This window comes from Crocuta crocuta, unplaced genomic scaffold, assembly GCF_008692635.1.
Source record: "Crocuta crocuta isolate KB4526 unplaced genomic scaffold, BGI_CrCroc_1.0 scaffold186, whole genome shotgun sequence".
Taxonomy (NCBI): Eukaryota; Metazoa; Chordata; class Mammalia; order Carnivora; family Hyaenidae; genus Crocuta; species Crocuta crocuta.
The window spans coordinates 10,284,052-10,389,050 of NW_027551569.1; the positions used below are offsets into that span (position 1 = coordinate 10,284,052).

General features: G+C 47.0%; 1 protein-coding gene across 1 annotated transcript; it reads left to right on the forward strand.

Moving 5' to 3' along the window:
- Positions 1-10,306: 10,306 nt before the first annotated feature.
- Positions 10,307-91,296, forward strand: MAP3K9 (mitogen-activated protein kinase kinase kinase 9). Its single transcript, XM_077750828.1, is given in 12 exon segments — positions 10,307-10,677; positions 17,946-18,359; positions 59,064-59,244; positions 68,968-69,116; positions 70,005-70,180; positions 74,127-74,367; positions 76,109-76,269; positions 76,271-76,376; positions 77,608-77,761; positions 81,589-81,701; positions 82,680-83,483; positions 84,810-91,296. Coding segments are annotated over 11 exon segments (2,802 nt in total). The 5' UTR covers positions 10,307-10,677; positions 17,946-18,127; the 3' UTR covers positions 85,295-91,296.
- The last annotated feature ends 13,703 nt before the right edge of the window (positions 91,297-104,999 follow it).

Consider the following 104,999-nt stretch of genomic DNA (forward strand, 5'->3'; position numbering starts at 1 on the left):
TGGCTCAGTTGGTTAAATGTCCAACCACTCTTGATTTATGCTGAGGGGGGGGGACGGGCGGGTGGGGGGGGGGGGGGGGGGGGGGTGGGGGGTGAGCCTGGCCCCAGCCTCTGTGTTTGGGAGGAAGGAAGAGAAGCAGGAAGGAATGGTGAGTGGGCTGCCCCAGGGGTCAGCGTTGGGTGGGCACTTCCTGGCTTGGCTTGGGGTCAGATTATCATAAAGCGGTGAAGTCATCTGCATCCCCTCCCCCCCAGTCCATTCCGAATCCTAAAAGGGAGCCTCTACAGTGCAGTGAATTTTGCAGGTAGATAAACTGCTCCCAATGGAAGTCTTCCTGTGGATAAACTTAAATAGATCTTGGATTCTGCTCCAACTCCTACCGCTCCTGTCACTCAATGGTTGTGGGGCCCAGTTTTTATACAAAGGGGCTGTTGAGCGTATGTAGTGCATGGGGTTTTGGGTGAAGAAGCCCGAAAAGTGCTTGGCCCAGGCCTGACAGGCTGAGAAGGTCAGTTAGTTTTGCCATCGCTCTCCTGTAGACCCCGTGTGTCCTTTCACGAGGACAAAGCCGGTGGACACCAGGAGACCTGGCGAGAAAGTTTGGTTTGTATAACACAGAACCAGCACTCTTGGAGGAATGGATCCTGAGCAGGAAGAGCCTGGGGATCGAAGGGGGCCCAGTGCTTCTGCTCCTCACTGCTGCACTGTCACATGGAATAGCCTCTCTGAGCCTCAGTTTCCTTATTAAAGTTTTTTTTTCCTAGGAGAGAGAGAGGGAGACAGCGTGAGCAGGGGAGGGGCAGAGAGAGAGGGAGACACAGAATCCGAAGCAGGCTCCAGGCTCTGAGCTGGCAGTCAGCACAGAGCCCGATGCGGGGCTCGAACCCACGAACCGCAAGATCATCACCTAAGCGAAAGTCGGACGCTTAACCGACTAAGCCACCCAGGCACCCCCTCAGTTTCCTTATTAGTAAAGCTGGCTAAAAAGAATTCCCAACCTGTAGGACATTTTTGAGGGCTCAAAGAAATAATATAATCACTTCCACACTGTNGTATCACCTCACTTAATTCTTGAAACCACTTTAGACCTCGGGTGTTTGCAGATATCTGAACTCATCAAATTGTACACATTGAATGTGTGCAGTTCTTTGTATGTTGATTATACCTCAATGAAGCTCTTAAAAAAACACTTTAAGGGGGCTCCTGGGTGGCTCAGTCAGTTAGGCATCTGACTCTAGATCTCAGCTCAGGTCATGATCTCATGGTTTGTGGAATAAAGCCCCACATCAGGCTGTGTGCACACAGTGCAGAGCCTGCTTCAGATTCTTTCTCTCCCTCTCTCTGCCCCTCCCCCGCTCTCAAAATAAACTTTAAAAAAATTTTTAGGAGGTAGGTATGATTTTTTTATCCCCATTTTGCAGTTGAAGAAAGGGTGGCTTAACAGAGAATTTAAGTAAATTGTCCCAGGCCACATAGCGAGTCATAGCAGAAGTAGGATTCAGACGGAGTGCAAGCAGGGGAGGGGCAGAGAGAGACACAGAATCCGAAGCAGACTCCAGGCTCTGAGCTATCAGCGCAGAGCCCGACACGGGGCTGGAACTCATGAACCATGAGATCATGACCTGAGCTGAAGTTGGACACTCAACTGACTGAACCACCCAGGCGTCTCCCTAGAAGTGTCTTTGAACTGCAAACCACTGTTTAAAGATCAGTTGTCATTACAATCAGTGGCATAGCTGGATGGGCCGTGGCGTGGTCTTTGTATACTAAGTGAGGGCACGTGGATCAGCTCCGAAACTACCGCCTGGCACTCAATCAGCACTCCGTCACTCTGCTACCCTTGCCCTTGTGTCCAAGAGAGGACACGATGGAAAAGAAGGAACGTCAGTCCTACTACGTACAGAGCTATTGTGGGTGTGTCAAGGTCAGATAATAAAATAATAAAGAACCAGACCACAGAGCTGCAAGCAACTGCACCTGACCTGCACAGGACAAATCCAAGGAAGCAAGGAAGCCAAGTCCTGAAATTGGGTCCCCTCTACCTTTAGTAACACAGGAAGCACAGATAGTTCCCCTGATGTCTCATAGGCCTGGCGGAGCCGCCCTCTGGGGCTCCCACTGACCTCACGCAGGCGCCATCCCTTAACCCAGGAAACACGCACCGTCCTTCTAAAGGCCTGACCCATGTCAGGAGACTCCTGTCTCATGGCCATGGGCAAGAGGTTAACAGCCGTCAACTATGCAAAGCTGAGCCATTTTAAAAGGTCTCTTTGGGTAGAGACCTGGGAAGCCCGAAACTAAAATAGGAAGTATTTTATTATCATTTGGGCCTGGAGGTTTTCTAGTCATTCTGGTGCTCTTAGTTACTTTATTTTTATTTTAATTAATTAATTAATTAATTTAGAGAGCATGCAAGGGAGAGGGGCAGAGAGAGAGGGAGAGAGAATCTCAAGTAAGCTCCATAGTCAGTGCAGAGCCCTGATACATGGCTCTATCCCAAGATCCTGAGACTATGTCCTGAGCCAAAATTGAGACTTAGACACTTAACTGACTGAGCCACCCAGGCTCCCATTTTTGTTTTTTGGTGTTTTCCCCCCCTAGTCATCTTATGGAGGTGATCTTTTATGACTCTTATATTTAATGATCCTTGGCCGAACTCCAGACATACATAATGGCCTGCCCACCTGATCTCTCCGCTGGGGTATGGAGTGGTGACCTCACACTCGGTCGGTCTAACAGCACGATGCTCAGATAGTCCCCGCATCTCCAGTAATGACAATGCTATGCTCCTATCTGCTCAGGCCAAAAACCGCTTGCCGTTATCCTTAACTCCTCTTTCATACCCCTTCTGACCCATCAGCAAAGCCACATTGATTTTTAAAATTGGGGCCATCTTTATTTTTTCCTTTGAGTTAAAAAAAAGTTGGGTTTTTTTTTTTCACATTTATTCATTTTTGAGAGAGAGAGAGCATGAGCTGGGGAGGGGCAGAGAGAGGGAGACAGAGAATGTGAAGCAGGCTCCAGGCTCTGAGCTGTCAGCACAGAGCCCGACACCTGGCTGGAACTCACAAACCGTGAGATCATGACCTGAGCCAAAGCTGGGCACTTAACTGACTGAGCCACCCAAGCACCCCTCCTTTAAGCTTTTTAATAAAATAATCTGATGCTGCAGGAAAAGTTCAGGGGTTGGGGCCGCTGCCTCTTTGGTCTGTGTGGGGCCACCTTTTACCATACCCACTATCACCTCCCTTGTCTCCACCTGCTGTTATCTCTTTCCAGAACACTGAAGAGCCTCCTTGTCTGTCTCTGCCCTTGTTCTTTGCAGCCCATTGTGAGCCTGGCAGCCCCAGTGTTTCTGTCCTGAGTCAGACCACACCACTCCTCTGCTGAAAACCCCTAACCGGCTCCCTTGTGACTCAAAGTAAAAGCCTCAGTCCTTCTTTGACCTGAGGGTCNTACCTCCTAGCCTGAAATTCTCATTCCTGCTACATTGTTTCCTCTGCCAGAATGTTCTCCTCCCATAGCAGTATGCTGGTTTCCTCAGTTCCTTCAGATCTTTATTTCAAACATCGCCTTGTGAAAGCCACTTGGTGTGGCCACTCTGAAATGTGACCCCGACCCCCCACCCTGCCTTTTTTCCTTCTTAGCATTGATCCCTTTTTAATGCTATAATGTATTTTACTTATTTATCTTGTTTGTGTGTTTCCCTTGTTAGAAGATAAGATGTATGAAGGGATTTTTGTCTATTTCGCTCACTTTTGTACCTCCAGTGCCTTGAACACATAGTAGACACATGTTTAAATATTTGGTGAGTAAATGAATGAATGGAAAAATAAACAAGGGACACAACACTAGCTGTGGATCCTTTAGCAAATCATTTGGCTTCTCTAGGCTTCGGTTTCCTTGGATGTAAGACTGAGTCTGCACTAGATGGTTCTGAGCTTCCCTGAAGCTGACATGCAGACATCCCTGGGTTAACATCTAGAACGGGAAGCAGCCGTTTGGCAAGAAAGAGTCTGAAAATTTGGGTTCAAGCCTTCAAGCCCAGGTTGAGAACACTTGTCTGGGTCTTAGTTTCCACAACAAATAGAGAGAGCTCCACCCAGTGGCCAGTAAGGTTACTTTCGGCACTTAACGTGTAAAAGTACCAAAGTCATTAAAAAAAGAAAAAGAAAAAAAGAAAAAATTTGCCTCCATATCCCTCAATGCCACACGGTGGTGCAGTTGTCTACCACTGTCTCTAAGAGGGCGTTGCTGTGCCAAGTCCATGACTAAAGAGCCTGCCTACTGTAAAATATATTTTTCACGGACAATTGTGAGAGCTGCTCACTCATCACATCTCTCTGGTTTGTTTCAATAACAAATAACAGAAATCATTAAATAGATTTTTTTTTAAATAAGAAGGCATGACTCTCAAAAGCAAAAGGGTGTGTGGAAATTTCAGCTAAATCTTTGTCACCAACTAACGACCAAGCTGCAAAGCTGTAAAACAAAAGAAGTCTATGCCAGTGTCAGATGAAGCCACAGCTATCCTAAATTAGTTCTAAAAGTAAGTAGCTACATACCTGTCTGCACATAACCAAGAATGTTCCCTCCAGGAAGTAGGAAGGCTAGGGAAGAACTGGTCTGTTTATATTCCAGCACCTTTTTGTTTGCTTGAAACGGCCGTTAAAGACTCTGACAGATAAAACAGATTGTGAACAGTGCATGGCATTCAATCAGCCCTAAATTCATAGTAGCCATTGTCACTGTTGTTATTCGCATCATTATTATAGTCATCTTTGGGTTCTAGGTTTTCCCCTCCTCTACCAAGCATCTCTCCAACTAACAATAATGCTTTTGGCTTGAAACTTACTTCAGATTACCAAAAAAAAAAAAATTGTGGGTCTTTATTCTAATTACAAAAGTATTACACGGTTATTTTGGGTATGTGGAAAATAAAGAAAAGTAAAACGAAGTCAAGACAAATTACCGACATTCCACCACGCAGCTCAGAAATAACCAAGAAGATTTTGATGCTACCCAAATGCACACACGCACACACATTTGTGATTGTGTTGTATTGTTCGAAAACAAAATTCAACTGAGTAGATTTTACAGATCTTATTGGCTTTATCCAATGATTCACAAATTGGGTAGCATCCCACCTTGCAAACAGAAAGGAGCTCTTGGGAGCTGTGCAAAATGTTAGACTTTTACAGACAGAAGGAACAGAAACAAGGAAGTTAATTGGGCAACAAGTGGATTGGTTATAGCAAGATCACTTTCCTTCAGGGCATGGCAGGGGTCTATCAGGCAGATGCCCTCACCAGTGCTGATTAGGTAATTCCTCGTGACCAGATTAATACTCCATTTCTGGGACAGGCCGAAACTATAAATAAGTCTCAACTTGGTGACATGGGGCTTAGCATAAGTGACTCCATTTGGGGTCAGTTGTCTTGTTTTTAACAATTTAAAGGTTTTTTTCCCCACTAATTTTTCCTTTATCATTGTATTAAGCACATTTCCACATCTAAAATTTTCCTAATCATCATTTATGATTACATACTTCTTTGATTAGCAAATGAGTTCATCTTATGTTTTTTAACGTTTATTTATTTTGAGAGAGTAGAGAGTGGGGCAGGGGCAGAGAGAAAGCAGGAGAAAGAGAATCCCAAGCAGGCTCTGCACTGACAACATAGACAGCACAGATTGTGGGGCTCAGTCCCACAAACCGTAAGATGATGACCTGAGCTGAAATCAAGAGTTGGATGCAGAACCGACAGAGCCACCCAGGTGCCCCAAGTGAAGTACTACTATCCCCAGTTTCCTAAAGGGGGATCTGGGACACACTGGAAGGTTAACTTGCCTAATGGCAAACACTAAGTATGGATTCCAATTCTGTCCGAGTCTCCAAGGTCCCAGAATTAACTATCAGTCTGCTTTTTCCCTCTTCTCTTTGTTTACACCCTACCTCCATCCCTCCTACCTTCTTGTCTCCCATCCCTCCTCTTTTCTCTCTTCTCCTTCCTTTTCCCACCCTTCTCTTTTTTAGAGGGAAAAACCATAGCTGAACTCCCAGTCAGGCAGCCTCTGCAGTTTCCTCCTCGGGTGTGATGAAAGGCTGTCTCTGAGGGTGATGAGCAAAGAAGGAAGTAAATATGCTGAATATTTAGTGGGTGCTAAGCAGCATGCAAAGAGCTTTTTTTTGACTTATCTCATTTAATCCTATAAGCCTCTAGAGAAAGGAGTTCCTATTGTTATATCTATTTAACAATGAGGAAACTGAGGCTCAGACAGGCACCTTGCCCAAAGTCGCACAGTTTTAATGAACAGAGCAAAGGATAAATCATGATCTGACATGTCTGGTGCAAAGGTGCATCACGGATTGCTATTATTCTCTCCCCGCTTTATGCTATACTTTTCAGTATGGTGGAGAAAATGGTCCTTTTCTGGGTGATATTTGTCAACTGCTCCTCAAGAACTTAACAATGGTAAAATCATGGTGATTCCACCCGTCTTTCAAAGTCTTTTGCCATCTGCCCATTTTTACTTGGTCAATTCCATTTCCCACGACTCCCCTTTTCCTGTCTGTTACTGCTGTCTGTTACACTCACTTCCTTGTCCATGCTTTCTAGTCTCCACTATCAAGCTGCACACATCTTTCAATGCCCAACTTAAGCACTTCCTTATACACTCCTCATCTCTTGGTCCTAGGTGACAGAGACATTTCATCACCTCACAGCTCTGTGCCAAAGCTTTCAGTGATAGCCCTTTAATTGCTAAACGGAAGCCAGGCTTGGTATTCAAGGTAGCCATTGTCACCATATGTCTTGTGAGAGCCAGTTATGTGCTAGGTACTCTTGAGGTGCTGGGCAAAGTGTAGAGAACCAGACAGACAAGTTTCTATCCTGATGGTGAACAAACTGGACATTAAATAATTACAAATAAGCAACTAAATAATTATTCGTATGATTCAAGCAATTACAAGGTCCTCTAGAATCTGGTCTCAGCCTATTTTCAGTTCCTCCTCATCCTTTTATTCCATGCAGACAAGCCTACTCATTCCATCCCCACCTCTGTGTCTGTGCCCACACTCTCCCATTTTTCCTGGGTGCTGGTTCTTCACTGCTCCACCCTGTGCCCCTCTGGGACCAACTTTGGTTCCACCTCTTCCATGAAACTCTGCTACACAACTTTAGCCCAGAGGACCTTTCCTCATTTGAATTTCTAGCACTTCTCCATTGGACAAATATTGACTGAATGACTTCTTGAAATGTTTGATGAATGACTCTTCATGAAGTCCTAAACACATGCTTCGGTATTAAAGATTTAAATTATAAAAGGAGTTAGAGTTTTCCTACTGAGGGGGATCAGGATTTTTTTCCTCTTCTCCTCTGGGTGTGTGGTGGGGGGGGGGAGGGGAAGTGGAGCTCAAAAAAGCTACAGTAAAACGTACAAAATTACCAATGAACAAAATGACAATAAAAACTGCCCAATTACTCATAATGTTGTGGGAAACAGGCAGATGAAAAATTAAATTCCCTTACTGCCTACACCCTTTGACAAGTCTTTGAGACAGGCAGAGTGACCTCCCTCTAGGGGGTCAGCTGCTTCAATGATGACACTTTGCTAATGGCAAAATGGAATCTTAGCTTAACATTAACAGACTCCCTCCAGAATCTTCTAAGTCTACTTTAAGATATAAAAATTCCTTTGGAAACTTCCTTTATCTTTACCCCCCACCCAAGATATATGTTGACCATCATCCTTCAAGCATATGGCCCACTGATATACATCTTAAGGGTCTCATGACTGAGGTTTTTACTAGACTGTAATAAATGACCTTTTCCTAACAAAGAAAGCTTCCCCCCCCCCCCCCCCCCCCCCCCCCACGCCTGCCACTCCGCGCCNCTAACCCCCTCCGAACCTGAAGGTTAAAAAAATCAGTCACCAGTCACAACCCCAGTGCCTCTCTTTCTGTCTACGGGTCCTGTCCCCATGCTTTAATAAAGTCACCTTTTTGCACCAAAGACGTCTCAAAAATTCTTTCTTGACCATCAGCTCTGGACCCCCACCACTCGCAAACCGCATCAATAATCCTACTACTTGAAGGAGATCTGCCACTGATAGCTTTCTATCTTCCTAGTTTTTTGTTTCTATTTCTGTGTGTGTGTGTGTCTAGGAAAATTTTCTTTTTCCTCAAAGATTATCAAGAAAATCTTTTTTCTCATGGTCTCTTTTTATTATTTATTTTATTTTTACATTTATTTACTTTTTAGAGACACAGTGAGACAGAGCGTGAGCAGGGGAGGGGCAGAGAGAGAAGCACACACAGAATCCGAAGCAGGCTCCAGGCTCTGAGCAAGCGGTCAGCACAGAGCCCGACGCGGGGCTCCAATCCACGAAACGTGAGCTCGTGACCTGAGTCGAAGTCGGACATTTAACTGACTGAGCCACCCAGGCGGCCCAGTTATGGTCTCTTTTTATTTTTTATTTTTTTAATATTTTTAATTTATTTCTAGGAGAGAGAGAGAGAGAGACAGCGTGAGCAGGGGAGGATCAGAGAGAGAGGGAGACACAGACTCTGAAACAGGCTCCAGGCTCTGAGCTGGCAATCAGCACAGAGCCCGACGCGGGGCCCGAACCACGAACCGCGAGATCATGACCTAAGCGAAAGTCGGACGCTTAACCGACTAAGCTACCCAGGCGCCCCTGGTCTCTTTTTAAAACAGAGTACCTCTACCCCCACTTTCCTGCTCTTCTGCGTGAGGGTGGAATCGTTTGTTCTAGGTTGAACAAAACCTAGAGAATTTACTCAAAGACCCCCATATCTTTTCCAGTTCACTGATCCCATGTACAACAAAGAATCTGAACATTGTTTTATGGTATTTACTCAGAAGCCCTTTCTCAAGACCTATGCTAGAAAGCTCTTCAGAACAGCCCTCTTCTCCAAGACTTCCAATGTGTGGGATGCCTAGGTGTAAGGTGTAGCCATACTTTTATGCAAACCACAGAATGCGGGGTCTAAAAGAACACAGATCTTCCAGGCCCCACCTCCCCCTCCCCCTCCCCCACCCCTTGCAGGATGAACAGACTGAACTACAGTATTAAGTTGCAGCTGGGCCGGACAGGACTGAAGATACCAGATCTGGTTATCTTCAGAGATTGCTCCACTGTCCCCAGCTTGGCTAACAATCAACCTCAAATTAAAACTAAACAGAAAATACTCAGTGAAGCACCAACTCTTGCTAAGCAAATTGTATTTACTCCAGCCACTGAAAGGGAAAAGGTAACACTGTTTGGTAGAGATTAGATCTTTCGGCATTGCCTTGTTTTGAAACGTCAAAAAACTTTCTCTTTGGAAATCTGTATTACTATGATAGGATTAAAGCAAAGAGGAAATATTAGGGGCCACTTACCCCATTCTTTCCTACTGTCTGTGAAATGGAGAACAAAAGGGCGTAGGAAAAGGTTGGCCCTTGATCATGAACTGTAGCATTGGCCTGTCTGTATATTCTACTTTGGTTCTTAATCTGATTTCTAGAGGTCACAGTGATCTGAGGTGCAATTCGTTCAAGCAAAAGAAACCCACAATCTAGAAAAGCTATGTTCTTCAGAGAGGCCAAGCCCTCTCTTCACGGACAGCTTTCAAACTGGGCTTTCCAGTCGCAGTTTGAAGCCCCAGGAAGGTGGTCTCTCATTCTCTCTGAATTCTAAAAAATGCCGGTATTGGAATCGCTTCTTACAAAGGCGGGAGTTGTGTGAAAAGGGCGGGAACTGCAGTTTTAAGAGTGCTTCTTCTAAAGAACGTTCCGATGGGCCTAAAGCCCTTATAGAGATGAAAGGTTTCCTGGGTGCGAAAGGGTCTGGGAGCGGAAGCTGACCCACCTGGCTGGACTGGGGTAGAGGCACATCCGAGCGCGGGGAGACCCCCACCGCAGGAGCGAGCCAGAGAAGAAAGGGCTCGCTTTTCCTCTGCTCCCTCTCAAAAGCTCGCTTTAGGATCAAGAGCACAGGTGCTGGCCAACGGGGCCACTGCCCTACCCCAGCAAACAAAGGGCGCAGCCTCCAACAGCCTTTTTGGTCTGAATGGAGGCTCGGCCTCACCTTTCAGCGTCCACCCATCCCTCCTCATGCACCCAATGGGGCCGCAGCCTCCTGCTGCCTGGAGGTGTTGAACTCTCGCAGGAAATGGACAGGTAGCACGGACCAATGGTTGGAGCTGCCGCGGGCCAATGGGAGAGAGAAATGGGTCGACCTGGGGTTGAGAATGAGAGCCCGCAAAAGGGGGCGGGGCCGCGGGGGAGGGACACGTAGNCGGCTGCCTGGCGAGCGCCGCCGCTGCCGCCCCGCCGGGGGAGGATGGAGCGGGGGCCGCGGCCGAGGAGGAGGAGGAAGAGGAGGAGGAGGCGGCGGCGGCCCCCGGGGAGCTGGGTTCCGATGCGCCGCTGCCCTACTGGACGGCGGTGTTCGAGTACGAGGCTGCAGGCGAGGACGAGCTGACCCTGCGGCTGGGCGACGTGGTGGAGGTGCTGTCCAAGGACTCGCAGGTGTCCGGCGACGAGGGCTGGTGGACCGGGCAGCTGAACCAGCGGGTGGGCATCTTCCCCAGCAACTACGTGACCCCGCGCAGCGCCTTCTCCAGTCGTTGCCAGCACGGCGGCGAAGACCCCAGTTGCTACCCGCCCATTCAGTGTAAGGCAAAGGCGGGGCCGCAGGGCCGGGCGGAGAGGGGGGCTGGAGGCCTGGGGGTGGTCTCGGAGCGGGTGGGGGAGGAGTNGGCTTTGGTGGGTGCGATGGGTAAGGTAGAGACGCCGTAGGCCTTGCCTGGACCCTCTGGCGCTCGGGCTCCTTAACCTTCATCTGACCACCTCAGCAGCAGCGTCTGCTGTCCACATCCAGAAGCCCCAGCGTGAGAATCTCCCCCGTTTCCCGCTCCCCGCTCCCCCCAAATCTGGAAGGATGTCAGGCCGGCTGTCATAACCTTAGTCCCCAAATCAGGGACCTTCTCGACCTCTTCTGCCTCCTGTCCCCGCCCCTTCAAGGCATTTGTTAGCGAGCAGATGGGGGTGTCTCCCGCAGGGCTGGCTCTCAAGTCCCGGAAGCCTGTGTGAACTCGGGTCTGAACTGTCTTTGAAATGTCGTGTCGATTTCTGGGATCGCAATCACGTATCTCAGAAGTTGTGCCTTTAGGAGTCTCGCTGAGAAGGGTCTAGTGTGTGGAGAAGCAGGTGATGGGGTGAGAGATGATTAGAGAGGGAAAAAGATGTCCTTCCCCCGTGAAAGTGGCTAGATCCCAGTCCCTTGACACCCAGGCCGTTCAGATAATACATTTCTCCTTATTTCTCACCCTAGATCCTTGCCTATATTTGGTATTTGCCGAATCGCAAGGGGACCATGCCCATGGGTCCCTCCCAGGTCCTTTCTTCCAGTGCCCTGGTTTTCACCAGTTTCCCAGGAGCCCCCTGTTCCACACCCTGCAATGAAATTCCCTTTTTTTGGTTTTTGTTTTAAAGGGGTTAAATTCCTCTTAGGATCCCTTAATCGGTTCTGCTAGGTGGTTTTAGAAGAACGATGCAAATATTTTCTTGTGCAGTTTACACTGTTTTATATTTGAGGGTTTCCATGATTTCTTCCCTGTTAATACAGGTTTTACTAATACATATTTATTATTGTTTATTCCTTATTTTGTATACTTTGCATTTTAGTTAATTTAAAAAAATCACTACCAAGGGCCAACTTTAGGCATTTAATTTTTAAATTTCATTTGTAACATTTATCTTTCTGAAACAAACAAACCATTTATCTTTTTGGTCCTATAACTTATTTTCACCTGAAGAATCATTACTTTATTTAAGCTGTTTATAAAATACCATCACTTAATATGAAAATCGTAACTTCTTTCTTTATTTTTCTATTTTCCTTTTTTACTGGTGTTTTGACTATCAAATTGATGTTCGAATCCTTAGTTCCCTTTGTTTCTATCTCCCTCTCATTCATTTTAAAACTTCTACACTTTGATCTTTATAAGGCCTGGAGGGGACAAATGACTGACTTTAAATTGTTTTTGAGTGTTAAATCTTTTTGGCTGTGGTACTGGGAGGTTGTAGGCTAAGGGTCCTAGTGTAGTGTCTGAAATAGTGCTGAAGATGAACCTGGTCACATATTGGAAGAGATATTGGAAGAATGTCCTGGCCTATTAGATACAGTGCAGTTTTAAACATACGTCAAATTGTGAGTTTCTTTTTGGGTGACTTTTTGTGATCTTTTTACAGCTGATGTCAGAGTATGAGAGCTATGTGAGGCTCAGGAGCAGGAAGTCAGTTTAATATCTGTACTTAACATCTGTCAGAGCAGTCAAGAGTGAATATGACTTGGGCTGGAAGAACTCATCTGCAGAACACCAGATGTGTCCACAGTGTGCTACATGAGCAGCTCCTTCTCCGTTAGGTGCCCAGGACCTAATCTTTTTTTAATTAATTAATTTATTTATTTTTGAGAGACAGAGAGACAGAGCATGAGTGGGAGAGGGGCAGAGAGAGAGGAACACACAGAATCTGAAGCAGGCTCCAGGCTCTGAGCTGTCAGCACAGAGCCCGATGTGGGGCTCGAACTCATGGACCACGAGATCGTGACCTGAGCCAAAGTCGGACGCTTAACTGACCGAGCCACCCAGGGGCCCCCGGACCTAATCTTTAATGTAACAAAAGTTACCTTGGATAGACTAGATTCCTGTATGTAGAACTCAGATGATGAGAAAGTAGGAAGTACTTTGTGCTTGTTAAAAGAACTGACTTGAAGAACATTACATTTGAAGGCCCTGGTAACTTGTTTTGTTTCCTCTCACCAGGAGTTCTGAACTTGAATGGAATTAATTCTTGATAATTCAGAAAATTTAATTCCATTCAAAAACCAATTAGAGTACCTAAGGAAAGAGGGATACTGTGTTAAATACCAGGAGATAAAGAAATAAGATAAGGAGGTGCGTATAAGTCACACCTGTGGGAGATTGGCGATGTAAATATGTCATTTCAGTGCAATGCTTCGATGAAGATGAACGTGGGAAGTTGCTAACAGGTGCTCTGATGGGTGTCCTGTGTCCAGTTTAGTTAGTGCCACTCAGAAAATAAAGGTGATTCATAACCTTGTCTTCAAAGACTTGTAATAAAATCCAACCACTGACAGCTTTTCCCCAATTACACTTTTGAAATTCTCCTTTGAGGCATGAATTGTGACATTAGGTTATGAATATCAGACACTCAGTTAAGTAATAACGTTCAGTTTTAGTTTTAAATATTGCTTTTCTGGGGTGCTTGGGTGGCTTAGTCGGTTAAGCGTCCGACTTTCGCTTAGGTCATGATCTCGCGGTTCGTGGGTTCGAGCCCTGCGTCGGGCTCTGTGCTGACTGCCAGCTCAGAGCCTGGAGCCTGTTTCGGAGTCTGTGACTCCCTCTCTCTCTGACCCTCCCCTGCTCACGCTGTCTCTCTCTCTCTCTCACCTAGAAATAAATAAAACATTAAAAAAATTTTTAAAAAAATAAATACTGCTTTTCAAATTGGAAATTTTGTTTCAAGCTTTATTCAAAACAGAAGAGGAGGAAGTTACCAAATCTTATGACAAATTGAAGAAATAGTGATATTAGAAATCATCTAATATTTATATAATGCCTTTATCCCCACCAATATAGATATGAACGTTTAGCTCTCCATGGAGCTGACAAATACAAATAACCTAGGAACTCCATCTTTTTTTTAGTGAAAGAGGAAACATGTACAGTTCCAAATTTATCATCGTGAGAGATAAATAGCTCTAGGTTATTTTTAAAAAGTTTCTCTCATAGGAGGATTGTGTCTGTTTACAAGTGGGGCATAAATTAAGGTTATTACTAATTTACATTTTTTTCTTACATCCACTAGAAATATAAGGATGTATTTTCAGGTGTACTTGGGATTTTTGAATGAGTGACGTACGTACCATTCACTCACCCAAACCCACCAGAATGTGCCTATACATTTAGTTTCCAAGAATACAGTTGAGAGAGAATAACCTCTCGATTGCAAAAACAAAAGAAATAAGGTTTTGTTCCTGATATTCCTGAAAATATCCACCCACAGAAACTGAAAAATGTACTGAATGTGACTTGACCTGATTCTTACTTAAAACCAGGTCTTGACTGGAGTGGGAAAGGAGAGCCCCACATTCTCTCACCTGCAGCAGAGGTCTAGTTCCTACCCAAAGGGACTTCTTCACAGGGAGGGGAAAAGAAAGTACCCTCCCACCGCTCCCCACTCTTCCGTCTTCCATCTGCTTGCAAATTGTGCTCTGTACTTTTCTTGAAGGTTGGTCATACTGTTTCCTTAACTAGTTAGCAAGAACCCGAGAGTTTATGTTCTACCAGAGAGAGATTATTGCTTTCCCTTCCCCACAGAGGTTTTCTGTTTTCTGTGAAATGCCGTTTGAGGAGCTGTCCCTTCAGCACCCTGGTTCAGAATCACTTCTTTTAAATCCTTGTACGTTTAAATAAATATTTAACACATCCTGTGTGTTTACAACTATGCCTCAGACCAGAGAAAAGAAGGAAGGGTATAAGATGAAATACAACAGTTAATTTCCTTAAGGAAAATTCAGATATTCAATTGCAGAAATACGATGTGTAAATGCAAACTTGTTACAGAGACATCTTTTCATCAGTGTAAAAGATGTTAGAAAAAGTGAATGTTTGAGGCACCTGGCTAGCTCAGTAGAGCATGCGACTCAATCTCAGGGTCATGAGTTCACACCCCACATTGGGCATAGAGCTTACTTAAGAATAAAATCTTTAAGAGGAAAGAAAAGAAAAGAAAAAGTGAATATTCCTTCTCTCCTTGACCAAGGAGGGTCCTAACATAACTTACATATTTCTCCAAGAGTGTTTCTTTTTTCTTTCTTTCTTTTTCTTTTCTTTTTCTTTTTTTTTTTTTGAGATGGAGAGAGAAAGAGAGAGAGTGTGTGTGAGTGAGAGCGCAAGTGGGAGAGAGGATCAGAGGGACCGAGAGAATCTTAAGTAGGCTCCATGCTCAGCATGGAGCCCGATGCAGAGCTCAGTCCCATGACCCTATGATTATGACCTGAGCTGAAATCAAGAGTCGGACACTCAACCCACCGAGCCACCCAGGTGCCTCTCTCCAAGAAGATTTCTAATTGTCCCTTAATATAGCCATGTTTTTCTCATTCATATAAATGAAATAAGACAAGAATTAGTAATCAGGATTCATTTTAGGACCCAGAAACATTTAAAGTATTTTAAGCAAAAGTGATTTAGCACAGGAAATTGAGTGCTTCCAGAATTGTTGGAAGGGGAGAAGGGGCTCTTAGCTGGACCTGTGGGACCAACTCCCAGAACATTGCAGACCTGGCCCACCCGGCAAGCCACTCTAATTAGAAACGTACAGAATCAGGAGGTGACACTGAAGCTGTCAGTGTAAGGAACACCCTCTTGTAGTTAGGCAACTGCTTGGCCTTTCAACATTCCTTTCTAGGTTTCCCCAGAACTAATGACTGGACACTGACATGCAGAAAAATCCTACTTCTCCACAGCCATGCTTGCCAGGAGAGGCAGCAAGAGTATGGTGTCCATCTCTCTTCTGCCTTTCCTCTCTTGTGCATCTGATTGACAGGAGCAGAACTGTAGCAGTCAGGGAGTCTGGGAAATGTAATTCTTAGCTTTCAGGCCTCTGTACTGAAAGGTAATGTAGAGAATTTTAGCGTGGATGTTGATTGTTAGTCCGCAGGACCAGCCACACCATTGATTCTTCAAGAGGAGTGCCAGATGAGATGAAAAGCTTAAACAGCTGAAACTTTTGGGTCAAGATGGGTTCTACTTTCTGCATACCTTTTTGTAGTCCTTTGTGCAGACTGCCAGTTGCACTGTAAAATACAAATGAATGTTAGCCGTAGCTAGGATAGGAATACTCTAAATAAGGAAGAATAGACTTGTGAGCACTGCCAGCATCTGAGTGAAAGATGGAGGCATTCTGGAGCTGGCTGAGGAAGGAAGAGAGCAGCCAGCAGTGGGCAGTTCTTCTTTTGATATTACCAGAAATTCAGAAATATATCTTTGTTTTCTTAGTTTTTTGTTTGTTTAGTTTTTTAGCAAACTGATGCAAACTGATTATTTTCTCTATCTGTTTCAGGAGGTCCAATGCATTTTTTTAAAAAACGTTTCAGGTCTGAGTTTGGTTTAAGTCCCTACTGAGATAGATTTTGCCCCCATTTTACTTGACTGTCACTTACCTGCTGAGTGTTCGGCAGGCTGAGTACAGTGGTGAATAAGGCAGACAGAATCTGCCCCAGCGAATCTCTCAATCTAGCAGGACAGCAGGCACTGAACAAGTAATTAAACCTTGTTGAGTCTTGCCAAACAGAGACTGTTATGGATATGCTTGATGGGGGCCTGACCTCATTTAGGCGGGGGTTAGGAAAAGTTCCTCTAGGAGATTTTGTTTAAGCTGAGACCTGAGGGTTGAGTATGAGTCAGCCAGGTAAAGACAAAGAGACCGAAAAGACACAGCACAGGGTTTTCATGAAAGAAACATAAAATCGCACTTTACTCATATAGCAACACCTTATCTAGCTCAAGATTTATAATCACCGGTAGCTATTATTATCTATCCAAGGAAGCCTTTCCAAACAGAACAGAAGATATAATCAGGTACCCTGGGTTCAAACTCTGCATTGGAAAGAAGATGAGTGGTTGGGTGTGGCACTGGGAACATCAGAGACGGAGCTACGGAGCAGGTGACTTCTGGAGTAAGATGTCTCCTGGGAGGCTCCTTTCCCGCGTGCCTTAGTCACCAGGTCCTGGTAGAACCACATTTGGAAAATATCCTCTCAATTTATTCCACACTCTCCATCTTCACTGTTGCTGCCATTCAGACCCTGGTGTTTGCATGCCTGGGTTACTTCAGTGGCCTCCTTAGTGGTTCCTTTTGCAGTAGGCTCCTGTCCTCTGGGTTATATTCCCCATGGCTGCCAGAGTTGATGTCCTTCCCAAGTCACAGTCTAACAGCACTCCTCTACTTAAAAATGCACGAGTCCTATCATTCACAGCGTGAAGTTCAAGCCTCTCAGAATGACTTTTAAAACACTTCACAACCTAAGTGACCCCAACAACACCTTGAGCCCCATTTCCTATCCTAACGCATATAATCCAGCTACACTGGACTCCCTGAAGTTTTTAATATGCCATATCCTCTCATGCCCCATGTTCTTGCTCATGACCTTCCCTTTGCTTGGATTGTCCTTCTCCCACCCCTGATCTTTACTGCCTGATGAGATCCTTCCACTCATTCTTTTTTTTTTTTTTTAAGATTTTATTTTTAAGTAAGCTCTACACCCAGTAAGGGGTTCGAACTCACAACCCCGAGATCAAGAGTTGCATGTTCTACCGACTGAGCCAGCCAGGTGCTCCCCTCTAGCAGACTCATTCTTTAGGGCGCATTCCCATTGTTGCCTTCCCTGAGAATCCTTTCCCACTCACCCTCTTAATCCCTGTCCTGCAGTGAGAGTTGGGTGGTTTTCCTGATCTGATTATACTGCTATGAAGACCCTTTCCAGGCACTATGGTTTGGTTGTTGTGTGTCTGCCTTGTCACCGGATTATATGTTCCTCACCATCTAGTACCCAGTAAAATGATCTCCTTCTATGTTCCCTTCAGTTAGAATGGTTTGTTGTGGTATGACATTCTGTATGATGTCCCAAGTAGAAATTATTACATGAGTACTTATTGAATGCCTGCTATGTGCTAGTCATTAAGAATAATCCAGTAGGTTAACATTTCCTGCCCTTTTGCAGTTTACCTTATAGTGGGGAGATGAAAAAGCCAAGGGAACAGACAGCTTGCTGTGTTAATCCATCCAGGTAAATGGGTGAGTCAATGGTGTTTTCAGAATGTTTTTGACTTCCTTTTTTCTTCTCTTTCTCAGTGTTAGAGATTGATTTTGCGGAGCTAACCCTGGAAGAGATTATTGGCATCGGGGGCTTTGGGAAGGTCTATCGTGCTTTCTGGATAGGGGATGAGGTTGCCGTGAAAGCAGCTCGCCATGACCCCGATGAGGACATCAGCCAAACCATAGAGAATGTTCGCCAGGAGGCCAAACTCTTTGCCATGCTGAAGCACCCCAACATCATTGCCCTTAGGGGTGTGTGTCTGAAGGAACCTAACCTCTGCTTGGTCATGGAGTTTGCACGTGGAGGGCCTTTGAATAGAGTGTTATCTGGGAAAAGGATTCCCCCAGACATCCTGGTGAACTGGGCTGTGCAGATTGCCAGAGGGATGAACTACTTACATGATGAGGCAATTGTCCCCATCATCCACCGCGACCTTAAGTCCAGTAACAGTGAGTATGAAGAGATGAAGAGATGGGGCTGGAGGGCTCAAGAACACTCTTATGCTCAGTCCATGGCTTGGTGGGAGTAGATTCCTAATGGAATCTCAGTGGGCAGTGAAACTCCTTAAAACCATTCCATCCTTGAGTTGAGATGTAGGGGTACAATGAATGCCAGGCAAAATTGGTTTAGGAAAAGAAGAATGAGGCAGCTCAGGGGTTTGAGATAATTTTGAGCTCATGTTAGCAGGCAAGGTTGGCAGTGTATAATTCTGAGATGCTGTGCAAAAATCCACATATGTACATAGATTTATTTTTCCACTTGAGGGAAGTGTGTCTGTAATTACAAAAGGGGTTTTCCTCTTTGGTGGAACAGCAGTTGATCAAAGGTATATTGCCTGTTTGTAGTCTGCCTGAGCACCCCAATTTGAGGTACCCATTAGAGAAGGGGCCGAGAGGAAAAAGAGGCACCTTCTTTAAGCCGTGAGGCCAATTCAGGTGACAGTGTCAACTGGGAGTGCACAACCGGCTCTTATTAAGCCTGCGGGTATTATTAATTAATTGTTGTAACTATCTAGTGTTTAATAGCAAGGAACTGAGAAGTAACTGTTTATTAAACGTCCAGAATCCATAAACTGGATTGTAAAGCAAGTGTTAGACATAATTACATGGTAAGTTGGTGGAGACTGGTCTCCTTGGCGGAATCTGAGAGTGCTGGGACTACGCTGCTTTTGTGTGGTAATTTGTGCTCTCTCTCGCCTGACCTGTGTGGTAGAGAGGATAGAATTTGTTCAATGGCATATACTTAAAATCACTTCGAGCACCGTGTCCAGAGAGGAGGGAGTTAGGGTTTTGGAGGGTGACATGGGTCCCAGGAACTTTGCTGTCTGTCTTCTTCAGTGTTGAGCCCAGAAATCCTTCAGACTTTGTTCTGAGCTGTTCCAGATGAGGTTTATTTTTTCTGCTGATACTATTGTGAATCTGTTTACTTTAAAGAATATGTCTTAAAAGTTTAAAAATAATAAATAAAATAAAATTATATAAGTAGTACATGTTTTTGTTGTACAAAAATTAGTGAGTGTAGATAAACAACAACAAAAAAAAAAAAGAGAGAGAGAGAAAGGTAACCCATAATGTTTTTCTTCAGGAAGCGTAAGTATTTCATTTGACACATCTTTCTAAATATTTTTACGGGGCGCCTGAGTGTCTCAGTCTTTTGGACACTGGACTTCAGCTCAGGTCGTGATCTTGTGGTTCATGAGTTTGAGCCTCGCATCCGAATCTGTGCTGATAGCTCAGAGCCTGGAGCCTGCTTCCGTTTCTGTGTGTGTCTCTCTCTCTGCCCCTCCCTGCTTGTGGTCAGTCTCTCTCTCTGTGTCTCTCTTTCTCAAAAATAAATTAAATAAATATTTTTAAAGGAAATATGTATATACACACAAATATATTTTCTGATTTTCTTTACAATAGCCTTTCTTAACCTTTTTTAATTTTTATTTATTTTTTTATTTATTTCTAGGAGAGAGAGAGAGACAGCGTGAGCAGGGGAGGGTCAGAGAGAGAGGGAGTCACAGACTCTGAAACAGGCTCCAGGCTCTGAGCTGGCAGTCAGCACAGAGCCCGACACGGGGCTCGAACCCACGAACCGCTAGATCATGACCTAAGCGAAAGTCGGACGCTTAACCGACTAAGCCACCCAGGCGCCCCTAGCCTTTCTTAACCTTAAAGTAAATATATGTACACACACATACACATATTTTCTAATTTGCTTTAAATTAGCCTTTCTTACCCTTATCTCTTCTACCTGACCCTTATTCACCCTTAACAATAGAAAAATTCATCCTTGCAAAGGCATGGAACATTAAATATAATGCAGGTAAAGGATTTAAGTTCCATAAAACAAAATATGATTATTTTCATCCCTCCTCCCAAATTCTGTTCTCTAAATGTATTAAATAAATTAAAAGTTTTGGTGACTCTTTTCACATTTCTGCCTAGACTTTGCTTTGGATGATGGGTTAAGAATAAGCAGATGTGTTGGTAGAAAATGTAATGTAGAAAGTGATTTTTAAAAAAGTTTTTTCTTGTATCCTTATCATACTGGGAGAAATAGGCCAGTTCTCCAATCTTATGTATTGAGCCCTCTTAAAAACTTGAGCTAGGATGATGGAACTGTAAAAGTCAATCATTTCCTCCAGGAAGTTTCAAATTTGGGTGTAATCTAAGCTGTAAACACAAGGATTTACCTTCTGTGAGATTTATGTTTGGAAGTCTAGGTTCTTGGGAAGAAAAAGCTAACTTGTTGCGGGAGATGGCTAGAGACCTCGATGCCATTCTGTCATCAGGGAGACAAAACCCTTAACGGACTTTAAGATTGCCAAAGTGGAGCCTCAGGTGTAGTGTGTTGTGGCGAGAGCTGGACTTACACATGGGGCAGTATGACCCTTGACATCTGGGTAACAGATGCCCAGAAACGTGCATAGTCCACTGGGCTCTGTGGCTGGTGCTGATATTGATGCCTGCTGTAAATCTCACATGGGAGTTAGGGTAGCTCCCTGAAATTTGTCTGTGGTGGCTGTTTGCTGGGATTGTAGAAATCCACTATGAGTCTTGATGACATTGCTGCTTTTACTCCACTGCTCTGTGGGCATGACTTGAAATTCATTTTAATCATGTTAATCATTTTAATCATTTAAAATAATGTTGTGCTAGTTTTTACCCGCCTGTTAGAGAGTCAGAACTTAGTGTTTTGCAGACCTGAGTACACTGGCCTGTTTTTTTCTTGGTTCCAGAGGGTTGGATTTTGGTAGCGGTCATGTGAGGGCAGAATTGTATGAATCCTACACATTAGTTTACTTAGAACCACTAGAGAAAAGAGTATATATATATATATCAGGGCTGTCTTTGTGGAAGGAAGAAAGTAGTTGGTGATAAACATCTAACTGTTACAAAAGGTTCAGTAAAAAAGGTGATTTATTAAAATGCTTTATTATCCTGGTCACCGGCTTTTAAAAGTCACGTGCTGTTAACTGGCAATGGAATATGTACAGCGTCCTGTGTTAGTCTCTAATCCTCAGTAAGTTTAGGTTTGACTGCATATCACCTAAAAACCAAAATAGCAGTGGCTAAAACAAGATATACATTCATTTGTATTTGAAAAGAAGTCTGCAGGGTTAAGACCACCACAGTGTCATCAGGACCCAGGCTCCTAGTTTTCACTGCATCCCAGTACATGGCCTGCAGCCTCAGGCTTGCCTTGTGCTCTAAGATGGCTGCTGAAATGCCAGTGATTTGGTCCAAGTAACAGGCCTGAAGGAGGACGGAAAGCAGAAGCACAGAAAAAGGGGCTCCTGAAACTGAGTTGGCTCCCATGAACCTCCCAGAAGTCCAGCAAGACACGTCTGCTTGCATTAATTGGCCAGGATGTCATCACATAGCGCAGGGGAGCCTGGGAGATGCAGGACGTTAATCTGGGTGGCAGTGAGCCCAGCTAATAATCAGGGTCTATTACCAGGGGAGGCTGGTGGCAGAAGCGGCTGGCAGTCTTACCATGGACTCTTAATGTGGGCCATGCGTTGGGAAGAACTATTACTTCAGGTACTGAGCACCGTATAGCCAAACAAGGTTAGCCAGGCCTTGGGACGTGTGGCTCATACCCCTGATTTAACTAATAGTTTATACTACTTTAGCATGTTGCATCATTAACGCAAACATTGCTTCTTAAAACCACTTGCTTTTATAGCTTTGGCTATAAAATTGGATTTATGTCTCTGTTCCATCCACTGGGGAAAAGCAGCTACTTGATTGTTAGCAAAGCTGTCAGTGAAAGATGGCCTTTTAGTGGAAAGATTGTCCTTCTGGGGGTAGGTGGATGGATTTCAGGATTTTGGCTTATAGGCATGTGGCAGAATAGCAGTTTAATAGTGGTCATTAAAAGTTAAATCAGTGTAAAAATGAGATCATATGAAAAAGCTTTGGAAAATGAAAAACCTTGCCCAAAGTGAAGGTTGTGGTATTACTTTTATTATTAAATCACTTCTCTTAGAAAACACAGAAAAACATAGAGGTAAAAGCAGTTTTTCCAGTTTTTGCATGTATGTGTATTTGTTTTTACCCAGAATCTTGCACAGGAAACCGTAATAACCCTGTTACTTGTAGCATGCTTTCCTGCTGCTCTACTTGTCAGCGGGTTGTGACTTGCTACATAAATAAATACTCTTCCACCACAAGATATTTAAAGGTTGCACAGTTCTTCCACTATTTAGATATGGTATATTAACTAAACCAAACCCTTAGTAATAACAGTAAAAGCAATAATATAACTGATGCTATTAGGACACCTGAGTGGCTCAGTCAGTTACACATCAGACTCTGATTTTGGCTCAGGTCATGATCTCATGGTTTTGTGAGTTTGAGCCACTTGCCAGGTTCTGCACTGACAGCGTGGAGCCTGCTTGGGATTCTGTCTCTGCCCCCTCCCCCACATGTGCATGCTCTCTCTCTCTCTCTCTCAAAAAAAAAAATATACGTATGTATGTGCTCTCTTTAGATCAGGCACTATCTAAACATTTCATGTAGATTCTCTTAAGTTTTACAGCAACCCTGCAGAGTAAAGACTATGAATGTCTTTATTTTATAAATGAGGAAACTGAGGCTCAGAAAGGTCATCCATTTCTCTAGAATCTCACCGCTAGTCCTAAGAGCAGACTTAGCACCCAGACCTGACCCCTCAGCTTGTGTTCCCAGTCACCACACTGTTGCTGGCACATCGCTTTCGGGCAGCTGGGGTGTCTCACTGCATTGCGTCATGTGGCCCTATAGTGCTTTGGTTTCATAGAATTAGGGATAATATCACTATCCTACTCGCAGAGCCATAGCATGCACATTTCATAAGATCTGATCAACTTACTCTTAGTTTCATAGCTGAAAACCAGAGGTGAGTGGTGGACTGCACTTGGCTGGGACTAGCCACACCAGCCTTCTTTGGTTTGGATGTCACCTGAAACGTCTCATGAGGTCTTTGCTGCCTTTATCTCCCTTTTCCTCTAAAGGCACTTTCCTCTTAAGCCAAGCTGGTTTCCTCTTTCCCCTGGAATGAGGGTGTGCTTCCCAGCCACCAAGTCCTCATCACACCCTTGCCATGGGAATAACCTTGCTTCCAGGGTGCCCTTGCCACATGTCTGTGCCTGTCCAAACCCTGCCTGCTTTCCTGTGCTCAGCTCACAACTGGCCACTTCCTCCCAACACACCATCACTGTGGTCATTGCTAAGTAGTCGTCTGGTGCTAAGCACACACTACCTGAGAACGTGTAGAGGATGTTAGGGTGGCAAGCTCAGATGTCTTCAGGGTCAGTACATTTGCGGAGGCGCCAGTGTGAAGCTACAGGGCGCGGTGGGGATGATGAAGGGAGTGCGTGCTCCATCCAGCACAGGCCGTTGAAAAATAGAACAAAGCGCTGCTGGCCTGCAGCCGGCTGCCAGCCTGCAGCCCGTGGCCTCTTTTTGTTGGCTGTGATTTCAGGAGCATCCGCTGTGCCTCCAAATGGATTTTGTGTCTTTAGCTTCCCAGGCACATGAGTGAGTGAACAAATGAGCGAATGTGGTATCACCTGAACTGGTCTGCTTACAGGATTTCAAAATGTAAAACTTCTGCTTCTCTTGTCGAAGGATGTCCCTCCTGCCTCACTTGCACGGATGTTGCATTTCATCCTCTGTGTGCTCTCCAGGCCCTCACCCGCTTCCTAATGTCCGGGTTCACCAACGTTTTGGGTGCCGAGGGTGGTATTCTCGTGGTGTATTTGTTACCGTTCTTCAGTGCCTCTGCCCTCTTTCTTCCCTGCACGTTCCTGCATGCCAGCCCCGAATAATCCACTTGTCAGTGTCTCCACCGCAGCCGGTTGTGGGCTGCCAGATACTGGGGGGCAGGTCACCACCCTGTGCTGCCTCCATTCACTGCCAGTCCGTTCCATCCACCTCAGCACTTCTTGTGTCCCCAACTTGTGATTTCCCTTTCGTGCTCCTTACAGTCTCTGCTCTAGTTTTGTTGAGTCGTTTGATTAGCTGCTCTTCTTGTACCTGGGGGCCTGAGGAGCACCTCTCCCTCTGGTGTCTCTGCTCATTTGTGCTTGGTGCCCTTCTTCGGCCTTCTCTCTAGAGTTCACAAGATAAGGAAGCCAAAGACTTGCTTTCTTTGGAAGTGTTAGGGGGACAGAGCTTCCATCTTGCCCTTGACCTCAGGTAGGCTATAACATTCTAAGCCCTGGTTTACACCTGGACTGGCTACTGGCCACAGTCACAACTGTGTCTTCTGGGTAGGATTTCTCCAGGCTGAGAGTGTGCCAGCTGCAAGGCTCTGACCCACTGGATCCCACTCTCTGGTGCTCTTCCTCCCGTGTGCTGAGGTAGAGCACGTTCCTACGTGCAGGAAAGAAGGAATGGAAGAAGCAAGTAGGGTATGGGGATCCTGGCCAAGAGCAATGTGACAGGAAGGGCTTGCCTCAAAAAGGGTGAGGAGTGGCCATATAGAGTTTTTCCTATAAGAGAATAAAATGAACTATAAAACATTCCCAGGATGGGTCTGGAAGGCGGCAAAGTACTGGCTAGAGAACCCAGTTCCCAGTCCTTTATAAGACGCGCGTCAGTGGCTTTTTTGAAGCCTCAGGATTGCATCCCCAAATGAGATACTTCCAATAGTACTTGGCTTGGGTGCTGCTGGCTCTCCATTTTTCTTCCCATTTCTAGTCTTTGTGGTTCTTTCCTCAAGCTCCTTCTTTTGGAATTGCAGGACGATGGACACGTTTTGAGGATTTTTTCCCTGGCAAAAGCATACCAGCGCTCAATGTTTTGGATCATTGGTAGGAGGCAATACCTGAGGTTAGCCAGCAGCCACCAGGCATGTACTAGACTGTTCTATTCACCTGATGGGTAGCATTTTGCATGAACACAGACATGTTCTGCAAAGTCAAAATGAAGACATACATGAATGAAGCTGAGACTAAGCCAGCAGCCAGCCAGGTGAACACGACTCAGCAGAAAAAGCGGGTGAGGCCAAGAGGTCTGGGTTGCAGACCTCAGTTCTTTAACTTTGCCCTGGAATCTTGCTTGTCCCTTTTCCCGGGGCGTGGTCTTCTCTGCACAAGGATGGTTCTTCTCTGTGTGTCAACTCAAGTGCTTGGCGTTGAGAATAGAACAGTAAACAACAGACCCCTGCCCTGCCCTCACGGAGCTCCCTGGGGTGTCGTGGGGGAGAGACTGAAAATGTAAAGTCATGACTCTGTGCATGCTGTTCGGGGCAGATGTTGGTGCCGTGAGAATAATAAAGGGACATGCCTGAGGATTTCCTCAGGGTGCAGGGAGGAGTTCACGAGACGAAGCGGTATAGGGCCAGGGCAGTCCAGGCAGGGAGACCAGTAGACACAAATGCCCAGTGAGAGCATGGCCCCCAAGAGGCAGGTGGTACCTTTGACATCCCCTGGATCCTTTCCTGTGGTTGGTGGGGCTGAGGGGCCGCCAAGAAGGATCAGGAGGGGAACTGGGCTCTTTGCCATCCTTTCCCCAAGCTTGCTCTGGAGTGCCTTCCTTCATCTTTGGTGGCTCTGGGGCTTCTCTGCAGCTCACTCAGTGGTGTAGCAGGTGGCTTGCGGCCCTGGACAATGTTTAGGCACCTCTAAAGCCTGCGTTGCAGTTGGAGCAGAAGATGGCGTTATGTGAAGGATCGTGAGGTATTCTGGACCCTGAGCCATTATCTTGGAGAAAACAGCCTCGGTGAGGGTACAGGTTCAGGACAAGTAGGGCTTCTAATGGTGTGCGGGCTCTGATTTCCAGATTTTGAAGTGCCTTCCCTTTTATCTCTGTGCTCTGATTTGAGTTGCTTTTGCCTTCAAGGTCAAATTATCATGTCTGCTCTTCCCTGCACCTTTCCCCAAGCAAACCTGGTAACAGCTAAGTGGTGACCTGCACCTTTTGCAGCTGGTCTACTGCACTGTCACTGCTCAGGGTCAAGATTTGTGCTTCAGGATCTCTAAGGAGACAGGAGCCTGCCTACCTCTCCCTTCCTCCATGTGTCTTGGAAAAAATTCCATTCCTGACTTGGTGTTTTACCTCATTTCCGTGAGGTCGCTCAGCGTTGCTTATGGATAGGGAAAGTGAGACACAAGGTGTGATGTGAGTGGTCTTCTTGAGTCAAGAAACAAATGTAGCTTCTTCTCCAGGTCACCCAATGTCTTTACCTTAGAATCCCTTTCAGTCCCCTGTCAGTTTCATGTAGAGCCATACTTGTTCCTCTTATTAGGGATGGATTATTAATGTAGCGCTCTTGAGTCTCTTAGAATCTGTGGAAAATGTGCATAGGTTCATTTTGGGGGACAGGTGTCTACTACTTTGACTAATCCAGTATTCTGAGAAAGTTATGAATCAACACTGCTATAGAGAATTTCTTTTTTTTTTAATGTTTATTTTTGAGAGAGAAAGAGACAGAGCATGAGTGGGGGAGGGGAAGAGAAAGGGAGACACAGAATCCAAAGCAGGCTTCAGGCTCTGAGCTGTCAGCACAGAGCCCAACGCAGGGCTCAAACTCAAAAACTGTGAGATCATGACTTGAGCGGAAGTCAGATGCTTAACCAGCTGAGCCCCCCAGGAACCCCTGGTACAGCGAACTTCTTAAGCTGGCCCTGTGGGTAAGGGGAGAATGGGTGCGGTAGAAGGAGCACTAGTTCACATGCCACCCTCGGCACTGACTGGCTGGGTTGCCTTGGGCACATCTTGTGCTCTCTGAGCCTCAGTTCCACGAGTGTGAAATGAAAGGTTTGGATGAGATGGTCTCAGAGGTCCCTTCCAGGACTGACATTATGGGACTTAAAGTGTGAATGTGTGTTTGGTAGAAGGTGGTGATTACACGGTCTGCCTGAATCCATGTGGCTGTCTACCACATGCCCGGGTTCCCCACTTTCTGGCTTCTTGTTGCAGGGGCCAGAGCTCCTGATGGGGACTGTTCTCCAAGTGGTTTAGCTAGCGCACAGTTGACCGGAGCTCTCAGGAGCTCCCCGCCCCTTTGCTGCCCAGGGCATGACAGATGGCCTTGCAGACAGAAGATGCTCCATTCACATGAATCATGACGGGGATTCACAATAAACCAAGGGCAGCCTTCATCCTGGAGGCAGGACGCAGTTCGTCAAACGTCACTTACGTCCTTGGGACTGAATGAGGGGCACCCCGGTGTCTCAGAGCTTTGCTGCTGACTTCCTACCCCCACTTCTCTGAATTGACATTAAGCTTTTACAGATGGGGCTCAAGACCACTCAGGTGTTTGTGTGCCTCTGTCCCCCTCCCCAGCAGAGTTGCAGAAAGACTGTGTTCTTGCAGATGCTGGAGCGTGACAGTGAGGTCTAGAAATGAGACATATTAAAGCTGAAGATAGCTCATCCCTGGGATTTTTGCTCTCTATAGGGAACTTGGAGGTTTTGATCTGAGAAGAAAGCATTTCCCCCTATGATTGGTTTTGGGAATCCCCTTGGTCTGATGGGAGGAACACTGGCTTGGGAGTCAGAGAGATGTGGATTAAAGCTACTTCTTGAGCCCTGATGTGGGACATGTGGCTAGCTACTTGGATCTCCAGGATCCCCATCTGCAAAATGTGGGCAATACAGAAAAGAGCAGTGTTGTTTTAAGATGGTATGAAACGGGTGCTTGGATGGCTCAGTCGGTTAAGCATCCGACTTTGGCTTAGGTCATGGTCTTGCGGTTCGTGGATTTGAGCCTCGCATAGGGTCTGCACTGTCAGATTCTTTCTCTTTCCCTCGCTCTCTTCCTCTCCCACACTCTCACTTTCTCTCTCTCTCTCAAACTTAAAAAAAAAAAAAGATGGTATGAAACTGTGTGTGCATGTGCCCCATAGGCACCACATTCAGTAACAAGGCTGTGCTCTTTTCCTCTTTCCAAGTAATAGAAGAAACTTCTTTCTATTCCTTGTTATTTTAGATGTACACAGGATATGGTTCAGTTTTACTTTTTAAAGTAGCATAAGGAGGGGTGCGTGGGTGGTTCAGTCAAGCATCCAACTCTTGATCTCAAGTCAGTTCTTGATCTCAGGGTTGTAAGTTCAAGCCCTGAATTGGGCCCCACACTGAGCATGGAGCCTACGTGATTTTAGGCAGCCCTGAGCTGACTTTTCCCAAATCAGCCAGGGGCAGTTTTACTGAGACAGGCAAATTTACTTTAGCTGAAGCCACAGAAGAGGGGCTCGATACACCCCAGCCGCTTCTAGATGTGTCTGGGCTTTCTGTAGAAAAGGCAGAGTCTCTCACTCCCTCCAGACCTGCCTTAATTCACAGAGCTTGGCCCCCTGAGAAATTCTGTCTTGTCTTGTTATGGCCTTTGGCCTGATTGAATGGGACAGCTGGCCGGTTTTATGGCTCTGCTAGCCTCTCAGCTGATAATTAAAATGATTTTGCCCCAGGAGGAAGGCAGTTTATTTCTCTCTTCTCTGCTGCATGAGTCCATGGCCAAGGTCAAAGGGAATGCCATTTTCACACCTCTTCCTGGCTTCTTCCCCAAGTCAACTTAGCATTATTGTCACACAGCCTTTATTAAGACTGGCATATTCAGGGTGGACTGAAGAGATTTATTTTGAGTGTGGCGGTCTTCCTTTGGTAGGAGGGTGGAGCATCATGGCCCCTTTCCATCTCTGTGCAGTGGCTTTATTGCCCGTAGCTATTCCACATCTGGCTGGGGCCAGCACTTAGTAGGTCCTCAGGAAATGTTTGCGGGTTTGGTCATCACAGATTCCAGCAGTGTGCCTGTTCCCATGTTTTGACCTCTCCCTCTAGCCCAAGATTATCTAAACAGTGCCCAAACTCTCCTTCAGAGCCCACATCTAGGATGTGAACCCCATCTATCATTGGAGATGACGCCATGTGAGCTCTGGATGAGGCATGGTTGGTATCTTGGCTCTACTGCTTGGTAGCTGGGACCGTGCACAAATGATAAACATTTTGTGCTTTAGTTCTTATTAATGTTAAATGAGAATGATGATAATTCCACCCATCTCATTTTATAGGGTAGAGGTGAGGATTCAGTGAAATAATCTAGATGAAGCACTTAGCACTGTCTGGCACATGGTGAGGGCTCTGTATATTGATCATTATTTTATTATAATTCCAGAGGCTACATTTATTTCCTCAGTCTTCAGATCCATACTTTGTGATCTTGTATTTTTAAGTATAAATTACCTTGTACTTACATTTTCAATGTTTTAGCCCTGTTCTCACCAGTTGCGGTGTAGATATTTATAGTACAGATATAGTGATACGTACCTAAGGTAAGAATAGTTCAAAATGGAGATACAAAGAAAAGTCAATCTTATCCCTACCCTAAACCTAAGTTTACTTCTTAGAAGCAAATAAAATTAACGTGTGGGTTGTTTTTTTGTTTTGTTTTTGTCTCCTTTGATAATTTTTTTCTGTGAAAACACAGGAATCCCAGTAGAATTATTGACGGCAGGGGTAATGTTGTTTTTCTTCCTTCCATCGTCTCCTGCTCCCAACCTCCCCTTTCCCACAAATCACCGCCAGTGTAGGACTTCGCATAGAACAGTCTGGATGTTAGCAATTCCATTGTTGCTGTGAATTCTTGCCTTTTCTATCCCTAGTTCCCTTCTGGCTGGACTCAAACTCCTCTATTGAACAAACTACATTTGCTGTCATCAAGCTTTGCTTTTGTACGTCCATTCCTGTTTCATAAACTTTTCAGGAGCTTAGGACCCTAGGGGAAGGTGTTTCTTGGAGCTTAGAAAGTCAGAAGCCTAATGTTTGCCTCTGGAATTGCCCTGCTGTGGAGGCTCTGACTCTCTACCCATCTGTCTACCTTGGGACCTGAGCCTTACCAGTGGGTCCACGGGGCCATGGCAGTGACTGATCTAGTAACTCAGGCCTTTCTCTGCAGATCCTTAATACAGTTTGCAACCTGATATGCCTGAGAAGGCAATGTAATAGGAAAAGGTAATATTGAAAAGAGAAGAAGTTATCTCAGATTGCACAGTGCAGATGCGACTGTTTTTTCTTTCTGTGGGATTTGCCTATTCCTGTCTGTGTACCTCATCTCCTGCCACTTCCGTCATGGAGTACATGCCATCTGGATACATTTTATTTTTGTTTGTTTCTGCATTCTGTTCACGTTCAGAATCCAAGAAGGCAAAAAGGACTGTAGCTGGGGGTGATAGTCTCCAGTTTCCAGTCATTCATACTCCCTTTTGTGTTAATGGATTAGACTTGAGCTTAAGGGAATCTTAGAGCCGTGACCACAGGACATTGAGTAATTTGCCTAGAGTCAGGCTTTTGGGTTGCCTGGGTCCTGTGACAGCGTCTTTTCTTCTAGGCCTTCCCAGCCCCTGACAGTGGGGCCTGTCACTCTGCTACGTTTTCCAGCTAGGTCCCAAGTATCATGGGCGACGGCATCCGAGGAATCTACACTATCCGAGGAATCAGGGATGCCTTGCTTATAGCCCCGGAGGTCAAAGCTAAACAGCAAAGTCTGCATCTTTACTGCCCAATAACAATCACTTCTTCACTGGGTTATATAGAAGAGACCAGTGTTCAAGCTCTGCCAGGTATTTTAGTTTTCAGGAAGGAAAACCAGTAAAGACTCCTCTCCACCCCACCTCCCCCTACCAGCTGTATTGAGATATAATTGGCACGTAACATTGCGTAAGTTTAAGGTGTACAGTGTGATGATTTGATATACGCATATATTGCGAAATCGTTACCGCAGCAGGCTTAGTCAACACATCTGTCACCTCATGTAATTATTTTTTGGTATGGTGAGAACATTTAAGATCTACTCTTCTTGGCAATTTTCAAGTATATAATACCGTATTTTTTTATTTTTTAGAGATTTTGTTTTTAAGTAATCTCTATACTGAATGCGGGGCTTGAGCTCACAACCTCGAGATCAATAGTAGCATGCTCTACCGACTGAGACAGCCAGGCACCCAAATATGACCTTGTGAGCTGTAGTCACCATGCTGTATGTTAGATCCCCAGAACTTACTTATCTTCTAACAGGAAGTTTGTACCCTCTGGCCAGCATGTCTCCATTTCCTCTACCCTTCAACCCCCAGCAATCACCGTTCTGCCCTGTTTCTGAGTTTACCTCTTTTTAAGAGTCTGTATGTATCTTTCTCTATCTGACTGATTCACTTTACATAATGCCCTCATGGCCCATCCATGTTGTCACAAATGGCAGGATTTCCTTCCTTTTTTATGGACCAAATAATACTCCATTGTATGTATATATATATATATATATACACACACACATATACACAGCACGTCTTCTTTATCCATTTGTCAGTGGATAGACACTTGATTGTTACTGTATCATGTTTATTGTGAATAATGCTGCAATGAACATGGGGGTGCAGATATCTCTTGGAGATAGTGATTTCATTTCCTTTGGATATACACCCAGAAGTAGAATTGCTGGATCATATGGTATTTCGACTTTTAAATTTTTTGAGAAGCATCCATACTGTTTTCCACCCTGGCTGCAGCAATTTGCATTTCTACCAACAGTGCACAGAGACACAGAGATCCCCCCCACCCCTTTTTCTTTTTACCTCCTTGCCAACACTTGTTATCTTTTGCTTTTTGGTAATAGCCATCCGAACGGATGTGACGTAATATCTCATTGTGGTTTTGACTTTCATCTTCCTGATGATTAGTGATGTTGAGCATCTTTGCATGTGTCTGCTGGACATTCGTTTGTCTTTTTGGAAAAGAAGGCCCTCTGCCCATTTTCTGATCAGATTGAAAAACATTTTTATTTCTTAAGTAGTCAGCTCCCAGCCATCTGGGATAGGAAAGTCCTGTTTAGGGACAGGAAACCCGTGGCACAACAGTAACAGTCTCTCTGTCATGGTCAGTTCTCTCCTCTCCCTCAAAACCATAAAATGAATCATAAGTTAGCTTGTCTTTTCCAAGTGCATGGCAGCTGGTGGCGAGGAAGGCTGGCCCATCAAGTCCCATGGATGGCAATGGAGAAGCAACTTAAATTTTTCCCAAATAAGCCTCTCAGATGATTTAAGATATTAGTGACATCTGATTTCCTGTCTTAGATAATTATTCATGGTGACAGAGATAAGTGCCCTCACTCCCCCCCACCCTCAGTATTCCTAGAGATGAGGTGAAGAATAATCATATTTTGTATTTGGTGCTATAGAATTTTATTCAGAGGAGTATCTATGTAAGGTACTCAAGGCAGAAGTGGTGGTAGCCCCATTTTACAGTAGCAGAAACTGAGGCTCAGAGAGGTTTAACGTATTGCCCGAGAACACATAGCTAGAGAATGGCGGGGCCTGACCTCGAGTCCAGGGCTCTCCAGCATTCATGTGGTGGTCTTTCTTCTCTGTCCTTTGGGACCAGATGGCAGTAGGAGACCCTCACTCGCAGCCTGTTCTGTAGGATTGACCCTGTGACCCACCAGACTCTGGGTGTGCTGGCGCTAGCCGTGGCTTTCAACCTGGTCTTGGGGTCCTTGTGGGGCAGACCCTCCCCACATGTGGAATTGCAGGGAGGGGATCCTTCACAGTTCCAGCCCAGGGACCTGACAGCCCTAGGCGTGGTGGTCCTAAAATGCACAGGAGCAGAGGGGGGCTCCTTTCTCCTCTCCCCTTTCCCCCAGGGCCCCTCAGGGAGCACAGTCTGAATCTTTGCCGTCATTCTGTAGCCTCAGCTTTGCTCCTTGTTAGTGTTCATTGTGAATCAAAGCCATGCTTATATACAGCCTTCTAAAAGCTGGGCCGTAACAGAAGCTTCCACATTATTTGACTCTTGCTTTTGCTTATGTTGGTATCGTGGTTCTGCTTTTGTTTAAACAAGGGAAATACAGATAGATTTCACATAAATTCACACATACTTATTTATGGGAATTTAAAATTTCAACCAGAAAAGTGATGTAAACATTCAAAAAGGGTTTGGGCCCATTTTTAAATATCCAAGCCCCGTATAGTTATTTGGATGCCATGGCCTTTAGTTTCATGTCCTCTGGGAGGTGAGCAGGCCCTCCTGGGGCATTGCCTTAGCAAACTGAGGGGTTTTTTTAATGTTTTTATTTTTTATTTTTGAGAGAGGGGGAGAGAAAGAGAAAGAGAATCTCAAGCAGGCTCCCTGCTGTCAGCGCAGAACCTCATGTGGGGCTTGAACCCATGAACCGTGAGATAATAACCTGAGCTGAAGTCAGATGCTAAACTGAATTAGCTCCCCAGGCGCCCTGCAAACTGAGTTTGTAACCCAGTGTTGGGCCCACATGGGAATTCTGTTCCCTGTGGAGGACGGGTAGGCAGGCTTTGTAGTGCTCACTTACATTTGTAGATTAGTATCATGAAACAGAATTTGGGCTTTCCATCCTCCCTTCCATAATGCTCTGAGCATTCCTTAATGCCGGTGGAATAGCACCCAAACCACTATGAGTGAAGCCTCCCAGCTCTTCCCTTCTCCTGCCTCCCCAAGAGAATTTTTAATTTGTTGCCACCGGTATTTTTGAGCTATGGTGACTGAAGGCAAGCAGAGGGGACAAGGGCTGGAATCCTGCAAATTCACCCTGACAGAAACACATTTTAAAAAAGAATTTTAAGGGACACCTGGGTGGCTCAGTTGGTTAAGCATCTGACTTCGGCTCAGGTCATGATCTCATGGTTCGTGGGTCCGAGCCCCACGTCAGGCTCTGTGCTGACAGGTCAGAGCCTGGAGCCTGTTTTGGATTCTGTGTCTCCCTCTCTCTCTGACCCTCCTCTGCTCACGCTGTCTCTCTCTCTCTCTCTCTCTCCCTCTCTCTCTCAGAAATAAATAAAATATTTAAAAATAAATAAAAAAATGAAAAGGAATTTTAAGCAGGAAATTCATGACCTTCTTTATGTGAGGGCAACGAATAGGAGAAAAAGGGATTTGCAGAAGTGTTTCTGTGGAGCACATGAACCCTCTGATGCCTGGCAAAATAACTAGAGAGTCTAAGTAATTTTGATTGTCTTTTGGAGGCTGCCACCACCCTCCCACCCCGCCTCGCCACTGGACACATTTCAGCCCACAATCATTACATGTAAGGCTGGCTTTAATTTTTTTTAATGTTTATTTATTTTTGAGAGAGAGTAAGCAGGAGAGGGGCAGAGAGAGAGGGAGACACAGAATCCAAAGCAGGCTCCAGGCTCTGAGCTGTCAGCACAGAGCCTGATGTGGGGCTCGAACTCATGAACAGGGAGATCATGACCTGAGCCAAAGTTGGACACTTAACCAACTGAGCCACCCAGGCACCACATAAGGCTGGCTTCGTATGCATCGTTCTAGGCCATATGGATCATGAATCCAGCCAATTTTAGGCTTCTCATAAGCTTTTTGGTGTTTGATTTGATATGTAGTATATTGGAGGGCTGGGAATGGGAAGATCACTGATAATGACCTTGTAGGAAGAGTAAGAATGTCCCTGCTCAGGAAGAGGGACATATCCTAAGACCTTTCCTCACCGGGAAGTTCCACAAGGGCAGGAAAGAAGGCATTTGAACATTTTCCTAGCAGTTTCTGGCAATGCCCATTATGCCTACCTTTCTAGGTAGCAGAGAAGGAAGCAACAGACTGGCTTCCCCCTGGAACCGAGGCGTACCACCTTGAGAACCTGTGTGGTTGTGATTTTGCCTAACCATAGTAAGGTCCTCAACTCCATCACTCGGATTTGTGGAGTTATCTTTGGAGGCAGGCCAAGAAAGTACTGGTACAAACCTCATCTCACCCATCCCAGTGGGCATGGAGGTGGGAGGTGGGTACTCAGAAAGGCATCCGTAGCATAGACAGGAAGACAGTGAGTCAGAACAAAGCTAGTCTTAGCCTGAAGTGTTACTTGAGGTTGGCCTCTCCCTGCTCTTAGATGAGAAGTTGGGGAATGACTCATAGGAAATTTTACTGTGTTTTCCTTAGCTTTCCAGGACTATTAAGGATTTGTGGTTCAAAATGGCACCTCCCATTGTTTTGAGCCTGTGTGGTCATGCTTCCTTGGCTACAAGCGGATGGTGATGGGTAGCTGTGGTGGGTCATGCCATGTCTTCCTCCACGCTAAAATCTTTTTTCTTCTGCGATGCCTTGGGTGATGCCTGGGGTGTTTGCATTTCGCGTGGGTTATGATTCTCAACCAGCAGGTCCTCATGAGAATCTGACGTGCCTGTGATGGCACTGGTGGCGTAGGAATTGTGACACATCACTTTATTATGTGTGCTGCATCGACGTCACTTCCACCGCATTCTCTCCGTCCTCAGGAGTCATACGACATAAACATGCCCCAACCACCAGAACAGTAGTATGCAGTATGGTATAGTGTGCCAAGGGTCCGTGAGATGGTGTCCAGACAAGGCAGAACTCTCTGGCAGGCACTGATGGAAGAGTTAGGTCTTAAAGGGGCTTGGGAGGAGGGCTGTTGATAAAAGGATGGTGGGCCACAGCAATGACTTTCCAGGGGAAGGGGCTGCCTCAGTTGAGCCATGGCCAAGTGTTTGTCAATGCTGTGCCTCTGTCACCGGCTGCTTTAGGAAATCCCCACCCCTGGACTACGGAACAGGAAAGCCATGTCCCCAAGTGATTGAGTCTCCCATATAGAAACCACTCCTGTCTCTAAGTGGCTGGGGAGCAGACAGAGCATGGTATACTGTTCTAGGCCCTGAGTCAGGCAGATCTGGCTTGGGCAAGGTCCTCACCTCTGAGCCCATTTCCTCTTCCATAAAATGAGGATAATCCTAGTAGTTACTCATAGCATTGTAACGAGCATTCCATGAAATTGTGCACACAAGCCCTTAGCATAATGCCTGGCACAAAGTAAATGCTCAGTAAAAGGGAGCTTTTCTTTCCTTTTTAAGAATACTGTTTCCAAGAGCAGCTGCTTCTCTGGTAGCAGCCGATATGAGAATAGACTCATAAGTGTGTCACCAACCGTTTCCATTCCTGTTGCTTCAGAACGAACCACCCCGAGCAAGAATCATTTCATTGTCTCATGAAAACTGGGCGAGGGATTTGGAAAGGGCTCAGTAGGAATGGCTTCTTCCTGCTTCTCCCTGTATGGAGCCTCAGCTGGGACAATTCGGAGGCTCTGATTGAGGCCGCAGATGGGGGGAGGACTCCTCAGAAAGGCTTGTTCACACACGTCTGGTGCCTGGGCTGGGAGGATCCGAAGGCTAGGGCTGCTGGTGGCGGTGCCCACGTGTGACCCCTCCGAGTGTGGCTGGCTCGGGGCTGTTGGCCTTCCGACATGGTGGCTCAAGGCTTCCAGCACAAGGGTTGCAATGAACAGGGCAGCAGCTGCATTGTCTTCTCTGATCTGGCTCAGAAGTCATGCAGTGTTGCTTACGCTGCATTCTGGTGGTTAACGTGGGTCTCAGGCCCGCTGTGATTCACAGGGGATGGAGACCCGCCTCTCTGTGGGAGGAGTGTCCAGATCACATCGGAGAAAAGCACAGAATATGGGGGACATTGTGCCATTTTGAGAAAGCCACCTGCCCTGCCTGCCAAGGGAACTCTGGTGGCAGAGCCTTGGGGACACAGGTTCGTGGGAAGCCTGGGAGCAATACCCCATGCCAAGAAAGAAGAATGACTTTTTGTTGACAAAATCATCAAAGGTCTGCAGCTTGTAGCTGAGGCATGGTAGCTCCTCGCGGTCAGGGCGAGACGGTACAGTGGGACTCTTCAGAGCTGGTGGGCGTTTGTGGAGACGTTCTTTAATAGGGAAAGTGGCTGCAAAAAAGCTCTGCCTCTGGCTTTCCGTTTCCCGCTGGTGACACCTGTGTCTGGACGAACCCGGGGCTAGAGTCCCGGCTGTGGTATCCAAGCTTAATTTGCACAAGACGGCAATGGCCGCAGGTGCCCAAGTTGAAATGGTCCTATTTTAGGATGTGGCAGAGAGCAAGGTGTCCCTCAAACATACGGGAAGTGTGGCCAGAAAGGTGGTGGTGACAATTTGTGTTTTAATCACAAGCTCAGCCGTAAGAGAACCTTTCCTTGGCAGTGCGAGAGAGGTGGGAAGTGGCCCCTGTGTCCAGAGAAGAGATGAAAGTGACATTCCCATGGAAAGCTGGGGCTGGTTAAAGGGGTCATTGACAAAAAGCTTGAAAAAGGTTGATGAATTGTGCTGCATCTCTTGAGACCAGCCATTGTTGGTCTATAAATATATGGGTTCTCTCTCATGGTCCCTCTATCCTCTAGGCCAACAAAGCAGTGGAAATCCACCCCTCATGCTGTTGGATCACGTAGCAAGCACAGATGTGGGCATGTCACGAAGGCTGGTGCTTTGAGTTGTTTCTCAAGTGCTGGTTTACACGTATACCTCTTTCCCCTTGTTCCCCGTGGCACGGATTCACGAGAAAACCGGCCAGGGTTGGGAGTGGCCTGGAGCCCTGGATGCCTCCAGGTTTGAACTGAGGCCCCAGTACCACAGTCCTGTTAACTAGCCTGTCTGAACCCTGTGCTTATGGCCCAGGCGCCTGAGGACTGGCCCTCACCACATTAGGCCACCCCGGGAAGCCCATCCATCTATCAGTTATGTCCTCTCTGGCCTCATTCTTAGGCTGGGCCATTCTCTGAGCTCTCTGCTGCCTGCCCTTGGCTGACATGGTAAAGCGTAGAGCACAGGTATCTGGGGCTTGCTCATTGTGTCGGACGATGCAGGACTGAGCTGCATTGGCAAAGAGTGCCTGGTCACAGCAGACATCAGGACTGTGGAACCGCATGTGGCCCAGGCAGTGGCAGTAGGTAATGTGTGAGTTTGTGGCTGTGCCCAGAAGTGAAGGAGCCCAGTTCCCAGGTGCTTACGGAGAGCTGGGGGGCACGGGGAGGGGAAGGAGGGGAAGCTTCAGTCTCTATTGGAAGCCAAGAGTTGGTGGGTGGGTGTTGGCACAGAGGTGGGGCAATGGAATCCCTCAAAGCTCCTGTACTCGCTGAATGCTCATACCTTCCTGAAAGATCAATGACCTACAGGTACCCAGCTGGAGCAGCTGGGTGCTGTGAAGCTGGAGAGATTTCCTAGGACTCACTGGCCGCCCCTTCTCCCTGTTCATATGATTAATCACTCCGTCTCGCTGGCCTATCATCCCCAACCCCAGTACCGTGGTTTGTTCTTCACTACCTCCCCTGGGTAACTGTAAAGGTTACTGTTGTGTACTCACTGGCTGTCTTTCGCTCTTTCAGTTCTGTTTGCCTCACTGCCCAACTACACCACTACCCTGCTTACAAACTGCCCATCACTCCAGGATCAATTCCCAGCATCTCTGTGCCGCCTGCAGTTCTTCCCATCCAGCCCCAGCCCTTCACTGCCGCTCCGTCCTACTCCAGCTGCAAGGGACGATTTCCTTTGCCCTACATGTGTCAGGGTTTCTTCCCTGTGGCCTGAAACCACTTTATTCCTCCTGCTGAGAGTGGCCTCTGCCTCTTTCCCTTGGACCAAGCCCTGTCCTTTCTTTTAAATTTTTTTTTAATGTTTTATTTATTTCTAGGAGAGAGAGAGAGAGACAGCGTGAGCAGGGGAGGGTCAGAGAGAGAGGGAGACACAGACTCCGAAACAGGCTCCAGGCTCTGAGCTGGCAGTCAGCACAGGGCCCTACGCGGGGCTCGAACCCACGAACCGTGAGATCATGACCTAAGTGAAAGTCGGACACTTAACCGACTAAGCCACCCAGGCGCCCCAGCCCTGTCCTTTCTTTACAGCTCAGACAGCAGCTGTGAATTCTTAAAAATTTTATTTCAGTTTTATTTTTGAGAGAAGAGAGCAGGAGAAGGGCAGAGAGGCGGACAGAGGATCTGAAGCAGGCTCCCTGCTGACAGCAGCAAGCCTGATGTGGGGCTCGAACTCATGAACCATGAGATCATGACCTGAGCAGAAGTCAGACATTTAACCCACTGAGCCACCCAGACGCCCCAGCAGCTATGTATTCTGTGATCTTCTTCCAAGGATTTTCTTTCTCTCTATGTCTCTTGTTTCTGTATTTCTCCACAGTAGATGCTTGAAGCAAGATGGGCATGTGGGGTACACTAAGATCATCATTAAGAGCATGGGGGTGGTAGCCAGTCATCCCAGATTTACCGCTTACTGGCTGTGTAACTTGAGGAATATCCTCACTTCGCTCAGCCACAGCATCTTCATCTGTAAATAAAGATGAAACAGTACTCGTTTCATGAGGTGTTTGATTGAGGTGTAGTGCTTGTAGGATGCTAGCACCGTGCCTCAGGTGTAGTTCGTGCTCCATAAATACGAGCAGTGCTGATGACAATGATTATAAGGGTGGACTTGTGGCCAGAGTGAATGGGAGTGGGGGTGTGAGGGGGAAGGACATTCCGTTCCTGTTTTCCTTTATAGCATCATCTCTTCCTCATTCCTCTCCCCTTCTCCCTCTTGCCTGTGTAGGGAACTGCTGGCCTTTTCCAGTAACCTGAACAGTTAGTATCTTTAACCAAAGTTCGTGGATCCTTAGGCAGGAGTATTAACAGGGAGGAGCTTTGCTCTCTTGAGTAACAAGCTGGATTCTCTGATCCTGGACGTTGGTTGTATTTTAGAGGCTTTAGCTAACCCCACATCCCTTTCCACCCGTGGTGTGGTGCCTTTTCCCCAGAGAGGAGGGTGGGTGCTACAGGTAGGCAGGGTGGGACCTCATGGTCTGTGGGCCAAGCCCGGCACCATAAGAGTTGACCTGCTTGGGGCATGGACCCCTCCAGTGAAGGGCTGACCCTTGTACTCCCGAACTCCACCCAGTACCTTGACCACTTATAATAGCATCAGGCTATTCTTATAGGAGAGACTTTGTGGCCCCTGGGCTGTGATAGAGCAAGGAGAATCTTCCTCTCTAAAATAATCCTTCTCCATTTTGGGAGGTAGAGTATGATCATTCCTGGGGTGGATGAGCAGTGAGCAGTTTTTCTCCCTTGGTTGATTGTGGCTGTTGACGAACTGGGAAGCTGAGGTACAGAGCTTTTGGAACTGACCCTTATTCTCTGCACTTCTGATATAGGAACCTTGACCTCTCTTTGTCCTCTCTGAAGGCCCTTGATGCTGGAGTGGTAAGACATACTTTTTAGAAAAAGGAAAAAGAGATGTATGGGTGGGGACAGGAATAGAAGATTCTTCTGTGAAAGGGGTAGTGACATAGGCACTGGACCAAGTAACAGGGTCCTGGTGAGAGGTGGGAAATTGGAGACACGTCAGTCATGGGTATTTCCTAGCTCTTATGGCCTAGTGTCTGAAGGGCCAATGGGAGATGATTCTGTAAGTCAAAGCAGAGATCCCAGATTAAGAATATTCTGTGTTTGGGGGGCACCCAGCTGGCTTGGTTGAGAGTCTGACTTCAGCTCAGGTCATGATCTCATGGTTCGTGAATTTGAGCCCCACATTGGGCTCTGTGCTGACAGCCAGGATCCTGCTTGGGGTTCTCTCCTTCTCTCTCTCTGCCCCTCTCCCCCCAAAAATAAATAAATAAAGCATTAAAAACCAACAACAGCATTCTGTGTTGGGTGCCGCCGAACAGCTGAATTGGACCTTCCTGCCCCTGCTCACCACCAAATACATACCTATTTTGAGGGTGAAGGTCCAGTGGAGAGAACAAGACTTAAGGTCCCAGGACTCCCCTGCTTAATAGTTCTTCTCTGCAAACGTTTGAACATTTAGCATGAAGCCAGCTCTCCCGCGGACTTTACTGAGGCACCGTCTGGGGGCTGTGACTGCAAGGTGACCGGTGCTACTGTGTTTGCAGGGTGCGGCCACTCAAAGCAAACCTCATGATTTCTAAAACAATGTCAGACCTGGTATGGGACAGCTACTTGTCTTGCCCATCACCACCTCTCCCCTACCCCCGAGTTAAGGGACTGTCTCAGCCCTGGTACTTTTAGCACACATTTGCCCTAAGTAACACCCACCAGCAAGCTTTTGCCCCCATTCCTTGCCAAAGCCATGCTGCTTTGGGTGTCTGTGAGCTTCCCAGGTACATAGTCTTTATTTCTAATGTACTCTTATTCAAACATAAAAAGCTGGTTCCCTTCCCTACAAGGATACAGAGCACTACTCAGGTGGTTTGGCTTTAGTCTGAGACCCCGGGGTTCTGGTGAAAAGGGCAGTGTGCGCACAGGTAGAATTAGGTTTGACTCCTGCTTTGGCTTCTCTGCCAGTTCTCTTCTGTTCTAAATGCAGGTTTCCCTCGTTACCCCTCCCTGTCACTAAGACATAGCCATCAACTTGACAGTGCTATGGGGAAACCACTCTTTTTTTTTTTTTAGTTAAAAAAATTGTTTTAGTGTTTGTTTTTGAGAGAGGGAGAGACACAGAGCACAAGCAAGGGAGGGGCAGAGAGGGAGAGACACAGAGCACAAGAAAGGGTGGGGCACAGAGAGAGAGAGACACACAGAATCCAAAACAGGCTCCAGGCTCTGAGCTGTCAGCACAGAGCCCGATGTGGGGCTTGAACCCGCGAACCATGAGATCATGATGTGAGCCAAAGTCAGATGCTTAACCGACTGAGCCATCCAGGCGCCCTTAGAAAACTACTGTCAGTGACTCTTTCTTTATACAGGACACAGGATTAGGTGAGGTTCCTGCCCAATTAATCTATGAGTCTGCCCCAAGACAAGTAAAATGAAGACGCGGGTTGTACATGCCGGCATGGGAGAGACTGGCCTTGTAGAGGTGTAATTGTTTGAGCCCCGGGGAGGGGAGGCGGCAGGATGTAGTGGGATGGGCACAGAAGCCAGGCGGGACTCAAATCCTGCCTGTTTCTCTTCCTCTGTGTGGAAGAGTCACTTAGCCCTTGAGCCCTAGCTTTCTCATCGGTAAAATGAGCATGCCACACACCTGGCAGGTTGCTGGGACAGCTAGATGACGTAGCGTGGGTGACGTTCCCAGTATTGTGCCTGGGACATGGTAGGAATGCAAGGAATTGTAGCTGGTGCTATTATTTTTTAATGATTTAAGTTTTTAAAAGTTTATTTATTTTGATAGAAAGCATGCACGCACGAGTCGGGGAGAGCCAGAGAGAGGGAGAGAGAGAATCCCAAGCAGGGCTCGATGCGGGGCTCTAACCCACCAGCTGGGAGATCATGACCTAAAGCTGAAATCAAGAGTTGGACGCTTAACCAACTGAGCCACCCAGGTGCCGCTAATGACTTAATTTTTAAAATATTAAGAAAAAATACCTGTTTAATGTGGACAATTTTTTATAATATAGATGAATATAAGAAAAACTTACCACCCCAAATCCCAGTGCCCAGAGATAACTAGAGTTAGCATTTATATATATATATCCTTTGGATGTTTTTCTGTCCAATAAACAGCATATTCTTAACAAAAAGAACTCTGATCTAACCATGTATTTTTGTATACTAATGTTTTATTAAAGTATGGTCACGTATATTATTTCTTGCTACATCTTTTTTATATATGTATTTTAAAGTGCATATACAGTGTCTATTAAAAAGCTAAATTATATCACAAGGTTTATAATAAGAAACAAAGATCTCCTGCTCTATTCTTTCTTACTTCCTGAATCTTCCTCCTGGCTAGTGATCTTCTTGAGAGGAGGTACTGGTTTAATTTATATTTGAACACATTGTACTTAGCACAGTACATATGGGCTCTCTCTACAGGGGGCTCCTTAAAAAAAAATTTAAGTCAACACTTATTATAGAACATGACATACTACTTAAAAAACATGCAGCTGAAACGTGTCAAGTGGATTCATCTTATGGAAGCTTGGAGAGGTTTTCCAAATCTTTGGCTATATTTATTGTACAGAGATTTTATTGACTGGAATTGTTGCTTTCGGTTTAGATTTTCTTTTTTTTAAATTTTTTTCTTTTTTCTTTTTTCTTTTTTTTTTTGGTTTAGATTTTCTATTTGAATATGTCTGTTTGCTATGAGAGATTTTGTAGTAGCAGAATTGAACTTTGTACCTGTTAGATTAGGATAGCTGATGAGAAACAGGCACCCCAAGTAACAGTGGCTGAATTAAGAAATCTTTGTGTCTTGAATATAAAAGTCTGACAGGAGACAGCCCACGGTTAGCATGACATCTTCCACAAGCCATAGACTCCTTCCATTTCACAGCTCTGCCAGCTTTTAGGCATGTCTTATCCTCAAGGTCCAAGGTAGTAGCTAGATCTCCAACTGTCACATCTACGTTCCAGGCAGCACAGTGTGGGAAGGAATGAAGAACGGCCAACGGCCTTGAGCTAATAACCTTTAAGACCAGTTACAGAAGGCAGCCACGTGAGGCTGAGTCACCTGGCTCTGCTTTCGAACAGGGAGACTGGGAAATGTAGTTAATGTTATATGTGGCCAGGTGCCCATCATGCACTTGAGGATTCTGTTACTATGGGATGAGGAGAGGATAACCACTGAAGGGCGACCAGCCGTCTGGGTCACAGCTTTCAGGCTCCATTACTATCATTAATCCCTTGTTAGTCCTTCCATGATATGTTGCCAGGATTGCTACCGTAGCAATTCTTTTCTGCTGTGTTTTCAATTTGTCTTCTGTTTCTCATGGAATGCTGCTGACTCTCTCCTTCTGTTGTTTTAACCCTTCCTTGGAGATTTCTCTCCCATCCCCTCCTCTGGAGGCACAAGCCTTGAGACACCTGCTTGGATGTGAGATGGTGGCAGACAGGGAGATCTTTTCCTCAAGGCCAGTAGCCTTCTGCTTTCTGCGTGGTGGGCTTCCAGTCACATCATCGAGATCAATGGTCCAGTGGGGGGCTCTAGACCTCTGGGGAGGGGGCCGCTGCAAGGGCGTGTTGAATCTAAGCGTGTTTGCAGAGAGTGTAAATATTCATATGTCTGGTTTTCAAATGTGTGTAGATGCTACTGTGTTGGTAGAATGCAAATTTGATTAAAAGTCTTTTTCTCAGTGAGTATTTTAATATGGCAGGATGCTTGGGACACTGAATGTGATTTCATTCAAACCTGGGTTAGGTCCGGGCTCTGCCTCTTCCCGCCTGTGACCTAGCCTCTCTGGATTTCAGTCTGCACATCTGAAAGTGCCTTCCTGAGTTAGTGAGAGAATTGAAGTAAGATTATGGATGTAAATCAGTTAGCCCGGCGCACAGCACACATTAGCTCCCGTTAGCTCTGATATATATTTTCTTCTTCTTTTAAGTTTTTTTTTTTTGGCGTCTTTTATTTTGAGAGAGAGAAAAAGAGTGTGAGTTGGGGGGAAGGGCAGAGAGAGAGAGACAGAATCTGAAGCAGGCTCCAGGCTCTGAGCTGACAGCACAGAGCCCGACGCAGGGCTCGAACCCACCCATGAGATCATGACCTGAGCCGAAGTTGGACACTTAGAAGGCACCCCCTGTATTTTGTTCTTAACCAACATTAAAGGTACATCTGCCATCATAATAGCATTTTTTCTAAAGCCGAAAGGACATATTTCGAGAGGTTGGAAGCCATTGCTGTAGCTGCTGTTTTGGTGATTCTGATGTAGCCAGCCCTCAGACAGGTTTGGGGACCACCATCTAAACTGATTCATTCAGAAACCTTTTGGGATGATTTGTATGTGTGCATGTATATATTTATTTAACTTTAAAAAATTTATTTATTTTGAGAGAGGCAGAGAGGGCGTGAGCAGGGGAGGGGCAGAGAGAGGGAGAGAGAGAATCCCAGGCTCTGCACAGGCTCTGCATGGTCAGCACGCAGTGGACATGGGGCTCAAACTCAGAAAACCGGGAGATCATGACCTGAGCTTAAATCAAGAGTAGGACGGTTAACCGACCGAGGCCCCCAGGCGCCCCTGTATCCATTTATTGATTCAAGCAAGAAGAGTCCTTATTGAGCACCTATTATAGGAGAAAGGGAGCCATCGTGGCTCAGCTTTGCTCAGCTCTGGGACAGACAAAGGTCACCGTGCTGAGCGCTCTCTGGCTGCTCCAGGAGGGCTTTCCCACATCCAGGGGCTTCCTCTGCTGTTTCCTTCACTTGCCTCTTCTGTACCAGGAGAGGGTGGGTCCTAAGTCCCCCAGGACCCGCTTCTCCCCACTCTCTGCTCTTCTGATGGGGACTGGGGTTGTCCGTGAGTGGTGCCGGGAAGCACAGCCTTGCGGGTTGTGCCGCTACAACCCAGCGGAGCTCTGCCGACCTTGCTGACCCGGCCCAGTTCAGCCGGGGCCTCCGCGGCCACGTCTCCCGGCGTCTCCGGGCAGCGCCGCACCTGCCGAGGCGGAGAGTCGGGGAGTCTAGGTGGTGAGTCATTCGCCTCCGTAAGCGAGTCTGGCCTCTCTCGGCCCTGCCTGGATGGACAGAGTTGGCTGAGGGTCGGGAGAAGCCAGGGGATGCCTGCCGGCCGGGCACCTGCCACAAGGTAGTGGCCCACGCAGCAGGCTCTTCCATGTGGCTCTTGCTGTCAACCTGACAGCGAGATCACCCCGCCTTGGCCAGGGGACCTGTTGGCGCTCTGGGCTGCTGGGTGGGGCAGGAGCCTGAGATCTTCCTTCCTCTGCTGGAGACAACGGGCTGCAGGAAGCTAATGTCTCGCCCGCTGACTCAGGTGCCCTAAGGCCTGGCTGTGGCTAGTGAATGGGACTTCTCTCTGGGTACAGTCATCTTGCCTGACTCCTCTTTACCCTTTGGTTTAGCTGTTACTCCACTCAGATGGGTGGTGGAGCTTGGCTGGCCCCAGGAGAGACCGCCACTGCGTGCAGGGAATTACAGACTCAGGATGTCAGAAGCAGGGGGGTCGGTGGGGGACCTGGTACTGATCCGCGGTAGTAGAGCCAGAACCCAGATGTTCTGGGTCCTCAGCGGTTACTTTTTTTCCTTCTGCCTTTTTGCAGCTCAGAGGTGGTTTTTGTTGAGGTGGGAGAGAGGGGACGCTGTGACGTAGATCTGGAGGTTCAACTGGGCTTTGGCAGGAAAAAGCTGGAGTACTTGCCTAACTGGAGACATGGGAGAACTAAAGCCCAGCTAAGGGAAAGCCTCCGCAGGTGCCTTTGGGTACGGACTGCAACACCTTCCTTCTCCCTACACCAAAAAAAAAAAAAACAAGCAAAACCGAAGGCAGCCTCCCAGGCTGGGAGGGCAGATTGAACACACACACACGTATTGCATTTGCTGGTGCTCACTCTTAAAACCCAGCTAAGCCTGCAGGAGCTCACAGGGCCAGCAGGAGAGGAGGCCAGAGCTGCCACGTTTTGGAAGCTGGAAAACAGGTGGATGAATGGTAACTAGGAGACTTAGGACATTTGGAAAAGATCATTTTAAACTCACAGTGAGAGGGGCGCCTGGGTGGCTCAGTCGGTTGAGCATCCTACTTCGGCTCAGGTCATGATCTCACGGTTCGTGGGTTCGAGCCCCGTGTTGGGCTCTGTGCTGACAGCTAGCTCAGAGTCTGGAGCCTGTCTTCAGATTCTGTATCTCCCTCTCTCTGCAACCCTCCCGTGCTCATGCTGTCTCTCTCTCTCTCAAAAATAAATAAAACATTTAAAAAATTAAAAAAATAAACTGACAGTGAGAAAAGCAAAGAACCAATCAGTTTATAGCACAGACTCCTAAAAAGTCTAGCAACAGGCAGCCCCAGGCGCCTCTGGAGCTGGAGCGAAGTGAGGTCCTAAAGTAAGCAAGATTGGGTAGCAGTGGTAGGACTGCATTTGAGTCTCGTGGATCTTTCTCCTTCGCTCCACGCAGTCACCTGACCACCTTTCCATTTGGGAGAGGTTAACAGTTTCAAGACAGGGGGACTAACCACAGTGGAGGGGATGGGTACTTTATTAATAAAAGGAGGGATGGGGCGCCTGGGTGGCTCAGTCAGTTAAGCATCCGACTTCAGCTTAGGTCATGAACTTGCAGTCCATGAGTTTGAGCCCCACGTCAGGCTCTGTGCTGACAGCTCAGAGCCTGGAGCCTGCTTCAGTTTCTGGGTCTCCCTCTCTCTCTGCCCCTTCCCCACTCGCACTATGTCTCTTTCTCACTCTCTCTCAAAAATAAATAAACATTAAAAAAAAGAAAAAGGAGGGATGAAGTATTTACAGACTGAAGTGTGCATTCTAAGACCACCTCAGCCCTCCTCATGACTGGCTTCCCAGCACGTTGGTAGCTTGGCCTTTCCTTTCCCAGCCGTTTGCAAGAATACTTCTCCCTGCGAGCTGACCAGCTCAAGAGAAGTGACCTCCGATATTTTTTTCTAGGCTTGTCTGGATTTCCCCACAGTGAAGCTCAAAATTGACACATTCCTCCTATGTGCTTAGAGATTCTAGTCAGCTTGCAGTTCCTCACACCTTTCCCTGCCTACTAATTATGGAAAACTTACAGGTAGGGGAGATCACATAATGAACACCCGTCTACTCACCAGTTTTAACGCTGGCCAACTTGAGGCTAATCTTCGTTTGTCACCCTGTTCATTCCCCAGCCTTGATTATTTTGAAGGAAATCTGTAGCATCGTTTCATATTTCTAGTAAATATTTCAGTAAGTCCTTCAAAATATAAGGACTTTTTATTTTATTTATTTTTAAAGATTTTATTTTATTGTATTGTATTTTTTTAATATTTATTTATTTTTGAAACAGAGAGAGACAGAGCATGAGCCGGGAGGGGCAGAGAGAGAGGGAGACACAGAATTGGAAGCAGGTTCCAGGCTCTGAGCTGTCAGCACAGAGCCCGACGTGGGGCTTGAACTCATGAGCCGTGAGATCGTGACCTGAGCTGGAGTTGGATGCTTAACCAACTGAGCTACCCAGGCGCCCCTAAAGATTTTATTTTTAAGTAATCTTTATACCAATATGGGGCTGGAACTCGCAACCCCAAAACCAAGAGTTGCATGCTCTACCAGCTGAGCCACTCAGGCACCCCAGGACTTCTTGTTAAAACCTCAGCATGGGGGTACCTGCATGGCTTAGTTAGTTAAGCATCTGACTTCGGCCTAGGTTACGGTCTCACCTTTCGTGAGTTTGAGCCCCACAGCGGGCTCCGTGCTGACAGCTCAGAGCCTGGAGCCTGCTTTGGATTCTATGTCTCTGTCTGTTTCTGCCCCACCCCTGCTTGCATTGTCTGTCTCTCTCAAAAATAAATAAATATTTTTTAAAAAGTTTTTTTTTTTAATCTAACCACAATCTGGTTCTTAATCATGAACCAAGGATTGCTGTAACTCTGAATGAAAGTGCATTAGAGGCCAAAACACAGATAGGAAAAGCACCTGGAGCAGCAAAATACACTGGAGAAAACAAAGAAGTAAAAAAGAACCATTGGTGATACACTCAGGTAGAGGAAAAGATATTGTGCCTCTATTAAAAGAACAGCTACCTGAGTGCCAAGCACCAAAAAAAAAAAAATCAGAGAAGGATAAAGAGCTCCTTTAGCAATTAAAACCATGATATGGAAATGGAAAACCCACTAGAAGTGTTCGAAGTTAAAGTGATGACATTTTCTAAAGAAGATCAAAACGAAAAACCAGATGGGAAAAATAGAGGAGAAAAGAAAACTGGAGGGCCAGTCTAGAAAGCCCAATGTCTGAATAATAGAGGTTCTAGAGCAAGAAAACAGAAATACAGGCACGGAAATTAACAGTAAAATGCTTCAAAGAAATCCTCTGTAACTGAAGGACATGAGTGTTCAGATTTCAAAGTACTCACAAAGTTCCCACCTCAAGCCATGTCCCTCTAAGATTTCAGACCACAGGGGACGAAGAAGAGAGTAGAAATTTCCCAAAGGAGAAAAACATCACTTAGCATCAGAAAGCTCAATGGCTGGAGGCTTCTTAAGAGCAGTGTTGAAAGCAAGAAAATGATGCATAATGCCTTCAAAATTAAGAAGGGACATCTCCATTTCTATACCAAGTATGCGGATGGAATACAGACATTTTCAAGCAACAACAAAAAAGTACCTTCCATGCATTCTTTCTAAGGAGCGACTGGAGAATGGACACCACCAAAGTCAGAGAAGAAACCAGCTAAGAGAGAAAGTGGGGTGCAGGACACAGGGATTAACACAGGAGGCGGATGAAGGAAAACCCCTGCAGACTGAGAAGGAAGAGCCCAGGAGAACTGGCCGTGTCCCAGACCTTGACGTTGGGCAGTTGACACCCTGCAGTGTGAGTCAGGACTGTCATTGCCAACTCAGCGGCTGGTGGTGTTACACTGATCTAACCTGAGGTCTGACTGCCTGGGCCAGATTCTTATCTGCACTTGGCTGTCTTGCTCATGTGCTGATGCAGCTCCTGGGCGCTCCTCCTTCCCTGCTTACCGGATAGACAAGTGTTTTCTTTGCACAACCGGAGAAACAGAGGTAGGCCAACGTGAATTTAGAAATAGAAAATCCAGGGGAGCTCACACCTGTGAAGTCTGTGACCTTATTTGGAAGTTTTGTCTTTGTAGATGTCATCAAGTTAAGATGAGGCCACGCGGCATGAAGATGGCTCTCATCCAATGACCGGTGTCTTTGTAAGAAGAGGGAAATATGGGTACAGACACACAGAGACAAGAAGGCCGGGGGAAGACACACACGCGCACGCGCACACACACACACACACACACACACAGGGCACACAGCCAGAGGTGAAGACACTGCAGTTACCCTGAAGCTGAGGAGCCCCTAGAATTGCTAGCAGTCACCAGAAGCTGGAAGGGGCAAGGAAGGACTCTTCCTTCCCTGGGGTCTTCGGAAGGAGCACAGCCCTGCTGACATCTTGGTTTTAGATTTTAATTCTAGCCTCCAGAACTCAGGGAGAATAGATTTCTGTTGTTTTAAGCCAACAAATTTGTGGTAACCATTTTACAGCAGCCCTAGGAAACTAGTACACATAGCTCCATTTGTGCCAGCTACTCGCCTTTTCAAAACATCTTCTTCAGGGATGTATACACGGGCGGTAACATAAAAAAGTAGGGGAATGAGGGACACCTGGGTGGCTCAGTCGGTTAAATGGCCCAACTCTTGATTTCGGCTCAGGTTGTGATCTCATGGTTTATGAGTTCGAACCCTGCATCAGGCTCTGCGCTGACAGTGAGGACCCTGCTTGGGATACTCTCTCCCTCTCTCTCTGCCCACCCCCCCCCAAAATAAATAAATAAATAAATAAATAAACAAACAAACATTTTAAAAAGTCTTTAGGGGTCCCTGGGTAGCTTAGTCGATTAAGCATCCATCTTTGCCCCAGGTCATGATCTCGTGGTTTGTGAGTTTGAGCCCCATGTTGGGTCCGTGCTGACAGCTCAGAGTCAGGAGGCTGCTTCAGATTCTGTGTCTCCCTCTCTCTCTCTCTGCCCTTCTCCTGCTCATGCTCTATATTTCTCTGTCTCTCAAAAATAAATAAACATTTTTTTAAAAAATCCGGGGCACCTGGGTGGCTCATTCAGTTAAACGTCCATCTTGGGCTCAGGTCATGATCCCACAACTGGGGAGTTTAAGCCCCTCTTCAGGCTCTGTGCTGACAGCTCAGAGCCTGGAGTCTGCTTCAGATTCTGTGTCTCCCTCTCTCTGTTACTCCCCTGCTTGCGCTTTGTCTCTCTCTCTCTCGAGATCTCTCTCAAAAATAAACAAACTTAAAAGATTTTTTTTTAAATCTTAAAAAAAAAAAAAGGTAAAGGAGTGAATGACAGAAACTGGGAAAGGGATGTGACCGGGAGGGACCACAGAGTTTCTAGGGGATTGGATGGGATTATAGGAGTTTTCATCTCATTTTCTGTAAACTGTACATACGTGTTCTGTACACTGTTCTATGTGTATACACATTTGACAATAGGGGGAAAAAAGACTAAACCAACCAAAACACAACAACACTCAGAACAGAGCTGGACCAGTTGCTCCATCTGGTGCTGAATCAGGTCGTAGCGAATGAAGACCTAGGGGACAGAGCCTTGGCGCCAAGGTGAACGTTTAGCAAATCAGAGCCCCTTGTGCTAATGGAGATGAATAATAAATAAGAAATCTCAAAGCGATAAATCATCCACCAAAGCTAAATTTACCATTACGACATATGGGAGTGTCTCCTCCGTTATGCCAAGTTTTGAGAGCCTGGCTTCCAGCTAAATGGTATTAGGTCAGACTCCGAGCCCTCAGCGGCCTCCCCTGCCTGACTGATTTCTCCTTCTGATGACCTAACAGGAGCTGGCCTTTGAGGTGGTCAGCTTGAAATACCACTGAATCCCATAGAAAGTCACTCAACGTCTCTGTATTTGTGGAGGATTAAGATTCACTTTGGCATTAGTTTACCTTTATATCTCCCCTTTTCTTTGTTTTTTAATTTTAGAGAAGACAGAGAGCACATAAGCAGGAGAGGAAGGGGGCAGAGGGGAGAGAGAGAATCCCAAGCAGGCTCCATGCTGAGCATGGAGCCCAATGTAGGGCTCAATCCCAAATACTCTGGGTTCATGACCTGCACCAAAATCAAGATACCCAACTGACTGAGCCACCCAGGCACCCCACTCTCCAACACTTCTAATCACTTCTTTCTTTGTTTTTTATTTCTGAGAGAGAGAGAGAGAGAGAGAGAGCGTGAGCAGGGGAGGGTCAGAGAGAGAGGGAGACACAGAATCTGAAACAGGCTCCAGGGTCTGAGCTAGCTGTCAGCACAGAGCCTGACGCGGGGCTTGAACCCACAAACCGTGAGATCATGACCTGAGCCGAAGTCGGATGCTCAACCAACTGAGCCACCCAGGCGCCCCCAATCACTTCTCTCTAATGGAGACAGAAGGCCTTAATGGAGTTTGATCTGTAATAGGGTCTACTGAAACTTAATAACAGTGGTTTTTGTTTTCCTTTGTTTTATTTGTACAGGTTAACTGATATTAGGAGAACATTTGTGTTTTTCATTTATAACAATATAAAATTTGTTTTAGTAATCTTTAGAAAGTCAATGTAAAGAAAAATACTAAGTTAATGGTATATAAGTGGTATCTTTTTTTTTAATGTTTTATTTATTTCTGAGAAAGACAGAGAGACAGCATGAGTAGGGGAGGGTCAGAGAGGGAGGGAGACACAGAATCTGAAACAGGCTCCAGGCTCTGAGCTGGCTGTCCACACAGAGCCTGACACGCGGCTCGAATCCACGAACTGTGAGATCATGACCTGAGCCAAAGCCGGACGCTTAACTGACTGAGCCACCCAGGTGCTCCTATAAGTGGTATCTTGATCTAGAAATAATCAAGAATAATGTCCATAGGTCACTGAGGTTTAGAAGACTGTTTATGCTCCTGATGGTAGCAAAATGTGGGCCCTTATTGACGTTTGTTTTGTCTTGACCTGATATTCAATTTTTGTCTTGGATCTTTCCTTTTTTCTTGTTGTTTACTTACTTATTTTTAGAGAGAGAGAGTTCACTTTGTCTTGACTTTTAGTTTTGTCTTGTATCTTTCTTTGTTGTTTATTTTTAGAAAGAGAGTGAGCACACGTACTTCTGAGCAAGCAGGGGAGAGGCAGAGGGAGAGGGAGAGAGAAACTCCCACGCAGGCTCTGTGCTGTCAGTGCAGAGCTCTGTGTGGGGCTTGATCCCACAAACCATGAGATTGTGACCTGAGCTAAAATTAAGAGTTGGATGCTTAACTGACTGAGCCACCCAAGTGCCCCTGTCTTGTATCTTCCTATTCAGTATGTAGAAGGCCCTTTAAGGGCAGAATCTCTAGCTTAGCTTTCCTTGTAACCCCCCCCTCCCGACCTGGCAGCAGCCGGATGTGGTATTCATCACTGAACCCCGGCTTCATGTTCCTCTTTCTTCAATCTCGTTATCTTGCATGGTACTCATCGGCTCCCCTTTGTGCCTCAGGATGGATGACCCTGTGGGCTGTACACCCCCAGCACCCATAGGATGGGGAAGGGGACTGTCTGAGAAGATGCACAAGATACTTCTTCAGTGAAATAAGTGAGGGGTCAGTTCTTTCAGAGTCTGGTTCTGTGCTGGCTCCTGGAGAGTGAATGGTGTGGGTTCCAGAAGAAAGAGAATGGGTTTTTTACCCTCGCGGAGTCTTGTCCAGTACATTCTGGAGATGACGAGACACACATGCAGCAGTTGGGAAGAATTTAAAAGAAATATATAAAGTTAAATTGGGATACTGATTTTGGGTGCTGAAGGAATAATTCAGGAAACAGGAGAGCAGTGAAGACTAGTTAGTCAATGATAGCTTAGGGATCAGGCAGAACTTGAGATAAGCCTTAAAGACGCATAGGATTCCTTTCTGACCTCTGGATGGCACAGCACATGAAGAGAGATGTGGCTTTGGTCCCGTCTCCATCCCACAGTTAACCTTAATGTGTCTGTTTCAATATGGATGAAACTGGGAGAATGTTTGCATCGACTTCATAGGGTTGATTTAAGGATTAACTAAGGTGATGTATGAAAAGCTCTTCACATACATTATGTAAAGGGTGTCATGCCTCTACATAGCAAGTGATCAGTAATGGGTAGCTATCGTTATTAATTTATCAACCATTCCATTTATTTATACAGCAAAAATTTATTGCATGACTATCATATGTCAGTTACGCCCAGGCTCCCCACCAGTGTCCTCAGTACCTTGAACACTGAGTCCCATGGCTTCCACTTACGTGTGAGACACTTAATCATGATAGTAATAGTAATAGCTGTAGTGTCCTGAGTGGCTGTGTATGTGTCAGACCCTCTGCTACATGTTTTGTTGCTACATCACCTTTAATCTTTATCCCCATTTTATAGAAGCAAGAATAGAAGTGCAGAGTTTATGAAACTTGTCCAGAGTCATATATAGAGGGTCAAGCCTGGGATTTAAATTGTCTGCTTTTGCGTTTGTTTGTTTGTTTGGTTTTTAAATCCATACTGACTCTTGTTACTGTCACCATTACCCATTATGTTTCCCAAACTGTACTTGGCTGCCTCAAAGGGCCTTGCCTCTCAACCTCAGTCCGCAACATCACTCTTCTCCTTGTCCCTCATGTCTGAAAGATGGGAAAACCCCCCTTCTCCATTAAGCCTCTATATTTGGCTAGTCAGTAGGTTTTTGGTTCAGATGCACCTTTTCCCTGTGATCCCCTTCCCCTGGCTGGCACCTCCACTGACTTGGGCCTGGACTTGTTGATTATAGCATCTGTACCACTGCCCTTAGCTGTGAGGGGTGAGGTCTACACAGTACACTTGGATGGACTTCAGTAGATTTTGATAAAACATTCTCAAATTTTCTAAGAAGTAAAGCACAGCAATTTGTTAGTTCTGTAGGTGTCAGTGGTAGAAACTCAGAATGGTCTAACTTCAGAGGTACAGTTAAGTGAGTAGCTGTGATTATAACCTTTCTCTCCCTGGGAAAGCATTTTGGGAGGGAACTACTCCATTCTGTTTGAAAAGTAAAGCCTTTTTCTTTAACAAATGAGATAATTGGATATCCACATGCAAACAAATGAAGTTGGACACCCTTATATGATATACAAAAATGGAGTAAGAATGGATCAATGACCTAAATTTAAGAGCTGAACCTGTAAAATTCTTTTTTTTTTTTTTTAACATTTATTTATTTTTGAGATGGAGAGAGACTGAGCACGAGCTGGGGAGAGGCAGAGAGAGAGGGAGACACAGAATCTGAAACAGGCTCCAGGCTCTGAGCTGTCAGCACAGAGCCCAATGCGGGGCTTGAACCCACAGACCACGAGATCATGACCTGAGCCGAAGTTGGACGCTTAACTGACTGAGCCACCCAGGTGCCCCAAAACTCTTAAAACATACAAGTAAATCTTTATAAACTTTGATTTGGCAATGGAATTATTGATGTTACACCAAATGCATGACCAACAAAATACGAAAAGATAAAAGTGGACTTCATCTAAAGTAAAAGCTTTGTGGATCCATGGACGTTGTCAAGGAATTAAAAAGACAGCCTGCAGATGGGGGGGAAAATATTTGCAAATCATAGATTTGATAAGGGTTTAGTATCCAGAATATAGAAAGAAGTCTTATAACTCAAAACAAAATGCCATTTCTTTTTTAATATTTATTTATTTTTGAGAGACAGAGAGTGAGCATATGAGCAGGGGAGGGGCAGAGAGAGAGGGAGAGAGAATCCCAAGCAGGCTCCGCACTGTCAGTCCACAGCCCAACGTGGGACTCAATCTCATGAACTGTGAGATCACGGCCTGAGCTGAAATCAAGAGTTGGACACTTAACCAACTGAGCCACCCAGGTGCCCCCAAAAGACATTGCTTGAAAGAAGATATACAGACAGCAAAGAAGCATGTGAAAAGATGCTCAGCATCATTAGTCATTAGAGAAATGCAAGGTAAAGCCACAATGAGATAGCAGTCCACATCTGCTAGGATGGCTGTCATCTAAAAAAATTAAAAGGAAAATAACCGTGGGAAAATTGGAACCCTCATACATTGCTGATGGGGATGCAAAATGATGCAGCTAAAATTTTTTTGAGGGGGCACCTGGGTGGCTCTGTTGTTTGTGTCTGATTCTTTTTTTTTTTTTGAGTCTGATTCTTGATTGAGGCCCATGATCCCAGGGTCATGGGATTGAGCCCCATACCAGGCTCCACCCCAGATTCTCTTTCTCTCTCCCTCTGCCACTCTCCCCCACTCATGCGTGTTCTCTCTCTCCAAAATTAAAAATAAAAAAATTAAGAAAAATAAAATGGCACAGCCACTGTGGAAAACAGCAACATAGAGCTACCGTTATAACTATTATTCCACTCCTAAGTACATATCCCAAAGGACTGAAAACAAATGAATATATGTACATATGTGTGTATTACTATATCACAATAATCAAAAGGTTGAAACAGCTCAAATGTCTATTGTGGATAGATAGATAAGCAAATGGTATATCTATGCAGTGGAATATTATTCAACCATAAAAAGGAATGCAATGCAGATACAAGCTATAAGATGGATGGACCTTGAGAACATTATTCTGAGCGTGTCATATATTGCATGGCTCCATTTATATAACATATCCATAATAGGTAAATGCATAGAGAGAGAGCAGATTGGTGGCTGCTAGGAGCCGGGTGGAGGGGAGAAGGGGGAATAATTGCTTGATGAATATGGATTTCCTTTTGGAGGTGATGAGAAATGTTCTGGAACTAGATAAAGAGAGAGAGGTGTAGCCAGGATCACTAGCTGGTGTCTAATTACAGTCTCCTCTTTGCTGAGGTCAGGACCCCAAGGCCAGGAATTTCTAACTCTGATGCCTTCACAGGTCCAACCTATGGGGATACGTGTCTGAGGTCAGCTGGAGAGAAGGCAGCAGGGCGTGGTGGGGATTAGGTGGAACTGGGCTGGACCTGCACTGTCTAAAAGTATTCATATTCAGGCAGACCTCTCCTGGGCGGATTCTTGCCCCATCTCCATCACTCTGCCATCCCTGTTGAGCCATCTGGCTGGCTAATGTATTTAAATGTCATCTTCGCTGTACCATTCATTCTCTCCAAACCCATGTCCTATAACAGAACCTAAACTTCTTCGCTTCCCCTTCCAGCATAGAATCTGCGTAAGCTCAGCTGGTTCTGGATGCATCATCAGATGGTTACCCTCCTCCCACTCACCCTGTCCCTGCACCTGGAGTTTGGGGAGATCAGACTAAATCCCATCAGTTGTGTCAGGGGATGGGCTCACTCTGCATCTTTGGTTTAAGGGTGGCTTAGAGAGAGATGGTCAGCAGCTGGTGGCTGCCTCTGTACAGGGGATGGTGGGTTTCTTTAGTGCCAGTGGCAATTTGAGTGCATATTTTGTTATATCTGCCAGCAGAGAGGGGGAGAGGGGCACAGAAGAATCTGGAAAGATTTTTGTTATTCGAGGAGATGGAGAAAGTTTTTTTTACATCTACCAAGCATTTAGAGACTCTGATCCATTCAGCTTAGAGCCAGGAGGGGTGTGTCAGGGGAGTCTGGGAGAGGGTGTGGAGGAAGGAGACCTCTCCATTAGATCTAGGGAGGGGCTGTTTTCCTTTGTGCTTCCAGCTTAATAGGTGCTTGTAATCCCTCTTTGCTGCTGATTTTCTGAGAAGCACGTAGGACATAGAGATCTTTGGCCCACATCCTTCCAATAGGTAATAATCTAGTGGGCATTTGCAAGCTCGGGGCAGGATGAGAAAAAGTATAGTTGTGTGACTTGAGGGAACTGCCTAAGGCTCCTGTGCCCTCAAAGGGACCCCTAAACCCTTGGCACCCAAAGTACCACCATCACACATCCTGTTATTGAAGGAGTTTGAGCTCTCAAAGAATCGTAAATTGCAAATGCCTCTCAGAGGTAAAGGTGAAGCCTTCTGAAGAGGCCCTCAGCTGGAGTCACTGGAGAGTCAGCCGTGGGAGGGTGTATCCCAGCACTGTAGGGCTCAGAGCCCATGTTTTTCACTGTTTACCTAGACAGAGTGGCTGGAGGAACTGAGTCAACCTTTTTTAGTTGTTATTCTGTCTTCAGTGGATTCCTTTCCTCACCCTCCCCATTTGTACTTGAAGAGCAGGAATGGGAAGAGACCCTTCCTTCCTTCTCTGAAATCTTTAGTGTAGAACTCTGAATCCCAGGTGTTCAGTGGCTGGCCCAGAAGGAGCTGTGCTTCTGTGGGGTCTTCAGAGCCTTCCTACTTGTGGAAATGGAGGCCTGGCTCACACGCTACCCAGCTGCCCACTCAGAGCTTCTCAGCTTGGCATATGGCACTTCAGTCACTTAGCGTGTTTGCTCTTTTTTTTGTTTTTTAATTTATTTTTGAGAGAGAGAGATAAAGTGCCACTGAGGGAGGGGTAGAGAGAGAGGGAGACACAGAATCCCAAGCGGGCTCCAGGCTCTGAGCTGTCAGCACAGAGCCCAATGCAGGGCTTGAACTCATGAACCATGAGATCATGACCTGAACTACTTAACTGACTGAGCCACCCAGTTGCCCCTTAGCATGTTTGCCCTTTTTAGGAAGATTGACTCCTGCAAGGGGATGCAGACCACTGGAACCATCATGTAGGTGAGGTGGCTGCCCCAGCTACTGTCCTAGGAGAGCCAAGATGGTGCCACACTGTGGTGCTAGAACTTGGGAGACAGGCCCAGAGTATTACTGGTTCAGTGCACCAGTTTTTTCTTCCTGGGTCATACACACAGAGAGATTCATGGCTGTGAACATGCGTGTACCCTCTGACTTCTCCAACTTGTCAGCCAGTTCTCAGTGGCTGGCAGTGGTTTGTGGGGGTGGGGGCCTGTTCCTGGATCAAGGGAAAAATCTCTGTGCCCAAAAGACATGCTTTCTTACAAACTTAAGTAACTTGGAGAGGTTCATGGAAACTGCAGGCGCTGTCTGAAACCTTAAAAATCCACTATGCACCTCCATTCCTTGTGGTCTGAGAGTGAGTATGGCCCAGAGGTGGCTGGGCAGACAGGAAGCCCAAGGAGCCACTCTCAGAAGGGTCAGCTGCCAAGACCTCATGGCTCCCTCCATAGGGTAACAATGGGTTGTGTGCCGTGAAGGTTAAGAGAGAAGGGTCTTGAGTCAGGCTGCCTATGTCAGTCCTGGAGTATTAGTTAGTGCTGTATCTCAGTTTCCTCATCTTGTAAAAAGGATATGGCAATGGTACCTACCTCATAAGGTTGTTGTGAGCTAAAGACAATGCCTATAAAGGACTCGGCACAAAAATGGATGCATCGTAGGTACATCTTAGCAAAAACGATGGTTCCTACCATCAGTCCGTGGTAGCTGCACAGTGGAGCCTAAAGGAGAGGATAAGAGTCTGGCAGGAGGGCTCTGTATTTGGTGCTTTCCCTGTGATTAATGCAGACTTTCTGGTTTCTTCTGTGTTCCTTTTCTTGCCCAGTATTGATCCTCCAGAAAGTGGAGAATGGAGACCTGAGCAACAAGATTCTGAAGATCACTGATTTTGGCCTGGCTCGAGAATGGCACCGAACCACAAAGATGAGCGCAGCAGGGACGTACGCTTGGATGGCGCCCGAAGTCATTCGTGCCTCTATGTTTTCCAAAGGCAGTGATGTGTGGAGGTAAGGACCAGAGGGGCAGGGGCAGGGCTGCCCTGGTCTATTTTGGCTGTACATGTGTTTCAGGGCTTGGAGAGTTGAGGATGCATAGACTCCCAGGCACCCCAAGTAGGTCAAAGTGACCCCTTCCAAGCAATCTACAGTAATTCCCAGGTTGCCCTGGGACAGTTTCTAATGCCTTCATCTATCCAAAATTCCTTTAGTGCTGTGGCAAGTACCACCCCTACGTGTTAGTGATTGCTCTGTAGGAAAGACCAGTAGATCCCAGGGGCAGTGTGTACGCCCATCTCTGACTGTAGGGTGCTAAAGGCACCCAGGAATTCCTGGGGACCTTCCACAGGGTCACCGTGGCTTCCTTAGCAACTGTGGCTGTTACTGCTGGACTTGTTCTCACTGTAAGTTCTTCAGCTGATGAGTATTCTTTGTGCTATCTCTCTTCTTTTGGTGGGTTGGAAATTATTCTTTCTAGTTATCTAGTTAACCTCTTTAGTCAGGGCACTATCTGTTGGACACTGATATAGAAATGAGAAAAGATGGAACTCAAGCATTTACTGAAAACTGCAAAGTCACAGATTAGACCAGCCATTCCCCTAGTAGATGTCAGCCCAAGAGGTCATGAGGACATAGATCTAAAAGTCTTATCCTCACCGATGGGAAGAAGAGCTTCTACAGAGTGTGCATCCTCCTGGCTGTGAGAAGTAGCATCACCGTGGTGCACCAAAAGAAAGGACCATAGGTTATCCTTGGACTTTAGTCTATGAAGTTGTTTCTTCCTGATGAGTTGTAAAGTGAGCCTGTATGTGTATATGATGAGTGTGTGTATTTTTAAAAAAACAGCTTTATTGAGATATTACACACATGACGAAGTTCACCTTTCAAAATGTCTAAGTCAATGGTTTATAGTAAATTTACCAACTTTGTACCAGTCAACATTGTTATTACCTTGCTAGGGTCGCTGTAACAAATTACGGCAGACCTGGTGGCTTTAAACAATAGAGCTCTGTGGTCTGGAGGCCAGAAGTCTGAAATCAGTACTAATAGGGCCTATGCTCCCTCTGAGACTTTGGGGGAGATTCTGTTCCACATAAGGATTTTGGGTATTAGGACATGGATATATCTTTTTAGGGTTACCATTCAAACCACTACAATACTGTCTATGTCCAGAATATTTTTATCACCCCAAAAAGAAACCCAATACCTATTGGTAGTTGTACCCCAATCCTACCTCCCCCTGCCCCCAGCAACTGCTAGTTTACTTTCTGCCTCTATGGATTTGCCTATTAAAGATGTTTCTTGTACTTGGAATCCTACATGTGGTCTTTGTGACTGGCTTCTTTCATTTATCATGTTTTCAAGGTTCATCCATGTAGAAGCATGCATCAGAACTTCATTCCTGTTTATAGCTGAATAATATTCCACTCTATGGAGATTTATCCATTTATAAGTTGATGGACATTTGCATTGTTTCCACTATTTGGCAAGTGTGAAAAATACTGTTGTAGACATTTTTAGGCAACCTTTTGTGTGAACGTAGATTTTCATTTCTTTCAAGTATATATCTAGAAGTGGATTTGTTACGTCCTATGGTAATTCTGCTTTTAGCTTTTTGAGAAACCACCAAACTATTTTTTTTTTACTACAGCTGAGATTTTGATGGGGATTATGTTAAATCTGTAGATCACTTTGGGGAGCATTGCCATATTAACAGCATTAAGTCTTCTAATCCATGAACATGGGCTATATTCCTATTTACTTAGGCCTTTTCCAATTTCTTTTAGTGATGTTTTGTAGCTTCTGTATATTGCATCATATTTCCCCACACATTAATTATAGGGTGAAGTGACTGTTATGAAGAAAAGAGTTTCCTTTCCTTAAACTGTCTGACCAGATTTCATTAGTGTGAACTGTGTAGTGCTATTCCAATATTTTTGACCTACAAAAACAGCAGTTTCATAGGCTTCGATCTAACGGTTTCATTACTTGACTAAAGGCTATATGAGAATAGCTAATATAGGAATTAGTCTAAGCTACTATTACAAAGAGACCTACAGATGCAGTGGCTTAAATGAAGTAGAAGTGTATTCCTTTTTCAAAGAGTAGTCCAGACAGTCCGGGCCATAGGGTAGCTGTGCCCCATGAGATCCTTCAGAAATCCAGGTTCTCTCCGGATCCCTCAGTGCATTCTTCTTATCTAAATGGTTACATCTGAGTGACTGTAACTTCCCCATTATATTTTACAGAAACTGAGAAAGAGAGCTTGTCCATGGCAAGCGGGTTGTCTTCAATTTGGAGACAACCCGGAAGTTGTGCACATCTCCTGCCCTTGGTTATGCTCACACACCTGGCTCCAAAGGAGGCAGACAAATGTAGGCTCCAGCTGGCTGACTGTGTGTCCAGCTAAAACTCTTATAATGGAAGAAGGGGAGAGTGGATTTGAGGGACAATCAGCCACTTGCCACACTCACCTTTATCTTCTCTTTCTTCATGGGAAACCAGGACTTCTCAGTAGCATTAGTGTTTTCTACTTCCTGTATTCCTGTGAGCCTTCTTTCCCAGCCTGGCCGTGAAAATGTTAGATTTTATTGTCACACACGCCAAAGGTTTCTGTCACTGTGATTGGGACAGAGTTGCTGCAAGTATCGAGGCACATTCTTTGTGGGAAGGGAAAGCCCAGATATCTAATGTAAGGCCTTTTCATGGTGACAGAAATGGCCAGCAAGGAACAGCAAGGCCATTGTAGGGGTTTGTCCATCATGGAAGGAACAGGCCAGGACCGTTCATCTTTTACCCAAAGTGTCCTTGTTCTAGGACTAACCTCCAGGTCTTGCCTTTCAACCACAGGTCCTGAAAATAGGCTTGAGGAGTGTTTGGTGAGTTATCTGATGAAGTTATTCCACTCTTCGTGCCTGGTTTTTTGTTCTTTTCGAAATCTTTCTTTCTCAAGCTTCCCAAGGGAATAGCTTGGAGGTAAGCCCCAAATCAGTAGCACTTTGGATGAGGTGGCTTGGAAGTGGTCATGTGGTCTGCTGTGCCAGTGGGTCTCCCAGTTTAGAATTGTTCCCGGGACTTCAGCTTCCTGACTCATCTTGGTTGATGAATGTGGTTTGAAGACATAACTCACTGTGCTCCCTCCCGCTGTCTTAGCCTCCACGCTGCAGCGTTCCCTGCGAGGAACAAGGTATAGGAGCCCATTAGATGGGCCTTTACTCTTGCACTCCTTGAGCTGACTTACCTAAGTGGCTCCAGATGATCTCGTACCTTTGTCAGAGGAAACCTTGTGCCCATTGCTGTGTGTACAATATGCACACACTGTTAACAGTATTTGCCACCCACGCAAATGCTTATGAGCGAGGCTCTATGCCAAATACCCCATTTAAAAAATATTTTTTAGTGTTTTATTCATTTTTTGAGAGAGAGAGAGAGAGACAGAGTGCATGTGGGGGAGGAGCAGAGAGAAGGGGAGACAGAGACTCTGAAGCAGGTTCCAGGCTCTGACAGAGCCTGACGTGGGGCTTGAACTCACGAACCACGAGATCATGACCTGAGCCAAAGTCGGACACTCAACTGACTGAGCCACCCAGGTGCTCCACTATACTTCTTCTTTTAATCTCATTTATTCCTCACGAGAATCCCCAAAAGTAGAGGATATTATTTCCATTTTACAGATAAGGTGACTGAGGCTTAGATGGTTTAAGTCACATGTCCAAGTTCATCCAGGTGGTAGAGGTAATGCTGTGATTAGAATCATAGGAAGCACCTGGGTGGCTCAGTTGGTTAAGTGTCCAACTCTTGAGCTCAGGGTTGTGAGTTCAAGCCCCACGTTGGGCTCTGCACTGGGTGTGAAGCCTACTTTTAAAAAAAAAACAACAACAAAAGAACTAAATATGTGTCTCTTAATACTTTGTGGTTTAGCCATATTGCCATCTATATACCCTTGTGCCTGCACTTTGGGCAGCTTCTCCCAGGGTGATTGGCCTGCCAGGCCTGGGGTCAGCAGGGTCCTAGGGCTCAGAGAGGGCCCACGCATGCCCAGGAGCTCAGACAACATTTGTTCCCAAATTAACTTGTAATTCATTCACTCGTTCAGGAAATGCTTGTTGAATATTTACCGTGTGCCAGGTACTGGACAGAGCCTGTGTCCATCTTCTACCCTTCCTGGAGGGTCTGGGGCCTCTGGGCTTCTTCTTACTGAGTGTGTCTTAACTGCTTTTCAAGAGTAGTTCTCTGGGCCTCTTCCACATACTGTGATGGAAGGTTGATGATAGCGGCCCAGATCCTCAACTTCAAGTGTTTCCTGATGTGCTTGGATTTAGACCACTGCAGGAGTAATTGACCAAATATTTCCCTTTGGTTGTGCTGTGCAGAGAGTGCAGTGGTTAGTGGTCTCCTGTAATGACTTCTTGCCTGATGTGTGTGGGATGGGGTGGAGGCATTTTACGTTTTCAAAATTATAGAAATAGGAGCACCTGGGTGGCTCAGTCTGTTAAGCGTCTGACTCTTCATTTCAGCTCAGGTCATGATCTCACGGTTTGTGAGTTTGAGTCCCGCACAGGCTCTGCATTGACAGCATGGAGCCTGCTTGAGATTTTCTGTCTCCCTCTCTCTCTGCCCCTACCCTGCTCTCAAAATAAATAAATAAACATTCAAATAAAATAAGATTATAGAAGTAAAAATTTGTTCACCATAGGAAAAATAGAAAATATGGGTAAACAAAAAGAAAAAAAAGGGAAAAAGAAATCACCCAATACTACTTCTAAAGATAACTTGGGTTAATATTTTGGTGCGTTTATTTCTGTTCATGTGCTCATCTACCCATCCCTTAAAATGAGATCACTCTGTTTTGTAAGCTGCTTTTGAATATAATATAAGGGCACTTGGGTAGCTCAGTCTGTTGGGCGTTCGACTTTGGCTTAGGTCATGATCTCATGGTTTGTGGGTTCGAGTCCTGCTTCAGGATCTGTGCTGACAGCTTAGAGCCTAGAGCCTGCTTCAGATTCTTTGTCTCCTTCTCTCTCTCTCTGCCCCTCCCTTGCTTGTCTCTCTCTCTCTCTCAAAATAATAATAATAATAATAATGGATATAACATAGCATGAGTATATTGCCATATCAATAAATATTTACTATGTCAATGTATCATGTATATGTTACATATATATTAATAAACAGACTGTCATTTCGAATGAGGTCTAGTTAACAACAACAACAAGAACGGGTGCTTGGGTGGCTCAGTCAGTTAAGCATCCAACTTCAGCTCAGGCCATGATCTCACGGTTTGTGGGTTCGAGCCCCGTGTTGGGCTCTGTGCTGACAGCACAGAGACTGGAGCCTGCTTCAGATTCTGTATCTCCCCCTCTCTCTGACCCTCCCCTGCTCAGGCTGCTTCTCTCTGTCTCTCTCTGTCTCTCTGTCTCTCTCTCTCACAGAAATAAATAAAACGTTAAAAACAAAAAACAAAAAACAAGAACTGTGTTACTTTACAATTTACAGAGTGCTTTCATATGTAGTAGTTCAACTGTCATAGCCAACAATTGTTAAATAGTGTGGTTTCTAGAATGTGGGGTCACAGCCCATTATCAAGTCCAGAAGCGCATTCAAAGGGCACCCTCTCCTTTCAGGGTATGTGTCTTAGAGACAACATAAGTTAATAAGAAAAATAGCCCTGGTCCAGCTCCAGTGTGGATTTGCTGTGCCTTTGGTTGGGCTGCTATTTGCTCTGATGCTTTTCCTCACTTTGAGAACATAGAACACCTCTCCCTGACCTGTGACCCCACCAAACAGTGGGAAGGATTACCATACCTCTGGAGGTGGTCAATCATTGACACAGGGTGCATTCCCCAAGGTTTGCAAGGACCCCTGGGAAATCATTGACAGCACTGCGGGAACTGGTGGCTCTCCGTTGGGGGAGGGACTGAGGCAGAACTTTAGCTGAGCTGGTACTTCCAGGCCACTTGTACTCGATCTTGACCTTCTGTCAACCCTGGGAGGGCATCAGAATGGGTCAGACCTGAGGTAAATCATGTGGGCTTCTCCTGCCCACCTCTCATGGGGGCTCAGACACATCGAATGTGTCATTCTTTAGTTCCTTTCTTGGACTCTGTTCCTGCCAAAGGAATGCCAAGGCTTCATTTACATTACCACCTTGTGTTACAGAAATAAAGAGGAACATTGGCAGAGGAGAACGAACTGGTTCCGTCATCCCCAGAAATGCTTCTTCCCTGATTGCTGGTGTCCCTCAGCAAGGCTCTCAGCAGACACTGCAGTCTCTCCCTAAATCCCACCAGAGGCTTTCTCGTTTCAGGACCTTCCCAAGGGGAAACACACAGTGTTTACTAGCCATAGAGGGTAGCTTCTGGAGAAGCAGTTGTTATTGTTATTTATTCTTTGCAGTTATTCTGTGTGGTAGGAATTGGCTGTTTTGTTGCACAGGTGAGGAAACTGAGGCTTGGAGAGGCAAGCTGCCTTTCCCAGGGCCACACCACTGTAAATGGTGAAGCAGACACGCTTGACTCAAGTCTGTCTGAACCTCTCTTGGGCAGCATCTGAACAGTTTCTCCTAGCGGTGGGGCTTTTCACATGGAACAAAATGCTGTTGAACAAAGAAACAAGCCAGGTGAGAACAGGGCTGCCCTTGCTGAAACTGAGAGAGATGGAGTCCCTGTTCCGCCCTCTTCCCGGTGGCCTGAGACATCTCCATGGGTCAGCGAGGACTCAGCATGAAAATCATCACAGTGTGGATGCAAGGACACAAACGGGACACGTGTTTAGATCTTTGAAATTCTCTACTGTCTTTCCAGGTAGTTATGGCTCAGACACCAGTCCTCTTGCCCTGAATGGAAGCGAGGGTTCTGGGGGACCTTGGGTGTTTGTTCCCCAGAGCGAAGGTTGGCAGTAATTCCGGGAGCAGACGACTGAAGATGAGGGTCACTGTAGCCTAGGAGTCTCGTCCGCAGTGCGGACAGTTCTTAGAGGTCACTTGGTAGCAGCTGCCAGGCACGACTGCTGTCTGGATGAGTCACAGTAAAGATTTGGCAGGAGAATGAATAATGGTGCTGTTCTCGGTATTCAGGGCTTACTCCGGAGCGCCCAGCGCAGCCTGCGGGACCGTCTGTCCATGCGCTGTCTCCCTTACCCACCCACCAGCGCACTCACCAGACGGGAGCCTACTATGGACAAGCCCCCAAGAAAGCAAAGGTTAAACTACTGTCCCTGCTCTCGAAGAGCCCATAGGCTGCAGTCCATGGCAGCCCCAACAAGGGTTAAGTAACACTGGCAGTGTCAGTGAAGGCTTCCCTGAAGCGTCTGACATTGTTGCCGTCCGCCGCAGACTAAGACCCACCTCCCTGTCACGACAAGACCTGCAGCTGTCTTCCAGGCTTTCTTGGTTGCTGAGATCCATAAAGAAAGTGACGGTATTCGGAGGGCACACTGGGGGAAAGCCATTGCCCAAGGAGACTGGCTAGGCTGCTCCTGGGTTCCATCTACGGGGATCTTCTGGGATGCTCCGGTGCATTGGTTGGCACACTGCCCTTCTTTGGAACGATGCCAGGTCACCTGGGATTCCTGGAGGGCGAGCCCTGGCTTTGTAGTGCGGATCCCTGTCTTCTTTTAGCTAGCAGTCAAGGTTTAGCTACTTCCTGCCCTATTCTGGTCTGGTTTGGGTGGCCAGGAGTCCATCTTGGTCTCTTTGTGCACTCATGGTATGTCTCTCGTGGCCCCTCTGTGTTCGAATTGACATCTTTTCTGTTCCTCTCAGTAGTCTCTTTGTAGATAAGATCTGTGTCCTGTATCCCAGTGTCCTGCAGTGAGCCTGAGGCACAGTAAATCTTTAGTAGATGTTTAAAATGAATGAATAAATGGTGGTGCACTTGAATTTGAAAGACGATTAGAGTTCACCTCGCAGAGAAATGGTAAAAGGGGATTCTAGACAGAGGGAATTGAGAGTTGGTCCAGGGCCCACCATGACTTATTCCATGTGTGCCCTTAATATATGCTGCTAAACTTACCTGAAACTTGCTTTCGTCATCTGCAAAATGGTGATAATATTTATCTTGCAAGTTTGTGGTAGGGATTCAAGATGATGTTTAGAAAGGTCTTAGCACCTTGTGCATACAAAGTACCATGATGAAATAGATATTAAGCTTTTTATTAATCTCTGTGCCCAATGTGGGGCTCGAACTCATGACCCTGAGATCAAGAGTCGCATGCCTTACCACTGAGCTGTGTTTTGTTTGAAAATAACATGACTTTGTTGGTTATTAACTACTGATGAGTATTTTTAAAAATTTGAGGCTTGTGTTGAAAATATGAGGAGTCAAGAAATTAACAATAGAACTCCCCTATGACCCAGCAATAGCACTGCTACGAATTTACCCAAGGGATACAGAAATGCTGAGGCATAGGAGCACATGTACCCCAATGTTCATAGCAGCACTCTCCACAATAGCTAAAACATGGAAAGAGCCTAAGTGTCCATCAGCAGACGAATGGATCAAGAAGATGTGGTTTATCTATACGATGAAATGCTACATGGCAATGAGAAGAATGAAATCTGGCCATGTGTAGCAACATGGATGGACCTTGAGGGTGTTATGCTGAACGAAATAAGTCAGGCAGAGAAGGACAAATATCCTGTGTTTGCACGTATAGGAGGATTAGGAGGAACTTAACTGAGGACCATGGGGGAGAAGAAGGGGGGAAATGGTGGGGGAAAGGAAGAGAGGCAAACCATGAGAGATTCTTGAATGCTGAGAACAAACTAAGGACTGATGGGTGTGGGGGAGGAGGGGGGGATGGGCATGGAGGAGGGCACTTGTGGGGATGAGCACTGGGTGTTATATGGAAACCAACCTGACAATAAACTATTTGTAAAAAAAAAAAAAAAAGAAAGAAAGAAAGAAAATATGAGAGCTGCTCGTCTTTACTGTTCATGGCCTTATGGTTGCTTGTCCCGGAAGGACTGTTATTCCTGGAAGGATTGAACCCTACATGATGTTGCCTCATTCTGATTGTGAATTCGTAGAATAGTTATTCCGCTAAACTTTGTGCTCCCCTTTCTCTGACTCACAGGACATGTGGAAAGAAGTTCTTCATGTGGCTTTGAAAGGTTGAGAGGAAACTGAAGTCCTCACGGCTCATACCCTGCTCTCTTCTCCCCATGTAGGCCACCTTTGTGCAACTTTCCCCTTTGAATTAGACAGAGGTCTCTGTTAGCTGACCGAGGGCAGGAATCTATACAACCGAATGGGCATTTAAAGAAATGTTCTAGGTGGTCAGGTGGTCAGGTCTCTGCTTTTCTAAAGCTGAAAAAATATATCTGTAGCTAAAGCTGAAGTTTTCTTAAAATAGAAAAAACATGGATTCTTGTGAGGCTGCCCCTTCTTGCAGAGTGTTACATTATTGGTAACGACAGAATAGCTGTGGCCGGCCGGCGCTGACTTAAGCCCTTAGAGTGGCTCAGTGACTCTCACGGCAGCCCTATGATACTGGTAGTATTGTCTGCACATTACAGATGAGGAATCTGAGGAACAAGGCTTTGAAATCAAGCATGCCTGACTCCAGAACTTTTCCTTTTAGTGGGTAGGCCTCGTGGTCCCCCGTCTGTATTCCATTGGTGCATCTACTTGTTGGTCTCCCTCCATCCCAGAAAGAGTATGGGCACCTCAGAAAGGTCTCATGAGCCCTTTCAGTGAGATTGCCTTGTGGCTTTGGTCTTTTTCCTCTCCTCAGCTACGGGGTGCTGCTTTGGGAGCTCCTGACTGGTGAAGTGCCCTTCCGAGGAATCGATGGCTTAGCCGTAGCTTATGGAGTGGCCATGAACAAGCTCGCTCTTCCCATTCCTTCTACATGCCCGGAACCTTTTGCCAAACTCATGGAAGGTAAGTGACCCCTGGCCAGAACAAAACTAGAGAAAGTTTGCCTTCTCAGCAATATTTGGGTAGATTACGGACAGTTCTGCTGGGTCGGTTACCAAAAGAGGAGATGAAGTATCAGTCACTCACGGATGACTCCTGTGGGTGGTTGGAAGAGCTACTTGAAGATGATGTCAGCACCCTGCTACGTTGATGTCACAAATGCCCCTTCTGTCCATCTCCAGTAACTATAGAACTTAGTTTCGGAACTAAAGCCTGCTATCCAGTGCTTTAGTATTTTATTATTTAATACAAAATGAGCATATTGCATATAGAAGTGAAGAATGTCCAAGAAGAAAGGAACTCTATGAGTCATCTAGTCAAACCCTATAATCTGTAAGTGAGAAACCCAAAGCTGAGAGAGGCAAGGTGCACTCCATTAGCTAGTATCTGAGCTCAGTAGGTAGAGCTCACTTTTCCTGATGCCCAGTCTGGTGCCTTTTATCCCTGCTTTATCATTATACCATTGAGGTGGGCCAGGCTTGCTCATTTATTTGTGGGAAATTGAGGCCCGACGCCTCGTCACCCATTGTCAGGGCTGGAATCATGTAGGAATGTGAGAAGTCATGGTTGTCCAACTCCACACAGGCAGACTTTCTGGACTTGCGTTTTTTTATGCTAAATCAACAGAGTTGGATAGGGGCGGCCGCATTATATTGCCCCATTCACTCTTGATGATCCTGAGGTTGGGCAGCTTGTTTTATTTCCCCAGCCCTATTTGTGGTTACCTAAATCCCAGTGTTTCTGTTTCTGGAAGGAAAAATGTTTCTGGTAAGTGAGGTCCCATACTATTCCAAGTCTTAATGCCTGTCTCTGTCCATTTATGCGCTCCATCTGCTCACGTGTTTCATGCAGACTGCTGGAATCCCGACCCTCACTCACGACCATCTTTCACAAATATCCTGGACCAGCTAACTACCATAGAGGAGTCTGGTTTCTTTGAAATGCCCAAGGACTCCTTCCACTGCCTGCAGGATGACTGGAAACATGAGATTCAGGAGATGTTTGACCAACTCAGGGCCAAAGAAAAGGTAAATAAAACAAGAAAAAGGCGCGCATTGAATCAGTGGGCCTTCCCCACTGGGGCCTCTGGACAAATTCCGACACAACCACCTTCCTGCTTGATTTTTGGTAACAGAGCAGCTTTTTCATCCTGGCTTTACATGAAGAGAGTTTCCCAGGCCTCAGGTGTGACCTGAAATAGTATAGATGTTTCCTTTCTTTTGGGGATATGGCAGGAACAAGTAGGGGAGTCGTGATCCAGAGCTCTTTTTACGGAGTATCTATTTCATTGTCCAGACCAGAGGAAGAGCACCACTGGGTAAGTACCAGCAGAAAGTATGAGAAGGTTCTAGAAATGTTTCTTGGTTCTCTACTGGACTTCCAGGGTGGGGGTGGGAGGTTAACTTGATATAGGGATATTCAACCCTGAGCACAGTTATCAGAATATCCTACTTTTGGTATCAGAATCGGAAATAGCAATGGGCTAAAAATACTGTGGTTCTGAAACTTACTTGGTATTTTGCACGTTTTTATGAAAAGGGCTGCAGCCCAAACTGACTGAGGAGTTCAGATATTCTTAGCTTATTAAAATTAAAGATCTGCCGTTTTGTTTTGGTGGCCATTCCCTGCATAGCTCCTCTCTATGCCCTTTGTGCCTGGTTAGCAGTCAGCATCCACAGAGGTGAAGCTAAACACCAGTAAACACCAGCAACTATGTTGCTGCTTCTGCAGGGGGGTGGGGGTGGGGGGCCAGGCTGGATCTAAGGCTACAGCTGGGGTCACAGGCAACATCCATGTGTCTCTTAGTTAATTTCTCTTTTCCCTTCTATTCCCCACAATGGGCATTGGGGAAGCAATTTAAAATAATAACAATAGCTAAAATCATGTAAGTCTCTAGGTCTTCCCAGTTCTTTCACTCGGAAGGTCTGATGATGAAAGAATTTTGTGTCTTTTTTATCCAGGGAAGCTTATGGCCTCTGCCACCAGCATGTGGGGCAGGTATTATCTTTTTCATCTTAAGGCTGAGCGTCAGTGACTTGTCTAAAGTCACACAGCCAGTAGAGTGGAGAGGCAGAATCTTGAACTTGGATCTTCTGACTCCAATACCTTCTTCTCTCCAATATCGTTGTTGTTTCCCTAAACAAATGACTTTTTAAAAAATGACATTTCTTAAGCTAGTGTGAAGAAATTAAACTCTTTTTTTTTTTTTCTTATGCCATATAGCAATCCTAAGCCTGGTACTATTTCGCAAGTCAGTGAGCATTCTGCAGGGGAATGGAGTGAGCCTGTGACGTCTTTCGGGACCTGGGGGGTGGGGGAGGGAACCAGCACTGACCTTGGAGAAGAATGATTTAGTAGAGTTTGTTCCTGTTACTAATGATGTTTCAACTAGAAGAAACCTAGAGTTGCTGGTTCTCTTTAGACTGTTGAATCACTTGACTCTTGGTTTTCTTTCTTTTGATTGATGAAGTTATAAGGGTACGAGCCAATAAGAGGAATGAAATTTGGATTTTGTCAGTAAGTACTTACTAGGAAAAGCCCCATTCACATAATGGCTAACATTCATAGAGCATGTTCCCTGCACCATGCTCTAAGTAATTGATGCAAATTCTTATGTAATCTTACACAGTAAGGTAATCATTGTCTTATGTAATACAACCATGTGATGTCAGTGCTGTTAACTCCATATTGCATATGATGCCCAAGGTAACTCACCCAAGGCCACAGTTCAGCCAATTTGTTCCAGGGTCCTTGCTCTTTTTTCTTTTTTTTTTTTTAAAGTTTGTTTATTTTTGAGAGAAAGTGAGTGCGTGCACGAGGGAGGAAGGGCAGAGAAAGTGGGAGAGAGAGAATCCCAAGCAGGCTCTGCACTGTTAGTGCAGAGCCTGACGCAGAGCTTGAACTTAAGAACCATGAGAACATGACCTGAGCCAAAGCCAAGAGTCGGATGCTTAACCAACTGAGCCACCCAGGTGTCCCGGGAGCCCTTGCTCTTAACCACCGTGCTATGATGCCTGTCTGTTATAAGGCTTGTAGTTGGGCAAGTGAGGGTGAGATGGATAATAAGCTTTCTCTCTGGAGAGATTCCTCTTAAATCATTGTATGCAAATGTGATTTGCATATGAGGAGACTGATCCCCAAATAGGCATTTCACAAGAAGAGGAAGACTCCCCATGTTTGAGAGTCTTCCAGATATTTGTGAGTACTCCACAAATGTCCCGGTTTCCCCTATGATTCAGCTCATTCTCAACCCGTCTCAACTTACAGCTTCCAGGTATAGTGACCATGGATTTGTCTCTGAACTGGGGTCTGAGTTCCTTCAAAGGAAGGGGCTACAACACAAACCATCCCCTAGACAAAAGCGCATAGGAGAAGCAGACTTAAGAAAGCTGAAATCAGCTGGAACTTTTAATTTTCCCATCTAGCAGCAAAATCAACCAACCAGGAATGATTTTTCCTGAATCTTGCATGTGTGTCTGTTCTCCTAATGGTGAAAACAAAGTACTGGGACAAAGAGAGCCAAGGTTTTTTGGGGGGCGTACAACAGCGGATCTGTTTGGTGCTAGTTTCATTAAAGGAGGAGAAGCTCAAAAGTTCAGGCTCATCTCTCAGACATGGTGAATCTGGGTTCCCATAAAGGTGTGCATTTATAAACATGAATTCTCTCCCCTTCCAACTTTCTCATTCACACATTAGCACTGAGCACCTATCATGTACTAGACCATTTTCAAGGTGCTAATCCTTTTTTCACTTCTGCCTTTTCTATCCCGTTTATTATCAGTTGTGATACTCTTGAGAACAGAGGGCAAGTTGAGTAAAAAGTTCCTAAACATCATAATATTTTATTCCCATCTGGCCTCTGTTCTCTCTTCTTTTCTCTACCCACTGCTCAGCTTCGCCAATATGTGTTCACATCCTTTTTTTTTTTTTTTTTTCCTAGTGCTAGGCTCCTTTTCTAGTGTCCAGAATGACTTCTTATAGTGGAGCATTCCATGGAGAAATTGTAGGTTTTGACCACAGAAGTGTTGCTCTGGCCACTTTATTGAAGAAATGCCCTATTGTTTTTAGGTTTTACTGCCTCATGCCCCCTCACTTCAGTCTTATGCCCCGGGTGACCAGTGCGAACAGTTTAGATGCCAGATTGGACAATTGTATGCACATTCCTCATTCCTGTTTTTCTCTCCTGTTTCCTGATACCATCTACATTGCCCCCTGTCCCCTCCCCCACCCCATCTCAGGAACTTTATGCTGGGTACAGACATAAATTCATGCAGAAGGAAAAGGGGAGAGGTCTGGCCCATCTAATAGGGTAGTGGTACTAGAGCAAAGTGCCTGGCAAAGGCTTTGGGAAATGTTTTCTCTTTGCATTGCTATCATGATCCTTCCAGAGCAAATGGTTGTCCTTTGAGATAAGATGAGAGTTCAAACCACATGCCTCAGTAGATTCACTCACCAGCTGCATAGAGGTTTAGAAGACATGCCTCACTACCGTTTTTGAACAATCACTCTGGAAATATATTTTTATTTGAGTGTCAGGTGATGCCCTGAGGGCGATTCATTTATAGTGGGGGCACATTTTAAGCTAGATCACAGTAAGTTGGCCCTGGTTTAAAGATTTTTTTCCCTGCATATAATGGAAAAACAAAATTAAAATAGAACCAAGTCTGTAAAACGTAAGTCAGGATTATATTTTCTACCCAAAGCCCGTTCTTTACCAGTCACAGGCAGCTTTAATCAGTAATCAAGGAGCGTCTGGGAACTATCAGCCCCTGTCTCCAGGCTGTAGCTATGTCCTCCGTGTGGCTGTGCCGAGCCTGCCTGTCCCCAGTGTCCGGCGTGGTCAGGCGTCCACTTACCGGGCCTGCATCTCCTCCTGGGACCGGGGGTGTGGGGCCTTGTAGGAGTGCTAGCCAGGTGTCCGGGAGCACCCCACCCCTGCACTGAACCCCCCCCCTCCCGCGTCTGCCGCTGCAGGAGCTGCGCACCTGGGAGGAGGAGCTGACGCGGGCCGCGCTCCAGCAGAAGACGCAGGAGGAGCTGCTGCGGCGCCGCGAGCAGGAGCTGGCCGAGCGGGAGATCGACATCCTAGAGCGGGAGCTCAACATCATCATCCACCAGCTGTGCCAGGAGAAGCCCCGGGTGAAGAAACGCAAGGGCAAGTTCAGGAAGAGCCGGCTGAAGCTCAAGGATGGGAACCGCATCAGCCTTCCTTCCGGTCAGTGGGCTGGGGGTGGAGGGCGGGAGCAGGGCAGCACGTTGCTGGGGCCCCGGGGGACGGCCAGGGACCGGGCTCGGGAGCAGGAGGCTCTGGGCCTCGGGTCGGAGCGGGTTGGACGCACCGGTTCCGTTCACCGAAAAGACGAGCCTGCAGAAAAGCTTTCCCGCTCCTGGGAAGTTTCTGAGGGTGACTAAATCCAGGGCGTGAAGGAAGAAGGGCCAGTGACTGGTGGACCCGACAGGCAGGCGCAGTCCAGACTGTTAGTAGCCGGGTGGCTCACATAGACACGTCTCCCGTGAGGCAGGCCTGGTGAGGAGGCCTGGTGCGCTATGCGAGAGACCGAGAACTCCGTGCTCTGCAGAATAACTCATCTCTGAGTTTCTTTAAATAATTAGTTTTCTGCAAGCAGTGGAGACAAGGATTAATGTGTAAGAATTTGATTTACATGCAACCTTTCAGAAGCACATTGGGTGAATAAAGGCACATCTGGAGTATGTCCAGCCTTGGGGAAGTGCAAAGTAATAAGAATCTATGAATTAGGGTCTTTGAGGGGTGTAACGGGCCCATGCAGGAAGGTGAGTGCTCAAGTGTATGTTTATGTAGATAAAAAGTTCATTGTAGTCTAAGTTTATAAGGTCTGGGAAGGAAACCTACAGAAGCGTAAGAAACCTGGGGAAAACGGCAGAGTTGGAACAATAGCAGATGATTTTAAGCACTGGTATCATGGCTTCCGTACAGACAAGGGAATCCATTCAGTGCAATTCCGTGAATGCGTTTGTGGGACCTGTTTGCTGGTGTCTGTGTTGCGCGTTTTTTCTGGCAAGGCAACAAGGAGTCTTGGAGCCCCTCTCGAGCATGTTGTGTGTGGTGCCATGCTGCTGCTGTGTGCTGGGGAAGCACGTAGAAAGCAGTAGCTCCCACCTTCCCGGAGAGCGCAGCTAGTCGGGAGACCCAGGTGTGGACACTCAGCTCTTCACACTTCTCGGTGGATGACGGCACTGGAACTTAGAAACCCAGAGCTATAAGTTTTACATTCTTTATGCTCTGCCGTAACTGCCTTTGGAAGACGTCATGGTCTGGAGCATGAGCCCCATGACCCTCACTTTCCCAGGTTCCCACCAAGGATTAGTCCTAATTACTCTGCCCTGCCTGCACTTAGTGGGAAGCATCAGTCTCCCTGCTTTGATCCCTGAGAAAAGAAGGCATGTACTAATAGATTGTAAGAAACAGAGAATTGTTTTTAAGTTTATTTCTTTTGAGAGAGAGAAAGCATGAGCCAGGGAGGGGCAGAAAGAGAGGGAGAGAGAGAATCCCAAGCAGGCTCTGCCCTGTCAGCACAGAGCCTGACTCAGGGCTCGATCTCACGAACCGTGAGATCATGACATGCACCGAAGTCAAGAGTGGGACACTTAATTGACTGAGCCAGCCGGGGGCCCCAAGAAACAGAATTTTAAGTTAGATTTCCTATAATACTCACCAAGTCTCGTGGTCTTAAAGAAAAAAAAAACTATGGGAAATCAGTATATACGAGGTTCGCTCGGACGGCGAATTTTCCTTCTCCTCACATGTTGTTCCTACTGTCCTTTGGGGAGAAAGAAAACATTTCCCAGGTGAACAAGCTGCTTCTTGGGAAACTGGGGCCTGTCCCTCACGCCTGCCAGGACAAGTCGCTTTTCTCATAGGAACTGGATTATGGGAGGATTCTAATGCACACGCACGTCTGTGTTTCCCCAAGCAGATTTCCAGCACAAGTTCACGGTTCAGGCCTCCCCCACCATGGATAAAAGGAAGAGTCTCATCAACAGCCGCTCCAGTCCTCCTGCGAGCCCCACCATCATCCCTCGCCTTCGAGCCATCCAGTGTGAGACTGTTTCCCAAATTAGTTGGGGCCAGAACACACCGGGGGCACCTGTCCCCTCCTCTGTCCAGCCACCGACTGGCCCAGGCTTGCTCCATCCATAACTTCTGCCACTTCTCCTCGACAATGTGTATATACATGCACATATGTACGCAAACCCGTAGCCCTCCTTCTTGTCTCTCTCCATTAGCTTTACTACTACCTCCCCTACCTTTTCCTCTTAGATACCAGCAAAGGGGGGTGTGGGTATCGATGGGATCCTTAGTGAACCACAAAGCAATTTGGAAACTGGCGTGTGACGTAGATACCCTGGTACCTGGCCCAGGTTGGTTGGTACCCTGGCCTGGGGACCTTGTGCACTCTCTGCCATGTTTAGGGCATCACTGGTTTTCTTTTGTTCATGCTGCCCAGGGAAGAGTGTTTTCAAAGTGTAGTTCCTAAGAAAACTTGCCAAATACTTCGTGACAGGCCAAATCTGGACCAATTTTATTTTCACGACAGTGTTTACTGAAAAGAACTGACACACACGCTTGTGTGTATGAATGAAGTATTGCCCCTAACTTTAAAGACAGAGATTTCATTTTTTTAAAAGCCCTAGGTTTCTGGCTATCCTTGAAATATCAGTTCGGATCAGTGGATTCCCTTTATCATGTGGCCTCAGTCGCCTGGATCCAATGGCAGCTTCCATATGCACTGTATTTTGCCTCAGTCCCCTCAGCTCCCTATTTTGTGGTGTCTGGAATCATTCACTCATTTATGATGTAAGCCTTGTCTCTGAAGCATTTGGGTTTCAACACTTCTCTAAGGTAGCGATGTCAGAAGAATGTTCCTCCTCTCTTTGGTGTTATATTTCTCTAGGCCTGTTCCTTCCCCTTCTCCTCCTGCTCCTGACTTCCTTCTCCATAGTCTTGAGCCCCTCATTGTCTTCCTTTCTTACCACAGTTCCTTTCTGTACTTCCAAGTCTTCCTTACCCCCTTTTCCGTTTTCTCTCCTACCTACCTCCTCACCCACTGCCCTTCCCAGTCCAATTCCACCCAACAAAACAAGTTCTTGAAGTCAGATCTGTTTGGAGCTCTGCCGTCTGGCTGGCTTGAGCTCCAGCTTTGCATTGGACTTAGGAGAATCTAAAATCTGGGCAGTGTTTCCATGTTTGGTGCGTTGAGAGTGCTCAGTGATCGGTGGCTGAGGACTTGAAGGCTCCCCTTGGGCACAGAGGTTTTGAGATGTGACTTCTTCCCTGTAACTCCATATGTGTGTGTGTGTGCGCGCACGTCCGTGCGTGCGTGTGTCTGTGTCTGTGTGGTGAAGTAGAGGCTGGTTTTGGGGGGGCCCTGTCTATCTTTTTTTCCAGATCCCATCCAACTTTTGTTATTCACAGTGACACCAGGTGAAAGCAGCAAAACCTGGGGCCGGAACTCAGTCATCCCGAAAGAAGAAGGGGAGGAGGAGGAGAAGAGGGCCCCCAAGAAGAAAGGACGGACCTGGGGGCCTAGCACACTTGGTCAGAAGGAGCTTGCCTCGGGAGACGAAGGGTAAGGGCCAGAATACACGAGATTTTTTCCACTTAAAGATGGGTATACCCTTTTAAAACTAGGATACCTTTTTCTCTGTTGTGTGTTTCATCCACAGCTTTCTTTCTGAGAAATTCCCAGCTTCAGTTTTCTAGTCTCCTCATTCCCTGGAACCTCCTCAGACAGGGCTCAGCATACGTTTTCTGTAAAGGGTCACACAATAAATATTTTAGGCTTTGTGGGTCATATTATCGCTTTGCTATTACTCAGCTCCTGTGTTCTAGTGCAAAGGCAGCCACAGACCATGGACAATATGTAAATGAATGAGCATAGCTATGTTTATTCGGTAAAACTTTATAGAAGTAGGTGGTGGACCAGATTTAGCCCTCTAGTTATAGTTTGCCGACACCTGGAGGGATCTGACTCAGAGTTGCAGGTACGTTAAGCAATTACCAAATGTGAAGAGTTTGGCCAGGTGTCCTACTTATACCTGCTTCTTCCCTTAAAACATCTGCTCAGAGCAAAGAGAATGAAGAACAGGGTTCCAGGCCTCTCTTGACTTGGAGGCTTATCCCGAAGCAGGGGCAGGTGGAATGATCCAGCACTGGTAGTGAGTGCACTCAGATGCGACCCCAAGGCCGCCAGAGCTTCTCTTGTGCCCCACTTCATAGCCACGCGGACAGGTGTGAGACCCTCCTCTGAGCAAAGCGTGGGCCCCAGCTTTGTGCCCTGGATGTGCTCGTGTTCTTCCAGTGGCTTACAAGTTAAGCTCTCTCAAGTGCCGGGTCTTTGTAGGCCAGTCACTTACCGTGCAGTAGTGGCGAGCGTAACCGCTGACCGCAGACTGCCTGGGCGTGAGTCCTGGCTGTGCCGTGCCTCGCTGTGTGGCCCCATGTTTCCTCATCTGTGATCGGGGGTCCCATCTCTTGGAGTTGATGTGAGGAGTAAACAAGTCCATGTGGGGAAGTGCACACAAGATCAGCTCGCTCATAGGGAGCATATGCAATCTCTGCTCTGACAGTTCTTCCCTGCTCCCAATGCAGTTTCTATTTCATATCTTATTCTTGGTGTTCGAATCGAGAATCCTGTGTTTTGACTTTTCTAAGTGTGAGAATAAGCAGCAGTCTCCTCCGCCCTTTTCTGTGACTTTCCCAAACTTCTGCCCGAGCCTGTAAGTGGCCTTGCTATTCCTTCCAATAGTAAGAAGAATTCATGTCCAAAATCTGTTCCCTCATGTCAGATCTGAGCTGAGGGTGAAAATATCAGTTTGGTTCAAAAAGGATGGACTCTGAAGCCAGGCTTTTTAGAAATCACAAATACCTTGGAATAGAAAATTTAGGTATGGTAGGGTGAACTGCTGAGCTCCGTGAGTGCTCGGTGATGCAGTCCTCTGGGTTGGTGACTTGCTCTGCTGTGGTAGGTCCTGTTGGGGAAGGATCTCTCTCAGTTTGGATTCCTTTGAGCCCTGGGGTAGAGTAGGGTTGGGGTGGGCCTGAGAAAGTCACGCCGAATCCCTGACATTAGTATAATTCCTGATAGGTCTTTCCAGTAGTTTCTGTGGTTCTGCTTCATGTATAGATATTTTTCGTTTTGCTAGTAAATTAACTTTATTTCATGTTTCCAAATACTAACTTTGAATTTTCTTCCTCCTTGCATAGATTTGTCCTCAAAATTATTGAAGCAGTTCATAGCGGGGGAGGGGCAGAGAGAAGGAGAGGCAGAATCCCAAGCAGGCTCTACACGGTCAGCATAGAGCCCAATGTGGGGCTTGAACTCACAAACTGTGAGATCACGACCTGAGTGAGCCAAGATCAAGAGTCAGATGCTTTAACCGACTGAACCACCCAGGTGCCCCAAAATAGGACTTAATTTTTTCTGGTTCTCAATTCATGTTGAAGAAGTAAAGTGTATTCGGTTCACTCTTGAGTAAAGACCTCTTTAATGTCATAAGTTTTTGAGAGCCTCTGTGTGATAATAGTTTAGTCCCTATCAACGGAAGAAATTATATAACAACAAAAAGCTATATTGAATTCAGTAATGTTAAGTGACTATGCATCTCCGTCCTCTTAAAAAATAGTAAATATCTATAGGAAACATAGGTGCTTGTTTGTAGATAGCTTGGGTCTCTGCAGATTCACACGGCTTCTGCAATTATGCCGTGGCTGCTCAGGGACCTTAGTCCCACAGACTGGGGGGGTCCTGCACCTCCTTATTAGGATTCCTTCATGGTGTGGGCTTTGCTGACCAGGCAAGAGGAGGGCAGCTGGCAGTGTAGCTCGAGACCAGCCTTGAGGGCTCCCATGTGGGAGACATTGAGTCGGATGTACCCACTGTCACCTCCTTCTGATTTTCTTTATTCGTTGAAGATCCCCTCAGAGACGTGAGAGAGCTAATGGTTTAAGTACCCCATCAGAGTCTCCACATTTCCACCTGGGGTGAGTCTAATCTTCACCCTTTCATCAAATGTGTTCGTAATAGTCCCCTTCCATTTCCTCGTCCTCACAACATACCCGGTAGAATCATACCTCATTATTGCCAAGGCTATGCTGATTTTCTTCCTTTAAAGCAGTACCATCGTGCACCCTGGGAGATCCCTGTGTTGGTCTGACTTTCCCTCTCCTCACTTCCCTGACCACTCCTGTTGTGGAGGCCCTCCTGGCACCCTTAGCTTTAGGGAGATAGTACATGACTGTTATCCTTTGTTCTGTAGCACTGGCTTTGACTGCTAATCTGGACCCCCTGGAATCCAGAGCTGGAGGTGATGTTATAAGATCATCAGGTAGAAGTCCCAGGCTATGGGTTTGGTTAGCGTGCTCATCCCTGGCTGTGTATTTTGGTTGAAACCACTGGTGGCCAGAATGTATTTGAATTCACTGGTGTTTCTGACAGCACTTGAAATAGAGATCTGAAGTCAGGGGAAAAGTTGGTCCCTCTCTCTTCCTTAAGATGGACTGGAAAGAGTGGGCTTTAGTTGAACAGCTTTTTCTGGCCCTAAAATGAGAGCCAGCTCTGGTTATAATCCTGGGATGTCCAAGGCAACCAGAGCCCAAAGATTCCTCAGCCTCCCCTCTTCACTGTCCGTTAGAGAGAAGACCAGTGCCTCTGGGCCTCTGATTCCCCCATCGTAAAGGGGTTGATGGGGTGCCCAGTCAGGATCCTCAGAGTTACTGGCTTGCAGGTGTGAGCTCATCACAGGGACTCGAAAGCAAGCTCCTGCCCTTTTCCTCTTCATTCCCAGACAAACCAGGGAGGGGCTCGAGGGCAGCATTATGCACTACCCACACAGGTCTGTCCCAAAGTGCACTGGGTTGGTGCAGCTTTGTTGGCTGGTTTTGTTTTTGAAAAGTGGATGGCTTGGAAAGTTGCCAAAGCATGCTGTGAGCTGGGAAGGAGAAGTTGAGAAATGGCCCGCCCCTGCTAGCTCATCTGCCCAGGGCTCGCCTGGGATCACAAGGCTTCGGATTGCAGTGTCTCTGATGCCAGCAGTGTGCTGTACACAGTGTCCTGGAGTGATCATCTCTGCTTTGAGGTGGGCTCAGGCAAGCCCCTGGCCAGTGCTGGGCAGGCCTCCTTCTTTCTGTCTTCTTGCCGGCCCGCCGGCTAGATCCTTCCACAGCTCCGTAGCAGCATGTTGAAGGGGTGGATTCACGGCCCTGCTTTTCTTTCCCTAGAGCATGTACACTTCTGTTTGTGACACGAGGGGACCCAGTAATGTTCGCTACCTTGAGGCTCTTGGGCTTTGGTGGAATGAAGCACGCAGAGAGAGACAGTTCCATGGGCCCATGGAGGTAAGGGTGGAGTAAGGGAAGTCACCAGTTCTAACAGCTCCCCCGTTTCCTCCTATTCAGCCTCAAGTCCCTGGTAGATGGATATAAACAGTGGTCGTCCAGTGCCCCCAACCTGGGGAAGGGCCCGAGGAGTAGCCCAGCCCTGCCAGGGTTCACCAGCCTTATGGAGATGGGTAAGCATGGCCCTTGTCCCGACTGTGCCTGTTCCCGCAGGGAACTTTTGGCCAAGCTTCTGGGACTTTGAGGACCTCTAGCACCACTTCATGGGGACTGTCTTCTCTTCTACCCAGCTCCAGGGCCCTCACCCTCTTCCCTCTTCTTCGCTCTACTCCCATTGCATCAACCCGACCTAAATCACAGTTTGTTCCTACTGCTGCCGCAGAGCCTGCCCTTGGCCTCCTATCCCAGGGCGCCAGTTACCGTCTCCTTAGGGCAGTGCAGAGGCTGAGGTCTTGAATCAGGCACTTCCAACTGCTGGGTCTGTTTCCTATGTATTTTAATGTGGGGAATCTGCAAAACAGGAGATGGGGGTAGAAGACACTGTGGTCTTTCTCTAAGGAACCTTTTCCGTTGCCTGTGATTGCTGAATGGGTACGGCCTTCTCCGGGCTCGCTCTCTCAGATAGTACGTTCTCTTCTCTCTGAAGATATCCAAGGTCTTAGGAGGTCAGTCTACAGAGTAGATGGGCCTTCACCCATGTAGAGGATTCCAATCCATTGCAGGACACTGGGCTTAAGACCAGCCTCTAGGCCATCGTTGTAGAAATTCAAGGGCCCTTCTAATTTTAAGGTGCAGAAAATGAGGAATGTTTCCATTCTAGCCACTATTCTCGGAAACTCACACACTGTACCTCTTGTGTTGACGGTCTCAACAAAAGGAGTAGAAAATTAGCAGATTTCCTTTGTCTGAACGCAGGAAAATAGGCTCTGGAATGGAGAGTGATCGCCTCATCTTGGCCACAGTTGCATGTGGAGGGGTAAAGCCCTGTGGTTCAATGCCCGGTTCCTTATCCCGCCTGTGAGGCTATTTGACCCTCGCCCTCCTGATGATCCACCAGGAGGCCCAGGCTGGGGAGAAGGATGAGACTCTTACTCTTGCTGCCTCATTCCCATTTCCTGTCCCCCACACCGTGCCATTTCTCTCATCTCCAGAGGATGAGGACAGCGAAGGCCCCAGGAGTGGGGAGAGTCGTCTACAGCATTCACCCAACCAGTCCTACCTCTGTATCCCGTTCCCTCGCGGAGAGGATGGGGAGGGCCCCTCCAGTGATGGAGTCCACGAGGAGCCCACCCCGGTCAATTCAGCCACCAGTACCCCTCAGCTGACGCCGACCAACAGCCTCAAGCGGGGTGGCACCAACCACCGCCGTTGTGAGGTGGCTCTGCTTGGCTGTGGGGCTGTTCTCGCGGCCACAGGCCTCGGCTTTGACCTGCTAGAAGCTGGCAAGTGCCAGCCGCTTCCCCCGGAGGAGCCTGAGCCACCAGCCCGGGAGGAGAAGAAGAGGCGTGAGGGTCTTTTCCAGAGGGCCAGCCGGCCTCGTCGGAGCACCAGCCCCCCATCCCGGAAGCTCTTCAAGAAGGAGGAGCCCATGCTGTTGCTAGGAGACCCCTCTGCCTCCCTCACGCTGCTCTCTCTCTCCTCCATCTCCGAGTGCAACTCCACCCGCTCCCTGCTGCGTTCCGACAGCGACGAGATCGTGGTGTACGAGATGCCCGTCAGTCCGGTCGAGGCCCCACCCCCGACCCCTTGCACCCACAACCCCCTGGTCAACGTCCGAGTGGAACGCTTCAAGCGAGACCCTAACCAATCCCTGACTCCTACCCACGTCACCCTTACGGCCCCCACGCAGCCCAGCGGTCACCGGCGGACTCCTTCTGACGGGGCGCTCAAGCCAGCGGCTCTCCTGGCCAGCAGGAGCCCCTCCAGCAGTGGCCTGGGCCCCAGCCCCGGAGCAGGTGAGTCCTGTCCTCCTTTTCTCTTCCCTTGTGCCCCCAGGAGGGGCACGGTTGGAGTGAATGGCAGCTCCTCCTCCGGCTCAGCCCACCAGGACGTGCTGCCCTGGGGTTGGAGAGACGGCCAGGCCGACTGATTTCTCTCTGTCCTGTGCCTGAGCGGGTCCTCCCCGAGGAGTGAAGGAAGACCACAGGTTCTGGGAAGAATCGAACCCGGGGCTCCTGTGGGATGTTCAGACCCTGGGTCTTGGAGCACACAGTGCAGTACTTCGAGGGCGTAGGAGGGGCAGGAGCCAAGCTGCACTCATTCCCTGAAGTGGAGACAGAAGTTACCAGAAGGAATGCTACACTCACGCAGGAGGGCTGTTTGGTGGCATGTAGTTGGGCTCCTGCCTGACACGGCAGCGTTAGCACAGACCTGCTCACGGGCTAGCTTCCTCCCGTGCATCCTGGCCCGTATCACTCATCCCTTGCTCATGCCTGACTCCTCAGACGTGGCGAGGAATCCAGATACATTGCTGTGCCTGTGCGTGAGCTCGCCTTACCTGTCTGGCGCGGAGCCCCCTGAGCGTATGCATCCCCAGTCTTTCCTCGCCACTGCCACTTGCTTCCTAGAAGACTGAAGTCTGGCTTTGAGACCCCTCTCACCCAGCATGAGAGGAGATGACAGCTGAGATTTCAGTGAGATTTGAGTGTAAATGACAATTGTATTTTCCCTTTCAGCTCGCCCCGCCCCTCTTCAGATTTTTTGTTGTACTCAGGTATATGTCCTCTTTGGGAGGAGACCTTACCACTCGTCTTCAGATTTTCGAGACCTCGATGTGTTCTTGCCTCACATGTTTATTAAACGGATGAACAGGGAATCCACAGACGCTTCCTTGAGTCAGGGGTCAGTGAGCTTTCTTGGCAAAGGGCCAGATAGTAAATATTTTAGGCTTTGGGGGTCATGTGGTCTCTTAATAATTACTCAACGCTGCTGCTGTAGTGGGAGAGCAAGCAGTAGGTGTGGCTGTGTTACAGTAAAACTTTATTTGCAGACCACAGGGTGGCCCAGTAGATGGTAGTTTTTTCATTGCAGATGTGAGCCCCATGTGTCCCATTAGTATTTTATTATCAGATACAGTGATCGTGGCCTTCTCGTTCACTATTGTGTCCCCAGTGCTTCCCAGCACGCTCCACTGCACATAGTAGGTGCTGATGAAGTATTTGTTGCTCATGTTATTCCAGGTGAACAGGGACGTGGCAGGTGTAGGGAGGGAGCCCCCCCCCCCCCCCGGCCTNAAATGTGGCGCCGTCACCTGATGCCTCTCCCTCTTTCTCTTTGACCAGGAATGTTGAAAACCCCCAGCCCCAGCCGAGACCCAGGCGAATTCCCCCGTCTCCCCGACCCCAATGTGGTCTTCCCCCCGACCCCAAGGCGCTGGAACACACAGCAGGATTCCACCCTGGAGAGGCCCAAGACCCTGGAGTTTCTGCCCCGGCCGCGTCCTTCTGCCAACCGGCAACGGCTGGACCCTTGGTGGTTTGTGTCCCCCAGCCACGCCCGTAGCGCCTCCCCGGCCAACAGCTCCAGCACGGAGACGCCCAGCAACCTGGACTCCTGCTTTGCTAGCAGCAGCAGCACCGTGGAGGAGCGGCCCGGACTCCCGGCCCTGCTCCCGTTCCAAGCGGGGCCGCTGCCCCCTGCCGAGCGGACGCTTCTGGACCTGGACGCAGAGGGCCAGAGTCAGGACAGCACCGTGCCGCTGTGCAGAGCCGAGCTGAACACACACAGGCCTGCCCCTTATGAGATTCAGCAGGAGTTCTGGTCTTAACACCGAAAGGGTTGGGGGCGGCCAAGGGGGAAGCAGGAGGAGATGGGGGGAGCTGGCTGGCACAGCCCTTTCTCAGAGTTGGACCCCCTGAAATCCAGCCCTACTTCTTGCACTGATAATGCACTTTGAAGGTGGAAGGGATGGAAGCAGGGCCATCGGAGGGTCCCCTGCCCTGTAGGGCCTTTCTACCCACGTCCACTGGAAGGGGCTGCGGCCACCAGCTCTGGCTGTGTAGGAGAGGGAGGGGTGCGTGCATGTCCCTCACCCTCCACAGTCTTCCTCGCCTTTTGGGTGACTCTGCAGGGTCACTCAGCCAAATCTGTCTGCTGGTCCCTCTCCTCAGCTGCCTGGGTAAGCCCGGAGCCTGTCCCAGAGTCCTTTTGTTAGCCCTGAGTTCAGCCTTCCCAAACGCCAGTATTGGATGTTCTGTGGTTGATTTTGCCCCTCTTCCACGTTCTTCCCCAACACCCATGAATCAGAATCTCATTTGGTGTGAGACACAAGCTTTTCTGTGTCAAGCCCTTACGTGCCAGCTGGAGGACTGAAGGCGAGGTGCCCCAGTGTGGGACGTAGGAGTTGAGGGACCTGGGACTTACCTGCCTGCCCTTCCTGGTGGCCCGCTTATTTATTTGAGCCTCATAGGGGTAAGGGGACCTGGGGAGAGGAGAGAGAATTAGGAAAAGCAGAGTCGAGTGGCAGCAAAGAGGGTAACAGAGTCTGTCCTTGCTCCTTTTGGAAACACACAAATAAAGGCAGAAACCAGCGCCCGTTGATGGCATCTGTCTCCTACCCGGGGTCTGGACGTGGCCAGACCAGTTTCTGATACACACACGCTCATCCCAGGGAGAGTTTCTTGGGAGGCCCACTCACTGGTGCCAGTTCTGAAGCCAGAGACAAAGTTCCTGTGTTTGTCCATTATGTTCTGATCCTTGTGTGTTCTGCCCTTCCCTGGATCTTTCCTCCCGTCCCCAGAGCTGGTGGATTATGCGTTTGGTGGGTAGATCTCTCTGCATTGCACCAAAATAGCATATTGGTGGTGGGGGTAGTGATAGGGTCCTGGACATTGGGGGTTGGAGCTGTGGGATTTCTTCTCAGCCATGCCATCCATTCTGGGACGCCCTTGAAGTTAAACAAAGCCATTAGTGGTACCTTCCGCACATGGATATGGTGAGGTGATGATGTTTGTAAGGTGCTTGGCGAGCCACTGATCTAGTCAGTGTTGAGCCCCAGGCGCTGCAGACTGACCAAGGGCATGTGTCTCTGGGCACAGGTGGCCCCTAATGCTGGGCTCTGAACCCTGAGCTGGGTAGGATGGAGAGCAGAGGCCACCCCTGACTTTTCTGGAATCCGTTTCCTTAACTTGAAGCTGCTTGTGAAGCTTCCTCCTGTGTACCTTCACCATTCCTCTTACCCCAGGCCTCCTGGGTCAAGTGTGATCGGTTGTCTTTGTGCAGGACACGCACGTGAACTCGATTGGGAGCAGAGCCTCAGGTCACGCCCCTTTCCCCTCCAGACCTCCCAGTGTTGCCTCCCTGTCTTTCGTCACAGAATCTTTCCTTGGAGACGCAGGCGGACAGCCCGTAGGCTCCCTGCGTTTGCGGCCCGCCTGCCCGCAGGAGGAGAGCAGTGACACTGACACCGATGAGTTTGGTCACCGTTCTGTCTCTGTCACTATGATAAAGTCCCAACCCAGGACTGAAGTAAGGGGTGACCTTGGTCTTTGAATGGCTCCATGTTTTATGAGCTCACTGGCACTTTGGTTCAAGGGCCCCCCCTCACCTTGGGTGGAAGGTGCTCGGTTTTGTTGCCCAGTATTGTGTCTCATCTCTCTCCTTCTCTCCTTTCAGTGAAGACTGTAAGAGGTTTTGTGGGGGGGGTTTTTTCCTCCATCCCCTCACCCCTTGGCTAGAGGGGGGGAAATGTGAATCCTATTAACAGTTCCAGCCAACCAAGTGACTCCTCTTCATTCTTGATTGGATGAACATGCAGATGGCATGTTCTGGGCCCTTCCCTTGACTCTCCATAGCTTCAGTTCCTAAGTCTCTAATGTGTCTTTAAACCCTTGGCTCCACTAAGTAGCCCTTTTGGGGGTGCTGCACATACCATAATCCAAACCATGCTGGCTCTAGACAGTGCTCTGCTCTATGAGGCAATTGACCGTCTTCTGCTTTTTGTTATTTCGTTAGGTTGCAGCCATCTTTGGGGGCAGTGGGAGTATAACTGATGTGGTGTGTACTGAATGGTGGCCACTTGCCATTGAGTAAGAGGTTGAGCCCGTTTCTTACTCCTCCACCCAGAGAAAAGACAAAGAAAGGCTGGGTCTGCTAACGGGAGAATCGCACCTGTCAGAGGCAGAAGCGGGATTAGTTGGAGGCTGCGTTGTGAGCCTGCGTCAGCACGGAAGGGTTCTCTCAGCCCCTCTGTAACCCATTTCTGATGGGCCCCTGCTGCCACTCTCTCTCTCTCTGGGGTGAGGCTTGGTGGGATATAGAGTTTGAGTTGCTTTTTGTCCACTTAGGCTCCCTTGTCTCTATGATCATGGTCAGGAACACGCCTTGAAGCTGGGATTGAGCCCCCGCTTTGGCAGTAGCCAGAATCCCTTTTTACTCTTTCCATTTCTTTCCTCAAAGACTCTTTTCCTCTGTTCTTGGTAGGTTCTCATTACCCAGAAGATGGTGATAGGAAACAGATACTGCTCTCTGCCCTTTCTGCTCGGATCCCTCATCTCCTCCCACCGATTCTTTTTTTTTTTTTTAATGTTTATTTATTTTCGAGAGTGGGGGAGGAGTAGAGAGAGGGAGACAGAATTGGAAGCAGGCTCCAAGCTCTGAGCTGTCTGCACAGAGCCCGATGTGGGCCCTGAACCCATGAGCCATGAGATCATGACCTGAGCTGAAGTCTGACACTCAACCGATTGAGCCACCCAGGCACCCCTCCTTCCACTGAATCTAAACAGGATTATCCTCTGTTAACCCCCCTTGGGGATCCAGGCCCCTGCCAGGGGCTGAGTGGATGTCCCCATTATCCTCATATTTCTAAGAGGCTTGGTGGATGTTCTTCACTTCACATCCTTTAGTATCCCAAGGGTCTGGTAGTAATGATGACGGTGGTGGTGATGAGGTCTTCTGTTTGTCGACTCAGAATAGTGCTAACCTTTCCTCCTGGCCTTTACAAAATTGCACATTTCCCTTCTAATATACTTGCTGGTAGAGAAGAGGAAAGGCTTAAAAAGGAAGAAATTCAGGGGAAGAGAAATTTACAAGCAGCGTGGACTGGTCACGGAGTCGGGCACCAAGCTCTGAGGCCTGAACAAGGTGGCTGGCTGTCTCCCACTGTTTTGCTCTCTGGCTCCTCTTTTAGCCACTCTCAAATTCCCGTCCTGTGAAAGCAACCATTACCTGGTTCCCCATCAAGGGCAATGAGAACATGTATCAGAGCAGGTCGGTGAAGCCTGCAGCTCCCAGCCAGCCATTAGGACGAATTGCTGACATTAACAGTGTGGCCCTCGCCACACTTTGCCTCTAAGGGACTTGCCTACTCTTTCTTCCTTTAGTTTCTGAAAGAGTAGTGACTTGGAGTTGGCTTAGAATGACTAATGGGGGCCATAGTCAGGTACATGGTTTTCTGCATTTATGTAGCACCTGATGTTTACAAACAGCCTTTCTGATTCCCCCACTTAACTCATCAGGCGGGTCTTTCCCACCATTAGTGTCTTAGGAAGGAGGTAATAGGAGACCGGGAGGCCAGAGCCAGCATCAGAATGACAGTTTGGGGTCTTGGAGTTTTTAGGAGTCATTCTCAGAGTCTGGTTTTTTCAAGACTGGAATGAGGCCATTTAATTCCTGGAAGAATCTTTGCGAGAAGGTCTGCTGGCCCTTGGGACACATGTCCTGGTGTGAGGTTCTTTACAAGGCCCCTTTCCCCTCAGACCACAGTTGCTCAGGGACACAACAGGACACCCCATGGGCATCTAGGCGTGGCTTGTCAACGCTTGGGTTCCTCAGTCCCCACATTGGAGGCCCCCTCCTCCCTCTGGCCCCCACAAGGAGGGAGACCCCTCCTGAGCATCGCTAACTCTTCAAGCTTGCTTTTAACAAAAGCAGGGAACAGCAGACTCTGAAAGGCTGGACGGCTGTGAATGGTTACGCTTCGGGGAGCCTTGACCTTTTCCTCTTGTGTTTAATTAAGCCTGTGCTTTTGACTCAGGTATGTGAGGACCCCACCCCCACCCCCGCTTCAGGCTGGTTGGAAACACTCCATTGCCTCTTGAAGGATGGAGAAGAGGCGGGTGTTGCCCTTGTGGTAGTGCTGGGCTTTTCCTGAAGGATCTGCCACAGACTGGCCCCGGGTCAGGGGTGAGAGCAGCCCACAGCGCGTTGTGATCACGAATGACCATGGTGGCAGGAGTGGCAGGAAAACAGTGACCCGAGCTGCCCACACACTAGTGTGTGAAGTTGCAAATATGTCCTCTCCTCTCTGGACCTCTGAGCCCAACAACTGAGGATGAGTTTGCCCTCCCTATGTGAAGCACTAAGCCCTTTAACTTTAAAATGTATGGTCCTGGAACCCGGGGTCCAGCACTCATAAGCCTCACCTTGCTCGTTTGCTTCCCTTTGTAGAGAAAAAGGTTGGGGTGGGGGGGGGGAGGTGGTTGTAGGTCAAAACCAGCCAAATATCGGCAATTTCCGATGGTTCAGCCTACTAGGCCACTGCCTCTCTCCTTGGCCTCAGGCCTGAGGATGCCTTCTTGTCAAGCTACATTTATCCTTAGCAACATGGTCCCAAATGCTCTCTTCTTTCAGACAAATCATTGCTTTCTTAGATCGGGAGTTTCAGATTCGTAAAAATCCGTATCAGAAAGGAGAACCCCGGCTGCTTCTGGGAGTCCTTGGTCCCTGGCACCTTCCCGGCCTTGCCACTGGACACTTGGCATCTCCATGCACTGGTGTTTGGAGGCAGAAACTGGAGTCCTGGTTAATTAAGGCTAATTAAGGCTAATTAATAGCATTTAGGTGCCTAACTAGCCTGACCCAGCTCTGAGCTTCCAGTTGGCTGTGCAGGTCAGGTGAACCTCTCATCATCTTCTCAGACTGTCGGCCCTTTCCCGTTTGTCCTCATGAGGCATTGACAGCTCTCCCCCTTGGTTCATTTCCAGTCTTGGGTACTGGCAGCACCCTGGCCTCCCTAGACAGCTCAGGGAGCCCTGGCATTTGTTGTTCTGAAGGTTGGGCTCTTTCCTTAACCTGCAAGCCAGTAGGACCGGTCTTCCTGATTCTTACTGCCTGTGGTTCCCTGCATCCTCTGCCTGTAGCCTTGCTTTGGGGCGTTAGCTCCCGACTGCAGCTAGAAACTGAGAAGAGCCATTGTGTTGAGCTACATGCCCTTGGTACCCAGCTATAGCGAAGAAGGGAGATGATGAACTTGTCAACTTTCCTCTCCGATTTTCCTCGCTATCCATCCTAAACACACACGCTCACGCATTCACACACTCGCATACTCACATGCTCACATACAGATTTAGACTGTCTTCTGGAGGATTAAGGAAAGAAGTTGGAGACGGGTTTTACTTAGTTTGCGGTAAAGTTTCTTTGGGATTTTTCTTCCCGTTCGAGCCTTTGAGTCTAGGTGAAGTGAAAGTTCACATACGTGTTTGTTTTGTTTCTCTGTAAGTAGCTACTAGTTTTCATCCCTGGGCCTTCCCTGTTCCAGTGTCTTGTCCGTATGTCCTAACCCTGTGTCCTTGAATTCCCAGTTTGCTTTGAGATTTAAGTTATTGTAACTCGTCAACAATATTTAAAAATAGAAGAGTCCTGAAGGAAACTTAACCAGGTTCTTTTCTTTGGCTTTTTTTTTTTTCAAGGTACTGTAAATTGTTAACTAGGGATGCCAAGCAGGCTTGGTTCAATGGCTAAACCTCTTATCGTATTACAGTGTAATGCCGATTCAGCCTGGTCCCACCACCAGAGCACACACAGACTTGAATAAAACTGTTATAACAATGACTTCCGGTTTGCCGTGGTGCTTTGTAAGCTTATCCTTTCCCCACTTCTTAATTAAACAAGATGTCCAAGTAACTGGCTCTTTGTGGGGGACTTCTGTATGTCAGGAAGAATAAAAACTAGGGCTATGATACAGGAAAGAGGAAGTGGAGGAAAGGCCTCCCTGGAGCCCCCAGCTGGACCACAGGGGCCCTTCTGGCACATGCTGAACCGCACCTGCTGAGATGATTCGGTGTCTTCTCACAACTGACGTCTGCACAGGCTATGGATTTGGGCTTTCAGAGCCCCTGCAAGCATGTCTGCCTCCCACCCCATCATCATCCCCCCTGATGTTCCTGGTGAAGTTGTGAATGGGGCTAAGAGGACACACCAGTGGAGTCGTACCCAGGATTTGCTGGCTGTGAGGAAAACCTTGGATTCCTTGTTGCCTTGATACTTTTCAATGGCACTTGCCAGCTGTGTGACCTCAGGCAAGCTACTTGACCTCTCTGGGCCTCTTCTGGAGCAAGTTGATCACCAGACACCCTTTGTGTTTTCACTTTCCATGATTGTGTGTTGGGTGGGGATGAGGGTGAAAGCAGATAGGAAGAACCGTGTTAGGGGCTATTCTTTGCTGCCTTAGTCCCCTATTTCTTCATTCAGCGGAATGTGGAAGGCAGCTTCTGAAACTTCTGTGTTGACACCCTCATACTTCACTGCTGTGACCTTGTATTTCATGCCATATGGCTTAGCTCCATCCTCTGCAGCCCAGGAGGGGTGATGGAGGTGGGGTTCCATGCTGGTGCCTAGACTGTGAGAAGAAAGATGGATCTGTGGTTGAACTTCAAGATGGGCTTGACCAGGGCCCACATACTCTTTGTAAGGCACATTGGGCAAAGATTAAAGAATGACCAAACCCCTTACTGGAGAAGATGCCACGGAAGGTGCCATATGCTATATTTATGTATGAATTGCTCGTGTTTCCAGAAAGCAGTTTGGCCATGTGGCATTAATTCCATAACGTGGGCCCAGAAATTCCATTTAGTAATAAACACTAGCTACAATGTGCCAAGCATTGCGCTAAGACTTGACCCACATTATCTCATTTACAACATCTCAACATTCTTAAGAGTAGACCCCATTTTATCTGAGTAATCTGTACACCCAATGTGGGGCTTGAACTTACAATCCTGAGATCAAGTGTCAATATGCTCCACCCACTGAGCCAACCAAGTGCCCTTATCTCCATTTACATATTGAGGCAAATGAGGATCAGAATCAAATAGCAGGCCCAAGGCCACCCAACTATCAAATAGTGGAAGTGGGATTTTTCCAATTCTAGCATCTGCACTTGTACCACAAGATGAGTCGAAAACTGAGGACTGATGGATGTGGGGGGAGGGGGGATGGGCATGGAGGAGGGCACTCGTGGGGATGAGCACTGGGTGTTATGTGGAAACTAATTTGACAATAAACTATTTGTAAAAAAAAAAAAAAAAATGAGTCGGATGAAAACAAAGACTTATTTATAAGTCTCCCAACATTATTTACAGGAGGGTTCAGACAATAAATGACCCAATCAAGATTTTGAAAGAGGACTTCTATTGCCTCCATTTTGATTTCAGCCTGTTCTTTCTAACTGATCACATTCTTCTTTCCAGCTTATCTCTTAACTCAGACAAAAGACCCCATGGGCAAAGCATCCCCTGAAGGAATAGGAAATGCCCCCTCAGACAATAAGGGCTGCCCTGAGCCAGCAATACCCTGTGACTGACCTCAATATTATAATCTACTTGACTTTCACTGTGCATCGGCCTGTACCACCATCCCACCGAGCTTTGTCCCACATTTCCCTGGCAAAAACCTGGAAGTATTTTCAGCGCTTTGGAGACCGTCTTTGAGATGCCAGTCCTCTGTCTTCCCCGTGTTGACCTCATCTCTTGTGTCCCACCACTCGTTTGTCTGCCTTTGGATATTGTCAGTGGCAAGTAGATGAACTTGGTCTGTTTGAGACCCCAGGAGCCAGGTGCTCTTGCACCCCTGCACCCCAGCTACTATTTTTTTGGTCTACCTCCACCCTCTTCCTCACTCAACATAGAATGTTGGAAGTGAGAACATGGGGAAGTGAGAATAATCTTTACAAATTAGAAATAGTCTATATATATGACAATGAGGGGATTGCTTAAACTTTGCTTCTTTGCAAGGCATGTATTGAGTGTCTTCTGTATGCCAGGTACCAGCTGGACACTGGAGCTTCATGGCTTGCTCAAGTAGAGTCCAGTTTATAAAGATCATATGATCTGGTGGGAAAGATGGACATATGAAGACATCTGTTTAATATAATTGGTCAGTGCTGTGATGATGTTAGGGGAGCACAAGGGACTGGTGTTAGCCTGAGCTGGGGCTGTGCAGACTTCACGGAGGGGATGATACCTGAGTTGAGTCCAAAGGTGGGAGAGGGGAGCAAGGGTACAAAGGCATGGCATGACTTCCTCTCTTATCAAGCAGCACATTTCTGTCTCTTTTTGAAACTGATAACCTCACTCTAGGATCCTATCTCTGGTTTTATGATACAGCCATATGTGGCATTATGCAGCCATTAAAATTAGATTGTTCAAGAATAAGGAACTAGGGAAATAGTCATAAATTCAGTCTGTGACTCCCTCTCTCTGACCCTCCCCTGCTCACGCTGTCTCTCTCTCTCTCTCTCTCTCTCTCCTACAAATAAATAAAAATATTAAAAAAAAAGAAGACTTTAAAACAATGATCCCAATTATATACAGAAAATATAATTCATTTCCATCCTTTAAAAAAAACATGCACTTGATAGGCATAATATGAAAAAGAAAGAAAATCAATAATCACCATTTTTATAGATTGGTGTTATGGATGATCTAAAAGTGATCCTTACGTTTGGAATTTTTAAGACTTTCTTACAGTGAATATATGTTACCTTTACATTCAACAAAAGAATGGTGAATAGGGTAGTCTGGGGTGCTTTCCCATGACACGAGCTTCTCCTGCAGATATTCCAGAAGCCCTGGCCACTTGCTTCAAGGCTGCCCCCTGCCCTGACCAATACAGCAAGGTGACTCCAAGCCAGAAACAGGACTGGAACAAGCTTCCTGGTCCTAATGGAATCATGGAATCTCCCTTGACTCGTTTTCTCAACTCTTCCTCCCACTTGAGAGATGGTGCCAAAATGGTGAGTCACCTGCAACATGCAAGTGGAACGTAATGAGGACACACAGAGAAAGTTCTGAAAGGAAGTACCATGGAGGTCTCCTAGAGGGCACAGCTGGTTAGGAACGTCAGGTCCTGGACAGGCACACGGCTTGCTCTTACATTTGCAACACGCACACACGCACACAGCCCTCCAGCCAGGAGTTGGGCTGGGGTTGGGTACAACCACACCCTGTTTACTTGACTGTGGAATGTGCCTCATTCAAGGCTGGGACTGATGTGCTAATCCTCTGATCCGTCCAGTCCCCACCCAATCTAGTCCAACCAGCTTAAGTTGGAGAACGTGTTTTGGCATAGGTGGTGGTGGGGGGGGTAGGGGGGGCTGTCTGCTGCTCAGCCCTGTCCCTCCTCTCGGACACTGGTCACACCGCACCCACCCAATCAGGACGGCCTCTTGCACAGTCTCAGTGGCAGGCACTGGAGGCTTCTTTGTGATCAAGGGAAAAGCAGAGGGTTGGGACAGAAAATCAGCCCTAGGAAACATGCTCATGGAACACAGGTCTGGTCATGTTACACCCCAGTGTCAGTAGGAAGAGATCTACATTCTTTGGCATGGCCTTGAGGGCCCTTCCTGGTCTGGTCCCACCTACCTTCACAAACTCCTACCACAAAGGAGTTGGCTCTTCCCCACCCAAAGACTACCCTTCCCTGTTTCTGGTAAGATTTCATCTTCCTGGAACCTGAGGCCACCTGCCTGAGAGAGCATTCTCTTCTTTATGACCAGACTCTCTGCTACCTACCCAGGTGTCTAAACTGACTGTAACCTAATTAAGTGGTTGAATTTGGGGTGGGAGGAGAAAAGGGAGAATTAGGCAAGAGAAGGAAGGAAGGAGAAGAAAGGAAGAGAGACTGGACCCTGCCTTCTAGAAGGACATAGACTCTCTTGTGAGATGGAAGATACAGGGGTGCACTGAAGCAGGTTACCAAGCACGATGGGACTCCCGTGGTTAGTGAGCAGTAGCCAATTAAAAAGCCGCTAACTCCCAACCTGAAAAGAGTAAGAATCATCTTTCTAATAAACACTGATTGAGGGCCTACTCTGGGCTGAGATTCAGTGTGACCAGCAAATTCCACTACTACTGGGGCACAGGCAATGAGGGCTGTATTCTTAAGACAGTAGGATGAGGTATGGGCAGTCGTGAATGGAGAGGCCTGCCCCATCTGAAGACATCCACTTAAAAAGGGAGTGCATATGGGGCACCTGGGTGACTCGGTAGGTTAAGTGTCTGACTCTTGCATTCAGTTCAGGTCATGATCTCACGATTTGTGAGATGAAGCTCCGAGTCAGGCTCTGCACTGACAGTGCGGAGCCTGCTTGGGATTCTCTCTCTCTCTGCCCCTCCCTTGCGCGCTCTCTCTCTCTCTCTCAAAATAAATAAATAAACATTAGAAAAGGAGTACATAAACACATCCCCTCTGTGTTTTAAACTCCCTGAGAGTGGACAAGGGAGAAAAGCCTTTTAGGAATTTACCATGTAGTGGGGAAAATCAGGTAAGGCCACAAAGAAAGCACTGGGACATGGTGGGGGGCGGGGGGCAGGGCAGAGGTGGGAGGCGATATCTAAGTTGAGGCCTGAAAGATGAGTAAGACTGAAGTAGTCACTGGGTGGTGATGGTAAGGGGGATTCCAAGGATTGTTTGAGCCGCCCTTAGGAAGGGAGCTTTTTATTTTTTTTTATTTTTTTNACGGAGCTTTTTAATCCTCTTCCAGATTGCTTATGTGATGTTCCTCACCTCACAAGGCACTCCATTCCTGTAGACTTTACTTTATCATAAGTGTTAGGCTTAGGTGATAACTGGGCAAGAAAAAGAAAAGACAAATTTTAGCACAGGTGGGAGGAGGTATGGGTATATCCAGTTCCCCCTCTGCCGTTTAGCCCGCCCTGGAGTGAGGGGGAGAGTGTACCTCTAAGGAGACTTGCGACAGAGAATCAGAAAAGGATGCAGGCAATGGAAAACAACACAGGCAGTGAAGGGCTTGGGACACAGGGCATCTTTTTTTTTTTTTTAATGTTTCTTATTTATTTCTGAGAGAGAGACAGCGCAAGCGGGGGAGGGTCAGAGAGAGGGAGACACAGAATCTGAAGCAGGCTCCAGGCTCTGAGCCGGCAGCACAGAGCCTGACGTGGGGCTCGAACCCACAAACCATGAGATCATGACCTGAAGTCGGATGCTTAACCGACTGAGCCACCCAGGCGCCCCACAGGGCATCTTTTTCTTGACCCCCCTCTCTCAGCAAAGGATGTTAATGACAGATTATAAGAGCCTCTGATAGCCTACATTGGGAGGTAGAGCAACGATCTTCAAAGTGTGTTCTATAGACCCCTAGAGGTGGTCAAGGTCAAAACTATTTCTCCAATGATAGTAAATATTGTTTACCTTTTCACTGTGTTCACATCTCCACCAGGGGCGCCAAACAGTGGTGCGTCAAACTCTTGGCACCTTGGCACATATCATGGCAGCGACACCAAACTGGACAGTATTCGTACCCTTCACCACCATGCCCTCACAGTGCCGGAAATGCCAGTCTCACTGAAGAATGTCCTTGATAACACAGGTAGCGTTATTAATTTAATTGCATCTTGCTTTCATGAGTACATCTTTTTTTAATACTCTGTGTGGTGAAAGGCAAAGTTCACACAAAGCCCTTCTGCAGCAAACGGAAATCCAAGGATTGTCTGGAGGGACAGCATGTGTGTGATTGAGTCTCCAGCTGCACGAGCTGCTGTTTTTTCACAAAACAGTGTTGTTACTCGCAAGAATGATCGTCAAACCGACTGTGGTTATTCGGGCTTGACTACTTGGCAGATATTTTCCCAAAAATGAATGAAGCGAGACTGTTACTTCGAACAGCTGACGCTATTTGTTCCCAATGACAAAATTCAAGCTTTTGAGTGAAAATTAGGATTTTGGAAAAACTTGAGTCTGTCATGAACTTGACGGCTTCCTGACACTTCACGCCTTTTCTGATGAGATTGGCAGCGATATTTATGAATGTGATTTTTTTGATGTCCTATCATGAAATGTGTCAACATTTGGAAGCTCTCCATAACTCATAAACTACCATTTTCCATATGACGATGAATGAAGTTGTGAAATCATGCATCAAAACTCTATTCAAAGTCCAAGATAGACTGATGGATATTAATATAGCACAGTACACAGAGTCCATGGATATTATTTCATATTCCACATTCTAACTAACCTTTAAAAAACCATAACTTGAGTTTTGGTGTGGTGTCAAAAAAGAATGCCCATAATTATCTGAAAAAGTTATCCAAACACTCCTTTTTCCAGCTACATTTCTATCTGAGGCCAGATTTTCTTTATATGTTTCAGCGAAAACAAGATATTACAACAGATTGAACGCAGAAGCAGATATAGAATTTGGCTTTTATTAAGCCAGACATTAAAGAACGGCACAAAAATGTGAAATATTGACATTCTGTTCATTGAATTTTTTTTTGTTTTGGAAAATACGGTTATTTTTCATTAAAACATGTTATTTATGTAAGCTTTTAATAAGATGATTTCTATTTTACTTGAAATTTATTTATTTTCGAGAGTGAGAGAGTGAGTGGGAGAGGGGTAAGGGGAGAGGGAGGGAGGGAGGGAGAGAGAGAGAATCCCAAGCAGGATCAGCACCACCAGCCCAGAGCCTCACACAGGGCTCGAACTCACGACAACCTTGAGATCATGACCTGAGTCATAATCAAGAGTCAGACGCTTCACCGACTGAGCCACCCAGGCACCCCTGATTATTTTTATTTTAAAATGAATCAACAAGTTAAAATGTTTTTCCTGGTTTTATTTTCAAATAAGAGAAATACTGTAGCTATAACACAGATACATACACATGCACTCTTTGGGGTCTAAAAGTACTAGGAGATTTGAAATACCACCAGATGGCGCTGATGAGAAAAGAGAAGATTTGAGGGAGAGCGAGTAAGGGCGGTGGGTGGGGAGGGAGGGAGAGAATTGAAGCATGGTTTGCAGTAGTGAGTTTCATAGTATGAGATTTCCTAATAGCAATGATACTGGTAGGCTCCATAGGAAAAAACAAGTGACAGGCCCAGGATTTAATCAGTGGGTTTTCACAATTTAAATTAGATAGGTAGATTTATGCCAAATAATATGTTGGACCTTTTTTTTTTCCACATCCTCTAACAAAAGCCAAACACATTCCTTGGAGCAGCTCCCTGCAGCCCTGGGAAACTAAGCAGATTAAACTGAAAGAGCTCAGTCTTTTCCATTTTGTGTTGCTAATAAGATAACATTAATCTCCGGGATTTAAGAGCGAAATTTAGGCAGATTCATTCCAGCAAGGAGTGCATTGTGGAAACCTCACAGCCTGCAGCTCCTTCCCATTGGTTCTTGGAAGCCCTGAGTGGAGGAGGAGGCAGTTGGGGGGAGGGGGGTGGTAGAGGCGAGGCGGAAAAAAGGTCACCTCTGAGAGACTTAGCTGGCCTTTGGTGACAGAATAGTATAAATGTCCCGGCTTTGTGTGAGGAACTATAAATGGGCATTGGAAAAACCTGAAGCCAAATTCAGTTTCTCTCCAAGGGCACTGTGAAGTAGCTGACAAAGGATAGAAGTCTCTTCCAGAGGTGAAGTTTTTAATGGCAATGCCCTTTTAAGGGTCACCAACAAAAGCAGCTAGAGCCTAAATTGGGGGCTGGGCTCTCTGACTGGGTTCATCAGCTGCTAAAGAAGTGGGTGGAATGTGATATCAGCTCCCCTTCCCCTCTAGGCTGGGGGTTTACAACGTGTCCTCTGGTAGTCATTCCTTTATTCATTCATTGACTCATGTATACATTGTTTAACCTGCTCTCTGGGTCCTAAGCAGTTTGCAAGGTGCTGGGTCTACAGCGGTAACTGAATTAGACATGGTTCGTACCCTCAGGTAGACTTGCTTGAAAAAAAGTCAATATGAAGGGAATCTTGACAGCTTGGTGCCACTACCACCACACAGACTTTTTAGAATGTTTCAATGTCCACTCAGCTTATTCTCTGGTAAAACTTTCGGTGCAGGCAGCCGAGCTGAGTGGTCCGTTTTCCACATGCAGATGGAAGTGGGCATTACAGGTCTCAGAAAGAGTGAGTGGGGTGCTATTTAACCTTGATTGCCCCTTCTCCTTCCCATCTTCCTTTCCTTCCTGCCCTTCATTCCACAGATATTTATTGAGCACCTACTATCTGGTAGGCACTGAGGCAACAAAGCTATACAAGACACATGTGGTCTCCAACCCGCCGGAGCACACAACAAGCATGTAAACAACAAGAACATACCGACAGATTGTTGTTAGCAATGTGAAGGACAAGGGGAATGGGAACCACTTTCTTTTTGAGAGAGAGAGCGGGCAAGCATGAGTGGGGGAGGGACAGAGAGAGAAGGGGACAGAGGATCCAAAGCAGGGTCTGCACCATCAGCCCAGAGCCCAATACGGGCCTCGAACCTATGAGCTGTGAGATCATGACCTGAACAGAAGTCATACGCTTAACCAACTGAGCCACCCAGGCTCTCAGGGAACCACTTTAGATATAGGTGGTCCTAGAAGGCCTCTCTGCAGAAGTAAATTTAAGCCAAGATTTCTCACCCTCGGCACTACTGGCATTTTGGGCCAGACAGTTCCTTGTTGTGGTAACTATCCTGTGTGTTGTAGAATGTTTAGCGGCATGCCTGGCTTTGCCTGCTGGATGCTAGGAGCACCCTCCACCCCCGTTTGCGGCAACCAAAAGTGTCTCTAGACATTGTCAAAAGTCCCTTGGGGGCCAAGACTGCTCCTGGTTGAGAACCATTGATTTAAGCTGAGACCCAAAAGATGCAGAGCTTGTCAAGAGAGGACTGCATTGGAGAACTTTCAGACCATAGTAAAGAGTTTAGATTGTATTCTAAGTTCAAAGAAATCAATGTTTTCAATCATGGCTGACATAATCTACTTTGAACTTTGAAAAGATCATTCAGGCTGTGGAGTGGAGAATGGATTGACTGGAGGCCCAGAAAGGCCACAACTGTCAAGGGAAGCTGGTGCACTTATCCACCTGACGCCCAGGAAGTAGCCTGGACTGGGATGGTGACACTTGGAAGGGAAGAGATGGAGACAAATATTCACCATCTTTAAGGTTGCACCCCCAGGTTTTGCTGACGAATTTGGTGTGGAGATTCCATCCCTGAGCATCCACTCTGGTGCCTCCTTTGCTGTGCACAGTGGTAGCATTTGCTGGGGGGTAGGGGTGGGGCGAAGGGAGGCACGTTCAAGCCAGACTACACAGCAGCTTGAAGTTCTCAGCAGAGTGTGTAGCTGGGGTAACGTTTAGTTGGGATGATGTACAAGTGAACGCACTGGGTTCAGAGTTCCCTGTCCCCTGTGGTTCTGGCTGGTCGTGTCTCTTAGGGACCAATTTCTGCTGGTAAACCTGGAAAGGCAGTAATCGAGGCTGAAATCTGAAATCTCACTGTCAACTTTCAAAGCCAAAGATGGTGCAAAATCCACTCCACGTCCCCACTCAGTCCAGGAATCTTGTGTTCCTCAGTTGGGAAAAAAATGAGAGCACAGGGACCCAGAAGTTCAGGTTGCGAGTGAGCAAATCTGCTGATCTGAGTGCACCCAATAGTGGGCCTCTTGGCTGACGCCAAAGAGGGATGGACAGGCATTGGGAACAGGGGACTGTAAGTAAGGAGCATTCATATTACCAGAGAAGGGGGAGAGAGGCAGGGACAAATTCTAACAAAACATTAGGGACCTGTTTGTTCATTTGTTTGTAATTGCATAGCACCTGGTTGCCAGGGTTTTAAATTGTAGTGCCCTAGGCATTTAGAGAGGGTTTAGTTGACACCAACTGGGAGGCCAAGTTGTTGATGCAGCTTATGAGAACGATCTTCTGATGTTAACATTCGGGTGTGTGTGTGTGTGTGTGTGTGTGTCTCCTTGGCCCTATTTGCATGTTTTGCCTTGGGGCTTCCAAGCTCCAACTGAAAAGGACCAGCCCCCTTAAATTTTTTGTTTTTTTGGTTTTGGTTTTGCGGTCTGTATGAACATTCCCACCTAGGTCTCAGTCTGGCCTGCGGCGATGTTCTGCTGAAGGGGTTTCTGGATCTGAAACAGGTGGATCATTTCAGTGCAATCATGAGCCACCCCCACTCGTTACGCACGCCCGCATGCAATCTCTTCTTCAACTTAAAAGTGCAGAATTTTAGAGCTGAATGTGACCTTAGCCATTATCTTCTCATTTTATATATGAGAAATCTGAGGGCCAGAGCGGTAACTCAAAGTTTGCTCAAGGTGGCTCAGCAGGTGAGCGCTGTTAGAGAATGACCAGGACAGGAACCAGCACAGGGTCTTCTCCGGGGGTGGCCCTGAGGCCTCCTGTAACGGAAGAGCAATCTTTTCTCCTGCCACATGAACTCCCACCGTCTCTGACATCCTTCCTGTTTTCTCAGTCTTTATGTGGAAGTGTAGTGACCGCTTCGGAGCCCGACAGAAAGAAGAGGAATGTACGAGTCAGGTAACTGAAATGCCTTGTGAAGCGGTAGAAAATAGTTCACTCTTCCAGTTACGGGGAACCATCTCACATCTCACCTTGGCAAAGGCAACCTGCCCAGTGGACCGTGATGGCCTTGGAGAGTTCCTGCCCCTCCCCAAGGTGAGCAATTTCCTCCATTCAGCCAGCCAGCACTGGCCCATCACACAGTGAAGACACGGGAAGCTTACCGGGCAATTACTCAGAATGGGAGCCAGTCCTTTCAGGAGGTTCTCTTTGATCTTTTCCAGCAACTGCCTCCGGGCAGGGGAGGGGTGCGGACAGAGGTCCTCCTACAGGAAGGATGAGGAAAGGACTCCTGAGAGCGACTGGAAGTCAGGACCCGGTCTCCAGGCCTCGCGGCTGCCCCTGTTGCATTCTGTCTGTCCGTTTGGACCTTGCTGCTACTGCAGCAGATGGAGGCTCTTAAGGGGTCCCAGGTTTCCTTTCCCCAGGCCAGTGGAGGAGGAGTTTCTCAAGGGCTCATGAGTGGAGGTGGCTAAAGCTAAAGCAGTTGAGGCTCTTTGGGATTGAAGAGCATTTGTGTTTGTTTAAGGTGACCACGTCCTGGATGTCTTGGGTGCCCTGATTTCAAATATTCCGTCCTACTGATGGGGTTTTGGAGTGAAGGGGGCTTGGAGCTGAAAGCCAAGAAAGAATTCTTGAAGACGTCTTTGGTGCAAAAGGGGTGATTTTATTAAAGCGCGGGGACAGGACCCAAAGGCAGAAAGAGCTGCACTGGGATTGTGAAGAGTGCCTGGTTACATTCGATGGAGTTGGGGGAGGTAAAGGCAAATGGGAGGATTCCAGAGGGAGTTTGATATGCTAAAGGGGACTCCTAAGATGCCAGAGGCATTGCTATCTTCAAGCTAAGATTGTTTTCCTTCTAGTAAAGTATTAACATTAGGACAGTAGGGGTTCCTATACTCTGTACTTACCTCAAGTATTTGTCAGTGGGCTGCTGGTTATAAAGACATTTAATTTTGCCTGCCATGTCCTACTTGCCTTTGTTCCCCACATCACTGTGGAGGGGAGGGTGATGTTTGGCTCCAGGACACTGAGACTACAGGCTTCTGGAGATTAGGCCATGGATAAGATTGCCTTTTTCTTGTAATTTACTAAGATATTTGTAAACTGATAGAGACTCAAGTCCTGTAAGATTGTGATCTCTATCAGTTAACCATTTTTCTTTCCTTTCCTTTGGTCTTGGGCAGCTAGGAGTGCCTGGGGAATGTCACACATATCCTGGGGGGGNTGCCTTATGCTCCCTCATCACTACCTTCTTTATAAGTCCAGGTACGTACTGAAACTTATATTCTGATTTTTGGTTCTGAATATAGAAATAATACACTTATTTGGAATTCTTCATTACACTTAATGGAATTCTTCACACACACACACACACACACCCTTCCTGGTGTCTGACTTTGAACCACACAAAGCCCTCTCTGGAAAGACCAGAATCAATCCCGCCTACTCCCCTAATCAACCAGCCAATCATCTAGGGAGCCTGTGATGGGGCTGGGCAAAGGGGGGGTGGGGGGGTGGGGGGTGTGAGCAGGGGTTTGGAAATCAGTTCTGGGTTCAAATCCCAGCTTCCAGCACTTTCTAACTTCATCTCCTACTGCTCCTCCCTGCACTCCTGTTTCTGAGAATTATGCTGTGTGGGTCTTCTAATACTTGGTGCCTGCCTCAGGGCCTTTGCACTTGTGCTTCCCTTGCTCTGGGAATTCTTCCCCTAGAGATCCACGTGCCTATACCCCTGCCTTCTTCAAGTCTTTGGTCAATGTCATCCACGACCAATCTCTACAATTGCAATCCTCCATGCCCTCACCGCATCTCCTTCCTTGCTTTGTTTCTCCAGAATGGTTATGATGCCCCCCATCCCCGGCATAGCATACACTTCACTTAGACTTTTGTGTATTGTCTGTGTTCCTCAGCTACAATGGAAGCTCCATGAGGGCAGGGATTTTCATCTGCTTTGTTCACTGCAATATGCCCAGCATCTAGAACAGTGTCTGGTTCTTGACAGGAGCTTAACACATTTGCATGAGTATATAACTCTGAGCAAGTAACCTACCTCTCTGAGCCTATGTCCTCCCTCTCTTAAAAAGAAGGTGTGAGGATTAAAGAAGAAGACAACTGCTGTAGATAAAAATAACAGCCAACAGGAGCGCCTGGGTGGCTCAGTCAGTTAAACATCCAACTTCAGCTCAGGTCATGATCTCGCGGTTTGTGAGTCCTAGCGCCTCATCTCCGTGTTCGTGAGTACACTTTGGATCCTCTCTCTTTCTTTCTGCCCCTCCCCATCTTGTTCTCTCTTTCTCCCTCTCAAAATAAATAAACTTAAAAAAATAATAACCATGGGATGCCTGGGTGGCTCAGTCAGTTAAGCGTCCAACTTCAGCTCAGGTCATGATCTCGTGGTTCGTAGGTTCGAGCCCTGCATCAGGCTCTGTGCTGACAGCTAGCTCAGAGCCTGGAGCCTGTTTCAGATTCTGTGTCTCCCTCTCTCTTGGACCCTCCCCTGCTCCTACTGTCTCTCTCTCTTTCAAAAATAACTTTTAAAAAATTAAAAAAATAATAACCAACATATATTGTGTCTTATTCAGCGCCAGTTTTCAAATGTTCCAAGTGCTTATTATTGTACATGGATTATTTTATTTCAGCCTCCCCTCAGTTCTGTGAGGCATTCTGTTTATCTTCATTTTACAGAAGAGGAGCCTGAGGCTTAGAGGAGCTGTGTCACTTATCCAGGGTCACACAAAACTCTGGTCCATATTTGTTTGAGCCCAGAGCCAGGACTCTTTTAACTTTGCCAGTATAGTGCACAGGGCCCAGTATGTAGCCGTGGCTCAGTCAGTGTTAATTCTCTTCTCCAAACCACTTAGTGGGAGACACTTGTGGTCTGTCTGCCGCTCGTGTGTGTGTGTGTGTGTGTGTGTGTGTGTGTGTGTGTGTGA